General features: G+C 41.8%; 1 protein-coding gene and 1 long non-coding RNA gene across 2 annotated transcripts; one reads left to right on the top strand and one right to left on the bottom strand.

The window, feature by feature from the left end:
- The first annotated feature begins 16,167 nt into the window (after positions 1-16,167).
- HIBCH (3-hydroxyisobutyryl-CoA hydrolase) lies at positions 16,168-104,118 on the top strand. The gene is made up of 14 exons (XM_073306182.1): positions 16,168-16,329; positions 25,172-25,214; positions 26,103-26,243; positions 27,523-27,607; positions 28,811-28,891; positions 31,905-31,957; positions 65,038-65,116; positions 74,368-74,513; positions 76,580-76,666; positions 79,139-79,197; positions 81,128-81,209; positions 95,066-95,185; positions 96,301-96,334; positions 101,785-104,118. The coding sequence occupies exons 1-14, from the start codon at positions 16,289-16,291 to the stop codon at positions 101,898-101,900; spliced, it is 1,167 nt and encodes a 388-aa protein (XP_073162283.1). The 5' UTR covers positions 16,168-16,288; the 3' UTR covers positions 101,901-104,118.
- LOC140895745 (uncharacterized) lies at positions 38,284-92,774 on the bottom strand. Its single transcript, XR_012154334.2, has 4 exons — positions 92,515-92,774; positions 85,322-85,719; positions 48,132-48,224; positions 38,284-40,618 (listed from the first exon to the last, which is right to left on the bottom strand). It is a non-coding gene; the product is annotated as an uncharacterized LOC140895745 (long non-coding RNA).
- Positions 104,119-119,899: the final 15,781 nt, after the last annotated feature.

Here is a 119,899-nt window from a genome sequence, read left to right as displayed (position 1 = left end):
ATATAATCATGTCATCCATATAGAGCTACTCACTTACCTGAGGACACACAAAATAACAAGAGGACAGGACGTTCCCTTCAAAAATACCAAAAATAAGCCTCATTAGTGACTAAGAAAGTTCATTCCCCTCAAGCTCCCCCTCAACCCCTTACAGCTATTTTCACCCACACTTCAGCTCTTTCTTGCTGTGGTTAAAGAATAGAAAGGGTGAGAAGGATTGCTGCTGGTGCTCTTCCTCCAGCGGGTGGCTTAGATGGTCAGCCTGCTGCAGCATTGCTCACTGCTAAGGTTGAGTTGGAGGCTGGGGGTGGGGTGGGGTGTTGGAGTGGAATCCTTTAGCAAGGGAAGACATCAGGGCAAACACCGCCCACCCCACATGCACATGCACTCATCCGCACAAAGCTATTGCACTGCACACACATCTGCCCAACCTATTCTCCTAGGGCCTGATCCTTCACGGTGCTGAACAGTCAACTCCCACTGAAACCAACTTCAGGAGCTACGCAGCACTTTGCAGGATCCAGCCTCTGGCCAGATCTCTTGGGAAAGGTCATTTGCCTGCTGCTTAAGAGGGAAGATGTGCTATGGAAGGTGCTGCTTATCCCAATATATAGATGAGAGAGAGAGATGGTGGAGAAGGCGACAAGGGAGATGCTACTACCCCTACCCCCTAGGTGATGTGGGAGAAAGTTTGATGAGGATGTCATCTAACCTAGGGAATAATGGAGAGATTGGTACAATGGGGGCTATTGCTGCCTGTAACACCAGGGTGGTGGGAGGAAGCATGTGCAGTGATGGATGTTACTGGGCCGAGATCCTTGCTGCTGGGCCTCCATCCCAGCAGAATCATAATAGCAGCTGCAGCCGCTGCAGAATGCAGCCGCCCCCTCATTTCCCGAGGCTTCCTCTGAGGCCCTACAATGGAAACAGCTTCACTAGAAACAGTTTCATAATGCCTTTGCTTCCATCCTTCCCCACTAACAGGATGAAGATTACATTTGGAGAAACACACTTATTTCTCTCTCACGCATTCTTGCTGCGGGACAGAAGTCACTGCTTCCTCATTGCTGCAGGCCATACCCCAAAACAGAATAAAGCAACTATGACTTCAAAATTGAAGTGAATTTAACATTTGTGAAAGGTGTTAGACTAAAAGCTCTGGAGACTGCAGTTCCCTGGCCACAGGATTACTAAAGTACAGGCAAAGGCTTCCCCCTACCATACTAGTCTCCCAATGTCCCTTAACTCTTCCCTGGGTGAGGGTCACTTTTAGGGAATATAATAGTTCAGTTTTCACAGTCCACTTAGGACCTGTTCCTGCTCCCACTGAAGTCAGTGGGCGATTTGCCATTGACTTCAGTGGAGCAGAATTGGGCCTTTAGTCCTTGGCCTCTCTGTTGAGGTTACCAAGTAGGATTGCCAGGAGTTCAGCTTTCAACTGGAACACCCAGTCGAAAACGGATCTTGGTGGCTCCGGTCAGCACTGCTAGTAAAATATAGGTGTATGTTATATATAGGTAATATATAGGGATATATAGGTAATATATAGGTGTATGTTATTAATCATTAGTATGTAGGTGACATACCAGGAATCCAGCTGCTGCTGGAGCCCTCCTGCTAAATCCCGGGAGTTATATTTAGCTGCTGGAACTGTATTCTTCTCTGCAGAAAAACAGTTACACATGAGTCCTCCCAGAATTGCATTTTCTCCCAAACTTTGAGAACCCTGATGAGATTCTCAGAACCCTCATCTCAGTGGGATAAATACAGCTTGCCCTTCCTTCTGGTTGCCATGGCTCTCCCCCTGACCAAATATCCACCCACTGTAAATACCTGACCTGGCTACTAGGGGTACTCTTCCTCCTCAGCAGTCCTTTTTCCCAGTTGCTAAGGCTCTCCCACACCCCTTCCACTGACAGTATCACCTGGCCCATAAATTCAGAGGTGAAAGGGTTACAGTACAATGTATTCCTTCTTGTACAACTCCATCCTCCCCATTGTATTTTTTCCTATTTCTGCTTGTAGGAGTCAGTGGACCCGGCTCTGTAAAGTATTTTCTCTCTGACATTCCTCTCTGCAAAGTGTTTTTGGAGGAAGACTACTGGAACAATTATATGTGTTTAGAGATGGGCTGAAGCCAGTATTGGTATAACACATTTTTTTGAGAAAATGTAAGAACAGCCTCACAAAGACCAGCTTCTTCAGTCACTCTGCCCTCACAGAGGCTTTCCTTGCACACACACACACCTGTCCCCTTGATGGTGTTGCTGTCTCCACCTTCTTCCTATGTAAAAACAAGAAAAACATGCTGCATATTCTCTGCTCCAAGTCCCAGCATCTCAGACACAGAGTCATAGAACTGGAAGGGACCTCGAGAGGTCATCTAGTCCAGTCCCCTGCACTCAAGGCAGGACTAAGTATTATCTAAACCAGTGGTCTCCAAACTTTTTGGCTCAGGCACCCCCAGGGTGAAGACCGGAAGACCTGCCGCAGATGTGCCACCGACGGAAGAAGACCGGAAGACCTGCTGCAGATGCGCCGCCGGAGAGGAACACCAACTGTGGACGTGCAGAGCTGCCACCGAAGAAAAAAAAACGGCGGAGTGCCGTCCGGTGGCACTCCTGCTGCCACACACCCCCTGGGATCATCTCGCGCACCCCTGGGGTGCGCGCACCCCAGTTTGGAGACCACTGATCTAGACCATCCCTGACAAGTGTTTGTTCAACCTGCTCTTAAAAATCCCCAATGATGGAGATTCCACAACCTCCCTAGGCAATTTATTCCAGTGCTTAACCACCCTGACAGCTAGGAAGTTTTTCCTAATGTCCAACCTACACCACACTTGCTGCAATTTAAGCCCATTGCTTCTTGTCCTATCCTCAGAGGTTAAGAAGAACAATTTTTCTCCCTCCTCCTTGAAACAACCTTTTATGTGCTTGAAAATTGTTATCATGTCCCCTCTTCACGTCTTCTCGTCTCCGGACTAAACAAACCCAATTTTTTCAATCTTCCCTCATAAGTCAGGTTTTCTAAACCTTTAATCATTTTTGTTGCTCTTCACTGGACTTTCTCCAATTTGTCCACATCTTTCCTGAAATGCGGCGCCCAGAAATGGACACAATACTCCCGTTGAGGCCTAATCATCGCGGAGTAGAGCGGAAGAATTACTTCTCATGATTGCTTACATTATTCCTGCTAATACATCCCAGAATGATGTTTGCTTTTTTTGCAACTGCGTTACACTGTGAACTCATATTTAGCTTGTGATCCACTCTGACCCCCAGATCCCTTTCCGTAGTACTCCTTCCTAGGAAGTCATTTCTCATTTTGTATGTGTGCCACTGATTGTTCCTTCCTAAGTGGAGTACTTTGCATTTGTCCTTATTGAATTGCATTATATTTACTTCGGACCATTTCTCCAGATCATTTTGAATTTTAATCCTATCCTCCAAAGCACTTGCAACCCCTCCCAGCTTGGTATCATCTGCAAACTTCATAAGTGTACTCTCTATGCCGTTATCTAAATCATTGATGAAGATATTGAAGTGAACTGGACCCAGAACCAATCCCTACGGGGCCCCACTATTTATACCCTTCCAGCATGACTGTGAACCACTGATAACTACTCTCTGGGAACGATTTTCCAACCAGTTATGCACCCACCTTATAGTAGCTCCATCTAGGTTGTATTTCCCTATTTTAGTTATGAGAAGGTCATGTGAGACAGTATCAAAAGCCTTACTAAAGTCAAGATATACCACATCTATCACTTCCCCACATCTACAAGGCTTGTTAACTTGTCAAAGAAAGCTATCAGGTTGGTTTGACATGATTTGTTCTTGACAAATCCATGCTGACTGTTATTTATCACCTTATTATCTTCTTGGTCAGTGGTTCCCAGACTTGTTCCGCCACTTGTGCAGGGAAAGTCCCTGCCAGACCAGGCCAGTTTGTTTACCTGCCGTGTCCGTAGGTTCGGCCAATCGCGGGTCCCACTGGCCGCGGTTCGCTGCTCCAGGCCAATGGGAGCTGCTGGAAGTGGTGGCCAGCACGTCCCTCGGCCTGCGCCGCTTCCAGCAGCTCCCATCAGCCCGGAGCAGTGAACTGCAGCCACTAGGAGCCGCAATCGGCCAAACCTGTGGACATGCAGGTAAACAAACTGGCTTGGCCCAGGAGGGGCTTTCCCTGCACAAGCGGCAGAACAAGTTTGGGAACCACTGTTCTTGGTGTTTGCAAATTGATTGCTTAACTATTTGCTTCATTATCTTTCCAGGTACAGAAGTTAAGCTGACTGGTCTGCAATTCCCCGGGTTGTTCTTATTTCCCCTTTTATATATGGGCACTATATTTGCCCTTTTCCAGTCTTCTGGAATGTCTCCTGTCTTCCATGACTCTTCAAAGATAATTGCTAATGGCTCAGATATCTCCTCAGTCAACTTTTTGAGTATTCTAGGATGCATTTCATCAGGTCCTGGTGATTTGAAGACATCTAACTTGTCTAAAAAGAAAAGGGGGAGAGAAAACCTTTTGTAGTGATAAACACCCATTTTTTCATGGTCTGTGTGTATAAAAACATCCTCACTGTATTTTCCACTTTATGCATCCGATGAAGTGAGCTGTAGCTCATGAAAGCTTATGCTCAAATAAATTGGTTAATCTCTAAGGCGCCACAAGTACTCCTTTTCTTTTTGCGAATACAGACTAACACAGCTGTTACTCTGAAACCTAACTTGTCTAAGTAATTTTTGACTTGTTCTTTCTGTATTTTAGACTCTGATCCTACCTCATTTTCACTGTCATTCACTATGTTCGATGTCCAATTGCCACCAACTTTCTTGGTGAAAACTGAAACAAAGAAGTCATTAAGCACCTTTGCCCTTTCCACATTTTCTGCTATTGTCTTTCCCCCGTCATTGAGTAATGGGCCTACTCTGTCCTTGGTCTTCCTCTTGTTTCCAATGTATTTGTAGAATGTTTTCTTGTTTCCTTTTATGTCCCTAGCTAGTTTGATCTCATTTTGTGTCTTGGCTTTTCTAATTTTGTCCCTACATACTTGTGTTATTTGTTTATAGTCATCCTTGTAATTTGACCAAGTTTCCACTTTTTGTAGGTCTCTTTTTTGAGTTTTAGATCATTGAAGACCTCCTGGTTAAGCCAGGGTGGTCTCTTGCCATACTTCCTATCTTTCCTATGCAGTGGGATAGTTTGCTCTTGTGCCCTTAATAATGTCTCTTTGAAAAACTGCCAACTGTCGTCAATTGTTTTTCCCCTTGGACTTGCTTCCCATGGGATTTTACCTACATGGAATGTAATGGAAACCATGCATAAGAAAATGCTTTGTGGAACCTCACTGTTTGCATAGCCTACCACCCAGTCTGGTTCAAGGTGCAAAATTCCAATGTGGAGCTGTGAGCAGTTCACAGGATTAGGAGATAGGAGACCAGGGGCTCAAAATCCCATAATTTACACTAGTATTAATCTCAACTGTACTGAAGCCAATCGGGTCACACTAGTGTAAAAATCAGTGTAAGTTAGAAAAGAATCAGATCCTGGGCTTCTACTCCTGGATCTAACAGAGACATCCTGCGTGACCTTGTATTGAACACAATCCTCCCCTTTGCTTTAATAATGGGCTTCCGAGAGCTCCCAAAAGTCCCCTCCAGCACATTTCTATAATTTTGAGGCAATCTCTGAGTCTGTATTTCCTCAGTTGTACAATGGGAATAACAACAGATAGCATTTACCTATCTCAAAGAGATATTGTAAGGCTAAATACATGTCTGTAAATTATACAGAGTCTCAGATGGAAGGTGTCATATAAGTGCAAAATATTACCTGGATATCAAACTCCTCATAATTCAGGTATATTTCAATTTGAGGTTTAAGTTTGGTCCATTTACAGAGAAGTCATTTTTAAAGCATGGATGGAGATCTGGGTTCAGATCTCGAACTCCTCCAAACTTTGGGGGCATTCAGTTATGGTGTTTTGATTTGGGCCTATTTCTAATTGTACTGTATTGAGAGGCAGAATATTGATGTCTTATACATCAAAATAGATTAACAGGCTGCATTTTTAATAATAATATAATTTATGGCCAAATCTAGACCCTGATATCTTGCAAATGATTCCATGTGGGCAGTACCCTTGGTGCCTGCAAAATGAAAATGGGGTTCCATGTTGGTGCAGTGGTCTGTCTTTGCATAACAAGTTGCAGGAGTGGGGCCCTAGTTTGTTAACCGTCCGTATTACAGAAATTTACTTCATCCTCTTATGTCAAGTTTTAGTCAATTTTTTACAATTGAATTTAAAACATACAGAGAAATAAATTGCAACAGAAATGCTATTATAGATGGTGCTACTGCAAGTAGGGACTGACATTTTCAGAAACGAAAAGCAAGTCTGCCATCTAGAGTCTTTTAGTTTAGTCTCTAAGGTGCCACAAGTACTCCTTTTCTTTTTGTGAATACAGACTAACATGGCTGTTACTCTGAAACCTTAGTGTTTTTGAGGTGGATTTTTATCCAGGAAAACAAATCTTATTGTAAGTTTTTAAAATGAAGTTGGATCAAGACAACAAGGTTAGCAAGATGCTACACCAAGATATGTTGATATGTCCCCACGTCATGAACTGCAGTTTCACCTACCCCGCAATCTTTCTCACACACTTTTAAACTCTAATACTAATATTCTCACTCAAAGTGTTAACATAACGTTGGTATATATCCTTCACACTTATATGTTAGAGAACAGCACTGAGGAGACCTCAAAGTGATTACTAAATTATTTTTACTATATTATTGTAACCAGTACATGGACACCTAGGACTTCACAGCTCTTTTTACACAGGACTGTATGGCTATTTGGAACTTTGTAGTGGCAGTGGGATAAAACAGTGCATTTTCCTCCACTGGAAGCACAGGCCCATATTATTTGAGTTAAAGTAGAATCTTTGTTAGCTGTTGGCAGGGTAAGGCCTGTGAACCCATTTATACAGTTCTGATTCCATCCTGTAGAGAGCAAAGATATAAATCACCCCCAAAGTTTTCCTTAAACTTTATTTTTTTTTTCTATTTTAAGGTGAGTGGTGGCACACCAGGGATAAATCCAGTCCTGCAGTGATCTCCATATGGGCAATCAATGGGAATCTACTGGACAGCAGAGATCCACCTATATGGACCTCATTGCAGAATCATCACCCAAGTTCCTAATCTCACCAAAGATGTAACCATGTTTGAAAATCATTTTAAAACTCTGCTCAAATAGACTCCCATCCCCAAACGTGTTAAAACATTTGCAGCTGGCTTTTCTAGACAGGGCAGTACTATGTTCAAAACCACTTTAAAAAACCTGTACTCACTATTAGCCTCTACCATGTCTCTCATATGATTTTGGAAACTGGTACAGCCCTATTCACGCTCAAAGCCAGTTCAGAGAGATCCCCGTTTGAATTGTGTTTTGAGTAATGTTCAAACACAGTAATGCTGAATAAAAGCAGTAAAAACACTTTTGCTTTTGACTTCATGCAAAGAACTGCATCGTGCTAACAAGCTGTACATGAGAAGCCGTTTGCAGAGCACAAGTTCTGCATACTCTTGAGCACCATCTTCTTTTAACTATTTACATAACAGTAGTAGCATTCATTATTTGTATGACTGCAGCAGCCTGTCACAGAGCAGGACCACATTATGCTAGGTCCTGTACAAACATAGAATGAAAAAGATAGTCCCCAGCTCAAAAAGCTTACAATCTAAGTAGAAGACAAGACATACTCTATACCTCTTTTAGAGACAACTCCTATGACAGTGAGGATGGGGCTGTGTTTGTGCTCTTAGTAAATGCAGACTTCAGTGCATTCAAACTCCCCCTTGAGCTGTGACAGTGATGACAATGGTATAGTTAGGTAGCTAAAACTTCTTCAATTAAGTCTATTTTCAGTGACCGTGAGCCTGTATACCAACACTTAGCTAACATTCATCATGTGCTCAAATTGAATTGCAACCAATTTGAAGGGCTTCTTCAAGACTTCTCTACTGAGGTGGGAGACATACCAGGCCCGGCCCTTTGTAGTCCTGTTTGCCATTAGGAAAACCAGGGCTGGCTGTCTACTGTTTCCCCATAATATATTCTCCACACAGGAGAGCAGATCTACCTATTATTCCCCAGCTGTTCAGTAGCAGCAGGAATCAGGACCTATTAATGTTGCTCAGTGAGGAACCCTCTAACCTTACCCTTAAAGCCTGTTCTTAACAAGTCATGGGGGAAGGCACTGGATTCTCGCACAGTTGCAAATATTCCTATTCCTCATGGGGAAGTGCTAAAGGTGATTGATAGGGAAACATCACCTGCAGAGTGGGTTGTGTGATAAGGGATATTGATCAGTATAATCTGGCAGAGATAGGAAAAGAAAGGAAGTGGATGTGAAGCAGAGGGTTGATAGAAGGAATTTGGTCCCTTTACATTAGATGCCTATGACAGGTCAGGGTGAGCTTTAGAAAATGTTTCAAAACTTAATGGGGAGCACTGAAGCAGGTAATTGGACATACCAGAAGGAGATCAGGGTATATGTGTGTGTGGGTCAGCAGGGCTGGGTGTAAGAATGTGCACAGGAGCAGCATAGAGTGTGCTGCTGGAGGGAGGGAGGAAACACCACTGGTGTGAAAATGTGTGGGTGAGCAGTGGACAGTGTGAGTGCAGATGAAGTACCAGCACTAGGTATGGGTGGGTAGTTAGGTGAGGTATCTGTGTGGGAGCAGCACTGGCTCTGAGAACTGGGGTGTATGTTGGGAATATCACTCATTCTGAGTGCAGGGGGACTAGGGCTGGGTGTTGTTGGAGTATGTGGGGGGAGGAGAGTAAATTTGGGTGTTGAGGGGTCTGGGGGTGAGTAAGGTTGGGAATTGGAAGCAACAGGGTTGAGCATGGCACTGGCAGAAGCAGGGCTCGGTCGGGGTGAGGTATTGGTGGGAGCAGGACTGGGTGTGGCTGGGTCAGGGTGTTGAAGGGAGCAGGGCTTGGTTGGGGTGGGGTGTTGGGGCAGCGGGACTGAGTCAGAGTGTTGGGAGCAAGACTGGCTGTGGCTGGGTCAGGGTCCTGGGGGCAGAAGGGCTGAATCAGAGTGTTGGTGGGAAGAGAGCTGGGTGTGGCTGGGTCAGGGTGTTGGGGGGCTGGGTGTGGCTGGGTCAGGGTGCTGGTGGGAGCAGGGCTTGGTTGGGCTGGGTCAGGGTGTTGGTGGGGGGGATGACACCAGGACTGGGCGTGGCTGGGTTTGGGGTGTTGGGGGGGATGGCACACTAGGGCTGGGTCGGTGTGTTGTGGGGTGGGGACACTAGGGCTGGGCGTGGCTGGGTTGGGGTGTCGGTGAGGGATGACACCAGGGCTGGGTGTGGCTGGGTCAGGGTTCTGGGGGGGGGACACTAGGGCTGGGTGTGGCTAGCTCAGCGTGTTGGTGGGGGACGGCACAATAGGGCTGGGTCAGTGTGTTGGTGGAGGGGGACGACATTAGGGCTGGGCGTGGCTGGGTCGGGGTGTTGGGGGACACACACACCAGGGCTGGGCGTGGCTGGGTCGGGGTGTTGGGGGACGACACACACCAGGGCTGGGCGTGTCTGGGTCAGGGTGTTGTGGGGGATGGACACGACACACCAGGGCTGGGCGTGGCTGGGTCAGGGTGTTGTGGGGGATGGACACGACACACCAGGGCTGGGTGTGGCTAGGTCGAGGTGTTGGAGTGGGGACACGAGGGCTGGGCGTGGCTGGGTGGGGTGTTGGGGAGGACACCAGAGCTGGGCGAGGCTGGGTCGGGGTGTTGGGGGAATGGCACACTAGGGCTGGGTTGGGGTGTTGGGGGGAACACTAGGGCTGGGCGTGGCTGGGTCAGGGTGTTGGGGGAATGGCACACTAGGGCTGGGTTGGGGTGTTGGGGGGAACACTAGGGCTGGGTGTGGCTGGGTCGGGGTGTTGGGGGGCACACTAGGGCTGGGGGGCTGGGTCGCGGTGTTGGGGTGGACACTACGGTTGGGTCGGGGTGTTGGGGGAGGGACACACCAGGGCTGGGCGTGGCTGGGTCGGGGTGTTGGGGGAATGGCACACTAGGGCTGGGTTGGGGTGTTGGGGGGCACACTAGGGCTGGGGGGCTGGGTCGCGGTGTTGGGGTGGACACTACGGTTGGGTCAGGGTGTTGGGGGAGGGACACACCAGGGCTGGGCGAGGCTGGGTCGGGGTGTTGGGGGGCACACTAGGTCTGGGGGGCTGGGTCGTGGTGTTGGGGTGGACACCACGGTTGGGTCGGGGTGTTGGGGGAGGGACACACCAGGGCTGGGCGTGGCTGGGTCGGGGTGTTGGGAGAATGGCACACTAGGGCTGGGTTGGGGTGTTGGGGGGCACACTAGGGCTGGGTGTGGCTGGGTCAGGGTGCTGGGGGCACACTAGGGCTGGGGGGCTGGGTCGCGGTGTTGGGGTGGACACTACGGCTGGGTCGGGGTGTTGGGGGAGGGACACACCAGGGCTGGGCGTGGCTGGGTCGGGGTGTTGGGGGAATGGCACACTAGGGCTGGGTTGGGGTGTTGGGGGGAACACTAGGGCTGGGGGGCTGGGTCGCGGTGTTGGGGTGGACACTACAGTTGGGTCGGGGTGTTGGGGGAGGGACACACCAGGGCTAGGCGAGGCTGGGTCGGGGTGTTGGGGGAGGGGCACACTACGGCTGGGTCGGGGTGTTGGGGGAGGGACACACCAGGGCTGGGCGTGGCTGGGTCGGGGTGTTGGGGGAATGGCACACTAGGGCTGGGTTGGGCTGTTGGGGGGAACACTACGGCTGGGTCGCGGTGTTGGGGGAATGGCACACTACGGCTGGGTCGGGGTGTTGGGGGAGGGACACACCATGGCTGGGCGAGGCTGGGTCGGGGTGTTGGGGGAATGGCACACTAGGGCTGGGTCGGGGTGTTGGGGGAGGGACACACCAGGGCTGGGCGAGGCTGGGTCGGGGTGTTGGGGGAATGGCACACTAGGGCTGGGTCGGGGTGTTGGGGTGGACACTAGGGCTGGGCGAGGCTGGGTCGGGGTGTTGGGGGAATGGCACACTAGGGCTGCGTTGGGGTATTGGGGGGAACACTAGGGCTGGGGGGCTGGGTCGCGGTGTTGGGGTGGACACGACGGTTGGGTCGGGGTGTTGGGGGAGGGACACACCAGGGCTGGGCGTGGCTGGGTCGGGGTGTTGGGGGGCACACTAGGGCTGGGTGGCTGGGTCGTGGTGTTGGGGTGGACACTACGGTTGGGTCGGGGTGTTGGGGGAGGGACACACCAGGGCTGGGCGTGGCTGGGTCGGGGTGTTGGGGGAATGGCACACTAGGGCTGGGTTGGCGTGTTGGGGGGAACACTAGGGCTGGGGGTTGGGTCGCGGTGTTGGGGGAATGGCACACTACGGCTGGGTCGGGGTGTTGGGGGAGGGACACACCAGGGCTGGGCGAGGGTGGGTCGGGGTGTTGGGGAATGGCACACTACGGCTGGGTCGGGGTGTTGGGTGGCACACTAGGGCTGGGGGGCTGGGTCGCGGTGTTGGTGTGGACACGACGGTTGGGTCGGGGTGTTGGGGGAGGGACACACCAGGGCTGGGCGTGACTGGGTCGGGGTGTTGGGGGAATGGCACACTAGGGCTGGGTTGGGGTGTTGGGGGGAACACTAGGGCTGGGTCGCGGTGTTGGGGTGGACACTACGGTTGGGTCGGGGTGTTGGGGGAGGGACACACCAGGGCTGGGCGTGGCTGGGTCGGAGTGATGGGGGCACACTAGGGCTGGGGGGGCTGGGTCGCGGTGTTGGGGTGGACACTACAGTTGGGTCGGGGTGTTGGGGGAGGGACACACCAGGGCTGGGCGTGGCTGGGTCGGGGTGTTTGGGGGGCACACTAGGGCTGGGGGGCTGGGTCGCAGTGTTGGGGTGGACACTATGGCTGGGTCGGGGTGTTGGGGGAATGGCACACTAGGGCTGGGTTGGGCTGTTGGGGGGAACACTACGGCTGGGTCGCGGTGTTGGGGGAATGGCACACTACGGCTGGGTCGGGGTGTTGGGGGAGGGACACACCAGGGCTGCGCGAGGCTGGGTCGGGGTGTTGGGGGAATGGCACACTACGGCTGGGTTGGGGTGTTGGGGGGAACACTAGGGCTGGGTGTGGCTGGGTCAGGGTGTTGGGGGAATGGCACACTAGGGCTGGGTTGGGGTGTTGGGGGGCACACTAGGGCTGGGGGGCTGGGTCGCGGTGTTGGGGTGGACACGACGGTTGGGTCGGGGTGTTGGGGGAGGGACACACCAGGGCTGGGCGAGGCTGGGTCAGGGTGTTGGGGGAATGGCACACTAGGGCTGGGTTGGGGTGTTGGGGGGAACACTAGGGCTGGGTGTGGCTGGGTCGGCGTGTTGGGGGCACACTAGGGGTGGGGGGCTGGGTCGGGGTGTTGGGGTGGACACGACGGCTGGGTCGGGGTGTTGGGGTGGACACTAGGGCTGGGTCGCGGTGTTGGGGTGGACACTACGGCTGGGTCAGGGTGTTGGGGGAGGGACACACCAGGGCTGGGCGAGGCTGGGTCGGGGTGTTGGGGGAATGGCACACTACGGCTGGGTTGGGGTGTTGGGGGGAACACTAGGGCTGGGTGTGGCTGGGTCGGGGTGTTGGGGGCACACTAGGGGTGGGGGGCTGGGTCGCGGTGTTGGGGTGGACACGACGGTTGGGTCGGGGTGTTGGGGGAGGGACACACCAGGGCTGGGCGTGACTGGGTCGGGGTGTTGGGGGAATGGCACACTAGGGCTGGGTTGGGGTGTTGGGGGAATGGCACACTAGGGCTGGGTTGGGGTGTTGGGGGGAACACTAGGGCTGGGGGGCTGGGTCGCGGTGTTGGGGTGGACACTACGGTTGGGTCGGGGTGTTGGGGGAGGGACACACCAGGGCTAGGCGAGGCTGGGTCGGGGTGTTGGGGGAGGGACACACCAGGGCTGGGCGTGGCTGGGTCGGGGTGTTGGGGGAATGGCACACTAGGGCTGGGTTGGGCTGTTGGGGGGAACACTACGGCTGGGTCGCGGTGTTGGGGGAATGGCACACTACGGCTGGGTCGGGGTGTTGGGGGAGGGACACACCATGGCTGGGCGAGGCTGGGTCGGGGTGTTGGGGGAATGGCACACTAGGGCTGGGTCGGGGTGTTGGGGGAGGGACACACCAGGGCTGGGCGAGGCTGGGTCGGGGTGTTGGGGGAATGGCACACTAGGGCTGGGTCGGGGTGTTGGGGTGGACACTAGGGCTGGGCGAGGCTGGGTCGGGGTGTTGGGGGAATGGCACACTAGGGCTGCGTTGGGGTGTTGGGGGGAACACTAGGGCTGGGGGGCTGGGTCGCGGTGTTGGGGTGGACACGACGGTTGGGTCGGGGTGTTGGGGGAGGGACACACCAGGGCTGGGCGTGGCTGGGTCGGGGTGTTGGGGGGCACACTAGGGCTGGGTGGCTGGGTCGTGGTGTTGGGGTGGACACTACGGTTGGGTCGGGGTGTTGGGGGAGGGACACACCAGGGCTGGGCGTGGCTGGGTCGGGGTGTTGGGGGAATGGCACACTAGGGCTGGGTTGGGGTGTTGGGGGGAACACTAGGGCTGGGGGTTGGGTCGCGGTGTTGGGGGAATGGCACACTACGGCTGGGTCGGGGTGTTGGGGGAGGGACACACCAGGGCTGGGCGAGGGTGGGTCGGGGTGTTGGGGGAATGGCACACTACGGCTGGGTCGGGGTGTTGGGTGGCACACTAGGGCTGGGGGGCTGGGTCGCGGTGTTGGTGTGGACACGACGGTTGGGTCGGGGTGTTGGGGGAGGGACACACCAGGGCTGGGCGTGACTGGGTCGGGGTGTTGGGGGAATGGCACACTAGGGCTGGGTTGGGGTGTTGGGGGGAACACTAGGGCTGGGTCGCGGTGTTGGGGTGGACACTACGGTTGGGTCGGGGTGTTGGGGGAGGGACACACCAGGGCTGGGCGTGGCTGGGTCGGAGTGATGGGGGCACACTAGGGCTGGGGGGCTGGGTCGCGGTGTTGGGGTGGACACTACAGTTGGGTCGGGGTGTTGGGGGAGGGACACACCAGGGCTGGGCGTGGCTGGGTCGGGGTGTTTGGGGGGCACACTAGGGCTGGGGGGCTGGGTCGCAGTGTTGGGGTGGACACTATGGCTGGGTCGGGGTGTTGGGGGAATGGCACACTAGGGCTGGGTTGGGCTGTTGGGGGGAACACTACGGCTGGGTCGTGGTGTTGGGGGAATGGCACACTACGGCTGGGTCGGGGTGTTGGGGGAGGGACACACCAGGGCTGGGCGAGGCTGGGTCGGGGTGTTGGGGGAATGGCACACTACGGCTGGGTTGGGGTGTTGGGGGGAACACTAGGGCTGGGTGTGGCTGGGTCAGGGTGTTGGGGGAATGGCACACTAGGGCTGGGTTGGGGTGTTGGGGGGCACACTAGGGCTGGGGGGCTGGGTCGCGGTGTTGGGGTGGACACGACGGTTGGGTCGGGGTGTTGGGGGAGGGACACACCAGGGCTGGGCGAGGCTGGGTCAGGGTGTTGGGGGAATGGCACACTAGGGCTGGGTTGGGGTGTTGGGGGGAACACTAGGGCTGGGTGTGGCTGGGTCGGCGTGTTGGGGGCACACTAGGGGTGGGGGGCTGGGTCGGGGTGTTGGGGTGGACACGACGGCTGGGTCGGGGTGTTGGGGTGGACACTAGGGCTGGGTCGCGGTGTTGGGGTGGACACTACGGCTGGGTCAGGGTGTTGGGGGAGGGACACACCAGGGCTGGGCGAGGCTGGGTCGGGGTGTTGGGGGAATGGCACACTACGGCTGGGTTGGGGTGTTGGGGGGAACACTAGGGCTGGGTGTGGCTGGGTCGGGGTGTTGGGGGCACACTAGGGGTTGGGGGCTGGGTCGCGGTGTTGGGGTGGACACGACGGTTGGGTCGGGGTGTTGGGGGAGGGACACACCAGGGCTGGGCGTGACTGGGTCGGGGTGTTGGGGGAATGGCACACTAGGGCTGGGTTGGGGTGTTGGGGGGAACACTAGGGCTGGGTCGCGGTGTTGGGGTGGACACTACGGTTGGGTCGGGGTGTTGGGGGAGGGACACACCAGGGCTGGGCGTGGCTGGGTCGGAGTGATGGGGGCACACTAGGGCTGGGGGGGCTGGGTCGCGGTGTTGGGGTGGACACTACAGTTGGGTCGGGGTGTTGGGGGAGGGACACACCAGGGCTGGGCGTGGCTGGGTCGGGGTGTTGGGGGGCACACTAGGGCTGGGGGGCTGGGTCGCAGTGTTGGGGTGGACACTACGGCTGGGTCGGGGTGTTGGGGGAATGGCACACTAGGGCTGGGTTGGGCTGTTGGGGGGAACACTACGGCTGGGTCGCGGTGTTGGGGGAATGGCACACTACGGCTGGGTCGGGGTGTTGGGGGAGGGACACACCAGGGCTGGGCGAGGCTGGGTCGGGGTGTTGGGGGAATGGCACACTACGGCTGGGTTGGGGTGTTGGGGGGAACACTAGGGCTGGGTGTGGCTGGGTCAGGGTGTTGGGGGAATGGCACACTAGGGCTGGGTTGGGATGTTGGGGGGCACACTAGGGGTGGGGGCTGGGTCGCGGTGTTGCGGTGGACACGACGGCTGGGTCGGGGTGTTGGGGGAGGGACACACCAGGGCTGGGCGAGGCTGGGTCAGGGTGTTGGGGGAATGGCACACTAGGGCTGGGTTGGGGTGTTGGGGGGAACACTAGGGCTGGGTGTGGCTGGGTCGGGGTGTTGGGGGCACACTAGGGGTGGGGGGCTGGGTCGCGGTGTTGGGGTGGACACGACGGCTGGGTCGGGGTGTTGGGGTGGACACTAGGGCTGGGTCGCGGTGTTGGGGTGGACACGACGGCTGGGTCGGGGTGTTGGGGGAGGGACACACCAGGGCTGGGCGAGGCTGGGTCGGGGTGTTGGGGGAGGGGCACACTACGGCTGGGCGTGGCTAGGTCGGGGTGGTGGGCGGAGCAGAGCTGGCTGCGGGATCACGTGGATGCCCAGGGCGGATAGCGGGCAGCAGCGGTAGGGGGCGCACTCCCCTCCGCCGATACGTGTCCAGGCCATGCTAATGTCACAAGCCTGTACGTCACTTCCGCTTTCTGTGGCTTCCGCGGAGGGTGGTGATTTCTTGTTTCCGGTCTGTGCCGCGGTGGCGCGGCTGGGTGACGCCCGTTGGCTGCGCCGTCCTGGCCGGCGTGTGGCGTGCGCGGGGAGGTCGCGGTTTCTCACCGCCTACTGGGGATGGGGCCGCACTGGGGTCTGGTGGTGAGGCAGCTCCCCAGGTAAAGCGAGCGGGAAACGGACAGGGAGGGGCGCGGGAGTGGTCAGCCGTTCTGGCCCGGCGGCTGGGTGTGTCACGGTCACGCCGCCCCCCAGCTCCCTTGGGTGCCTGGCCCTGGTCATGTGAGGGTCACCCATGGGCCCTAGATAAGTGGGTGCAGAGCGCCCCTTTCGTCCCGTTGTCACTGACCCGCCCCGGGACCAGAGCGGGAGGTGGCCCCCTACAGCTGCCCAGAGAGCCCTCCCGCCCCTGCCCAGTCCGAGGCACTGCCCCCTGGTGAGTCCCCGCCTCCTCCCTAGGGCAAGGAGAGGACACCTGTGGGTCAGGCTCCTTCAGGGATGAAGCCACCCTGCACAGTCTGACATGGAAAAGTGTTGCCAGTTTATGTCAGTGCCAGGGCACATAATCTTACAGTTGGCCCTTAGCAGTCGCTCTTGTTTTAGGGAAGTGCTATTTAAAAGCATCAGCCACAAAAGATCTTCCCACTACTTAATAATGAGTTCGTAGAAGATGACTTTTCTTTTTATGCTGTGCAAATTTTGGTCAGTTACAATTAGGTGTTGTAGGCCACACCTTTGAGTTCTTGCAGTATTCCTGGAGAATGGCAAACATAGCACCTCTCTTTAAAAAATGGTTAACAAAGGACCCAGGGAATAATAGGCCATGTAACTTCAATACCTGGAAAGAGAATAGGAAAAAACTTATTAAGCAATCAGTTTGTAAGTACATGGAGGGTAATTAGTAATAGCCAACAAAGATTTGTCAAGAACAATCATGTTGAAACAATTTAATTTGCTGCTTTGACAGGTTTCAGAGTAGCAGCCGTGTTAGTCTGTATTCGCAAAAAGAAAAGGAGGACTTGTGGCACCTGCCTCCGATGAAGTGAGCTGTAGCTCACGAAAGCTTCTGCTCAAATAAATTGGTTAGTCTCTAAGGTGCCACAAGTCGTCCTTTTCTTTCTTTGACAGCGTAATTGGCCCAGTGGATATGAGAAGCAGTAGAGGTGATCTCTTGACTTTGTCACACAGGACTGTGTCAAAAACGTTAATCTCATAAGCAAACTAGGGAAATGCGGTCTAGATTAAATTACTATATGAGTGCATAACTAGTTGCAACACTGTAGTCATAATAATGAATAGTTTGCTGTCAAACTGGATGGACATAGCACGTGGATTCCCTGGGTCTAGTTCTATTCAATATTTTCACAATGATTTGGATTACAGAGTAGAGCTGTACTTTTAACATTTGTAAATGTTACCATCTTGAGAGGTGTTGTAAGCACTTTGTAGGACAGGATTAGAATTTAAAATGTTGATAAATTGGAGAATTGGTCTGCAATCAACAAGATCAAATACAATAGAGATAAGTGCAGAGTATTTTGCTTAAGAAGGGGGAAAAAATCCAATACACAAATACAAAATGGAGAATAACTGGCTAGGCAGTGGTACTGCAAAAGAGGACTTGGAGGTTATAATGGATCATAAATTGAAGGAGAGTGTCAGCAATGTTATGCTGTAGCTAAATCGGTAAATGTCATTCTGGGAACTATTAACAGGTTATCGCATGCAACACATAGGAGGTAGTTGTATTGTTCTGCTCTACTTGGCGCTGGTGAGGCTTCAAAGGTGGAGTATTCTGTCCATTTTGGGGCACCACACTTTAAGAAAGATGTGGGTAAGTTCTGGAGAGTCCACTGTAGAGCAACAAACAAATGGCTTGGAAAACATGCGCTCTGAGGAAAAGTTGAAAGAATTGAGCATGTTTAATCTAAGAAAAAAGACTGAAGGGGAAACTTAAGTCTTCAAACATGGAAAAGGTTGCTATAAAGAGGACATTGATCAATTGTTTTCCATGTTCACTGAGCATAAGACAGGTAGTAACTGGCTTAGTTTGCAACAAGGGAGATTTAGGTTGGATATTAGGAAAAACTTACTATAAGTATAGTTAAGCACTGGAACAGGCTACTTTGGGAGGATGGGGAATCCTTGTCTAAAGTAGTAAAACCCCAGTCAGGGATGGTCTAGGTATACTTAATTCCTCCTCAGTTTTGACAGATGGACTAGATGACTTCGTAAGGTCACTTTTAGTCCTACATATCTATGATTAAAATTATGCTGGGGTGGGGGCAGCAACCTGCAGCATTTAATTTTAAAACTCAACCTGCAGTTTGGGACACTTGCCAATTATTTCATGGCAGAAATTAATACCCTTAAAATAGACAACATTAAAATAAAAATTTTGAAGTGGGGATCTGATAAAGTGAAAAAATCTCCATCTATGGGGCTGTTTCTCACCTGGGGCTGTTGTCTGAAGAATTATAGGGGCAAGATCAGAAAAAGCAATTAATGGAGGAGTTAATTAGAGAATTAACCAAGCCCCTGGAGGTCAAAAAGAAATCTATATGGAAATAGGACCCATGTGGCAGGGAAAATATGTATAGTCCCTACCCATTGAGACTGTGATATTTGGTGATTATATATTCATGTCTTCAATGTGCAATTCTAGGGTCATTCTAGTTTTGGTGGGGTACTGTCCCTGAGAGTGAGATTTGTTCACAAGAGGATCAAGCATTTGATTAAAATCCCCAGGAAACGGAGTAGAGAGATAGAGTTCTCTATATATTTTAGAGAAAGACCTATAGAAGATTGCATATAAGCAATGATTAGTTCAGATCCATTTATGGTGTTTTACAGATTAAAAATCTGCCCTGATCTAGTGAAAGTGACTCAGACTGTTACTGCCATTACTTTATGGAAGTGTATGGATTCTCCTCTGGATTTGAATGAGAAACATCAAGGCATTGCACTCATTCTAATCAGTGTCAATGTTATACCAATAAAATAAAAACCAGCAGGATCTTATTAAAGGGGAAAAGGCAAAATGCCACATTTATTGTGAATACAGAAAGAATCATAGTAAGCAGTTAGTTACAGCTATAACATTACAGTTGGGGGGGAGGGATAGCTCAGTGGTTTGAGCATTGGCCTGCTAAACCCAGGGTTGTGAGTTCAATCCTTGAGGGGGCCATTTAGGGATCTGGGGCAACAATTGGGGATTGGTCCTGCTTTGAGCAGGGGGTTGGACTAGATAACCTCCTGAGGTCCCTTCCAACCCTGATATTCTATGATTCTATGATTCCATTAAATTTCATATTTATTCACACATTCATTTATACACACACACAGGTTCTGCAGGGTTGTTGTTATAGTTACCAACCTTAGAGTTGCTCATGCCAAGCCACTGGCCAGGTGGTCTGGACATGAGGAGGGAGCAGGGCCTTGTCAGATGCTCATCTGATGCTCTTGGAAGTTGGTTTACAGAATCAGACTCCAAAGTTCTCACTTTCTAGAGTCCATTTTTATAGGAATTTCTTCCTATGCCAGTCTATGGGAATTGCTTCGTCATGCTGTTGCTGAATCAGTCAGCAGATGGCACATTCCTGATGCCTGAGTGCTGCCAGATGTTATCTTGTTCTTTGGTTCTCCCATTCTTGAGGCTGTTGGGTGGATTCCAGTCTGCCCTCCGGGGGTCCTCTGGTTATTTCCACTTGATGCCTTCTTCAGCCGATGGACACTGGATTCTTAGGCTGGCACCTCCCTGATCATTCAGTTATTATCCACACCAAGCATCCATCCACATACATCCTCTATCTCTATTTTAATCACAATTGTTAACAAAGCGAAATGAATATAACAAAAGGGCGGGGAGTCTCTGGGTACTGTTCCTGTTGTTACAGAGTATTGCTTTGAGTCTCTCTCTGTGTGAGTAGTTGTTGTTACAAAGAATTGCTTTGAGAACAGACTCTGTCTTAGAACATTATCTTAATAAAATTATTATATCTGTACTAACACAATTAGCAGCTTGCGAGTTCCACACATAGAGGGAGAGAAACAGTACCAAAAACCAAGAGACCTCTTAATTAATAATACCCTGGAATTTAAACTATGGGGAATCAAACTCATTTGTGATTTTAATACAGGACTTTTTTAATATCCAACATCAAGTGTCTCTTCTGCAGCAAAAACACCACATATCTACCTTTGCTTTCTTTAATAATGAGTATACTTTCTTTTAATTGGCGTGTTGAGTTCCTTTACATTCTAGGAAATAAAACTGAGCTGGAGGACCATTTGGTGATGTTAATTATTTTTGTCACGTGGCCTTACAAACAAGGATGACAGTGCTTGTGTCATGTGCTCTACTGCACTTCAACCTATGCCCTACACAGAATTCCATGAGGTGGGAGAGTCTACAGATGAAATGCCTCAGACGCTTATTCCACAGATTTTTGGATTACCTTGCCAGATGCTTCAGGGAATAGGGTAGATACATCAGCATTAGTTGCAACCGTCTCCAGAGGCTTGATGCAAGTCAGTCATGTAGGGTGTAATTTTCCTGCATGTTTCTGGTCAAGAGAGAGGTGGGAAGAGTAGCGGTAGTAAGGGGATCTGAGAGGCTTAGGAGAGGGAAGAACACAGCCAGGTTAAAGCAAAAATATAAAACCACATAACATATATAACTTGGCCTATTATCAACTGTGACCGGTTGTCTTAGATATTAGTATAGGGCAGTGGTTCTCAAACTTTCGTACTGGTGACCCCTTTCACGTAGTAAGCCTTTGAGTGCGACCTCCCCCGCCCCTTATAAATTTAACACACTTTTTAATATATTTAACATCATTATAAATGCTGGATGAAAAGTGTGGTTTGGGGTGGAGGCTGACAGCTTGTGATCCGACCCCCCATGTAATAAACTTGCGACCACCTGAGGCGTCCCCGACCCCCAGTTTGAGAACCTCTGGTATAGGGCATCGCAGTCCCACTCTGTCCTGAGTGGTATCTCTCCATTCACCACTTAAAAAGCAAATCACAGTGAAAAAGCAGCCATTGTGAAACACTTAACACTATAAACTAAACTAACCCAAGTAGTCAGTTCTGGAGAGGGTAGGCCAGGGAGATGCCATCCAGGCCCGGAGCTCTACTGATAGCCACTATTTAAACTATATTTTTAACAGGCACTCTATATTTCCTATAATACAAGGTAGTAACCACATTATAAGGCGATAGAAAGGGAGTATGCACTCTGCCAACATGATATTTCTTAACTGGTATGTCAAGGTTATTCCTGTGTATTAATCTCTTAACTATAATCTTTTCAGTTTGCCAAAGTAAACACCAGGGTATTGGTAATATAGTGTGGTGTTCTGAGTGAGATGCTCTGGTGATTATTTTCCCCACGCTGCATGCCCCTGTTCCTTTGGTTTACAACCAAACATTCGGTTTCCCTTCCTCATATTAAATGAGCATAACTGACAGGGGACAAGTCTGACTGATCCTGCTGATTGCAAGTGTCTTTACCAAAGGGCATAGCTATCAGATTAAGCTCATGATTCTTCTATATAAGTCTATGTTCATGTACTCAGGGCCTGATATTGTAGAACGTGTTAGGATGGGGGAAGAAATGGAGAAGTGGAAGAGGAAGGGAGCAGGGGCTGGAGGTGGGGAAAGGGACAGGGTGAGAGGGAGGAAGTAGGTGGTGATAGGGAAGGCAGAAATTACTGGTTGATGTAGCTCCACAATCAGCGTTTGTCGTCTTTTCTGTTGCGTTTGCCTATAAGGGGTGAAGCTATATCCCTCAGGTCCTGTGTGCCTTTGCCTGATGCCTTGCAGGGAGGAGAGCCATCTTTCACCGATGATGTCAAGCTGCTAGGCTTTGAGGATCCCCAGCAGTAGGGTGTGGCAATGCACCAGTGTCTCCCATTGGCAACTATTTTAAAAGATGGAATGGGAGCCCTCAAGTTCCTGCTGAGCAACAGGGATCTGCACTACCCCCTGGTCATCTCTTTGATGTACTTCACTGCTGAGCTTACACACACACTTTGTATAATCACAAACAAATAGTATGTATTGATTTGTCAGGGGTATGTGTACCTCTGGTGATATGTAGAGGTCTTCCAGGGGGTATATCAATGCATCTAGATATTTGCCTAGTTTTTCAACAGGCCACATAAAAAGCACTAGTGAAGTCAGTAAAAACTAAAATTTCATACAGACAGTGATTTGTTTATACTGCTTTATACACTGAAATGTAAATACAATCTTTATATTCCAATTGATTTATTTTAAAATTATATGGTAAAAATGAGAAAGCAAGTAATTTTTCAGTAATAGTGTGCAGTGACACTTTTGTATTTATGTCTGATTTTGTAAGCAGGTAGTTTAAGTGAGGTGAAACTTGGGGTACACAAGACAAATCAGACTCCTGAAAGGGGGACAGTAGTCTGGAAAGGTTGAGAGCCACTGTTTTAAATAATCTGCAGTGAACTTTCTGCTTCTTATGGCTTTGGGAACAGAGGCACTTTTTCAATGTCTTGACATGGAACTGAGTGGGAAACTTCATAAAATATTTGAAACTTCATTACTTGGCAAGTTCCCTAGCTCTTCTAAAGTCCGGTCTCTTCAGCCACATCTTTTGCAAAATCATTTTCTTGGTATCCCTCAAACTGTCGTCCTCCCCTTTGAGCTAGCTGCATTTTTCCCTCTTTTACAGTATGTATTAGAAGTTTGATTACCAGTACGTGAGATTTGGCATTTGAGGCTGGCTTTAAGAATTAGGGAACTGCGTGCTCTAAGTCAAATTTAAAATAATCCATTAGGTTGAGCACTTCTGAAAGTATGCTCAACCTAATGCTCAACTCTTCTGAAAAGAGCCTGGGAACAAATTCTAGGGGGTTTCACTTTCTGCTATTTCAGGTACTCCTTTAATTCTCAAAGTATTGTGGTGACCTTCCATTGGTCTGCCACTTTAGATTTAAGAGAAGATAAGTCTGTTCGGCTTCTCTGCACCTGGGTAGAGACCCCTTGTACCTGATCTTCCAGAGTTGATATTCTTGCTTCTCCTTCATTCACCTATCCTGTCAGCCCTTGCAGAGAGAGTAAAATGAGAGAAGTCAGGAGATATCAAGGCCACAATACAATTGTATCTGCAGCAACTTTCTCCAGCAGGGCCAACACAGACACAGCGCCCTAATTAACCATTTTGTCCAAGGGGCTAGAGTCTCTGTTCTCTTTGTCTTTTAGCTAGTTGTAGAGCCCACAACAGACAAATATATGACTGCTGATTTTCAAGAGATTTGGGGGTACCTTTTCCTTTACTAAGGCTGGGGGTGTTGGTCAGGGGCTCTGTACTACAGATGGAAATAGATATTAGCGGATGGCTCTGGAGCTCAAGGTATCTGTTCCTCCAGGCCATGCAGCACCTCCTGCAGCTCGTTCATGTTAGGTTTTGTACATTCCCACTTGTTGCAAAATGTAATTCAGGCCTAAAAGTAGTTGGCAGCATGCTTTTAAATATATTCTGTTAATGAACTTCAGGTATGGAAAAGCCAACAATAGGATAATATTGGGAATAAAATGAGAAAAGTGATATAAACTAGGACACTGATAATGTGGTTGATTGCACACTGGCAATTCATGTACATGTATAAAAGTTATATAAGACATCTTTTATAGTCAAACTGCCATAGGTCTTGATAAATTGAAAAAAATCTGGTCTCATAGAACTCTGGCAAGCATCATTCAGTCTGCTCCCAAGAATGGGGCAGGATAGCAAAGAGGAAGTAACTATGCAATATTCTCAAAACAAAATAGTTTATAGATCCAACAAAGTAGGACTATATGCCAAAATCTGCTCTCAGATACATTGATGTAAATTGTGCATAACTCATTAGATTTCATTTGAGTTATTCTCAATGCGCACCAGATAAACTAGAGCACATTTTGTCCCCAAATAACTAATTTATATAATTGTCTCTAGAGGTTATAGAATCATAGAATCATAGAATATCAGGGTTGGAAGGGACCCCAGAAGGTCATCTAGTCCAACCCCCTGCTCAAAGCAGGACCAATTCCCAGTTAAATCATCCCAGCCAGGGCTTTGTCAAGCCTGACCTTAAAAACCTGTAAGGAAGGAGATTCTACCACCTCTCTAGGTAACGCATTCCAGTGTTTCACCACCCTCTTAGTGAAAAAGTTTTTCCTAATATCCAATCTAAACCTCCCCCACTGCAACTTGAGACCATTACTCCTCGTTCTGTCATCTGCTATCATTGAGAACAGTCTAGAGCCATCCTCTTTGGAACCCCCTTTCAGGTAGTTGAAAGCAGCTATCAAATCCCCCCTCATTCTTCTCTTCTGCAGGCTAAACAATCCCAGCTCCCTCAGCCTCTCCTCATAAGTCATGTGTTCCAGTCCCCTAATCATTTTTGTTGCCCTTCGCTGGACTCTCTCCAAAATAGGCGAAAACTATGATAGGGGAAACTGAAAAAAATTGCAGAAATGCCAGGGCTAGAAAATATTCCTGAAGCACTGAAACATGCACTGATATTTTTGTAATATGCCTACTAAATATTGGACATTGAGCCAAGCTGCTGATTATAGTCAGGACTTCCTTCTGTATGTGTGCAAACTTCCTTTGAAACTTCTAGGCACTTCAGAACTGGCAGTGGTTTGTACGTGTTGACAAATTCTATTTATTTGTTCTTTTTTTCCTGTTCCTTTAAAACCAACAACTATTTACAATGCTAGAAACACACGTAAAAAAACCCATTTTAGTGATTTACGACAAGTCTGTTGTTTATGACTTTACAGGGTGATTGCTTGTACACTATTCGTACTAACCATAATTTAGAAGTTGAATTGTGCAAAGTTGTATATGTTAAGAAAACCTGCCACTGACTTGACATGTACAGCGAGAAACTTCTATCAAAGCTTAGTGCAACTCACTCAGAGCATTGAATTTTTGAAATGCTTTAGCTACCATTGAACTTGGCTTTCTTGTTTCAGATTGAAGCCATTCAACAGATTACAAATAATACTACAGCACTTGGTAAGTATAGGGTTCTATCTGGTAGTGTTAAAAGCCGATTTTGTAACTTCTCCCCCTTGTGTGATAGAGAATAAGTGTATAGTTCTTTAGTTTATCCAATCATGGCAGTATTATACTGTAAATTCAGCTTTTTAATGTTTAGGTCTAATGTTTCCAGTTACACTTCAGCTGGAGTTTACTACAAATTCCTTTTACAATAATAATATAGATTTATTAGTTTTTGGCACCCCACATATTTTGAGTGATTATTCTGTTTTTCTCAGTAGATTCAAACACAATGTTTTCCAGTATGCTAAATTGTCTTCTGTATATTTTAGTTTGCTGACTTTACATTTTAGTTTTGAGTTTTAAATTGAGTTTGCTTATGAATCATTTGAGTAACTTTTTTGTATAATACTGTCAAACATGATCAGACAAGGCCATTTGCCATGATCCCATGTGTACTGTGTTAGATGGTGAGTAGGAGAATAGTCTTGTACATCTATCATCATAACTGATGCAAGTGTTTTCAACGTGGTAGTCTCAGTGAAACAAGATCACAACCATATGTCCTAAATAAAGACATTGAGGAACATAATGTATTTCAGAATGTACAACACAAAATATTTCCAAATATTCCTGCAAATTAATAAGCGCAAAGCTAGTATAATATATTTAGTATGGCTTTCGGAGCATTATTAAAGAGTAGCTGAAATAAATCAATTTTTAAATAATTTGAGAGTTGTGTTGGAAAATGTTAGTCTAGAATTCTGTCAAAATACTCACAATGACCTGAATCACAGTTACGGTGAGTTTTGAGAATGTTTATGGAATTATACTCTATACCGTATGGTTATTCAACATGAAAATACATTGTTTTACTTAGTCTCCCTATTTTTGCATGTACAGAATATGTCCAAACACACAGATTCTGCAGCTGAAGTGTTATTGGAAAAGAAAGGATGTGCTGGAGTCATAACTATGAATAGACCAAAGGCTCTAAATGCATTAAATCTTTCCATGATTCGACAGATTTATCCACAGTTAAAGGTTAGTGGCTTTATTTTAACTCAGCCTAAATTCATACATCTACTGGCAGTTTTAAATATAAAGCTGCCACTTCTTTGTTCTTTCTAATCAGTCTGTAACTTCTTGTATGGAGTCACTGACCCAATCATTAAGACCCTGCTTCAACCGGTACTTAAACTTGCACCTAACTAAACGTGTGAGTAGATCCATTGAATTCAGTGAGACTACTCACAGTTTTAAAGTAAGGCATGTCCTTAAATACCATCCTGACCTACAGATTAGGTTGAAGAATCCACATTTGCATGGTAGTTTGGTTCCCCAACTAACTTCCTACATTTAAGTGAAATGCTGAACAGTGTTGCATATGTAGTGATATGGGTTCCTTTCTCCAGAGGTTATGTAAGCCGGGCAGGGGGTGGGGAGTACTTGAACTACTCCAAATCCTCAACTGTAGAAATCATACCACTTTAACTATACTGGCATAAAGTGGTTCAACTCCCTTCTTTAGTGCAGATGCAGTTATATTGGTATAAATGTTTATATTGATATAGCTTATTACCATATGGGAAAGGGATTAAAATAGATGAATATAATGCACTTTTAAAAACTGCATCAACACTGGGAGGCTGTTCAACTATAATTATTTCAGTTAAAAACAAAAACATGCTACACTGATGTAGTTATACCGGTACAACACGCTGTGCGTAGACCAGGCTTTAGTCAATTCATTTGGCTGAAATCCATTAGTGCTACAAGTCATGTACTTCCTGCCCAGTCTGTTTGGGCCTTTAACACCCTGGTCTCCTACTGGCTGAACTTTGAGCCCCAGTTAATACCATCTCAATCACAGAATCTTCTGTGGGTAGTACTGGTAGGAGCTCCTCGCAGGCTGACTGCTCTAGGGTGTAGCAACTCCTACCAGGAATGAGGACAATAGTCCTCACAGGGCACATACTTCTAATAGCAGCAAGTGCTTCCCAGCTGCTTCCCGTTTCTCTTCTGATGGTATTGACACTGAAGCTGTCTGTTGGAAGATTCAGGAAGACCTATCTACATCAATTAACCTTCCAAGCATGAACTAAATGTTTCTGACCCAGGAGAAATTTCTACTCAGCTGCATTTGTGGATTTTCAAAGTCCTGCTTTTTGTATGTTTTTAGGGCTCAGTTGAAGTTTAAGGAGGATATGGCTCATTTTCTGGAAGGAGTAAGAAGAATGACCAAAGACAGCATTTGGGAAAAGTGGTTTTAAATGAATTTTTATATATTGGGGAATAATATTTCTTTTGTCCTTCCTCTTAGACATGGGAGAAAGACCCTGAAACTTTTCTAATAATTATAAAGGGAACTGGAGGAAAGGCTTTCTGTGCAGGGGGTGATATCAGAGGTAAGGACTTGAGAATGTGCTGAATTCACCCTGGTCACTGTTTTACAATTGTGACATACAACTTTCAGTGATCAGTTACTTCAATATTCATATCCCCCATTCTAAGTACAGGGCATATGTGAATTAGTGAGATAGAGGTAAATAGATACTGTTGTGCAAGAATCATCAAGGTTTTAATGTGGCCACTGCAAAACATTTATGTATCTTAAATGAGTTCCTTTTCAGTGTAAGTAGATAATACAGAGATAAAGCAAAACTGTATTTGCCCTAGGACAGCTAAATTTTGTTATAATGGTTGAAAAATAACTCTTTATGAGTAGCTGGCTAAAACTTAAAATAGGCGTGACTGAAGTGAATGTGGTAGGAAGAGGGAAGCACTTTGAAGAACTTGCCTTCTCAAAAATATCCCTTGCTACTGAGGGCATCTGTCCTTGCAGTCTGGTGGCCCTGTTAGACAACCCACTGATATTAAAGACCCAAATAGTCATGGCAGCAAAAAACACCTGCTTATATTTATGACTTGCTATAAAGATTGTACCCTATTAGACAGATCTGACCACAGTGATCAATGCATTTGTGTACTCCCTACTAGATTACTTTAGCTAATTTAAGAACAAACTATATACCCTGAAAATGCTCCAGAGGCTGAAAATGCAACAGCCTGTCTGCTCATTGTAAACTAGTGTCCTCTCAGCACTGGGTCCTCATTTTCCAATATTCAATCTTTCATAGGAATGTTTTTAGCTATCTGGGAAATTGGCTTTCCCTCTGTGATCATGACCTCCTGTGATCATTCCAGTGAAACCAAACTGTGAAGCTGCCAACCAGTAGGAAAGGCTCATGAATGCTGCAGGCATAATTTATGAGAGCTGGACGTAGATTATCAGATATATTATGACAAGAAATTAGTGGGGAAAAATATGCATGATAATGAAAATAACTCAAGGAAGATGATACTGATTGTATTTAAGTAATTACAATACATTTTTAAGTCTACTGGTAATTGTCACACTTCCATTTGCTGCACTGGAGTGCTGCAGGAGACAGGGGCCCCTCCTATAGAATTTAAGTCCATTTTGCAGAGTACACAAGACCTTGCTTATTGTCAATATTTAATATTACAAGGTCATTTTTGTTGTGCTGGTTAAATTTGACCAAATTTTTAAAGCAATTTTTAGTTTTAATTTTGTCTTATTTTACTAGCTATCACAGATGCAGGAAAAGTTGGAGATAGGCTAGCACAAGATTTCTTCAGAGAAGAATACATCCTGAACAATGCTGTTGGTATGTGTGTACAAAGCAATTTCCAAATCTAAAATACCTGTAGAATATTTGTGGTTTTGATTTTTCACAGTGGTGGCTCTAAAGCATAAATTCAACATTTAATTTAATAGAACTGGTAACACAGGTAAAGATTAAATCCGAAGGTATTAATTTCTGACTAAATGCCAGTTTTCGTAACCCATCACTAATTTGGCAGTGGGGAATCCCTTATAGTTTTAGGGGTGCGGCTAAGTATGGTATTCATTTCCCATTTTAAACTGTTAAACAGCTTCTCCATTTCATCTTGGGGGTTGTCAGTAACTATATTTCAGTGATGGGGAAAGTGATTCCTAGATTTGCAGATGAAGTATTTTAGATAATTGTGAAGTATTATTTGTTTAGTTTAGAGAAGACACAAAGAAGATGTGACAAGATACATAAAATGGGCACTCCTATATTTACTGTCTAATAATGTAAGAATGTGGCAGCACTCAATGAAATTAGAAGGCAGTACTGCTTTACTCATTGCATAACAATTTGTAGCAGGAGTTCCACTGATTATTACTGTGGCAAGGAGCTTAGTCGGAGTCAGAAAAAGATTGGACCTTTATGTGAATAATCTATTTACAGCCAGAGACACAAGATACTGACTAGAGGGACCATTGTTTTGATGCTGTATGGCAATTCAGGTGTAGCTAAAAGATGTTTTCAGATTAAAAATTCATATTTCTGAAAAGTTAGTGTGTTATCGTACAACACCCTTAGATTATTAAAACAGGCCTGTTCTACACTAAAGAAATAGGTTGACTTGTCATGTCACTCATGGTTGTGAAAAATCCACACCTCTGCGGGGTGTGGTTAAGCTGACCTAACCTTGCCTATAGACAATGCTAGGTCAATGGAAGAATTCTTCATTGACCTACCTACCGCCTCTGGGTATCTATGCCAATGGGAGAACTTTTGTTGGCATAGATAGTGCCTACACCAGTGTTTCCCAAACTTGGGATGCCACTGTTCAGGGAAAGCCCCTGATGGGCCGGGCCGGTTTGTTTACCTGCCGTGTCCGCAGATTTGGCCGATCGCGGCTCCCACTGGCCGCAGTTCGCTGTGCCTGGCCAATGGGGGCTGTGGGAAGTGGAGGCCAGAAAGTCCCTTGGCCCGCACCACTTCCCGCAGCCCCCATTGGCTGGGCACAGCACACCGCTGCCTGTGGGAGCCGATCGGCCGAACCTGTGGATGCTGCAGGTAAACAAACTGGTCTGGCCCACCAGGGGCTTTCCCTGAACAAGCGGCATCCCAAGTTTGGGAAACACTGGTCTACACTGATGTGTTACAGTGGCACCTCTCTAGCATTTCAAGTGTAAGAAGTCCTGAGAATATAACATCCAACTTATGTTGTTCTCGAATCTAACTTCTGTTATCTCACCTTTGATTATAAAAGGTGCACAAGTCAGTTTTATCATTTTACTTTCTTGTTCTCATGCTTTTGCAGAATCCTACAATGTTTGTGCAGTAAGAACACACAGGACTTTATGTAAACCTTTACCATTGCCTTTAAAGCACATACAAGTTTTTCTATTGATCATGGCTTCATTAAAGCATATATAAAGCAAATGTATATTTTTGCCAAATTTGATCTGATAGCATTCCTATGAGTGAGATTTTGTATTATGTATTGAAAGCATCTCTAGTGGGTATCTAAAGTTGTCAGCAAATAATGCATCTTATTTATGCAGTCAAAGTAGACATGTAGTACAAAAATTGGTTTAGCAATCCAGGTAGTAATATTGCATTTTCATCTGGGGTGATGGGGTTAAAGTGCACGTCCTTTGTTATATTTGCTAAATACTATTTCCCACTACTCAGCGTGGGGATCTTGTAGTGAAAGACCCTCTTATATATACACACATACAGAAAGAGAGAGTTAAAATTGATGTGGGAACTATAACTCCACATTTTCTTGCATTTTGTGTGCTAGTTGCTATAACGGCATGAGTTGGGATTTTGCAGTTTCTTAGATTTAATTTAAAATACTGATTAAAAAGCATAGCTTCATTCAAAAAAAAAAAAAAAGCTGTCCTCATAGAATATCAGGGTTGGAAGGGACCCCAGAAGGTCATCTAGTCCAACCCCCTGCTCGAAGCAGGACCAATTCCCAGTTAAATCATCCCAGCCAGGGCTTTGTCAAGCCTAAACTTAAAAACCTCTAAGGAAGGAGATTCTACCACCTCCCTAGGTAACGCATTCCAGTGTTTCACCACCCTCTTAGTGAAAAAGTTTTTCCTAATATCCAACCTAAACCTCCCCCACTGCAACTTGAGACCATTACTCCTCGTTCTGTCATCTGCTATCATTGAGAACAGTCTAGAGCCATCCTCTTTGGAACCCCCTTTCAGGTAGTTGAAAGCAGCTATCAAATCCCCCCTCATTCTTCTCTTCTGCAGACTAAACAATCCCAGCTCCCTCAGCCTCTCCTCATAAGTCATGTGTTCCAGTCCCCTAATCATTTTTGGTGCCCTTCGCTGGACTCTCTCCAATTTATCCACATCCTTCTTGTAGTGTGGGGCCCAAAACTGGACACAGTACTCCAGATGAGGCCTCACCAATGTCGAATAGAGCTGGGACCTTGGTTTTGCTCCTCCTAAGTTAGCCTGGATGTTTAGGTATTGACACACTTACAGTCTTAAAAATAATGTAGGTTTGTTTACTGGTTGCTTTTTAAATGCATTCTTAAGGATGGTAGAAGTGTTTCTAGAACTTGCCCCCTAGAGAATTAACTGACAAATCATACTGAAGTTTATTTATATAATTTATGAACTACTTCAAGTACCTGTATTGTTGGGTGGTGACATAAAATAACTTTATTCATTATGAATTTAACATTTTATCCTTTTATCTCTTTATTGTATAAAGTAATTTGTTAAAACTACAGCCAGTTAAGTGAAATATCTGTGTGTCAGAGGTATTTTCTTCTAGGCTGGGGTTAAGTGTATAAAAATATATTACATATGCCTAATTGTTACATTTCTGTTAGGTACCTGCCAGAAGCCGTACGTGGCACTTATTGATGGGATTACAATGGGAGGTGTAAGTAAAATATCTTTATAAGTGAGACAGTTGAGATGGCTTGTCTATGTTAATGTAATATTTGATTAAAAACATTGCGTGAAGCAAAATTGACAGCAGTATGTACTGTAACGCCTCGCTTAACGTTGTAGTTATGTTCCTGAAAAAATGCTACTTTAAGCTAAGCGATGTTAAGTGAATCTAGTTTCCCTATAAGAATTAATGTAAATGGGAGGGGGTTATGTTCCAGCGAATTTTTTTTGCCAGACAAAAGACCATATATATGTACACACACACAAATACACAGTATAAGTTTTAAACAAACAGTTTAATACTGTACACAGCTATGATGATTGTGAAGCTTGGTTGAGGTGGTGGAGTCAGAGGGTGGGATATTTTCCAGGGAATGCCTTGCTGCTAAATGATGAACTAACACTTGGCCGAGCACTCAAGGGTTAACACGTTGTTAATGTAGCCTCACACTCTACAGGACAGCAGGAATGGAGGGAGGAGACACAATAGATGCATGGCAATGGCTGCAAACATTCCCTGTGGGAACTGAATGTGATGATGAACCCACGCTATCCCACTGAAGTGCACCACTCCCTTCCACTTTCCAAAGTGCTGATGGGGGGGGGGGTGCATGTGTGAGAGAGAGACAGACACACACACACACCGTGTATGTGAGAGAGAGAGACGCGCATTGCCCCTTTAAGTACGCTGACTCCACTCTAAGTACACTGCCTTTTTAAGTAGATCAGCAAGTTGAGACAACAGCTGCTGGCAGCAAGCTCCCTCCATCCTGAGCCCTGTCCTGTCCTCCCCTGCTCTGTGGAGATCGGGTGCAGGGCAGAGGGATACCCAGACATCAGCACCCCTGTCCTCCCCACCACCTCGGCACAGCAAGTAGGAGGCTCCCAGGAGCAGCTCCAAGGCAGAGGGCGGGAGCAGCACACAGCAGTGGAGGGAGGGACCCTTGAACTGCCCAGCAATTGATAGCCTGCTGGGTGGCTGCCACACAGGGAACTTAGGGGGGCTACCAGTCCACCCTGGTTCCAAGCCCCAGCAGCTAGCTCCAATGGGCTACTCTTCCTGCAAGCAGTGGACAAAGCAGGTGGCTGCCAAACAACGTTATAAGGGAGGATTGTGCAACTTTAAATGAGCATGTTCCCTAATTGATCAGCGACATAACAACGAAACAACATTAACCGGGACGATGTTAAGTGAGGAGTTACAGTATAATAGTCATTTAACATAAGTCATTTTCAGATATTATTGGGTGATGCTTGGCCCAAATCATTTAGAAAGTAGTTAATTTTCAAATGTAACGTCTCTCTTTGACATAACCCATTAATATACTGAAGAGGTAATGCAGCTTTTTGTGCAGCTTTTTGTTCCTATCTCTCAAGTGACCATTGCAGAAAATAGAAAAAAACTGATGTGACTCCATATATAATGAACATTAACTCTGGAACTTGCTTTTCATCTGTAAAATACCATCCAAACCTATGGCATGCTCATGACAACTCCAAGAATCTAGTTCTTGATACATTGCAGCCCCAAAATGAATTTAAGAGATGGTTTTACTGTTTTGCTAAAACTAAGCAATAAGTTGTATATTCTAAAAGTTATATGGTTAAGACTAGTTGACATTTATTTTCTGATTGGAATTATATGCACATATTGTTAATGAGCTGCTCTTTCACATGGAACAGGAGGGAAAAATACTTCTAACTAGGCAAAGTGAATGGGCTAAAGGGAAATTGTATGCATCAGTGACTCAGAATAACTTCATGGGCCAAATATTCACTGCAAATTCTTTGAAGGTGTGTTTACCTTATCCTCTTTATAGCATTCACATTTGGTAGGTGTAATCAGAGGGAAGGAGATATCATCATATATAAGAGAGTTCTGCCACAGCAGAGCAGACTGCTATATTTAATGATTCTGTTACTGTTAATGATAAACCTGTGCTTTTCTCTGAGGATTTGGTAGTAGCTTTGAAGGCAGCAGAGGACCTTGCAGTTTATTAAGGAGGCTGAAATTTTGGTATAAGAACCGTGAAAGAGTGGGGACACTAGCATGCAGAATCTGCAGAAATTTCTTCCAGCTCTGGTCAGTTTGTTGTTATTTGACACTAACCATAGTTAACTTACTTTCTTAAAGGTTAGAAGTCTGAAATATAAATATCAGTTATAACTGATTAGCTACCATTGGCTGCACACGTTAGTTCCATTTTGTTTCTTAATGATACCATATTATATGCAATACCATGAACAGAGTACTCTAAGAAAGATATATTGTGGTCATTTCTCTTTAAATTTGGCTTTTTAGATTTCACTGATAATTCAAATCCTAGCAGAGCACATCACATGATAGAAAATAAAGTTTGTATATTTGTGGTATAAAATCTGGAAATGGTTAGACCTGGGTCTTTGAGTGATTTGTTTGGTAGTGGAGTGTGTCTGTATGGGCTGAGTTTTCATTTTTAGGTAAGAATATCTGTGTGATCACTGGAAGATCTTTGTTTTCAACCCAGTGATAAAGCATCTTAAAACTATCCGTGGAGATAGCATTGCCTTAAACAATTTTACTGGTGGTGTTTGAGTGAACAGCAACACTGACAGAAGTAGTACCAACAGTAAAAGTCGTGTCTGACTACAGCAAGCTGTGGAAATAAGCCGTGGGAAGGCAGTAACTGACTGAATTGACTATCAATTTCTTAGTTTTGCATATATATATAAAAATCTGCTAGCAGCCGAAAGAGGATAGCATTTGTTGCTTGGCAGATGATAGGGCTAATAGAGTCCCTGGATGAAAGCAAGTTTTTTTTGTTTGTTCCTTGCTTGACTAGTTTTATCTACCTTCTTCTTTTCATCCCTTCTAATATACACAGCTTACTATACCAGTGCCTACCAGTATGTAGGTAGTTTTTCCAGAGTTAAGTTAAACTAAAAAAAGGGAAACTTTCCATTTACAAACCCTCACATCTAACTAAACACAAATACATGGTATCTCGTTGAGGGAGATAAGCTCATGTTGTGGTTATACAGTTGTCCTGAGCTCTTTTCACCCCTTTCATTTACTGTTTCTGTTACCAGCCTTGCTCTCCCTGCCCTCCAGGCTCCTTTCCTTCCCACCTGTAACAGGGCACACCCTGCCGTCAGGTCACTTCTCAGTTTATTCCCCATCCAGGGGGGAAGAAAAAGTACAGACAAAGTCTAGTAATTTTTATACTGGGCCTTTGGCCCCCGTTTTGGACTCATCTGTCTGATTCTAGGGTTTGAGGCTTGTAGCCTTCTACTGTGCAGATAAGGGAAACTAGCCATATCCTCTCCTTTGGGTTCCAGCCCAGGGGCCCTGTGTTGGGCAACTAACAACCACACCTTCTAATCCCTTGTTGTTTCCCTAGGCTGCTCCTACCTTTTCCCTGTTTGTCAGCATCCCTCACAGGAACATGGACTCCGCTAGTCCCATTCTGGAGTTTTCTCCTTGTGTGGCTTCTTCCCAGACAGCTACTGAGTGCGTTCTCAAGGTCCTTCTTAGTCTTCTTGGGTTATACTGGAGGCAGTCTCTCTTTCCTTAAGACAGGAGTTCCCTGCCAGTCTCTTCCTAGATTTGGGGTTATATTTCAAGCAATCTCTCTGGTCTTCCTCCTTAAGGCAGGAGTCCCCATAACCGCCCTCATCTTGGAGCTGGGATTATGGTTCAGGTAGTCAGTAATGCCTTCCTTAAGACAGGATTTTTCACAGCTCTCCTCATTAGATCTGTGATTGTGATTTAGGCCAACTGTAGGGCCTTAGCTAGCTTTTCCTTCAGCTGGCCCCTTTTTTCCCCAATTAGTCCTCCAACTTGGAGAGCTCAGCAAGCCAGACTTCTCCTGTTAGTGCCTCCTCTGCTATGAGGCAGGAGGCAGCATATATGCTGGGCTTCCTTCCTGAAGTTCATCCCAATTGGCTGGGCAAGAGGGGAGCCTTGCCCTCCCCGCTCTGCAAGGCTCCTAGTCCCAGGTCCTTAAGGAAACAGTAACAGGTTTTCCCCACTCAAGCACTACATTTTCTTGGGGCTACTTCCTATCTACCAGTATTTCATATTTCTTTTGGTCTTTGTATACATCAGACCTCCCAAACTCCTAAGGGGCCATGCCATGGTGTGCTGTCCCCTAACCACTACTACCTCTAAAGGGACAGATTAACCCTCCCACCCTTTAGATACCTTGTGTCCCTTTCTACTTTTTCTTATTCCCCTGTTTTTGTTAACCCATGCACTCTCATCCTATCCCCTATTTTTAGATATTAAATTCAAAATGTGACAATTAACGTGATATTTACCAAACATTAGGCCAAATTCAACAAACTGTTACAGGGAGGTTTAAAGTACTTTTAAAAAAAATTGTGCTAAAACAGAGGTTTACCCCTTTACAGAGCAGTTTAAATTCTTGCATTTTTTCCTGTCCTGCAAAATGATAAATCTTTCAGATTAGCTGGTGTGTCTAACAATGTGGTTGGTGCTTTCTGGTATTAATAATATAAACAACTAAAAGACTCATGGTGTCAAACCCCTCTCCTTATAACAGAGCCTGGAGCAATGCAAAGCAAGTAAAGTGCTCAAGATTTATGTTCAGATCACCATATTGCCTGTTTCATTTGACTATCAGCTGTTCTCCAACACACCAACTATTGTTTAATACTCAGATACTGGTGGAACCCAAAGTCCTGAATCTGGATTAGGGCCTTCTTTGTGCTCAGTTCTGACAAGCTGATGATCGAAGTAGACTAGACAGAATAAAGTGAGTTAAAGATGATTGGTCAGCCATTGCCTTGATCACTTTGCTTGTATGTTGCACCCCTTTCCCAACTTCTTCCTACATCTTTTGTCTTGTCTGTTTGGATTGTAAAATCTTCAGCGAGTTCAGGTGATTACTCATAAAGTATGGTAAGTATTTCTTTCTACTGAAGTATAGTGATATTTAGAATCAATTTTTTCATATAGGTTAAGGTAGAAACACTGAAGGAAATCTAGTTTTGGTGCATTCTAGGTTCATTCCGAAGTGTCCTGCCTATATTTTACAATAGGGAGGAACTTTGCAAAGAATAAGAAATTGAGTGGTTTCCTCAAACATGCCAACTTTCCTTTCAGCTAATCAAACCTTCTGCCTTGCATTATCAATCTACTCATACTCTTGTTTAAAGTGGAGGGGATGGAAAGAAACAGTGTCAATATTTATCAAGCAAATGTTACACTTGAGAATTTCATATTAAAATATTGAAAATACCTGTAAAAATGGTAACATTCAAATAGTATTTTGTGTGGCTAGAAATAATACATAGCAAAGATAAAAACTTGATGGAGTTTAAAAATGTGTATGTCTTCTCTTCCTCCTCTCCTCCAGGAAAAATATAGCCTACCCAATTAATATGGTATAGTCTGATGTCACCCCTTCATTGGCAGTATAAAGTAGCATATTAAAAGAAAAAGAAATAGGACCATATCTTGCAGACACTTAGACAAGTGTTGGGGTACCTCCAGACCTCTTCCACTTGGGTCCCCAAGAACTCAGTTCAACTCCAGTCTCATCACTCAGGTTCCTTTATTTGGCATACAATAAAGCTATGTTGAGTTGATCAAACTGAGGCATAGGAGGTGCGTGTAGGGTGTACAACACATCCAGAGTTACACAGTAAACCTCTTACTTTATATACCTTTACACATTACACTGCATTTACTATACATTGCATCATATGTTTTGGGATTGGCTTGGTCACTTTGTAGGAACCAATCCCTGTACAGCCCACACTGTCCATGTACAATTTACCCTTTACCTCATCTTACATTCCAGGACTATCTTATCCATTGTTATGTTGTTCATTGTAAATGTTTCTCTGGGTGTTCTCCCTTATCTTAGTTAGTACAGACATTCTGTTTCCAGCCTGCTGATTCATTTAGCACCTTAATTCTGTCTCCCAAGACATGAGGCCTCACCCAGGTCCAGTTACTCATCTCAAACCAGGCCTCCATTCCACTGCTTTTGGTTTTGTTTTTTTTAATATATTAGCGTTTGTTTTATTTGTATTTTATTTTGAGGGTTTTTTGTGGTTTCTGTTTTAAATTTACTATCCAGCAGTACATTTCCAAGACCGCAATAGTTGTAATTATTTGAATCATCATTAATATTAGGCTTAAAATATGAACTAGGAGGTGCAAGCTCACTTTGTTTGGTATATCCCACTGGGATGTAATTTTACATTATTTGCTTGCTGTGCCTTTAAAGCATTTTTTTTTTTTTGGTAATTTTGCTTTTACTATATTATAAAAAACTGATTCATTCTCTCTCTCTCTCTCTCTCTCTCTCTCTCTCTCTCTCTCTCTCTCACTAGCTAGCATGGGAAATTTAGGTGTGAAAGAGAACATAGGCCAATTAAAATAATATTCCCTAGGTCCTTACCAGAAGTGGTGCTTTTTAGCCACCACACAATTCTTATTACCAGCACAACCAGTTTTTACTTTACCAATGTTCCAGCATCTCAGCTGTACTGTGCAATTTGGAGTCTGTTCTCCCACAGTGAACCCACATGCTGGCAACTCTGCCTGGAAGACATTACACATGCATATGTAAGGATCTCCCAGGTCAAACAGCAGTACAAGTCTGGGGCTTTCCAGACCTTCCATTGTCTTGTAACAGTATTTCTATGGCGATAAAAAAGAGCAAGCTGTTTGGCTCCATATTACGTACCACTGGTTTTACTGTGTATGATATACTAATCCTGTCTCCCAGAAATGAAGCCTCACCCGTGTCCAATTACTCATGTCAAGCCTGACCTACAGTAAGCAGGCCGATCGATGTAGTGAGGTTACTTTTATGGGGAGATTGCTTGTGCAAAAGTTTGTTCAGTATAGCAGGGGTTCTCAAACTTTTTTTTTCTGAGGCTCCCACAACATGCTATTAAAAACTCCATGGCTCAGCTGAGACACAACAACTGTTTTCTGCATATAAAAGCCAGAGTCAGCATTAGGGGGTAGCAAGCAGGGTAATTTTCTGGGGCCCACACCACAGAGGGCACCATAAAGCGAAGTTGTTCAGGTGTTGGTGTTAGCCCTGGGTTGCAGTTCCGTGTGGTGGGGCTTCGACTTTCTGCTCTGGGCTCTAGTGAGTCTAACGTGGGCCATGCTTGGCGGAGCCCCTGAGACCTGCTTGCGGCCCCTGGTTGAGAACCGCTGCAATACAGTATATTACATCTGCTGTTTGGTAGCTATCAGAGTTTGCCTTTCCTTTCCTTTTCACATTGAGTGGTTAGGGTGCAAGGACACATGTTCAATGAAACTTTTAAAATATGAGTTGAAAACTTGTAGGGATGTTTAAAATATTAAACATTGCCTAGAATCAGCGCCACATACTTTTAAGATGTAGTCATGTGGGTTGAATGGAATTGTTTTTACTGACAGGATCTAGTGTATTCTATATTCCAGCATGTATAATGTGCACAGGAAACCTGTCAGATGCTGCAGGGAAGCAGAGCTCCACGGTTAATACAAGATCTTAAAATAGCCCTACAGACCAAGACCAATCTGGCTATTAACTAATTAGTAGTCCCGTTTATTCATTTTAAATGGTATCTTCTTCATTTCAGTATCATTTAGTTCTTGCCACAAAGATACTTTGAATTTAAGGAAGTTTGTGTAAGTGTTGGCGCTCCTGCTGCCTTTGAAAGCTTACCCGAGCAGTAATGAATACAAATGTTTGCAGATTTTTACAAGTTTAATGAATGCTATGATTTTGCTTAAGATAAGTTATTGCATTTGTAAATGGCCTGTACAATTACTGTAACTTTTTAATGCTTGTACTCTCTCACAATGCTGGACAAAAAACAGAATTTAGATGAAGGCTACGATACAATAATTTATTTAACTAGGTACTGTGGCAAGTTGCTGGCATTTCTTTGATGGGTCTCTCACTCTCTTCTTGGGGAGGGTTCAGGGCACTGTTTCTTGCCCCTGAACTGGGGGATTAACTGCCCAACTAGTGTCCTAGAGGAGGGGAGTGGAGAGGGAGGGACCCGGGCCCGCCCTCTACTCCAGATCCCAGCCCAGGGGCCCTAGAGATAGCGGTAAACCGCTTGAACTAGCAGTTCCTTCCCCTGGTCTACTTCTCTCTTCTGCCCTTCAGCTTGTGCAGTTTCCTGTCCTCCCTCTGCACAAACCAGGTGTCCCTTTACCTAGGGTCTTGGTCTTCTTAGCTCACCGCAGCAATCTTCCAAACTGCTCTCTGCTCCAACACCAATCCACTCTGCTTCAACTCCTTCCCCTGTCTGAATGGAGCAGGGGGGTTTTATCGGGTGACTGGCTTCTGGTGCTTTAATTAATCTGTAGCAAACTTTCTTCTCTCTACAGGGAATAAGGCTTCCTTCTAACACTCTCCTGCTGCCCTCTGGCCATGCTGTATCACAGTACTTAATCCTTACCAAAACATTTATCACAGATTGTTGCTAATTCCAAGAAGCTGATGTTTAAGTGTTTCAAGTCTCTAAAGTACATCATGGAACATTAGATGATTGAATCTTCTTTTCCCTGCTTATCGAATCAGTCCTGCGGATGGTTTTTTGATGTTTTTAAAACCTTCTGTATTTATAGTTGCGGTTGACAACATTTGCCAGACCAATAACAGATCAGGGAAGAGGCAAGCATCTGTCAAGATAAAATATGGTTAGGTAGAAAAAGGAATGAAAACAGACGGTGTTAATAATACATTTCAACTTAAGTGTAGCAGCATGAAACCACAGCTTGAACCTTTTACCCACACGCTACTGATTGCTAACTCTAATTTTATTTGAGTTAAAGTATACAGGATGTTATGGACAGGTTTAAATAAGAAGTTTTTGGAATGTTAGCCTAATATGTCTTTTTGCATATATACTGAGTAAACAGTTGTCATCAGGCTACCTTTCTTAAATTTCATATAGCTAGAATGTCCAAAAAAAGTAGCAATGTGTGTTTATATCTTGACCTTAGTAAGGCTTTTGATACTGTCTCGCATGACCTTCTCATAAACAAACTAGGGAAATACAACCTAGATGGAGCTACTATAAGGTGGGTGCATAACTGGTTGGAAAATCGTTCCCAGAGAGTAGTTATCAGTGGTTCACAGTCATGCTGGAAGGGCATAACGAGTGGGGCCCCGCAGGGATTTGTTCTGGGTCCGGTTTTGTTCAATATCTTCATCAATGATTTAGATAACGGCATAGAGAGTACACTTATGAAGTTTGCAAATGCAACCCCTCCCAGCTTGGTATCAAGTGCTTTGGAGGATAGGATTAAAATTCAAAATGATCTGGACAAACTGGAGAAATGTTCTGAAGCAAATATTCTGTAATTCAATAAGGACAAATGCAAAGTACTCCACTTAGGAAGGAACAATCAGTGGCACACATACAAAATGAGAAATGACTTCCTAGGAAGGAGTACTACGGAAAGGGATCTGGGGGTCAGAGTGGATCACAAGCTAAATATGAGTTCACAGTGTAACGCAGTTGCAAAAAAAGCAAAAATCATTCTGGGATGTATTAGCAGGAGTATTGTAAGCAAGACACGAGAAGTAATTCTTCTGCTCTACTCTGTGCTGATTAGGCCTCAACGGGAGTATTGTGTCCATTTCTGGGCGCCACATTTCAGGAAAGATGTGGACAAATTGGAGAAAGTCCAGAGAAGAGCAACAAAAATGATTAAAGGTTTAGAAAACCTGACTTATGAGGGAAGATTGAAAAAATTGGGTTTGTTTAGTCCGGAGACGAGAAGACGTGAAGAGGGGACATGATAACAATTTTCAAGCACATAAAAGGTTGTTTCAAGGAGGAGGGAGAAAAATTGTTCTTCTTAACCTCTGAGGATAGGACAAGAAGCAATGCGCTTAAATTGCAGCAAGGGCAGTTTAGGTTGGACATTAGGAAAAACTTCCTAACTGTCAAGAGTGATTAAGCACTGGAATAAATTGCCTAGGGAGGTTGTGGAATCTCCATCATTGGGGATTTTTAAGAGCAGGTTGGACAAACATCTGTCAGGGATGGTCTAGAACTAGATAATACTTAGTCCTGCCTTGAGTGCAGGGGACTGGACTAGATGATCTCTTGAGGTCCCTTCCAGTTCTATGATTCTATAATCACATCTTTGCCAGCAAAATGCCATTTTAAATTAAATACTTAGAAGATGTATGATTTGCAGTCTTGGCTAGAAGGGAACTCCCCCTGTGAGTCCTCTAATGGCAGTTATTGAGAAACAAAAATATCATGTAAAACCCTTGAGTCTAGCATCCTCAATAGTGGCTACTGAAATTAATCTCAAATACTCTAAAGCTGTTCCGTAGGTTACTCTAGATTTTTTGCTTATTTACATGCTAACCACTGTCCTTGTGCTTAACATCAGCTTAAAACTGAATTAAGTTAGATATTGATAGCCATGAAGCATTGCTAAACACGGCATGTTATATGGGGTAACGTTCTATGTGTAGAGCATTTGTAATGATGCTCAGTGAATCCTGTCTTAAGGAACCACTGAAGAGACTTAAAAAAAAAATATTGCTTAGCAGTGGCGGTCTCCTAATAAAAAAGGGGCAGAATTGTGCTAAGTGCACGTGTCAATAGTTGCCTTATAGGGCAGAGAAAAAAGTGGCCTTGTAAATAAGGGAAGGTTCTTGTGCCTATTTCACTTCACGATTGTATTCTCAGTCATCGTTTCCTGTATGAAAAAATACAGTTCAGATATAGATTTTTGCCTTGCATAATTAAGTGTGATGATTAATTTTTTAAACTTTGTTAGATGATAAACTTTGTCTGTTCTGTTATAACTTTGTTTAAACAGCAACCAAAAATGAGATAGCTGCTTTACAGAGCAAAACATAGTTCCTGATTGAAGAGTTTACAGGGTAATTTTATGTGAAAATAGCAACATTGTATCAAATGTCCACAATTGAGGCATAGCAGAAAGTTGGGGGAAGAGAGGGAGCTTTGCCAATATTCTACCCTCCCCACAGTTAGAGCTCTGTGGGAAAATTCTGTTATAGCCTTGATTCTGCAACTTCGCCAAGCTCAAATTGCCAGTAATTTTAACAATGGTTCTCACAGTGAGCTACAGCAAGATAGGGACATAGGAGCTCTGGGTTTACAGGGATCTTCACCCGGATTACCTCAGCATAGTCGTGAACAAGCTCCAAAAATTTACTTTCCAGAAAGAACTTAGTTTTCGTTCTTTAAAGAACATCTTTTCTTTCCCAGACGAATACCCAGATAAGCAATATATGGAGTAAGGCTGACATTCTGTCTCACGCAGAACTCAGATTTCTTCATTTGGTTCACTTGCTTTTAAAGCATATTTGTCAGTAATATTAATGGTGTCAGTTTTGGCATGTTGCAGTAGGAGAGTATGGGCTTAATCCTGCAATTGTTTTATGTGCAGAATTTAAACTGAATTCAAAAGCAGTTTTGAGTGCAAATTATTAGTTTGATCAGGCAGAGAGGGGTTGGAAGTGTTGTAAGAAAAGCCATAATTTGAGTTCAAAAATTCTTTTTGGGAGTACAAAAACCTCTTTAGAGCCAAATAACTTTGAAAATCCTGGCTTAAATTCTGGAAAGTGACTCGTAATTTTGGGTGCTTCAGTTTAAGTGTGTCCGACTTGACACACCTTTGAAAGGGGGCTCATTTTCAGAAAGCATGTGCTCAGCATTTGTGAAAATCAGATTTCAAGTTGGGCAAAGTCATTAGCACCTTCTGAAAATTTAGGCCTTCTGATTTTATTAGGAAAGGTGTGCGTCATTTGCAAAAAGTAATTTTTAGTGCAATGGAAACTTCAGTAGGGTTTAGGCGATTTTTCAAACTCTAAATTTTTGCCTTTTTAAACAGTCATGTAAATCTGTTGAGGAAAAGATTAGTATGCAGGTATTTTCTAGTGTCCACATAAACCAAAACAGATAAATATGATTTAGTAAACAAATGTTGCCTCCACTTTTAAAATAATATGAAGCTTTTTAGAAGAATATTTGTGCCATGCAATTTACCACACTTGCAAACTGTATTTTACGGAGAAGTTGCACAGTATGCTGAGCTATAAACTGAATCTATATGGCATAATTAGATTACAGTATAAAGTATCATGTAATTAGAAAGGGTCATACGTTGTCATTGACCTGTGTTTGAAACTTCTATTGATGTCAAGGGAAGTTTTATGTACAGATAAATGGCAGAATACGGCCCAGCATTGTTAGTTGTTCTTTTGCTAGAGCAAAAATACCATAAACTGTTTTTATGTAGTTCATCTTAAATAATGATATTTAGGGCTTGTATCTAGTCAGCAAATAACGGGTCTGTGTGCTCTGTGGCAAACTGGACCTAACCGTTATGGCCATCTCTCTGGATTCTGTAGCTGTTTGGTGCAATAGACTAGAAATTGTGCATGTTCAATTTACAGTTTTTAAAAAGCTTTTAATAAATTCAGTACAGAAATGGATACAATTATCAAAGTAACCCCTGTTTATTTTGATAGTAAATTTATTTTATTTTATGTTGCCACACATTTGGTTTTGTATTTGGGGCACTCAAATCTAGGACACTTGTCCACATCCCATGTAACCTCCACTCTGGGTCTGAACAAGCTGGAGTCTGACCTTTCACTTATGCTACAAGGTCTGTCTGTTTTCTAGGGAGTCATAACCTGTAAGTCATAACCTGAAGGTCAATAGGAGCTAAAAGAGCTTGCAACTTACGAAAAACAAGCCACTTACTTAGCTGTTTGAAGATGGATGTAAGAACTTAACGTTAGGCATCTAAATATGAAAAATTTGGTCTTAGGCTATTGAAGACATTGTAAAGAGAAGAAGTTGGAAATTTTGGTCCATCTAGTAAGGAGAGTTGGAGAGGAATTAAAGTCATTGGTTAATTTTATAAGTTTTGAATTTGGTGTTTATACTGTAAATTCACCTAAACTTTAGAGCTTCGGCTCGGCATATTTTATAAATCAAAAATGATAAATGTTGGGAACATTCTTTTTGCATACTGTGATTTATATTTTTATTAATTTTTGACCACTTATCAATATATAAAAATGTGAGTAAACAGATTTTGGGTTACTTGAAGTCACAGAATGTAGAAATATGAATGTTGCTTGAAGGTACATTGAGGTACTCTTTATCTTTTACAGTACTACACATATAAAAGAGTGCCAAATCTGACTCTTAATTGGTTTTTCTTTAAAATTAGACAAACACCTGATTCAGATCACTTTCCCGTTTCTGACACGTATAAGCAGATGACAGTGGAAATGGCAGGGAAATATATTAATCTATAGGTATATTTTTATTCTTTGTGACGATTCAATTTGGAACTGGGTACACAGTGAATGATAACTATCTATAAATCTTGAATTGCTGTCAACATTTGTAATGGATGTGTTTTTCTGTAAGAACTTTAAATGAGCCAGTAGGTGGGGTTGTAGAGCTTATTAATTTTCTTAAGCTTACCGTGTACTCTTCTAGAATTGTAATTTTTTGTGCCACGTAAAGTTGCTTGTTTTTTATTATCTTCATGCATGTGTAAGGGCTTCAGAATAACCTGCTCAACTGACAGAAGTGTGGCTAATAACAATAAGATGAAAATAGAACAAAAACTGGAGTGAATTTGACAAGAAACCTTATACTGAAAATCAGTAGGACAAGTTCTGGGTGCAAGGCACACACTGGGCCTGTAGAAAATTAGTTTGGCTTATGGTAATATGACAGCTACTCAAATGGTTATTTCATTTGTTGACTTCTGCCCAGCCAAAATCCAGACGTTTTATTTTAAAGGAACGCAAGAGGCAAATGGGCAAGAGTGCTGTGTACAGAACACCAGAGATAATATGCACAAGGTGTAATACTGATATGCAGGGTGGGGTTTTTTTTGTTAACAATAGGGTGAGTTAAAGATGTAGGGATGGCTTAAATTTGGAATTTTCTAGAACAAAAGAAATCCCTTTCCCCTGCTTTAACCCTGATATCGGGGCAGTTGAATGGAGGTGTTGCTTCAAGAGCTTTGCTCTCTCCGCAGCACCTGTACTTCCAATTGGGCCTTGCTGCAACAGGAACTTAATTATGTTGGTCAGTCCAGTTACTGGTCCTGCCTTCATAAGGTCAGAACTTCCAGTCTAATTAGGATTGTATTTCATATGCACTGTAATACCGGTTCTCAACAGTGAGAGTTAAATACTACCAAGGCATAGCAAAGAGTAATTGCACAGAACTTTGAGTAATTATAAGGTATAACCCAAAACTTGTACTTTTAAAATCTCATAATTTTGAGTAATCTTGAATAAATCCATTTGCCACTCTCTCTCCATATTTTTTCCCTTTGAAGCAGACAAAGATCTTGAGATATCATCAGAACACTTCTTGTGAATTTCAGAAACACCCTGTCATAAATATAAAGGGAAGGGTAAACCCCTTTGAAATCCCTCCTGACCAGGGGAAAGCTCCTCTCACCTGTAAAGGGTTAAGAAGCTAAAGGTAACCTCGCTGGCACCTGACCAAAATGACCAATGAGGAGACAAGATACTTTCAAAAGCTGTCAGACCAGGAATGGAGTCTTAGAACTTTTAGTAAGTAATCTAGCTAGGTATGTGTTAGATTATGCTTTCTTTAAATGGCTGAGAAAAGAATTGTGCTGAATAGAATAACTATTTCTGTCTGTGTATCTTTTTTGTAACTTAAGGTTTTGCCTAGAGGGGTTCTCTATGTTTTTGAATCTAATTACCCTGTAAGATATCTACCATCCTGATTTTACAGGGGGGATTTCTTTATTTCTATTTACTTCTATTTTTTATTAAAAGTCTTCTTGTAAAAAACTGAATGCTTTTTCATTGTTCTCAGATCCAAGGGTTTGGGTCTGTGGTCACCTATGCAAATTGGTGAGGCTTTTTATCCAACATTTCCCAGGAAAGGGGGGGTGCAAGTGTTGGGAGGATTGTTCATTGTTCTTAAGATCCAAGGGTCTGGGTCTGTAGTCACCTAGGCAAATTGGTGAGGCTTTTTACCAAACCTTGTCCAGGAAGTGGGGTGCAGGGTTTTGGGAAGTATTTTGGGGGGAAAGACGCGTCCAAACAGCTCTTCCCCAGTAACCAGTATTAGTTTGGTGGTGGTAGCGGCCAGTCCAAGGACAACGGGGGGAATATTTTGTACCTTGGGGAAGTTTTGACCTGAGCTGGTAAAGATAAGCTTAGGAGGTTTTTTCATGCAGGTCCCCACATCTGTACCCTAGAGTTCAGAGTTGGGGAGGAACCTTGACACACCCTATTAATTGAGTTTGGCTTAATTGACTCTGTTTTCATTTATTTTCTCATTAAATGACTTGTATACTATTTTTTGAAGTGTGAATACTCAAGATGGATTATGACCTCAGGTGTAATTGTTGTGGTAGAAAAAGACAGCACTCTTTTTTAATAATGAGTTAACCAGTATTAAAATGTCAGCAACACCTCTGGCTTTCAACAAAAGAGTATAATGGCCTATTTTGGGGCAGGAGTCATTCTTTCCATTTTCATTATAAATCAGATATCTTTCTAAAACACAGATCATATTAGCAGACACTAGCTCAGTCGTAGTCCCTGTGATAAACTTTGCTCAAGAATTATTCTGTTATTGAGTCATTCAAAGTCCTTTTTACATAGTGAAGAGTTTAGACTGATTTTTGGGAAGAATGAGAAAATAAGTATGCTAAGCCCTTTCAGCAATATGTTGAACACTTCTAATCTGTTTTGGGGTTTTCTATGTAAGCAATACAGACTTGTCAAAGTTTTCACATTAAATTTCAAATTAAAATATATTCCAGAATACTCTCCAACTTTTTCATGCCAGGCCCATTCTTACTTTCCCATCATCATATACAGAAGGATTTTCATAGATGATAAAAGTCTGCTAAGCAGTGCTTTGCATATTTTTCCTGACATAGTCTTAACAACCAGCTCTAAATTAAATGCTGTTAAGAGTTCAGTTATTTTTATCCATAGCAGAGCACTTGAGCTGAAGAGATAATATCTGACAGCCAATTTTTTTCATTCATTTCACTAAGTGTCAGAATTTTTTTTTATTTTCTACCCTATAAAATAGAAAACTGTTCAGAGGAAAAAACAACCAGAAAATCATTAATATTTTAGATGAAAACAATGTCCAATGTTTATACCCACTGTCAGGCACCTTGCTGTTCGTTGGTGAGTTTCACTTGCCAACAAAGTGTTCTTGCATTTCACACCAAACAGGAGCTGGCAATCACTGGAAGCCTGTATGGAGAAGAAAAAAAAAAAGAGAGAGAGAAAAAAGGTTAGCATACTTCTCAAGTGGCCAAGGTTCAAGACTGGGATAAACACCCAAAAACCAGACATACAATTTGTGCTACAAGTTTGAAATAAGAATTCCTTTTGCATAAACCATATTTCATGATTCCATATTTCTGACAGAAATCTACAATAGAAGTGAGAAGAAATGTGTGTAATGAAGGCAATCTCTTATAAGGAGACGGTTTAGAGAGATGAAATCAAAGTTTAGAAAAGTGCAAAAATTATTGCCCACTTTGCTTTGTTTGGGGCATATATATAACTTAAGTTGTATAATTTTTCTGTTGCTTATTGAAAAGAACCACACCAAGCTGAGAAATATTTGCCAGTGCCATTCCCAAAATATCAGTCCTATTATACATTTAACTGATCTGCTTAAACTGAGAATTTGAGGCAGTTGATTATTGATGGGTATTATCATTCAAAGTCAGGAAGATAGAAGAGTCTTTGTTAGCATATTGTCCCATTCCATGGATATTAGACTTTAACTGAAAAAAATCCTCTTGCCTCATGTCAAATGTAGTACCATCATATCTAGTAGCTGCTAAATAGGATAGAAACCATAACAGCACATAGATATAAAATGTGTGTATGTATATTTTAAGTCTTCTTTCATCTCAAATCTTTGGTTTAATAAAATCAAAGATTTGAGATGGAAGAAGGCTTTTAATATTAACAAATCAGCAGTGCTCTTGTGACATCTTGGAACTATAAAAAAAGAAAACACCATGGTTTTTTTAAACAGATGATTCTTGCCATTAATTATATTTTACTCCAGCTACCTGTCCATTGTAATTATTATTCTATGGCACTTTACATGAAGCTATGAATGTTGTTGTTTAGCTCTCTGGTGCTAAAAAGTTCTTTTTCTAGTAATTACATCCCTTGTATAAAAATGATGGTTATGCTAGCTAGAAATAAGTACGTTATTTGTACAAGCTGCACAAAGGATGTGTCTGTCATCCTGCTTCCAAGGGCACTTCTACAGTGGGGTAATGCCAACGACAGGGGTGTGATTTCTAAAGCACACCAACGTGTTGCACATTAATTAGTCTGTATAGAACCTGTTGGTGTCTAAAATTCCCTAATATGCTTAAATGTAGTACTGTTTCAGACTTTTAGTGCACACCCACAGGACCCACACAGACCAATTAAAGTGCAACAGATTAGTCTGCTTCAGAAATCAGATCCCTGTAGCATGCATTACCCCACCATGTAGACAGTCCCCTAGAATTCTAACCAGGCAATGGAGGAAGCTCTCAGATTTGGCTTATATTTTAGGCTATAAAACTGCAGCATTTAGTTTTGAAAGCTAGGAGTTGTACTCAGAAAATTGACATTGTGGTTGAAATTGACATTGACATGTTCATTCTGTCATCCATAGTAAAATTGTTCAATTTACAAGTCAATATGACTCTTGTAGTTCCTAGCACGACACAGTCTGCCAGAGTTGTGAAAGTCAAATGGGCTTTTGTCTCTTGCATCTTCACCAGTGTTATCAGAATTTAACTGCCTTTTTTTGTGTTTTGTTTTGTGAATCTGGGAGTCTGAACAGATTCCACTCCCTCTCCCATTGCTTTATTGGGTCTGAAGTATTAATGGTATTTACCTGGTTTTTGTCACTAAAGTAAGTGAATATGACTCAAATATACACTGGACAAATACGGTTAATTAAAGATGCTATTTGTTTGGTCACTCTTCGGTATTCCAGTTCTCTTTTCCATTCTTTAACTGCATCAAGGAAAAAATTGTTAGTCTTTAAGGTCCAGAGTTTTCAGACTTAATCAGGTGGTTGTACATACACAGTCAATTTCGGTCACTTCAGGGTGCAGTTGCAATAATTGTACTTATAAATTAGGTGTGCAATAGAGCACCTACTCTGAAAAATTGGCCTTAAAGTCTTAGCCTGGTACCTGTTAACAAAATAAAACTAACAAATCCATATATCTTATAATTTAGAGGTAATGATATTAACAGTTATACATTAGAGCTATAGTGATGTAACTCTTCCTTTTTCTGCTCTGAAATGTTTTATCAAGCTATGAGGACAGTGTCTCCATTTTGGGCAGTTAGTTGCCAAAATGTTTAAAAACATGAATATAATAATCTCCCTATACAATAGTAAGTCATCTATATGTAATTGATACTTTTCATATTTCTCTATCTGACTAGGGACAAGTTCTCTATGCGAATGGCTGAAAGTATTTATTACTGCACAGGTAATCTGACAATAAGAAAGATCTAGTTCATGGATTAATTCATTCTATATCCATAAAACAAACAAACAACATAATCTAGAAATGTTTTCTCACTTGAAACTGTACCATCAATTACTCACACTATGCGTAACTCCAAACCATCTTTAAGATCTCATAATTTTTCAGTGTAATTGACTCTTATCAAATTAATATTGGAGTAATCAGTTGATCAAAAGTCAGCTTGTCTAGTAGGAACCATAAAACTTATAGTGCATCATCAATAAATCGGTGACAAAGTGAACTCTTTAAATTTTCCCTGTCTTGCCAATCTCTTACTCTTTGAACAGAGTAAATATCAGTACTTTGTTTAAAAATAAAAAAAGGCCCAAAGCTGGAGAAGAATATGTACAAAATACTAATAGAAAAAAGCTTCCAGGTGAGCCTTTAATACTGAATATCTAAGTTTCTGTTAAGAGCTTGAAAGTGAGTTCATAGAATGAACATAAGAACGGCCATACTGTGTCAGATCAAAAGTCCATCTAGCCCAGTATCCTGTCTTCTGACAATGCCAGGTGCCCCAGAGGGAATGAACAGAATAGGTAATCATCAAGTGATCCATATCCTGTCACCCATTCCCAGCTTCTGGCAAACAGAAGCTAGGGACACAATCCCTACCCATCCTGGCTAATAGCCATTGATGGATCTATCCTCCATGAATTTATCTAGTTCCTTTTTGAACCCTGTTATAGTCTTGGCCTTCACAACATCCTCTGGCAAAGAGTTACACAGATTGCAGTAACCAAAAAAGTAGAGTCCTTCCTTTGTGATATAAAAGTTAAAATTTGCAATATGGAGTTACATACTCAAAAGGAATAATTTGGTAACAGATGTAACAAACAGATGCTTGACTCTGCAAATTTAAGTCTTAACATTTTATGTTTAATATACATTAGGTTATGCAATTTTCCCTTTCTTAGAGAGAACATATATTAGGCCAGTCTCACATTCAGTTATAGAAAATAAATTTCAAATGGCCACGTTTGATAAGCATCTTTAAAATTGGTGTTTAGAATTGACAGAATCCTGGCAGTAGCAAAACTACTGGACACTAGTGGAATTCAGAATTGAATGTGATCATCAAGGTCAAAATAAGATGTAGGAAAGGGTCAGAATTTGTGCAGATTACTAGTATACCAAAATTTCCTTCAATATAAAGCTTCTTAAAGGTTTTGTAATGGAAAAAAACAAACCAAAAACCAGACCTCAATTTCTGTATTGCTTTCTTTTTTCTATATAGCCTTACAGTTTTGTGCATATTTTTGTGCTTCTCAATTTGATTTAGAGAGTCACAGTTCACCTTATGTGGTGTTTTACAGGTCCTTTACTTCCAGTAGATGTAGTTATTTTCTCTATATGCTTTTTAAACACTTGATTCTGTGCTAAATATAACCATTATCTACTGCTGACTCATTGTCACAAGAGAACTGAGTGTTCTGTATGTGCAGTGCAAATATAAGAACACATTGTATTATGTGGAAGTTATTTGCCTTTGTTTCTGTAGTCAGTGTAACTCTAACAGTGAGCAAATTACAGAAAATAGTTGCTGTTGAGTGTCAGTGGTTGAGTGTGTGATGTTACACTCCATATGATTTTATGAAAATGCGCTAAGGAGTGTGAATATAATGTAACTGGAATATGCTTCATGACAAAGGTCTCTTGTAAGGTATCATTACAAAGCTTATAATCTACCAAGTTTGTTCATCCTGTTTGTACGAATGTATCATTCTTGTATCTGAAACTAGGAATTTAAAATATAACTCTGAGGTCCTATTGTAGTTATGCAAAGGGTGGGCCATTAATGGTGGTTTAAAATCTTGATGGCTCTCATCAAGTAGGACAATTGACTGTAGATGGCTCTGTTTACTTGCAAGCCTTCTTGTGAGTCAGGTCAGGAAGAATGGAGGGTTGGGGTCTCACAGGACATGTAACCATGTCACTTGGTACTGGAATCCATCTTAAACCTGGGGCTTTTCCATTTAGAAGGAGGGGTGGGGACCCAAAGAGAAAAAAAATTCCCGCCTTGTGCCAAAGCTATATAAAGGGGTGGAACAAAACAAAGGAGGCTCCACTCATAAGAAATCCCCTAGCTACTACCTGAGCTGGAACAAGGACTCTACTGGGGAACGGATTGGGCCCAGACTAGAAAGGAGTCTAATCTGTGAAAGAAGCTTATTGGAACATCTCTGACGGTGAGATTTACCTGCATTTAGTTTCCTACTGTATTTGGCTTAGACTTGCGTGTTTTTGTTTTATTTTGCTTGGTAATTTACTTTGTTCTGCCTGTTATTACTTGGAACCACTTAAATCCTAATTTTATATTAAATAAAATCACTTTTTGCTTATTAATTAACCCAGAGCAAGTATTAATACCTGGGGGAGCAAACAGCTGTGTATATCTTTCTATCAGTGTTATAGAGAGCAGACAATTTATGTGTATAAGCTTTATACAGACTAAAACAGATTTATTTGGGGTTTGGATCCCATTGGGAACTGGGTATCTGGGTGCTAGAGATAGGAGCACTTCTTAAGCCATTTTCAGTTAAGCCTGCAGCTTGCGGGACGTGGTTCAGACCTGAGTCTGTGTTTGCAGCAGGCTAGTGGTCTGGCTCAACAAGACAGGGTACTGAAGTCTCAAGCTGCCAGGGAAAACGAGCTCAGAGATAGTCTTAGTACATCAGGTGGCAGTCCCAAGGGGGTTTCTGTGACCCCAACCTGTCACAGAATATTAGGTGATATTACTCACTAGTGGTTGAGATTCATCATAACTAGCATGGAAATTTTATCAATACAGTTATAGACATGTTGCTTAGCAAAATTTGATCAGCAGTTCTGTTATACTGTGTTAATGGATGTAGCAAAATTCCTGTCAGGTAGTAGTCGTATTACTAGGAGGATGTATTGCTCAGAAGTGATATCATTCATAGGCATGAAATACAATCAGTTAAAAGTGTGAAATATTATGAAGTAACTTGTAGCAAATAGAATTTCATTATGCAAAGGAACTTAAAATAATTTGAGTGATAGCTGCATTTATTGTGATGTTCTCTTCCTACTTATTCAACATTGTGTGGATGTCACTCTGTGAAACTTCTCTTGTTGCTCTTAGCAGGTGCTTAACTGTTTTGACATCAAATGGTAAGTCTAAAGTTTTCCTTGTTTTTCCTCCAACAGGTGTTTATAAAAATCAGAGGGGTTAATTTGAATGACTACTTTTGTTGTTTTTGTAAAAATGAATTTGTTTCTTGATGGGCTCATCCTCTCTGGACTGCAAGGATGTCCAGTGGGAGGGGCACTTCCCTCACTGTTTGAAGTGAAACATTGCCTGTACCCATGCTGCAGGGTTTAGCCCCACCACTAACTCTTTGAGCCACGGTTTGAGTTGGACTGCTGACAGGGAAAGAAGGAAATAGAGGGGAAAAAAAACCAGGAGAGACGAAAGAGGAAGGTCTGCCACCAATACCCCAGGGTCCACAGACTAAATCCACCTTCACCCATAAACTGTTCACCGGCAACACTATGGCGCATAAGCAGCAGACCTGGAGCCTCTGATACCATTTCTTGATTTATATGGCAGAAGCAGAGGATTCTATCCAATAGCTGTTTCTGTGGCATGGCATTAGTGGGTGTGGTTAATCCAACAGTCTTTCCTAGTCTAGATGGCTCTTCTGTTATGAGAAAACAGCCTTGCAGTAAATTCAGATTGTCTATATGCATTCTCTGCAGACTAATGATTTACCTTCCGATATATATGTGCAACTTAACATTTGATTGCTGTTTTATGTTTAAAAAAATCTGAATGAAAGTTGTGTGCATCTATTTTTATTTAAAACAAAGACTAAAGAATTGTAAGTGACTTTAAGTAATCGGATTATAGTATGTAAACAAGTTTAGGTAAAATGACTGAAGAGTAAAGGAAGGAAGCAAGGAGGAAAAGGTTAAGGATGATTGGCTACTTTACCTCTCTCATTTTGGTAATCATCTGTTTATAAGCAATCAGCAGAAGTAGGAGGCTGGAAATATAGTTACAGTGTAGGTAGTATGTAACACTTATTTTTCAATTAGGAATTTTGTGATGGTCCTCAAATACATAAAGTTCCGTATGGGAAAATCATGAGTGAAGCACCCATACCTATCTCAGCATTGTGATAACAGCTGACCACTATCTTTGTTTTTGCAATATATCAATCTGCTTGTCTATTTACAGTGTGTGTATAGACAGACACATTACATACAAAAATTAATATTCTATTAATTAAGGCTACAAAGTCAAGCACTCAGAAATTTAGAAGTATTAGTATAAACATTGCATTTTAGAGCTTTGTTTAGACCCCTTGTGTTTACGCATTATAATATGGCCTTTAATTACATCATCACATGCTATTTTTCCACAGGACCTCCTGCCTCATGGAGTGCACAGAATGGATGTTGCTCACAGAATGAGCAGCTATTCAATATTTCATTTTCTCCTCTTTGGTTCAGTGTATGGCCCCAGGCCTTATTTACTGCACACTACTCAAACCCTGCTCTGAATACAAAATTATTAATTTCTTCCTGGATTTTTCTCTGGAATTCATTGCTATAGTATCCAAGTGCTTCCACAAACCTAAATTTATTTTCACAAAACCCCTCTGACAGTGGGGTGGTATTATTCCCTTTTTACAGACGGGGAGCTGAGACACAGACATTAGTGTCAAAAATATCCACTAATTTTGGTTGTCCAATTTGAAATGCCTCTGGCCTGCGTTTTTTCAGCATTTTATAGCACTTTATTTGTTCAGAGAATGATTTTCACTGATGTCAGTTGCAGCTGTGAATGCTCCGTTCTTCTGCAAATCAGTCTTCAGGTGTTTCAAGTTTTGTTTTGTATATTTAACTATTTCTCTTTCCACTTAGTCAGTAAGGATGATATCTCTTAAATCTTTACCCTTTGATAATCAACACTGTAAATGTATCGCAGTACTGTGATGTTAGAGGACTTGATCCTGAGTTGTACCAGTCAACCTATGTGTACACTGTTCCTTCGGGGACAGCCCAGTAACAGGGGCTAGATACTGCAGGAAGCACTCATAACTCTTGGGGGTTGGTGTATGCCTATCGCTACCCTGCACAGAGAGGGTGAATGCTGCACAGACTGGCAAGTCACTGGTTGCATGGCCAGAAATGGATTGTCTCAGGGAGCTGTGCCAGAGCACGCGCAGATAAGACTGCTTCACACTAAGGGAAGGTTGTGGTGAGGTGCCTCACAATCCAGAGTACCCCTGGAGAATGTCACGTATCTGCTCTGAAAATCTGCCATAAGGCAAAAGTTATTGCCATCCTAAAGCTAGATAAGCTGCTTTCTGACCCCTCCCTCTCTTTCCCTCCACAAACACATGTGCACACATACAAAATAGAAGCTTCTTGCCTAATCTACTGCATTCATGCATTCACAACTGAAGGTATTTATTATTGTGAAATATGCAGAATAGTTTGCAGATACTTATCTCCTATACTGAGTCATAAGTCCATAGGAGATCAACTTGGGTACTGAGTAGCACTAGTAATATAGAATATTGAAAGCAATGTAGAAGCAAGACTAAAAAAAGATTGTTTGCTGATCTTGCACTATATTTACCATCTGGCATGTTGGCGTGACGGCTAAGCTCCTGCTCATGATCCTAAAGACAAATGGTACAGTTCATTCTGTAGTTAATCTCTGACTAGAATATCAGCAGCTCTTGAGTTTTTTTTTTTTTTTAAAGCTATTGAGTGTTCTAGGATTTATGCTAGCATATGCAGTACTTTCAGGGAAGAACTCATGACAACTCACTTTATTAAAAAAATATGACCTGATTACTAACGGTACTTGGTGGATTAAAAAACAACAAAATTACTGACTTCACTAGTGCACAATATGAAAGAATTGTTAGCGCCATTTTCCACTTAGATAAAAGGAAAAAAAAAAAGAGCTTTCTTGAACACTGATAATACAAATACCAGACCTGAAAAAGAGCTCTCTGTAAGGTTGTCTCTCTCTCACCAACAGTAGGTCCAATAAAAGATATTACCTCACTCACCTTGTTTCTCTGATACAAATATCTGTTTATTTTAACGTGATGTAGCACTTCAAATATTAGGATTCCAAAATGTGAGAAACATTATTTCCATTTCAGTCCTGGGGTTATTGCTACATAAAGAGGCCAAAGTAACATTGCAAGTTAGTGTCTGCTTTGTGAGTAGAGGGCCCATCTCATGCTGTAGTTTGCTTTTTTTTTTTTTTTTTAAGTTAAACTTTGGTGTACTGAAAAGTTTGTTTTGGTTTTTGCTTATCATATGAAGCTGCAGTACTCCTGCGCTGTTGTGCACCATTGGAGGCAGTCCAGAGATCTTGCACACTTCCTCTTTTATACATTTGTTCCTCCTTCCTTAACTCCACCATCTTCCTTGCTAAACACCTTTGCCTCTTTCTCTCTAATTGAATCTATGCCTAAACCCCGATGAATGATCTCTACCTTTCATTTGCTTATCAGACTCTCTCTCCCTCTACTTCTCTTTTAGCTCAGGATCTCCTCAGTTTTTAAGGAGGAAAGTGATACTGTCTGAAGGGAATGGAATCCCCTGCTTGCCTGCCACCTTTCTGTGTCCCTGTGACCCTCCCATCCACACCTGTATCTTGATTTATCTTGTTCCCAGCATTATTCCCTTGTTCTTATTCTCACTGTTCCTTGCTTATCTGACCCCTCCCCATTTATTTTTTCCTTTAAAAAAAATACAAGGAACACAAACTCCTCAATTAATTCCTTGTTCACCAAGTAACTGTGGCCCCAATGCAGCAAGATACCTAGTCACATGCCTAACTTTAAGCATGTATGTATTTCTGTTAACTTTAATGGGATGATTCACAAGCTTAAAGTTAAATACGTGTTGCTGTACCTTGCTGCACTGGGGCCGCTAGCTCTGTGCTTGCATTTGTTTCAGAGGGGTTGAGGTGGAAAGATGTGCAGACATGGTGCCTACAGGAGCCAGAATGCTACGTGCGGGGGTGGGGCTCAGAGGATCACAATGCTGGAGCTAACCACCCAAGCGATTTGAGTTTACTTTTTCTCCTGATCCTTGGTATCTGTCTGGGTTTTAATGGCTGTCCAGCTGCCATCTTATAGACTTCTAAACTATTTCTATGGCCACTAGGGAGCAGTATGGAGGAAACTGATTTGCTGGTGTTTACTGGACCTTTCGTAGCATCAGATGCTGCAGAAAACCCTATAAACAAACTGAATGAATCCAGACTTTTTAAATCAGAAATCAGTAGAGCACTACTTATACACCATTTCATTACCATTGTTAAACACAGACAATTATTTTAAGTCCACAGATGTTTCATTTAAAATAAACATTAGCCGAAGAGTAGCCCTGAATAGAGATGAAGAAATTTGCCCTACTATTGATCCCTTATATTGTCAGTATCCTGACCATGCTCGAAGACTGCTGGAAGAAAATATAAATGTCATGTACTATGTCTTCCTTAACATTCGTGGAGTGTTGGGTAAGCATAGAGAAAAAAGAATGGGTGAATTTAGCATTTGACATCAGTGTAGGGTGACCAGATGTCCCAATTTTATAGGGACAGTCCCGATTTTTGGGTCTTTTTCTTATATAGGTTCCTATTACCTCCCTACCCCCTGTCCTGATTTTTCACACTTGCTGTCTGGCTACCCTAGATCAGTGTCACCAGCTAGTGTAGAAACACAAAAAAAAGTTTTTTCAGACCAGATCTAAGTCTTTTCCTGCCATATAGGGTCTACTTTCTGTGGCATTGGAAGTCTCAAATCTTCTGTTTCCCCCAGTGTCTTGGAAGACTCTTTGATAAAAGAAATATCTGAATGCTGATGCCATGAAGCTTTGTAGGCTTGGTGGAGATAAGAGGTAGAAAGTGACATACAACATTGAAGCTGCAGCAAGAAAAAATCTCTTACCCTTACTACTAAAAATAAGAAATTGCAGAATAATTCTAATTGAATAATCAAATGTTAATCTTGTCAGTCTATTACCTAAAAAATAAAAATACTGCCAAGTTTTGTGTTAAGGCAATACATATATTGCCAGCTAGCTTCACTATATCAATGGATTTCTAATTCAGTTTTAAACTGTATTATATATAGTTGTACCTATAAATTAGATTAAAGTTAAATTAATATGCACACACTATATCGGATACATGAATAATATATTACAATTAAATTATACATTATAGTTATAGATTGTGCTCAATCCGATCTAACTGATTACAGGGGGTTTGGTGGGACCAAATTTGTTTAAATATCTAGGACTATATTGGAAGAGAATCTACACATAAAAAGCCAGGCTGGTAGTTCATCAGATAAGAAGATTCAAATACTGGAATTTTGCTAAGTAGGGCGTGGATTTTGGCCATAGATAAAACACAATACAAGTAAGCAGTAAAAAATAAAATGAGACACTTGGACTTGATGGCTTTTGGCAATGAACTGGAGCACAAAGAATCAGAGTGTGTCCAAAAAATGCCAGCATCAGGCATGGCACAAACTTTGTCTTTTGAAGTTAGAAACAGGGTTTGAAGAAAGAAAACATTTAAAACTGAAAAGTGGGTCATCAGCAGCGGCATGGATAAAAAAAATAGATTAAAAAACATTTTTTATTTAAATTGAAATTCTTGGCTTTTAAGTACAGGTTTATTTTTAAAAATAAACATTTAAAATTAAAAGCCTATGTGACATTCTAAGCTACTTATAATCTATTAAAATAATTTTAATTAAATAAAAAAATTTAATATTAAGGCGTAAGTGTTTGCTGCCAAGTTTTAAAAGAAAGTCAAACAACCAAACTGGTGGACATCACTTGCTAAGCAGCTAGAACCAGAGTTTGCTGAAGTGCTAACCAGCTTTTCACAGCAGTAGAATCTTCTGCAGGTTCAGAAAGAATATTTTCTTCATTTCAGTTTAGTTAGCTTGTTCAGTTCAATGACCAGTTCATTCAAAGTTAAGACATTGACTGGGAGTTGAAAAAGCAGGAAGGTTTGTTTTCCTCTTCCAGCTCAAGAATAAAAACTAGGTGTGAGAGGATGAGATTCACTGGTTCTAAAAATCTTGAACAGGGTGAGCAGAAACAATCAGTTCATTTAACTACGGATAATACTTCCTTAGTTTTATATTTAAAACATGTTTTGAGAGACTCTTACGTATCCACTGTATTTAAGGTAGTCTTACTTAATACAAGTTAAAATGCTGTTTTTGTGCATTAAGTTAAGATAATAAAAAGGTATATAATCATGATTTAAATCAACAAGCAGGAAACCTTGATTTAATTTGATTTTAATCATGTTTTGCAGTTGTACTTTTTACTGGTTTTTCAAAAAGGTCCTTCTCATTGGTGGTATCCATTAAAATATGCTGATTTGCAACTATTTATAGCCTTTGCTCTAAATTTGGCACTTTTTGGCTAACTAGGAGGATACATATGTCTGTACCACCAATGAGAATGAACTTTGAAAAAAAAATCAGTAAAAAGTACAAATTTAAATCAATTTAAATCAAGGTTTCTTGCTTGATGTAAATCGTGATTAAAATTGGTGATTTAAATCACTGGTTTAAAATCAGTCCACTCTCAGTATTATCATAAATAGCGTATACTAACTTGATCAGGTATTTCTCAGCAACATATCTACAACAATTAAATCCCAGCAGCTATAAATCATAACTAGTGTAATTAAGTCCGTAGGACACCCCACAATCCTCCTTTATAGTCGCTTTCTTTTTAAATGTAAAATTTGTGTTCCATTAAGCAGTCCAAGTTTATACGAAGGCTCTTGCCAAACTAGCAGAAATTGCTTGTTTCAATAAGTGTTTTGAGCTTTGAATGGACTTAGTTTATTGTCTCTGGTCATTCAGCACGATAGTCTTAGCTCAGTTTACTTTATTATGCCGTATTGATCTTGCAAACCAATCCATCCGGTCTTTTAGTAACTGCATACTCTGAAACCAGATAAAACTGAGTTATGCTCTTTGGGCTGGTCCATAACATTATGAATGATTAATTGTTCTGCATTTTATGCGGACAAATTAGTTTTGATACATCTTAAATTAAGACTCACTATTGTCTGAAAGCCTGGGTAATGCTCTTAGGCCATTGACAAAGTTATTGATCTAATGTAATTGTAAATCTCTGCGTTCTGAAGCTTTTTGGAGTAATTCCACTCATTTGCTTTCACCACTAACACCTCTGAAAATCTGTCAGCTGGAAAAGATTGTTCTGTGTTGCTTTTAATTCATCTGTATTTAATGATTATACTATTTCGTGTCCAGTCTGCGTTCATCACTACATTACCTTTGGGCTTTGAGCCTAGCTTTTCAAGATCGGAATGGCATCATTTAAGTACATTTTTCTGATTGCTGGAGGAAAACCCCCGGAAAGGAACACTCAATGCAGAGAATTTTAATAGTTATATTGTCAGATTTTTTATTTGATCAGTTAAAATCACATCCACTGGTACGAATGTGAGTTGAGATTAGAATTAGGTTTCTCTTTGCTATGCTACATTACTGCAGTCACTCTTTCTATAGCACTGCATCCCTGAAAACTCTTTTTTCCTTCTACTTGATGTGGTATGCATTAACAAACTGAATTTCCCATGAAATCTTGATTCTGATTGCTTAGTAAACAGAGGATAGTATTTTACAGTTTTGTAGTGAGACAGACATTTTATGCTTGTAAACTAAATATGTACAAGGGTATTAATTCAGCTAAGGAATCCACTCCACTTGATACTAAGTGCCATTTTTTATACACAATCAGAACAGAATATGGTGAATATCAACAGTCATTCAGCATCTTTGTCATTTTGATTATCACCATTCTTAGTATTCCTAACTGCTGCACTGCTCAATCCACGCTCAATTTGTAAACATCTTCTTTTGGATGTTACAGGTTCTCAGATTTGCTAATATCATACGGGCCATGCTACAGTGTAACCTTTGATGGAGAGTGTAGCTGTATGATTTTTTTCCTCTATATAACAATAACCATTTACTCAGTTTCTTCCCATAGAGAAGCCTAAGGCTCTACAGCCATCATGAGGTCGGGTGTAGGGAATTGAGACTGGAAATTAATTACATTCACTACACAAAAATTGTACAAGGTGGTATTTCTTAGGAAGTCTTGTATGTAATTTACAAAGTTCAGCTAGTTCTCTGGGCTTCTAGAGTTAGCTTATACAATCACGTAGAGAAAGCATTGGCTTTGGAATTGGGAAATTTTGTTTCTTCATGGTACAAGACTGATATTATATTTTTCTGCACTTAAGTGTTTTTAAACAATTTGAAATAGAAGTCCTTAGTGTACAAGATAGGTGCAGTACTGCTGTGTTGCAGGATATTGCTTAATTTTGGGGGGAGGGAGGGCAAGAATCAGTACCATTAACCATGTGTGCAAAAAGCTACATTTATTCTGTTATACTAATTCATTCTCTGACCTCAGCTGTAAAATACTGATTGCCTAATTAGTCAGTTACATGAGGGTTCCTTTTTTGTTTAAAAAAAAAAAAAATCTATTCTATGTCACCTGACTGCCTTCTCCTTTTTATGCGTGGGAGTGGGGGGGAGAACCACATGCCCCACTTCCATATGATGAGGAAGCTTTCCTGGGCGAATGCTTTCAGCTTCAGCAGAATCTACACTTGCATTCTCAAATAAAAATTTCCAGCCTTACTGCTGATCACAGCCTGACACTCCATTGCCGCAGGATGGTGAAACCAAATTTCACACTTTAAAAATGTAAGACCCCCCCCCCGTCAGCCTAAAATATAATATAAATGCTAAATACCGTGATGGGTGGGCATGTGTGTATGCACACATGTACCCTACTCCCTTCTCAGGCCAGAATCAGAACAGCTCAGGTGTGTAACACAGGCACTATGCTAAGAGGAAGATAGAACCTTCTTCAACTCAAGTGGTCTGTGTGAGGAATGGAGTGCTAATCCTCACTAACCCTCTGAAGTTCTGATGACATTGTGCTACAACCATAGCCAGCAGAAGTGTTAGGTGGCCACTGAAGTGTTAAAATATTTTATGTTCACTCTTTAAATTATGCTTGAGCCAACAATCAAGCCATTGTCCACTAGTTTGTCATTTTGTACCTTAAATATGAGATAATGTGAATTACGGATGTTGCAGAATGTAGCTGTACTCTTTGCAGTCCCTAATCTTTATATCCAATCCTAAATTGTTTGAGTTGTCTTTTTGTCCTTGTACACACTTGTGATGAAATCTGCAAGAAAGTTCCGCATTTCAAAATTTGGTTTTGTTCCAAATCAGAATGAAACAATTTTTTTCCCCTAAAAAGTTCTTGCAAACTAGAAATTCCAAGAAAAAAATTTGTTTTGGAAACACCAACACAGATGTTTGCAAATCGAAATTTGCACCCAGTGGACAGGCAGTAGCAGAATGAAACTGACCTAGGAAATTTTCCAACCACTCAGTTCTAGTAATTTCCTGTTAGAGACCCATATAATTTTTATTTATTTATTTATTTTAAAAAGAAGAGAGTTCAAGAATTTGAGTGAAGGCAGAACTAAGATGGATGAAAATTGTTTTCAGTTTGTAAAAATAAATAACCACCAAAACCAGAATGTACTGGTGCTGTTACAGCTAGTAGTCTTATCCAGAATAAGTTTGGTTCCCCCCAGAGACCATCATCATCAGGGAACTATCTGAGCAAATAAATTAACCTTACATTGTATTTTGAAGGTCATTCTCTTGATCTAACAGGAGGGGCCGGAGTTCTAGATGAAAGGGTATTCCATTGAGAACATTTTGCCTCCAGTCCCAGATGTTTGAATATTGGGACTGTTCAAGCACAGCACTCTGGCGTGCAGCTGTTCTGATGCGGCAGAGGGAGAGAAGCAGCCTTCTAGGTAGCCAGGACTAACTATACAGGACTTTATAGATCCACCTGCAAGGTGAGAGAGTTTCAGAACTCAGGCTGCAGCCTGAACCCAGAAGTCTACACTGTAATTCAACAGCCCTGCAGCCTGAGGCCCACAAGCCCGAGACACCCATGGGTTTTTAAGTGCAGTGTAAACATAGAGAGCGCTCTGAATTGCATTCAGAAGCAGAGATGGAGGTGGTGCAAGACTTTTGGATAGCGTACTGAGTGTTCCCTAAATAAGCATGCAGCTAGTTTTCTGCACTAGTGGGAGATTCAGAAGTTTCTTCAGGGGTAACCTCCTATAGAGTGCATTGCAGTAATTAATTTGGGAGGGAAGTAATCCTACAAAAAACTAGGCTGGTTGTCAGTTTAGCACTTTTAGCCTTTTGCCTATGCTAAAATTAGTCACTCATTGCTCTTCTGATTCTTCTATCATTTTATTTTAATGTTGGATTATTTAAAAGTGATCTGCAGAGGAAAAGAAAAAATGGGTTTGTGCCTTTAAAAACAAAACAAAAAACCCCACCACACTTTAAAATTAGGCTTTTGTCTATACGGGAAAACTTGAAGGATATCTAGAAAGCTTGTCTTATTGACATCGGAAGTACTAAGAAAGGGAAATCTAAATTGTAAGGAGGTGTGATAGTCATTAAGACTGTTTAAAAGTCTGGTTATGGTTTTAAACACCTTTTTAAAAACACTTGGGAGAAAAGTTCTAAGAATTCAACACTCCATTGCTGACGACTTCACAAAAATGCTGAAAATTTGAGTTTGAATTGCCAATTAGTTCTTCATAGGAAAACTAGAAAAAAAGACTCAACATTTCTGATTTCTGAGATTAAAAAAAAAAATCTATATATACACACACACGACACTATACAGAAGCAAATGAGGCACAAACATATTTTTTTCCTTTGCAAGTCATTTAAAAAAATATGGTTTTCCATAAAAGGACTGTATTTTAGTGGTTTAAAAGCAGGAGAATGAGGGCTTCTCTAAATGGACACTTGCATCACAGTAAGCTTAGGTGTGATCTACCCCACTGTGCATTAAGTGTCTGCGCAGAGCCTGCTACTGCACACTGAGTTCCCTAGTGAGCTTTAATCTACTCCTGTTTCAAAGCGGGGTAGATCTACCATGCACTAAAAGTTCCTCAGTGTGATCTGAAGGGTCCACAAAAGCTAGTGTGGGGCAGATTTACATCCCTGATTGTACACTTAGTCTGTGGCATTTAGGCAAGTCCCGAGTGTCTAGATTCCTGGCTTTTATTTCTACCTATTCTGCCACGAAACTGAGCAAGTCATTTAACCTCTGTATGAGTCATCTTAAGCAACTAGTAATACTTTCCCTGAGTCCCAAATTTGTTATGATGATTGCCTAATGTTTGTGCTATCAACTATTTTGGGATACTATGTTGAAAGTCTATGCATAAGTGTAAGTGTTATAGTATTTATACAAATAGAAGTAGTTCAATGACATTGTTTAGTAAGAAATATACTTTAAGTGGAGCTGTATGTGTTGGTTTTAAACATTACAGTTTCTGTATTTAATACTTTTCTTGATAGGGTGTTGGTCTGTCGGTCCATGGACACTTTCGAGTGGCTACTGAGAAGACACTTTTTGCAATGCCAGAGACAGCAATAGGTAAAGATTGAATACAATGTCATCTTTTAATGTGTTTCAAATGATACTAAGTTTGTTCATGTAACTAAGAGAAAGTGTACTTGATTGAAAGTAGAGAAACCCATGAAAGAAAATTTCAAAAGGGACTAGATGTAACATTAAAAGTATTTTCTATTAAATAGACAGACTAATGGTAATAGATTTCAGAGTAACAGCCGTGTTAGTCTGTATTCGCAAAAAGAAAAGGAGTACTTGTGGCACCTTAGAGACTAACCAATTTATTTGAGCATAAGCTTTCGTGAGCTACAGCTCACTTCATCGGATGCATACCGTGGAAACTGCAGCAGACTTTATACATACACAGAGAATATGAAACAATACCTCCTCCCACCCCACTGTCCTGCTGGTAATAGCTTATCTAAAGTGGTCATCAGGTGGGCCATTTCCAGCACAAAGAAGTTACCTACTACAGGACAGGCCTAACAAAGAAAATAACAGAACGCCACTAGCCGTCACCTTCAGCCCCCAACTAAAACCCCTCCAACGCATCATTAAGGATCTACAACCTATCCTAAAGGATGACCCAGCACTCTCACAAATCTTGGGAGACAGGCCAGTCCTTGCCTACAGACAGCCCCGCAACCTGAAGCAAATACTCACCAACAACCACATACCACACAACAGAACCACTAACCCAGGAACTTATCCTTGCAACAAAGCCCGTTGCCAACTGTGTCTACATATCTATTCAGGGGACACCATCACAGGGCCTAATAACATCAGCCACACTATCAGAGGCCCGTTCACCTGCACATCCACCAATGTGATATATGCCATCATGTGCCAGCAATGCCCCTCTGCCATGTACATTGGTCAAACTGGACAGTCTCTACGTAAAAGAATAAATGGACACAAATCAGATGTCAAGAATTATAACACTTCAATCTCTCTGGTCACGTAATCACAGACATGAAGGTCGCTATCTTAAAACAAAAAAACTTCAAATCCAGACTCCAGCGAGAAACTGCTGAATTGGAATTCATTTGCAAATTGGATACTATTAATTTAGGCTTAAATAGAGACTGGGAGTGGCTAAGTCATTATGCAAGGTAGCCTGTGTCCTCTTGTTTTATCCTACCCCCCCCCCCAGATGTTCTGGTTTAACTTGGATTTAAACTTGGAGAGTGGTCAGTTTGGATGAGCTATTACCAGTAGGAGAGTGAGTTTGTGTGTGTATGGGGGTGGGGGGGATGTGAGAAAACCTGGATTTGTGCAGGAAATAGCCCAACTTGATTGTCATGCACATTTTGTAAAGAGTTGTCACTTTGGATGGGCTATCACCAGCAGGAGAGTGAATTTGTGTGGGGGGGTGGAGGGTGAGAAAACCTGGATTTGTGCTGGAAATGGCCCACCTGATGATCACTTTAGATAAGCTATTACCAGCAGGACAGTGGGGTGGGAGGGGGTATTGTTTCATATTCTCTGTGTATATATAAAGTCTGCTGCAGTTTCCACGGTATGCATCCGATGAAGTGAGCTGTAGCTCACGAAAGCTCATGCTCAAATAAATTGGTTAGTCTCTAAGGTGCCACAAGTCCTCCTTTTCTTTTTACTAATGGTAATGATACTCAAACCAGCACCTACTCTCTATATTGATCAAAATAAAAGATTGGGATAAAATATTTTTGATAATTGAAGTGAGGGACTGATAGCATTGGCTATCGCAGCAGGGACTACAGAACACTCCCAATCTAATTGTGCCAGTGCATTTCCATTCTCTGTTGCTGTTCTAAACAAGAATTAACTGGGCTAAATGATCTGAGGCTTTTATGATGATCTGCAAACCAATGCTAGAAACACAGGTTGTCATAAATATAAAGGGAAGGGTAAACCCCTTTGAAATCCCTCCTGACCAGGGGAAAGCTCCTCTCACCTGTAAAGGGTTAAGAAGCTAAAGGTAACCTCGCTGGCACCTGACCAAAATGACCAATGAGGAGACAAGATACTTTCAAAAGCTGGGAGGAGGGAGAGAAACAAAGGGTCTGTGTCTGTCTGTAGTCGTCTCGGCCGGGGATAGACCAGGAATGGAGTCTTAGAACTTTAGTAAGTAATCTAGCTAGGTATGTGTTAGATTATGCTTTCTTTAAATGGCTGAGAAAAGAATTGTGCTGAATAGAATAACTATTTCTGTCTGTGTATCTTTTTTGTAACTTAAGGTTTTGCCTAGAGGGGTTCTCTATGTTTTTGAATCTAATTACCCTGTAAGATATCTACCATCCTGATTTTACAGGGGGGATTTCTTTATTTCTATTTACTTCTATTTTTTATTAAAAGTCTTCTTGTAAAACACTGAATGCTTTTTCATTGTTCTCAGATCCAAGGGTTTGGGTCTGTGGTCACCTATGCAAATTGGTGAGGCTTTTTATCCAACATTTCCCAGGAAAGGGGGGGTGCAAGTGTTGGGAGGATTGTTCATTGTTCTTGAGATCCAAGGGTCTGGGTCTGTAGTCACCTAGGCAAATTGGTGAGGCTTTTTACCAAACCTTGTCCAGGAAGTGGGGTGCAGGGTTTTGGGAAGTATTTTGGGGGGAAAGTCGTGTCCAAACAGCTCTTCCCCAGTAACCAGTATTAGTTTGGTGGTGGTAGCGGCCAGTCCAAGGATAACGGGTGTAATATTTTGTACCTTGGGGAAGTTTTGACCTAAGCTGGTAAAGATAAGCTTAGGAGGTTTTTCATGCAGGTCCCCACATCTGTACCCTAGAGTTCAGAGTGGGGGAGGAACCTTGACACAGGTCTAAGGAGAACTTAACCCACTGCAGTGCCTAAATCTGTCATTGGGATAGATTCAGATCTAGAGCAAGCAGGTGTAATTCCATTAATATTAGTTAAATTGCACTTGCTTATATTAGCTCTGAATTTGTCCCAGTTCATTTTGCTAAGTATTTATTCAGTGAAGATAAGTAAATATTTCAATTGGAACGCTATCATTTTTTTTAAATAAAAAAAAAATTCCTTTAGCCTGTGTGCCTTATTGGCAACTAAAAATCATAACATGGAAAACATGCTACCATTTTTTTAATGGTCAAAACAAAAAAAGTCAGTGGAAGGAATTTGGGAGTGTTTACATGCATACTGTGACACCAAGGAAAAAATCTGAAAAATATAAACTTTATTAAAGACAGTTATTTTAAAGCTAATAGCTTATTCAAACTGAAGGAAATAATTAATCAGGGCCCAATCCTTCAAGATGCTGAAGGCCTTCAATTCCAATTGATTCCAAAAGGTAATTAAGGATACTTAACTTGCAGGATAAAAGAAAGACAAATTAGAGTTCATATTTTCCACTGGCAATTATCAGCCATTTTTGCTTATTGCCAGGACAATTGCAGAATTCATAATGAAATTATTAGACTTTATAAATGGAACTTTAATATGAAGACTTTATAAAGGGTTAACTGATAGTTTAAATTGTTTAACAATTTAAACTAACTAATAGCTCGATCTGGTGGACTAACAGGTTGCTTATAAACAGTGGCTTATTAACCTTCTACTGATGTGGTTAGGTGTATACTTTCTATTTGTGTCTATATCACTTGTTACCCTTTTGTAAACCATTTATAAAAAGCATGGCCAAAAAACAAACAACAACTGTTAGAGGACAAGTTATGTTTAATCTTTTAAAAATAAAAATCACAAAAATAGCTTGGTAATTTGAATTGTCTTAGTATTTACTCAGGTATAAGTTGCCTATTCTTCTGAAAAGTTGGTGCTTTGAAATTAAGTGCCTTGATTACAATAAGGGTTGCACAGATCCCATTTCTTTGTGAACTTTAATTGGGCAGGGGCTTTCTTTAAATGAAAAATGTGCAATTTCCACTGCAGCCCTTTTCTTGCATTTAATTCCCCACCATCTTACCTCCTTGCACAGCCTTTTATAAAACATTCTAGCAGTTTTTCCTTTCATAAATAGGATCTTTTAAAAAAAATAGACATTGTAAGGGTAGCTATTTATTAATGGGGCATCCCATTGTGCCATTAACAGAGAAAATCTGAACTGGTTTGCAGAATTATTGCAATAATCTTGATTGGGGTACTATAGAGGGTGCTTAGTACTGTCCTGTGTGGTTAAGGTACAGAAAAATTTGCCATAACCCACATTTGTGGATACTTTCTAGAACAGTGCTCTCTTATTGAGATTTTTCATGTTTGGTCTCTCCCTGAAGTTTGTTTGTTTTTAGTTTGAGCAAAGTTCTCTTTGCCTCATTGCAATTCTTTAAACCAACCTCTCCAACCAAGGAAATTAAATGCAAGACAAAAATAAAAACCTACTATTAATGAAACATTAAAATTGTGAAATCAAATAAGTAAAAAGATTCACAATTTTGTTTGAGTTCAAGTTCTGGCAGTGATGTTTCTACCACATTGCACTTACGTAGAATGTTTCATCCTTCCTTCTATTTTCAAATGGAAACCTTAATACATTCCTCTATATTAAGAATGTAGACTAGAAAACTCCATTCCCTACTCTGGGGGAATTCTGTGCCAAAATAATTAAAAATTCTGCACACAATATTTTAAAATTCTGCAAAATTCTGTATTTTATTTGTCAAAACAATAGCATCACACCAGTTTCAATTATTTTTAGTCATTTTATTTCCAAATACCTGTCAGCAAGTATGTCTAACAATACAGATGACAAAAAAGATTCGGGAAATGAACAGAACTCTGAGTAATTTATTTAAACTACAATATAGACCCGTATTTCCTGCACCTCTCAGAAGCAGTGCAAAGGTTTGGGGGAGTCAGGGGTAACAGAGGAGCTGAGGGTGCTAGTTCACAACAGTAACTTGTGTAATACTTTGCTTCATCTTTTTACTTCTGAGACTGATTAGTATATCTGCCAGTCTGGAGCTGGAGACAGATGACAAACTCAGATCTTCATCCTGAGTACGAAAGTAGTTTGAGCACAGTATTAAAATCCTAAAGGTCAGGATTTCTAATCCCAATTCTGATCTTTGTCTTAAACAAACCACTTAATATTTCTGCATCTGTTTTACCATTTCTAAAATAAAATCTTTATGTAATCTACCTACCTTGCAGCGGTGTTACAATGTTTGACAAGTATTTGGAAAATGCAGTAATGTAGTTGCTAAGTAGTAGTGTTAGAAGCAGAGCACTTGAATACTCTTCCCATTTTTTGGGCAGTTTTTTATATCTGCATCCGTCGCAGCTCAGGGTACCAGGTTCTGTCAAGCTTCCTTTTGTACCATAATTGTGCTGTGTTCACTCTGAAGTCAAAAAGGGACACAGGTGTTTGGCCATAGATCAATGGTTCTTAACTGGTTTTGGTTGCAGTTGTCCTGTAATGACTGGGTACTACTTCACTGTCAAGTCCTCTTCTGCCATGCCCTGATGCAGCTACTACTGTCTCCTTTATTCTGTTGGTTTTTCTTCTTGTTCTCTTTTCTTTCATCTTGTTGCTTCCACAGCCAGCTGGACAAGAAACTACCTTGAGATCATGAATAGAAAATAAGTCAGCAGCTCAGCTTACACCACTGACTTCTCTCTATAGCCTCTGGCATTGCCTTCAACTGGACAGTACTTGTGGTGCTGTAAATCTCCTTTACTCTCCACAGAGAGCCAATTGGATATAGGGGACCAGCCCAGGATATCACAAGCTTCCTTTGTTTATATCTTCATTGTAGACCCTGTGATGGTGTTAGTCACATCTTGCAATTATTGCAATTTCCTCTTGAGCAATTTCCTCTTGCCTCCTCTCCATCTCAATTGGATTGGGAACCCCTACTGTAGTGTTTATTTTGGGCTTGATTAACAGTCTGTTATGTTTGATACTATATCACTGTTACCAGATTTGTTAGGTACCATTAGTGACTTTTTAGTATCCAGTGGTTACCACATGTGAATCTCATTTCCGAGGCCACTATGAAGGGAGATTTCTGGAGCCAAGGATGGGATGGAAGAAGCACTCAAGAGGGGCTGGAGGGAGGAAGGGAGAGAGAGAGCTGAGCCAGTATGAGGATAGTGAGATGAGTGACATTAAGGAGAAAGCAGCTGAGGAACTTATCTCAGGGTTGGCTAGGCTGTAGATGTTGGCAGTAGAAGGGAGGTAGATGAAACTGAACTCTTATTTAAAATGGCCTGTGCCATGTAGTTTCTGGGAGTGTTAAATATCCCGTTTTCAGATCTGGTTTAAATCTGTTTTTGGTAATGTGGGAGTTGGTCTACATAGGCATTTATAAGATGCCAGTTGGTGAGAGATCTTCACACACAGGCATAAGCAGGGAAGAGGGTATCAAGGGAGATTTGAGGTCAGAACATTCCAAGTTGGGAATTCAAAGGTCTCTCCAACCTGAGGTTACTCAACTAAAGATGAATAAAAAGGTTATATGAGTGAAATAGGATCTTTTAGGTATTTGTGTCAAAACCAATACCTTAAATTCTATACAGAAGACAATAAGCAGCCAGTGCATCTCACCAAGCACCAGCATTGTGTGTTCATAGTGGGATACTCCACTTAAATAAGCTACTCCATACTACGCTTGCTTCAATGTGGATTTAAGGTACCATAGTCCATTCTAGAGGTGACAATAGTATGAATGCTGGTGGCAAGGTCCACATTTGAGAGGAGAGGATGCATTCTTCTGGCCAGATACCGATGGAAGAAAAAAAAAAAAGCAGTCTTGGTCAGTGTTCATATGTGATCTAAAAGCAGCTGGGAATCTAACCAGACATCCCCAACTAGTGACCCTACCTGTTTATTTCATAGAAAATATAAAATATTTGTGATCATAATCCTTACACTCTATGCTTTCTAGCCATACCATCTTTTTTATGGAACAATGTGGAAAACTAGACCTATAGCAGGGTACTGTGTGGAAGCAGTTGTTTAATTGTGGGTATAGATTGAATGGGAAGAGACATGTCCATATATTAAAATTGGTTTTATTTATTTTGTGTACTAGTCATTCTACTTATGTGACGCAGTAAACTTTATAAACAAAGTTTACAGAGTCAGAATATTGTAAATGTCAATGCCATTACAAGGCAGAGACTTCCCCCCCCCTCCCCCACTCCCTACAATGTTATGCAGTGTTATTGTGACAGTTGACACCCTAAAATAGCAACATTTGATCAGTATTGTATATGTTTATAGTTTGCAGGGAAACTGGGAGACTATTCATACAAATAAAATATTTGGTCATCTGAATTTTTTTCACCTGCAAATAATACTGTTCACATTTACTGAATTTTAGTGTCTTGATAACTGGGGAAATTGCAGAATTTCTACGGTGTTAGTAATTGTTTTATTGGATAATACTTACAACCCATTTTGCAATAGAGTTTTAAAAAGAGTTTGATTCTATATATCACTTGCAATTATAAGAGGTTATTTATTGAGCCATAGATAGAAAATAAAAATCTAGTCTTACCTTTCTTCCCCCCCATTCATCATTGTACAAAAAGTTCTTAGTTATTAGAATTCAATTGTGCTTGATAGAAGAGGTACAGTATACAAATCCAGAAAGTGTTACTGCTAAGAGTTTGGTAGTCCCTCAAAGGCCCAAAAATCCAAAGTTAAGGCTTCTTCATGCGATATTTAAGTCACACTATGGTGCTCCAGTACAGCAGAAGAAGGTATGTTATAGTAAATGCTCTTCTGCCTATGCATTCTGTGGGCTGGAGAGCAGCATGCGTAAGTTGACTAAGAAGTCACAATTGATGTGGGTGTGGGTAGGTGTGCACACACCCCCAGTCCACAACATGCCAAGTAGTGTGTCTAAGCAGATTTTAATAGCCAATCTGCACATCTTTGAAAAGAAGGGTATTCCAACCATCCTCTAATAGGAGGTTATCCAAAACCAGGCTAGTGGGCACCCCATTCACATTAAATGAAAATTCCATGACTTGAGCCAATCAAGGGGAATCACTTTTTAGAGATTTTAAGAGCTTCTGCCTATCGTCTGTAACATGGAGTTCTTATTAATATACCCTATTACACTGTGAAGTCATTATGAAAAGGATGATCTTATCAGAGACCTTATTCCCCCCCCCCCCCATGGCAGCTGTAAAATTATGTTCCAAAATGGGAGCAAATCCTCTCCATTATTGCTCTCCTTGCCTAAAGAAGAATGCAGTAGCTTGTGGACTTTAACAGTGGGTTATTGGTAGGAAACTTTGCAGTGCCATTGGGTTTGTGTTGGTGATGTTGGCTAATGAGCAGAAAAATTATTGTGAATATTTCCAGCTGCAATTTTGTCTCAATTGCCATTGGAAATTGATTTTGTAAAAAAGTAAAAGTAAAAAAAATTAAAAATCAAAAGTAAAATTCTTTGTGAATATAATTTTTGAAGTAAAGTAACACATTATAGGATAGAAAAATCAAATATTTGACCATTATATTAGTGTAAATATGTAATGGGAAATGTAAAAAAAATTAAGGGTTGCTTTTGGGGACCACAAAACTTATATATTTGCCTTTGACAAGCCCAAGGATCTGTCCTTTTGGAACTCTTTAATATTAATGTGATTCTTGGACTTTCATTGTTTACTTTTTAAATAAATAAGTTTCTACCCATTGCCTTTGAACTTACAAAACTTTCAAAATGTACTAATCATGAAGGCTGAGATTCCCCCCTCCCACCTCCAAATGCAGGTTAGTTGTGGTCTTCTCTAAAGGTGCCCAGGACTAGTCTTTGGGGTCTCAAAGCTGATGGGTCCTAAAATTTTAGAGAGGTCTCAAAACATTCATGACTTTTCCTTAAAAAGAATATTATTTGCTATGTGGGAGTTTATTATATATTTTAATAGATTCAATGAACTATGAAGTTGGAGAGAAAGATTAGCTTCCACTTTTGATTTGCAACAAATTACTATCTTTTTCTTTGTGCTAATTCGGCAACATGATGCTAAGTGTTTTACAGATATATATAAAGAGAAAGTTCTTCTCATGAAAAGCTTGGGAATGAGCACTGATATCTGGCTTATCTGTTGTGAATACTTGCTAGAGGGAGGACTAGAATTTGAGGGCATTGTGGAAGAAGTGCACTTTAGGGAGAGGCTTGGATAAGAAGGTAGAGGTCTGGCAGACCAAGTCAAAGAGGGCTGGTACAGGCTAACGGGCTATGTAGAAACATGGAGGTGAGAGTGGGAGGAAGGCTGAAAGTGTGCAGTGAGTTGTGTGTTAAATGGCTGTTATGATAGTAAATTCTTTTCGACCTTTCCTTCACATTTCTTGTTTTCTTCAATTACAGGCCTTTTTCCTGATGTAGGTGGAGGCTACTTCTTGCCAAGACTTTCAGGAAAGATTGGCTATTACCTTGCTCTTACAGGATTTAGACTGAAAGGAAGAGATTTGCAAAAAGCAGGAATTGCTACACATTTTGTAGAATCAGAAAAGGTAAATCTGTCAATCACTACCTTTGATAATAGGTCAAAGTGTTAGATTTACTTGAAGTTGAATTTCTTCTTTGTGCAGATATCACAGATTAAACTGATTTTTAATTATGTAATTAAATTTAGCCTCTCAAGAGCATCAACCCCATTGATGCAATATGAGTATTACACTTTCTCAGGGTGTCCAGGACCATGAACCACCATTTTACCCTCCTGCCTCCAGTGAGATGGAGTCTTGCCTGCGGTAACTGTACTCCTCTCTAACTCAGGCAGATCTCATGGTCCAGAAACATACTCAACTCAAGCAGCCTGGCTCACAGGAGGCACTGAGCATTGCCAGCTCCCAATGAAGCCAGTGGTAATTGGGTGCTCAGCATGTATTAGGCACCTGTTCTTATTTACAAAACATTAAATTGATATTTTGCTACTGAAAGTAACAGTTATGTTCAGCACTGGATTGTGGTAGCCAGTTGTGAAAACTTCAGTTTACTAGAATCATCTATTGAAAGAATCTACTAATGCTTGCAAATGGGCAGCCGATCAAAAACTAGTCCAAGCCCACACCTGAGTCCTCATGAGAGCCAAGTATGAGTCTAGGTGATAGCAGTTAAGACAGCCACTGACTCCAGATTCCACTTGAAGATGAGCTGCTAGGTGGTCAAAACACAGGGAAGAAATCAAGTCACAGTCAAAACTGCATCTTTAGCTCTCTTTCCCAGTAACATATGTAGGTCTAGATCCCACAGACACTTTACATGCTGATTATCTTCTCACACATTAACAATTTCAGTGAAGCCAATGGAAATTACTAATGTGCAAGTTAGATTCCTGAGTGTTTACAGGATGGGGGCCTTAAAAAATTGGCTGGGGAGAAATCTAAATCATCAACTCATTTGGTAAAGTCATAGCATGAGATTGTGCCTATCCCTTGCATGGATGGGTTAAGTGGGCAAGAGAAAATAACCAGCTTTCCCTGTACTCTCTTCCTCTCCACCTCTGCACAGTGACACTCTTTGCACTCAGGAAGAAGGACCCCATAAGGCTAGTTCAGCTACTGACAGTATCTTTTCTGAAGCGTATCAGGAGGGTGCAAGGCCTTGACTCCACCTTCTCATTTGCGTTAGAGTTAACTAGGTGCCTAGGCTATGAAACGCTACACTATCTTTGAAGTGTAGCACAGCACCAGGACTCCCAGTACCCTCTCAAGCTCTGTGAGTTATTGTTTGCCTGCTTCATCCACAGGTCTCAGTGTATAAAAGATTATGCCTCAAGGTCACCCCATGAGGTGGAGGTGGACACCTCCTTTACCTTATATGTTGTTCTGTGAGCAACAGCAGTCGTGTGGTCTGAAATATAGTCCTCCAACGGTACATCATAGCAAGTGCACCTCCTTCCAGGGGGTTGTAAAATAGTCCATACAGAGAAGAAAATAGCTTTTAGACTCTCCAGGTAGGAGACCCTCTTCTTCATGAAGAGGAGGGGAAGCAGACTTTCAGGCTTCACAGAAAATCTCAGTTCCCATCCTCCTATGCAGCTAAAAGTCAAGAGTTAGAACTGGGAGTTTCAACAACAAAACCAGCTCATCTTCTTTTCTCAGTGGTCTCAGGATGGTAGTGCTCTGTTCTTTAACACATAGCCTAGAACTCTGGTCTGAGAACTCTAAATCTGATTGTTTCAGAGCACCACCCCCAGCTGGCCTGAGTTCTTCCCTTTTAAGGGCTCATCCCCAGGCCTGAGAAGCTGCACAGATGCAGCAGTTTGGGGCTGATTGTGACCACAGCAGTTCTTTAACTCTTTCATGATAAGTAGGGGTATGGGTGGCTCTCTGCCCCACCACACAGAGTTTCTGCTTAGGAAGAGGCCCTCTGTACTGATCTCCAAAGGTGTCATTCAGTCCAGACTGCTCAGTTTTCAGAAGTGCTGAGCATCTGCTGCTCCCATTGTCTGCTTATCACCTCTTTAAATCAGGTCAAGAGTCTTTAATCCATAACTGTTAAAATTATCTAGCTGGAAATACATTTTATTCCCCTATTATTTTAATTTGCCTTTTTTTTTTTTTTTTTTTGGTAGCTGCCTGCACTAGAGGAAGATTTGATAGCACTAAAATCTCCTTCTAAAGAAAATGTTGCCGATGTACTGAACTCATATCACATGAAGGTAATCTGCTGGCTAGCTACAATCTCAAACTTTATTAAAGGGGCAACTTTAAAGTTAAATAATCTTATTTACATAACACTCATTTGCTGTATGTTTGTATAGCACCCTACAGAATGGATTCCCAGTCTCTACACACTACTGCAAATTGTTAATAATTTATATATTAACATTAAATAAGTGATTAAAATTGAAAGAATTTTAAAAATCTAATTTACTTTTCACTACTTTTTGCATTTCTTTCGATTTGGACAATGAAGTTAGACTAGTCAGTTTTATTTGGTGGTTCTCATCCACTGGCACAGTGGTGCTGAACATGTAAATTTCTAAGTAAGTGCTAGCTATTACTATTCATTGTTTTTCAGTTTTGATGTTCAGCGCCTGGGGACAGCCACTGACAGAATGAGACTAGCACTGAGGGAGGCACTGGGTGCAGGGGAAGTGGCCACGCAATCTGGAATTATGTGGATTCAGTGGCTCTGACATCCCACCACGTGACACCGAAACTGCTATTACAGCCTAAAGACCAAACTAGGAATTGTGAGGGACTCCCATTCATTTTAATGCCATGACATATCCCTCAGTTTGGGGTGGGTTTTGCCTTCCCACCTGTGCCATTCCCACTTTACCTGCATGAAACCATTTTACTCTGGCTTAATGTGAATTTCATCCTTATTTCCTTTAAAGTCATCGGCAGAGTCTAAATTTTGAGCCCAGACTTCAGCAATTAATGATGTCCCTTTAACTTTTGAGGCCCAATTTGGCAAATACTACCAAGCATAGTGTATGTTAACAGGATCAGGCTCTAGATAGGCTCTAGTGAAATGCATTTGGAACGTTAAAGCAATGCTTTAAATTAAAGTAACTAATTATTTCTAGTTTTACATTTTCAGAGAAAGATTACTTATTTTCCAAAGCGCAAATCCATAATTCTCTCTGTGAATTCATAATTCTTTGGCAGTGAATTTAACTTCATATCAAACAGGTAGAAAATGTCAGATTTCCTTGTAACACGTTGCATGCATGTATCAAAAGGTTTTAGATAATTTGCACTCAGTTTGTACAATAGGAATGTAGCCACTCTAGTAAGCTTCACAGTACTTATTCCAAAAGAAAAAAGCCCTGGTGCTAACAGAGGCTTAATTTTGTTCCTTCATCCCATGTATGCCTCCGAGATTGTTTGGTTTTAGAATGAGATTCATATCCACTATTTCCCAGTTAGAATTATTAGGTTCTTGTATAAGCACTGAGTGGAAAAATAATTGGAATAAATTAATGTATCTAACGCCACTGAATATCTTTGATAAAATGGAAACTATAAGCCTAGAGATAGAATATGTTGCTATAAAGTACAGTGCAAGCTGAGAGTTAAAGGATTGGAAGCTGCACTTTGGCAGTCATTGGAATAGAAGGGACAAGGAACCTGTTTGAGCTGCAGCTAGTGTCAGTGAAACATCAGTTTGTATCCTAAGCCCCCTAGTGCTAGCAGGTCTAAAACCTTTGTCATGAGCTCCAGTTCTAACACACCCCATCATGCAGTCCCAGCTGCTGGCAGTCAGTCAATACCAGCAGTTAATGTGAACCAATTAACCAGAATTGTTATGTCTTCTAATTGTGTATGTGGAAACATTTTATAAATATAAACAAAAAGGACTAGAAAGAGGCCCTGGTACTTCGATGAAGATTGGATGGGTTATAAATAATTTTATTGGTGCTGGTAAGGTGTTATCTTCATAGAAGATTGTATATTTATTGATGCAAGCATACCTGATTATCTTACAAGTTCAGAAGATGTCCCAACATTAATACTGTAAACCAAAACAACGAAGCAAGCACAAAAGAGGAGAAAAGTTTTATTCTTATAAGACTTAAAGAGAAAATAAAATTAATTGGGATCAGCCAATAAATTCCATCATACTAAGTTTCTTTAAAAAAAAATCACCCAAAAAACTCAGCAGCTAACAGCTGCTACTGCTTCCCTCCTCCTCCCCGCTTATAAATGGATATATATTAAAAGAAAATCTGTACATACCTTCCAGTTAGATATGGATCTCTAATATTAAAATGGAAATAACCATTGTACAAAAATGTTTACGAAAACTACACATCTCTCATATTACAGCTTTACTTCCCTTTCCTTACTGTTCCCCAGAGAACTCTGAAAGTGTATCTAAATCATCTCTCTCTGTATCTGTTACTGACAAATATTGACAAAACATCTTTGAGCTATCTGATAGCTCGTAACTAACTGCATCATGAGATAAAAACATTAAAGTATTCAATACACAATGACAAGTTTGTATGTACTGTAAAATACTGTTTGATTAAACATGGCAATCAGCATTAACTGAGCTATCTGCGTAAGCTTTTCTGTAGTGCAAATCAATATAGTATTTCAGTACCAGTGATGGGCTTTTAAAGTTTTCAAATAGGCTGAGACAGAACCAAGTGAAAGATGTATTTTCTTTTAAATAGTGCAAAATTGATCAAGAGAAGCAGTTCGTACTTGATGAACATATGGACAAGATTAACAGGTACGCAATCATTCTTTCCTCTTACCTCTTTTGTGTGGAAGATTTGCATTAATATTAATGTTTACTGGATTTAACAGGTTGTGTAATAGAAAAGGCTAGAGCCTGGTCTGAACGTCTGTTTTTGTAGGGTTCTTGACCTTGTAGACTTATTACTTACCCATGGTCTTCTACATATTACAGGTGTTCTTGGCTGATTCAGTGATAAAAGTAACTTCTGATGAACGTTGCTATAGTCATTAAGTCCCTTGTTTGTCAGCTTGTCACTCTTGTACATAACTGCCCTATAACACACTAAAAACAAAGACACTTGAAAATTGGAATTTAGGGTTTTGGGGGGCAAGGGACAGAATATGTATGTAATTCTTCATTGAGATGAAGCTACATCTGTGACCGGTTTTGTGCAGCTGGGTACCAGAAAGAGGTTGATGGATGGAAATCAGGGAACACCACTAACAAAAAACTAAGCCTTGTAGGATAGATTTGAGGAGAAGCTGAAATAATAATATATGGATATCTTGAATAACTGAGATGATATAGTTCTTTACAGATATTTTATGAGTGCAAACAGCAGTCAGAATGAAATTGATACCATAGGATTATAAATACATACATAAAACAAAAGTAGAAGTTTTAGAATTAATATCAGTATTCCCAACTGAGGTTTATTTGAATGTGAAATAGTCTTGAAAGGGAAATGGAGGAAACCTCATCAGTATATTTAAAAGTAGTTTGAACAAAGCAGGAGAGAATATTTTGTTGTTTATTATTTGTACTACCATGGCACCTAGGAGCCCCATTCATGGACCACAGCCCCACTGCACTAGGTATGACACAAACACAGAATAAAAAAGGGAGTCCCTGCCCGAAAGAGCTTACAATCTAAGTATAAGAGAAGAGACAACAGATGGTTACGGAGAGACTGATGGGGGAGCACAAGGAAACAGTGAACCAGCATTGGTCAGCATGATAGCAGTTGTCAAGTTTTTTGTAGGCTTCACAAAAAAGGAGAGTTTTAAGGAGGGTTTTGAAGGAAGATAATTACAGTAGAACCTCAGAGTTATGAACTGACCAGTCAACCACACACCTCATTTGGAACCGGAAGTACACGATCAGTTAGTGGAGACAAAAAAAACCTCAAGTATTGTACAGAACCATACTGTGTTAAACGTAAACTACTAAAAAAATAAAGAGAAAGTTTAAAAAAAGATTTGACAGGATAAAGAAACTGTTTGTGTGCTTGTTTCATTTAAATTAAGATGGTTAAAAGCAGCATTTTTCTCCTGCATAGTAAAGTTTCAAAGCTGTATTAAGTCAATATTCAGTTTTAAACTTTTGAAAAAAACCACCATAACATTTTGTTCGGAGTTATGAACATTTCAGAGTTACGAACCACCTCCATTCCCAAGATGTTTGTAACTCTTAGGTGCTACTGTAGTTAGTTTTGTGGATGTTTACAGGTAGCTTCTCCCAAGTGTGAAGTGGAGCACAGAAGAAAGCACAAAGGTGCTTATTTGAATATTTTACAAGTGGGTGATTAGAGGCGGGAGCTGTCCTTTCAGCACTGAATGAGAGATGATGGATCATAAAGGGCCTTGAAAATGAAGACAAGTAACTTATATTTGTTATGATAAAGTGAGGGAGCCCGTGGAGGGATGCAAAGAGAGGGTGACATGGTCAAAATGATGCCCCAAGAAAATGACCGTTGCTGCTGCATTCTGAATGGATATGAGAAGAGCAAAATTTTATTTGTCAAGGCCAGGGAAAAGGATGTTGCAGTAATTAAGATGAGATAGTGTAGAGAATCAGGCTGATGGTCTAGTTAAGCTGTTCTGTTTTTAATGTCTGTGAGTTCTCATTACTTTCCAGGCAGGAAGGAGGGTGGAATCAGATAACACATTTAGTCATATGAGGCTTTTCTTGTTTTTTTTAGTCTGTTTTCAGCAAGCTGCATGGAGGAAATCATTCAAAATTTGAAGCAGGATGGTTCTCCTTTTGCTCTTAAGCAGCTAGAGGTAATGTTTAGTTATACATTTTTACCTTAATAACTAAGTCTTAAGGATTGATTCTGGTCTCAATGAAACTTGTGTAAGTCTGGAGCAACTGCATTAAGGTCAGTGGAGTTACACTGGTGTAAAGTTGGTGCGATAGCAGGCTCAGGCCCTTCAGATCCAATCCTTAGTCCTTTAGGATTTAGTCAGTAGGACTACACACACTCGTAACTGTAAGATCAGAACCTAAGTCTTCATATTTATTGTAAAACAGTCTTACGCCGCACAAATTTTACTTCATATCTACTCCTGACCACACACACACACATACACACCTCCTCTCCCGTCATAATCAAAGGTTTGGTGGTAATGGAGGTTCTCTTTGTACTTTAGTTGCTCTGAAATGATATGTAAAAATTGTGCCAAACTCAGTGTTTTCCAAATTAATTCAGTGGCACATTTCAGACTCCAGTACTCAGAAAAAAGTAATGTCTCTTCATGTATTTAGTCATATGGAATCTTTGAATTTTCTGTCTTTTTATTAGTCTCAAGTAGATTTACTTTGCTGACCTGTGAAAAATTTTCCCTGGGTCTATTAAAACATTGCTTAATATTGGGTTGAATTCATGCATTTCTCAAGGAAAGCTTTGATACTAATGCAGGATTATAGCTACGGGAAGAAATGCTGCTCTTGTACAAATGTATAACATGTATTCTTCTCACCCTCCCGTGAACTTACAGTATAAGACATAACAGTATCATTAACTTTCCTAGGCAGACTGGAAATAAATGTCTTAAAATTATCAAAGAATGTACCTGAGGTAACACAGATGTAATTATCTGTAATCACTGAGGTCAGACTAGAAGATCACAATGGTCCCTTCTGGCCTTGGAATCTATAAATTATATTTTAGCAGCCTCACAGGTTGTAACCAATAAGCATTTGGCCAATCTAGGGTTTTTGTGGACAGTCAAAATGTTGACCATGGTAATATTTTTGCATTCTCACAGATTATATTGACAATCTTCTTCACAAAGAAATGTGAATTAAGATAAACATATCTCTAAAAAAAGGGAATTTTAGAAGCCACCTGCATAGCAAGCATTATGCTCAGTATTTAAAAGAAAAAGTTTGTTTAATGTTGTGTAGTAAAATAGATCAGTCAGGTATGTTGTAAGGATAAATACAATAAAGATTACGAGGCGCTTAGATACTATAGTGGTGGGGCCATATAAGATAGATACCTAAAATAGATCAACCCACTCAGTTGTATTTATAATCTGCTGAACTGCAATGGGATATTGTAAACCCCTTTTACAATATCATTGTAGAACTATGTTTAACCTCACGCTGATGATAAAATTAACTTTTGTGGAGGCTGACAGACCATCGAAGATTATTATTATTAACTATGGCTTTTTCTAAGTGTATAGTTATGGCACTATAAAAATAATGAAATCTAGTGGAATTGTTTGACAGAGAAGATAGTGTATAAAGGACGTTACAATGTTTTGTGCGTTCAAAATGCATCCGATGAAGTGAGCTGTAGCTCACGAAAGCTCATGCTCAAATAAATTGGTTAATCTCTAAGGTGCCACAAGTACTCCTTTTCTTTTTGCGAATACAGACTAACACGGCTGTTACTCTGAAACCTGTCAAAATACAGTTCACATTATAAAGACTAGAAGTGCTTTCTTATTGGTTTATAGTCACTATCCAGGCCCTGTATATTCCACGATCCCATAACTACCAGATTTGCTGCAGAATTCACCCCCTTGCTGCAGAATCTGACCTATTTAAAGCCAAAATTTAAGTTCTCAGTCCTTATGGTTGTGGAGATTACATTTGTTTCACATCTTTTAGGTTAACTGATGCAGTATCATCTGTGTCTTCAAGAAGAGCCTATGTATGAGTAAGCAAAGGCCCTGTGCCTCTAAAAAGAATTTTTTCCCCATCTGTTTCTTCCATTCGTTTGTGCATTTAATAGCACTTGGTATGTAGTAGATGATACTTTTTCCCCTCTATGGTTGGTTAATGGGTGATTCTTGTTCCTCAGGCTTGATACAGTAGTTACTAGGTGATGGTCTATAGCCTGTGTTATACAGCAGTTCAGAATAGGTGATTATGATGGTCCCTTCTGGCCTTGGAACCTATGAATCCTGCAAATACTTTATAAGATTTAGTGTTTATTACTGTGAATAATCCCTTTATTTCAATTGAATTACAGTAGAAGCCTTGTGCCCACTAGTAAGTGTCCAGAGGATCAGGGCCTTTGTTTCCCTTTTTGCTTTTGTCAGTCTTTCACACAGCCACAGGAACAAGAAACATTTTTAACAACTGGAAAATGGTAAGACCACAAACATTCCCTAGGGGAAACTAGGGGACCCATATTCTACCTGAAACTACTTTTAACCTTTTTTTTTTTTTCTTTAAATTGACTAGAATTCCAATTGTGGTGTCACTAACTGCAAAATTCAAAGATGTAACAGAATTATAGTATAAATACTTGTTGCAAAAGGAAGAGTGATGAGATGATTCACAGATAAAACATTAATTTGATACTTTTGAAAAACATTCCTGATATTTAGAAATTCCTGGCTGTAGATTGAATCCAGGGTAAATTATCTGGACCCACTTTAAAATCAACTAACTAGTGGGCTGCTTAGAGGTTTAAGGAGGCATCCCATGCAATCTGCCATTTATTTTTCACTGCAATGAGTTTACAGATATAGTTACCCATTCTCTTGGATTAAAAAGTTTAAAAAAAAAAAAAGACTGAAGTATGTGGTCTCCACTGTTTTAGAGTAACTCCAGTGTGAAAGCCTCTTGTTAACATGACTGGCTTTGGGGCTTCTGAGGTTACAGGCAGTGAGATTCCAGTGTCACGCCTGGGTCAGAAACAGAGATTTTGAAAGACTGAATAGCTCGGGGAATTGGTAATAAAATATAGAGTCATTCAAATCCAGCCCAGGAAAATTATGACCAAAAGTCGTTAACATCTGATGGCTGTTTGGTGGCCTGTGTGAAATGAGTCAATTTCTAAGTATTATAGACATCTTAAAGTACCATTGCTGCTGCCATTAACTGGTACGTTGACTGGCAGACGCAGCGCAGAGGCCAAGGATTGAACGTGCATATGATCATTTTTTCCTCAAGGAGGGTGATATCTCCAGGTCAGAATGGTGGCACAGTGGTGATGCATTGTGGGGAAAATTACGTTGCCACTACCATGTTGTTGAAGAATAGAAAGCTTGTCTACAGGGTAGAGGGATGAGAGGTTTTAGAGTGAAATTGTCACCAACAGCAATAGCCAGAGTGATAGATGCCTGTAGTTTACCTGATGCATTAATTACTTTTGGCAAACTGAATCCTATTTGTATGTAATATTTTTACCCTGGTTCCCCCTCTTGGCTGCTTGTTAATGAGTTCTGTAGAAACTTTAAAATTTCAATAGTTGTTGCTTTCCTTCCTCCTTTAAAATATTGGAAATGGGACAGGGAGAAACCATACTTTAAAAACAAAAACTAAGACAGCAGTCACATCTCAATATACATTCACAGCAATTCAGCCAGAGTTACCTGGTAACCAGTGAAAGGCAGGTTAGAAAGGTAAGAAGAGCCAAACAAAAGGAAGAAACAATGGACATGTCAGCTGCTGGGACAGTGGTTGGAAAGCTGGTGCAATGATGCCCTCTCCTGAGCTGGCTTCTCAAAATTCCCACTTCATTTCTAGTCTGCAAAAATGACTCAAAGTCCCTTATAAAAACATTTCAGATATTTTAGAAGATGTTCATTTACATTTTGCTTGTTAAAAGCACACATACTTCAAAAATACCAAGCAATATCATAACCCCCGTATTCTGGCCAGATTCCAGTTTGAGTAATTAGTTCTGCATAGCTCTGATTGCCCTTTTAGTATCATTTGGATATGTTACTCTTCTTCATTTCCTGATCTAAACTCTTATGTCTACTGTTGTGAACTGATAACCAGTGTAGTCTCACTTCACCCTATACATGATGGCATTTCATTCTCCCATATGTCGCTTTGGACAGATGATATAAAATAGAGCCGTGTGTTGCAAGCACTTATGCGCACAAGTAACTTTACTTGTATTAAGTGTTTGCAGAACTGCTACCTGTGGAAGGGTGGAATCGCTGCTGGTGTGCTCCCCTCCTGGCTGAATGTGGTGTAGCTGCTCTTTCTGCTGTGGCATGGTGTGTCTCCTGCCGATGTTCAGTCTGGTCCTGTGCGGGTCTCTTTTCTCATGACTTGGCCGTCCAGCCAGGTCACATTTTAGGTCCACCCCTTCCAGAGTAACAAAAGTCCAACAACCTTACATCAGATTTTCAGCCCTTGACTCTGGGTCCCAGGGTCCTTAAATCTTCTTGTCCCCCAGGTCCTTACATCCTCTTATCCACAGGGCTTTCACGAGTTCTCATCCCCTTATTCGAGGGGGAAGTTCACTCCACCTTCTCTGGTGACTGGTAGGGGAACTTAGGTCCTCCCACTTCTCTGGGTATTAGCCCAGGGACCCTATAGTGAAAAGATAAAGTTTGTCTATTCAGACCCACCTTGTGCTACCTTCTCTGCACTTTTTCCTACCTCAGCCTGTCAACAGGCCTTTCCGATGGCTCCTTCTTGGGCCTGCTGTGTACCTGTCTTTTTCTCAGACTCTCAGGGTATGTCTATAGTGTAATTAGACACCCATGGCTGGCCTGTGCCAGCTGACTCGGGCTCACAGGGCTTCGACAGCAGCGTTGTTTAATTGCAGTGTAGACTTCCAGGCTCAAGCCGGAGCCCAGGCTCTAGGACCTGGGGTTGGGGGGGGTCCCAGAGCTCAGACTGCAGCCTGAGCCCAGAAGTCTATACTGCAGTTAAACATCCCTGCTTCAGTCTGAGCTCAAGTCAGCTGGCATGGATCAGCCCTGGTCTAATTGCAGTGCAGATGTACCCTGAGAGTCTCAGAAAAATACAGGTACACAGTGGGCCCAGGAAGGAGCTGTAGAAAAGGCCTGTTGACAGGCTGAGGTAGCCACGGGTGTCTAATTGCAGTTAGACATACCCACAGAGGTTTAATACTTCATAACTTTTACAGGATTCTTCCATGGAGATCTCCAACAAGTCCCAAACCAAAAGTACAAACTTAAACCACTTCCACCTTACCCAGGCTCGAACATGAGTTCTTCTGGAGGCTTCCCAGATACTTTGCTTCTTACTTCTATCAAACCATTCCCACAGTGCAAGAACTCTCAGCCTCATCTTTTCTGAGTCTGTCTCTAGCTGAGCATTCTGTCTTTTTAAGGAAACTTGACTCCTTTCCAGGTGACCCTTCGAACCAACCTTTCTAACATCTGTTCAGGTGCCAACAGGTAGATTAGTGGAGTTCTGAAGCTCTCATTAACCTTAATCTTAGTGCCAATGTGAGATATGCACCCTATCACAGTACCGTAGTTTGTAAAATGCTTTGGGATTCTCTAGATGAAAGGACTATATAAATGTCAGTCATGGTCATCTTCGCTATTAAGAAATTTTGACTATATAGAGTATATGGTTTTGTCAAATACTACACAACAGCATAGGTATTTAATTGAAAATATGTGCCTAAAAGACATTTAATCATTATGACTTATGCTTACTGGATCTAAACTGGTAGCTCAATAAACTTCTCTCTTTTGGGCTAGGAATTGACTCAAGTGGTCTTCAAAAATAGTTGAAAAAGCTGAAACCTTATATTCAGGATATGAACACAGGGCAACATCTAGTGAGACAAGGCAGTGTGTTCCTGGTACAAAGAGCAATATAGTTTATAAGAGCTGTATAATATTTCATAATTTAATAATGTCATTGTTGACTTAAATTCCAAAACTATGTATTTTTAAAAAGCTGCAAAACCAGGTTTGAATTTTTTTTAAGTGAAAAAATCTGTATTAAGTTTACCAGATATTTCTGTGCTTGAATTGTGTAATTAATGTTTTTACTAAACTCAGCTGAAGACAGCAGACAAGACAGGAAAACATAGCTGGATATAGTTACTTGTATGGGAAAAATCAGTCTTTTTTTAAACCATCGCTCATCCAGACTGGATCAGAAATGTTGAAATAGTTCACAGTATGTACAAATGTATAGACCAAAAACCTGCTTGACATTAACTTACAGGGGAGTTTACATATTCTAAATAAGTTTTATTGGCCTGAACTTGGGATGGCTACATTACTTATGAGTGAATTATGAAGGTCATCCCAAATGACTGTTGATGAAACCTTTACATCACCCTACCTCATCATATTAAGTATTCTGTATGTGCTACATGTTATAGGAAAAATATTTTTAAAGTCTTTTAGGCAATTATAAACGTATCTGTTGACACTGCTTTTTGTACAACTCCACTTGTATGTCTACATGCCTTAATTGCCATGGGCCAGATCCTGCACCCAGCAGAAGCTTCCATTGACTTCAGTGGGTATTGGATTAGGCCCCAAGTGACTAGTTGTACAAGGTACAGAAGGAGCCATAAAAATCTCCTAACCCAGAATAGCATTTTTAAATATTAGAAGCAGAAAAGTGAATCTGACACTAGGCCTGGGGGGGCAGATGTTTGGCCCCTTGTCTGGTAGTTTTGCCCACCTGGCAAAGGGTCATTCCAGTTCCCTGGGTGCATTTCTGTTGCCCTGGCTTTGCCATCTTTTTCAGTGGAACCAGGATTTCACCGTTGGTGTCTAGATAGCTTAGATAAACTTTAATTTGTTCAGTGTATACAGGAATAAATACAAATGTTGTGTGTGAGTTGTTTGTATATTGGTAAATTAAAATGGTAAATAAGAAAGAGGACAGATCAGCGCTACAGAGTAATCTGGATCACTTTAAGCTGGAGACAAGCCAATAATATGCATTTTAATACAGCCAAATGTAAATGTACTTCTAGGAGCAAAGAATGTCGGCCATACTTTCAGGATGGGGGACTCTATCCTGGGAAGCAATGACTCTGAAAAAGATTTGGGGGTCATGGTGGATAGTCAGCTGAATGTGACCTCCCAGTGCAACGTTATGGCCAAAAGGCTAATTCGATCTTTGGATGCATAAACAGGAAAATCTCAAGTAGGACTAAAGGTTATTTTACCTTTGTATTGGGCACTGCTGGAATACTCTGTCCAGTGCTGGTGTCCACAATTCAAGAAAGATATTGAAAAATTGGAGAGGGTTCAGAGAAGAGCCAAGAGAATGATTAAAGGATTAGAAAACCTGCCTTACAGAGATAGGCTGAGTTCCTTGAGTCTATTAGCGTAATAAAGAGAAGATTAAAGGGTGACTTGATCAAAGTCTGTAAGTACCTCCCAGGAGAACAAATATTTGATAATGGTGTCTTTAATCTGGCAAACATATAATTAAACTTATTCAAACATCAAAGGCCGTAGAACTCCCCCCACATTTTTAATAGTGAGAGTAATAACCATTGGAACAATAAGGGTTGTGGTGGATTCTCCATCAATGACCATTTTAAAAATCAAGATTGGATGTTTTTCTAAGAGAGATGCTCTCGGAATAATTTTGGGTGAGTTCTAAAGCCTGTATTATATGACAGGTCAGATTACGTGATCACAGTGGTCCCTTCTGGCCTCAGAATCTATTAATGTGTAGCTATTATGGTGTATCGTGGGCAGGGTATGGTTATTCCATAGGCATTACTGAAAGTCAAATGCAGAATATATTATTCTGGAAGTATTAGGCCTTTGATATGCGAGTTGTTTTAGTGTTAATAAAGTGGAACGAATAGCACTGGCTGTGATCCAGGTATACTGCAGGCAGTTGCTCTGCTGGCTATCCAGCTCTTGCCAGTGCAGTCCTGACATACAATACCGCTGCTTTCCTGAATCAGAATATGGTCGAATGGGCACTCTTAATGAGGCCACTATGCAACTGAGCTACAATATCAAGAAGTGATGACAAAACCTGAAAACTGTCAGAGCGGTCATTTGATTGTAGCCAATTGATATTTTTTAAAATGTCCTTCAGGACAAACTTACCTCAGCATCATGAGAGAGTGGTGTTGTGTTGTCATGACGTTCATAAAGTGGTATTGCACTGTAGCAACACCTCACGACCAACATTGCTCCCTCTAAAAGATGTTTTGAAACACTTTAGTGTCCTATAAACTTGTCTTACAGGCTATGGGGACCCCTTGTCAAAATTAGGGTGATTGCTTTTTTTAAAAAAGTCAAGTTAGGAGACAAACACCAACTTGTGAAAGTTCAGATACTTAGATGTGTGAGAGGGATAAAGGAGGCACAACGCTCTGGATTCAGGAATTCCCTCCATTAATGTATGGATCTGTGAAGGCTGGACTCTGTTGGTGCACCCTTTCATGTCCTCTATAGTACCCTCTGCTCATGCTGGCTACGGTACGCCAGTGGTCTGACTCTTCTTGTGACTCAGCCCTCTGGACAAATCATGCTTTAGTCTTACCCTTTACAGGGTGACAAAGTGCATCAAAGGAATTCAGCCTGACTTGGGGTCCAGGGACCCCACACATTTCTCTCAGGTTTTCTGTTGTCCATATTCCCTTCTCATGAGTGGCCTCCCACCACCAACTCCACTGGCAGCTGGTTGGGGTACCCAGGTCCACCCGCTACACAGGGTTCCAGTCCAGGGACCCTATAATTAGAAGCCAAGGGCTGCTTCGTCATACTTCTTTCTACTACCTCCCTGGACTTCTTTCTCTTCTTGTCTCTTTCTAGGCCTTTTCCTCACACCCTCTCTAGGGTCACCCTTTTTTCAGGGCGAGAACTCACAGGGCTCTACTCTGGAATTCCCCAATAAAATCCTAAACTAATAGTACAAACATAACCCACTTCTCCCCTCCTCAGACTTGACCTTTGATCCATCTCCATTCCTCAGCTGAGCACCATCCAAGGCTTTCTTCTTGGAAGTCCAGGTCCTGCCCCCTTATCAGGGTTCACCACCAGAGCTTGCTCCACCCCACTGGCTTCTCTGTATCTCTGCTGTCTCTTGTCAACCTTTGTTACTCAGCAGAGGATTCCAGAGCTAACTCTCCCCCTAAACTTCATCTGTGACCCACCCAGTCTCTCACACCAAACAAGGAACTGAAGTATGCTTTCCCACTCTCCCTGCAGCCTCCTTCTCATCTGTGCTTCCTTTCTATATAGTCATCACCCAGTGCCTGACCCACCCTGCAGGTGCAGCCAGATGAGTTAATTGGCCTTTCAGACCCACATTAACCCTTTCAGAGCCAGGATTGAGATATATCACATCACGAGATCCTATTGGATTACAGTAACAAGCTAATAATAAAAGCAGAAAAGAAAACACACACAGCCCTCCCCAAAACTTGAAGCTTCTTGCACCCAAATTACCAGAGGTCCCGTCAGCATTTCAGAAGAGCAATTCCTGATGGGCCAACAGAAAATTGTAGCCATACAGTTCCCTTTAAATTGTTTTCCTTTACTCTGCTGGATAGTGCAGCATTTTCCTTTTGTTTTTTTTTTCCTTATCATTCTTAGTTCAACCAAAAGAAACCTTATGAGTTCATCTCAGATTAATAGAGTTGACTGGTCTCTCTTTTAGCAAGCCAGTAATGAGTGTCTCCTCTCTATTCTAAGGAGAAGTGCCACATTAGACACCAGTACTTTCCTTTTTAGGCTTAGAAACCCAGCAAAGATTATGTTTTCCTGATACAGCAGTATGGCGTTTACTTGGGGGTAGAAAGAGCTTGGAAAAAGTTGAATAGTTTGAAGAAAGAAAGTGCCACATATTACTCATTCATACAGGGGAGAGTAGCCTTGATTCCTTGAGCTCAATTAAACTTAAAATGAGTTAACACGGGAAACCTCAGATTAATCAAACACTCTGGGTGGGATCCACAAAGGTACTTAGGCCCTATTTATTTATACCCAGATCTAGGTGCCTAAGTATCAGGTTTAGGCACCTTAATCCCAGTGGCTCCACTGTGATCCAAAACTCCTGCCAAGCCCTGTAGGTGCCTAAACTCGGTGCCTACGTTTTTCAGAATAAAAGTTCCCTCCATGCCCATGTTTCTGCCGCTGAGCACATGCACTGTTGCCCCCTTAGGTATCTGGACACCTATCTCCTGCCTAAGCCCAGAGTGAGTCACAAACCAGGAGAAGACAGGCATTCAGCAGCTGAGTTGCCTGTAGAGCCCATCTTGTGGGGGGCTCTGCACGTGCCTACTAGAGCAGGTCCATTCAGAATTGATGTGTGGGAGCGTGCTCTCCCACAACTTTTAGCCAAGTGGTTAGAGCACTCGCCTGGGAAGTAAGAGACCCAGGCTCAATTTCCTCCTCTGCCAGAGGAGGCTAAAAATTATAAGGTGGCAGCAGCAGCTGCTCCACCACCTTCTCTGGTTGTTTTATGTGTAGGGAGGCAGGCGCCTAATTCTCTTGCTCAAACACAGCTTAGGTGCCTGATTCCAGACAGCCGGTTCCCATTTGTGGATCGCTAAGATGACATAGGCACCTCCCTGGAGCCTGGACTGCAGCAGCCCTCTGACATAGGGGCGGGGCTGAGCACACACTCTTCTCGTTGGCATTTCGTTGGCTAGCTTAGGCAGAGCCTCACCTAGTGTGCTGGCTTTGTGGAGTGCATTCTAAGGTGCCCGTCTCTCCCCATTCATTGTCTAGGGAGCCTAAGTGCCTAATTTGGCCGTGTGGATTTCAGTGTTATTCCTGTGACTTCCTAGGCACTGTGACCCTCAGTGTTGCAATACCGAAGTTCCTTTCTGGATCCCAGCTTTGTCACCTGTTTCTCTTAATATAGTAAGGTTTTTCACTCCCAATTCTCCCTGCAGGACATAATTAACTCTTCATCTCTGTAAATAACCCTTTTGTTTCTTCCTCCCTTACAGTTGAGGGGAAAGGGCTACTTCTGTCACTCTTCTCAAACAAACAAACAAACAACCCTCTTCTTCCCAGAAACTGGATGCTATGGTGCATATGAGAAACTTTCTTAGCAACCTATATTGTGTGACTGAAAGGGAGCAATGCTGCTATTCCAGTTGTTATTTTTGGGAGGACTCCATTCCTTACCCTTAGTTCCCTCACCGTACGATGATAAAGTCCTGATGTTTAATGGTGTTGCAAATCCAACTTGCAGTATGCAGGACTCCTACACTGAAATAAAGATGATCCTTAAAAAATGGAATGAGTGGCAACACCCTTCCTTATCTGCCTCTCTTATTTCTCCCTCATAATGCAACTTGTTCCTCTTTGATCTTGTTCCCTAGACATGATCTTCCTCTTATACTATCAGTTCATTTATAGATATATTGGTGACTCCTTTTTTCTGCATTACACTCACCTTTTGTGCTTCTTTTTCTTTCCCTTTCCTTGATTCCCTGCACGATTTATAGCAATGCTCTCTCCACCTCCAGCCTCTTTGGCAGCCTCTGTGTGCATTAGCTTAGTAAACTGCTGTTTTCAAATCTTTCCTGCTTCAGTGCTCCCCTTGATCAGTGGTGCCCCACGGTGCACTGTGCATATTTCACCCAGGGAAGCTCATAGGTGCCCAGAATTTTGAATATAACATCTGGTCTGGTCCCAGCAAAGATTTCCAGATCACACAAGAGTTTGCCACTGAGCAAAGGGGTAAAGGGCCCTATGTGGAAATGGGGCCAGGAAGAGAAAAGGAAATTAAGGGGAAAAAGGGAAATTAAGGCGGCTTTATTAGGAATCGCTGAACAGGTCTGAAGAGCAGCAAATTGCAGTCGGGGTGGGTGAGGGAGGGAGGTAGAGGAGCTAAAGTACAAAAAAGCAGCTATGGGTCTGTGATAATTAATGGAATTATGAAAGTTATCAGTTCAAGCCAGGATGTATTTTTTCCAAACTATTTCCCCGAGCTCTATTTTCAAACCAGCTGATGGATACATGCAAAACTGTGATAAAACTTGAATCACTAGTTACAATTATAGGATCTACTGCTTGCACAGCAGTTGAGTTCATAGACATAAGTAAACAGGCAAACAAGGTTATTACTCTCTAGGGGCTGTCATCTGGAGGGAGAGAGAATGAGAAATCAGAGCAGTGAGGAGCAGAAAATTCCTTGGTGTTAATGACTGGAAATCTGCTATTTCAGTCTGTGGGTTAAGAGTTTAATATCCTCATTGATAATATGAATAGGTAAATCTTACCATCTGCCACTTCCCATTGTAGTAATAAACAATCTTTTGTAAATCAGAGAACACTATTGTGGTATGAATGGTGTGGATCATTTATTCATGCTTACATAAAATCCTTCAGTTTTAAGATTTAAAAAAATACAGTCAACCTGTGGAACTCTTTGCCAGAGGAAGTTGTGAAGGCCAAGATTATAACAGGGTTCAAAAAAGAACTAGATAAATTAATGGAGGATAGGTCCATCAATGGTTATTAGCCAGGATGGTGTCGCTAGCCTCTGTTTGTCAGAAGCTGGGAATGGGCAACAGGGGATGGATCGCTTGATGATGACCTGTTCTGTTCATTCCCTCTGAAGCTCCTGGCATTGGCCGCTGTTGGAAGACAGAATACTGGGCTAGATGGACCATTGGTCTGACCCAGAATGGCCGTTCTTATGTTCTTATTAATCACCTATTTGTCATAATTAAAAAATAGAATTCTTGTTTACATTCCTTTCTCTAAGGAAATTTTTGGAGCTCAGTTCTAATTCCTTAACTATGTTTTTTCATCCATCTGGCACGTGGTCTGTTTTTAATTGAAAGGTTTCAGAGTAGCAGCTGTGTTAGTCTGTATTCGCAAAAAGAAAAGGAGTACTTGTGGCACCTTAGACTAACAAATTTATTTGAGCATAAGCTTTCGTGAAGTTAGCTGTAGCTCACGAAAGCTTATGCTCAAATAAATTGGTTAGTCTCTAAGGTGCCACAAGTACTCCTTTTTTAATTGAAAGTTATTCATGAGTGATAGGCTTCTGGCAATTATTTTTTATTTAAATTAAAAAGACACTATCTTTTTTTTTAGTGGCAGTAGTGCATACCAATTATCTGGTCTTTACAAATAAGTATAAGGAGAAATGCATGTTTTTAAACTCAAATGTTGGGCCAACTCACATATTCCCAAATTATTCTGATCATTGCACTAAACGAAACTTAAATACTGTATCCATAGCTTACCTGCAAGATCTCTTGTAGCTGTAGATGATGCAAATAATGATCAGAATTTTAGAAGTTTTTTTAACTTGTGCCTGTAATTCTTAAATGTGTAATAGTTCATACTGAACTGATATAAAAGGCCAAATTCTGCTCTAATTTACCCTTGTATGAATCAAGAAGTCCACTGACAAATCAAATTAGTCGAGATTTGAGCCCCAGTCCTGCAAACTACTCCTTGGGGGTGGAATATGTGCCTGCATAGAACTCAGATAACAATGAGCGTCTGCCTGGGCACAGGGGTCCTTGTGTGGAGTAGGTTGCTGGTTTAGTGCCTGAGCCCTGTCTTCACAGGATAGACTTCTGTTCTCCATTGAAAGAGGGGCTGTAGTACTGAGAAACAATGCACAAGAGAAAAATAAAAGATTAAGAAACAGCAGGGGCAATTTTGAGGCCACTTGGAAGCCTGCTAGAGATCAATGGGATTTCAGTGCTATTTTTATATGCCATAGATAAGAGCTTAGGGAAGGGGGAATAACAGAGATTTTTGGGCAAATTAACATGATTTCATAACACAGCATGGCAGAGGTGGGTTACGTAGAGGTGGAGAGGATCGGGCAGTTAAGCTTAGGAGGATGGAAGTGCTAGACTATTGCCAAGTGTTGTTTTATATTGTTACACCTGTAATAAAATAACCTTTTGTCTTCATTTTTGAAAACCATTTAACCAAAAATCTAATAGAGAAAAAATGAAGTTTAATGTCTTCCACAGACAATTAATAAAATGTCACCTACGTCCTTAAAAATGACTTTGAGACAGCTTAGAGAAGGCGCTTCCATGAACTTGCAAGATGTATTAACTATGGAATACAGACTGAGCCAGGCATGCATGGTAAGAAAAAAATATGGTACATTTGCCCCTTCCAGACATAATAAGCTGGTTGCCCACTTTTGCAATTCCATACTAATTATATCAACAAATATAGCTGACAAATATATAACTGTCAGTATCTTAGTGGTGTCTTTGTTCAAAATGACAGTTGCCATTTGTATGCCTGCTTGTGCAACTGGAAGGAAAGGTAGCCAGCAAAACAAGGTTATAGGCGGGACAGTGGTTTACGAAGAAACATATGGTGAAGCTACAACCTGGAGAATTAAACAATAAGTCGCGTTCAGTACGTAGCTTGGTGAAGTAGTTCTGGCGCAGCAGCCTAGTTGTCTGACTGAAACCCTGTAAGATTCCTGACCGGAAGCCTGCTTTGTTCATTTAGTCACTTTTTGTCATATAAAATATTAAATGACATAAAAATATTATTTTTGAATGGATAGTTTTGTTTAAGATAGACCTTGGAAATGTGTGGCATGCCTCATTCATACTGAAAATATTGTTACTCCTTTCCTCAAATGAGTACTGTCACTCCATTTCTAATAAAATGTGATCAAGATTTGATAGAACATAATTATTTAACTGAAAAGTGTGATAAGCATGCATAGTACATCAAAAACCAATGAAGACAAGGGCTCTGCCTTGAGGAGTTTACAGTCTAAAGACCAATCCTGTAAGCCCCCATTGTGTGGAACTCCCATACAATGGAAAATCAATGAGATGTGCCTTGGGAGGATGATGTGACCATAATTCAGTCAGCCACAGTGCATAGGACAGCAGTTCAAATGTTAGGAGGTTTGGAGCTAAGGTAGTAAGATGGATCAGTATAGGAAGATTTTGGATGGGAGGAGAGCACTTGGTGGATTGACTCAGAAGGTTGTTCCAAACATAGAGTGTAGCATGAAAGAAGGTGCAAAAGCCAGAATTAAGGAAAGAGAGAAGGGAGCAGTTAGGTGAGAACATCCAGAGCAGTGTAATAAGAGTAAGAGAAAAAGACGAGTGCAGTGGAAGGGAAGTTGGGTAGAGGCTTGGGTAGCATGGACTTGATGCAAAAGCAAGGAGCCCCCAATGAAAAGGGGTGAAATGGAATGTATTGTTTTACATGTTTCTTTGTCTTTCAGAGTGGCCATGACTTCTATGAAGGTGTTCGAGCAGGTAAGCATGCACACCAGAAAGATCACTTAAAGTTAATAGTGGGTAAAACACATTGCTTTATTGCTCATTTGTAGATATAAGTAAACGTGCAGCAGTTTGTTTTTACAGTAATATCCAGTATCATCATCTTAGAGAATATGGTCAGTACATTAATTTATCCTGCTCATTGTATTCCCTCCATGCAGGCATAGATTGCCAACTGGCCTGTTGTCATTCTGTAACACGATAGAAAAAGGCTTTCTTGTTAATGTAAAGTATTTTCAGTGTTTTGTAGACATGTTCCCCTTGCACCATTAACTGCTAGTACAGCACCATGAAAACATGTGCACCAGGTCATCTGAAAGAAACAAGATATATCCAGTGTGGGCAATAATAAGCAATGACGATGTGACGCATGATCTACCATCTCTCATGCATTCAGTTCGGTTCTGGTGTCAGCCAGAGTGCTAGGCAGTCAGACAGCTCTAAAGTGATTCACAAAATCAAAAGGTAAAGTTAGTAACACATACGTTGGTTGTTTCAGGGTGGAAGCACATTCATTAGCACAGGAACTATTTTTGGCAAATGTCTCATATATTATCATTATCTATATCTTACCATGGAAAACATTCCTGGGTACTGTGGCAAAGTTCCTCCTCTACCTTGGTGGGTCTTGTGCTTATTGGCGGATTTGCTCGCCTTGGAGATTCACAGCAGCCCTCAGTTTGGCCGTTTTCGTGAACCCACCGTCCAGGTCTGACCAGGAGTTGGGAGGATTTGTGGGGAACCCGGGCCCGCCCTCTACTCCGGGTTCTAGCCCAGGGTCCTGTGGAATGTAGCTGTCTAGAGTGCCTCCTGGAACAGCTGTGCGACAGCTACAACTCCCTGGGCTACTTCCCCATGGCCTCCTCCCAACACCTTCTTTATCCTCACCACAGGATCTTCCTCCTGGTGTCTGATAATGCTTATACTCCTCAGTTCTCCAGCAGTCCGCATTCTCACTCTCAGCTCCTAGCGCCTCTTGCTCCCAGCTCCTCACACGCGCACCACAAATCGAAGTGAGCTCCTTTTTAAACCCAGGTGCCCTGATTAGCCTGCCTTAATTGATTCTTGCAGCTTCTTGATTGGCTGCAGGTGTTCTAATCAGCCTGTCTTAATTGTTTCCAGAAGGTTCCTGATTGTTCTAGAAACTTCCCTGTCACATTACCCAGGGGAAAGGGACCTGCTTAACCTGGGGCTAATATATCTGTTTTCTATGACTATCCTGTAGCCATCTGGCCCGACCCTGTCACAGTACATAAACTTTTGAATTTTTTAAACCATTTCTCAGTATTAGGTAGGCAGGAAAGGAAGTGGCAGCAAACAGCAGGGCTTTTGTCTATTGGATTGATCTGGGAGTCAGACTAAGGTTCTCTCCCCAGCTCTACCATTGAGTCACTATGTGACCTTGTGCAAGCCTCTCAATTTCCCCATCTGTAAAATGGGACTCGGTGGTTATTTAAGAGCTGATGCACTTAGCACAGCATGAGACACTGATGGAGATGGTTTCCTAAAGAGATTACAGTGTAAGACAGCAGATCTAGTTAAGACTGAGAGACCCAGATGAGATTTTAATTCAGAATTTATTTAATTCATTTAAATATTATTTCCTTTTCTCTAATAATCCTTATCTACCTTTGTAAAGCAAATTTAAGCTCTGTGGATTAAGGGTGTGAAGTATTAAGTATTAATAAAGATACCTCAGGCCATATCTATCAAAGAACAGGTATGGCATCATTGTGCTAGCAAACAAGAGAAGGAAACATGCACAATTTAAAAGATGCAGTTCCTAGAATATGTTCTAAATCTACGGGAAAATATGCACAATCACTGAGATATATCTGTATGGAAAATGGCAGTCCTCACTCAAAGGCCACGAGAGAGAGAGTCAAGCAGCAGATGTGATTCTCATTTGTAATGCACAAGGTCATTAAAATCATCTGGGAAGTGGGCAGAGGACAGAGACAGATTGCTTGCCATACTGTTCAAGATAATCAAACAGACCACTGATTAAGAAACAAGCATCAAGAGGCAACAGCTGGGAAACTTCCATTGGCTGCATAGTATTTCTTTCTTGTGTGTGTTATAGCACGATTATATGATTAGAATAGGCCTACAGGTAATAGAAAATATTCAAATTTCATTGTGCAATATATAATTGGCAATTTTATCAGTTGTTCTTGAATCATTTTTAACCCCAAGCTGCCCCCTACTCGCACTGATTAGTACCTTACTCTGTGAATAATCTCCCTGAAATCACTAAGACCACTTGTCAGATAAGGTGCTTATTTAATGTGAGAAAGGGTGGCAGAAACTGGCCCTTAAAGATGAACGGTAATATTTTATTTTTTTCATATATATGCACACTCACCCAAATCATTGACAGTTTGATCTTTCAAGGTGCTGAGCACCCTCAACTCCCATGAAGATGCTCAGCACCTCACAGGATCAAGCCCTACTTTAATAATATGTGGATTTAAAAATTAGAACAATATTTAAGTGGTTGCCATTAAAAGACAGCATTTGCCAAGTTATCACAGAGGGGTATCATAGATAACAAAGCTTTGCCCTATATGGGAAAAAAAAATTCGAAGGCATCGGGTGGCAAATGTGATTAGTTGCAATAGCACAGGTAGCTAGGCAGAAATGTATGTCTGCAATTTTCAAAGCAATGTTTAGGTCTGGCTTTTACTGGTTTCACATCTCCGCCACTGCAAATGGTTGCAGTGCTGCTACTTTCCATCCTGGAGAACAGACATTCTTCTAACATAAGGCTCCTCCTGAGAAGTGCTGAGCAGATGTGCAAATCCCATTAAAGCCAATGCAAGTTTCAAGTGCTAATCACCTCTTAACAGCAGTCTGTAATCAAATGCATGAGAGTCGGAAGAACTTGGTCTTTGGAGGTCAGATATTTACTAGTATTAAAAGTGGAGTTCATGTTAAATCAATGTTAACTTAATAACAAGCCATGAACTTGCCTTAAATCAACTGCGGAAGTCTCCCAACTTTCTCATCTGTTCATGTTTGACAACAACACTTCCCTCCCCATATCAAGCCAGATGAAAACATTCTGTTTCTTGAGTCATTTTAATGGACACTATTTGAGAACATTTTAACAACCCAGATTCTGTGATTATGGAATGTTTGGCTTCCATTGAAGAAGGCAAACTGTGGCTACTTGGACAAAGATTTAGAAAGGCAAAGCCCTGGGGTCAAAGGTCTTTCAGAAATCTGGCCTATGAAACAACGCAGCATATTGCTAACTGGCAATCAGCTGCATCAACAAGCAAGGGAAGAAAAAAGTATGTTTAGGATGAACAGGGTCAGTTGTGATATGTCAGGCAGTCCTCAGGGTTTTGAAACTATCCTGAAAAGGAAAGTGCTAGTTTTAAGCATAAGAAAAGGAGCTTCCTGCTAGTTTTTGTCTCCTGTTTACTGGATGAAACCTAGCTTGTGCATATAGCCTCCATTATCTCCAAGGGCAGAGGCTGTAGGGAAACAAGTTCTGCGACCCTAACTCCTTAGCCGGCCAAGTCATATTTGGTTTCAGCTGTGCTTGAAGATGTCGATAAGTAACCCTGTTAAAATTCCAGCCACGTTAAGTGTGGTCACTGAACCTATCACATTCCTTTCGGGTCTAATTTAACCTGCCTCCTAAAGGACAAGAGAGTGAACATATTTGCTACAGCGGCAGATCTAGGGTCTCTGGGGGTGGCACTAGCCCTCCCCTCTTCAATAAATATATGACTAGATGCTCAAAGTGTATAATACTTATTAAGCTACATGTCCTGAGACTTCATGGATTGAGGTCCAGGCAGGACCGTTATGATTATGTATTTTGATCTCCAATATAACACAGGCCATAGATGTAAATAAGGAGAATGGTTTAACTGCACAGTTGTGTAAAGGACGGGAAGTTTTCTGTGCAACACACAGAACAGGTTGTTGTGAGTCTGGCTTGAATGTTCTAGAGGCAGGAGGTGGAAACTGAACCAGCACACACTTTGAATTTTAACAGCAGAATGATTGATTTGTCTTTCTCCCCTAGAAACAGCAGCATAGCTCCTTCATTCAAACCCATACAGTAGATTACCCTCTTATGCAAATTAAAATTCCGGTAGCCATAATATTGACCTTTGAGGAACAAGGGTCAAAGGCTTTCTGCCCACTATCTAATGCGTTCATGACTGGTGCTTAAAATAAAGAAAGCCCAAGTCAATATGATCAGAGTAAAACTAAAGAACATCTTTTCTTTTCATCTGAATACATTTTTTAAATTTAAATGTGGAGGGCTTTTATTTTTCACTAATATATTTAGTCAAATCATTGAGCTACATAATCAGACCTTTAAGAGTTCCCTGAAATTGTATACAGAGGCATCAAAGAACCTTCTTGAAATTCCATTCAGATTTTTTTCCACACCATATAATACTGTTTATTGTTCCTTTCTGATGGGGGCAGTCTCTTGCTGGTTATGTAAAAGTCTCTTCTACTGACATATCAATTAGCTCATCTCCAGCTACATGTAAGAGATCCACATGGAATTTAAGTTTATTATTTTGCCTTCTCTTTTTTCCTAACTAAGATCCATTTCTTCTCCTGGTCTGTTGGGAATGGATCTCTGCATCATATTTTCTTGTGTTATATTTTTGCATATAGCCCATTCATTACTGACTTTTAAATACAGCATTGGGGGTATATTCCAGTATTGTGCAGAATATACATATTACAATGGTAATTCTTCAGAGAAATTATATGTCTCTCTCTCTCTCTCTCTCTCTCTCTCTTCAGAGAAATTATATGTCTTCTCTCTCTCTCTTTCTCAATAGCTGTATATAGCTACTGTTGATTTTCCTATGAGGATATCCTGCCATATTGTTTTCCCCATTATTATTATATTAGTTTATATGACATTCCCATAGGAATCTGAATGTCTACCCTCTACAGTCTTCAAAATTGAGATTCTACATGAGGATTTAATCATTCTTTTTTTAACTGAAGCATCCTACATAGAGCCCTATACCTACATCCAACCTCCGGGAGGTGAGCTGTATATGTTAGGATTGAGCAACAGGTCTACAATAAATGACTGGTTAGAGGCTTGCTTGATAATAGTATCGGTCATCACTCATAGTTTGTGAATGCTATATTGGATGGGGTCATTATGGGGATTTCTGGAGCAATAAAATATTCTCAGTGCCATGCAACTCAAGGGTGTGACTGTTCAGTGAACATTCATAAAAGGGTAAAAAGTTAAGCCGTTACTGAAGCCAAATACACTGTACTGCAAATACACTGTACTGCATATTGATTTTACTCCTAATATATACTAAATATAGCAACAGTATAATCTACTGTCTTGATGTGATCTGAAGACCTCTTGATTGAGAAAATTCACTAATAACTTCACCTTTTTCTACTTTACCTGATAGTGCTGATTGACAAAGACCAAGTTCCAAAGTGGAAGCCAGCTACCTTAGAAGAAGTAACAGATGAATTTGTGGAAAATTGCTTTAAGTCACTGGGAAACAGCGATCTCAAATTATAATGATGGTGTACAAGCCTATCAAGGTTGTATTCATCTGTATAATTCTAGGATAGAAAAATTAATAATGATGCAGAGACTTTGATGAAGGAGGTATGGTAACACTCTTGTGTCTAATCTGCTTGAGATGCACAGTCCGTAGCTTTTACTGCGTCTGTAGTACCATAAGGAGAAAACTGAATCAGGGGAATAAACTACTTTAAGAAAAAGCCTTTTAGTAATTGCTATTATGTAATAAAGAACATTTTGATTTTGGAGACATCTGTTAGTTTAGTGGGGCGATGCTGAGGCGGCGGCCTGGTTCAGTGAATAATGTATTGGTCTGGGAGTCAGGAGATCTGGGTATTCCAAGGTCTACCACTGATCCACTACATTGGTTCTGTGCCTCAGTTTCTCCTTTATAAAGTGTAGATAAAAATATTTAACTTCATAAAGCACTCAGAGCTACAGCTGAAAATGCTGTGTATGTGTACACACACACACTCTAAGTGCTTGGTAGTGGGTAGTATTTTCAATAATATCAAAGTAAACAGACAATTCTAATAACTTCTTGGGTTGACAACAAGAAGTTGCTATGCTACTGATTTAGCATCAGGTCAGTATTATGACCTAGTATTTGATAGAACTTCATTGTCTGGAATGGCAAGCCAGTTTTACAGATGAAATTGCCAGCCAACCTACCGTATGGGTAGTATTTTACAGAGCTGACCAGTTTTAACTGTATTTTTAATACAACTGCCATTTACCACACTTTAGGTTATTTTTACAGTTTAATCTCTATGAAGATAACTCTGCATAACAAGGAATTTACCTTAACTTGATAAATCACTAGTGAACTTTCCCTGGTTTTGTGATGACAGTTGAATTCAGTGGTGGAATAATTGCCTCTAAGTGTGGTGAACATTGAGGGCCAAATTCACTGTGTCAGCAGCTGCAGCTCTGTTAACTTTAGTCATGCACAGATGAACTTGACAATGCATGTCTGCAGTTTAGCTGTACTGACCAATAAGCAATAAATCTGTCACTACTTCACAGGTGTAGAAGGGTCACATGCAGCCTAACAAGGAAGATCTATTGCATGGGGGCAAGGGCAGGATTTGTGGAGGCAATGAAGGGGGTGCACACCCCTAAATGGTGCATGCTTAGAGCATGTGAGCAGAGGGAGTGGAGAATACATTGCTACAAGGATCCTCAAGTCCAGTGGTTTTCAACCTTTTTTCATTTACAGACCCCTACAAAATTTCAAATGGAGGTGTGGAGCCCTTTGGAAAACTTAGACATAGTCTGCAGACCCCCAGGGGTCATGGACCACAAGTTGAAAACCACTGACCTAGTCCATTCCCTCAACTAGTGGATGTGGGGAATGTATGGGTAGGCTTAGAAGCCTATTCCAGTCCTTAGCCTGAAGTATCAGCTGTAGAATGGCTCTGCTCCTGTTGCACATACAGGTTCTACTGAGTTCTCCCCTGCTTAGCCCAGTTTCCAGGGCTGGATGCAAAGGAAATGATACAATGTAAACTAAGTGGCAGGAAAACCAAGTCTGCTGGCCAGGCCCAGTGGCTAGTGCACTTCTTGTCTGCAACAGCCACTGGAAAAAAAGCTGAAAGTAAAAATTGGAAAGACTCTAACCAAACCATTATTAAAAATGACTGAGAACTGCTGTCTGGCTGCAACATTCATGCTCCAGAGCTCGTATGTAATTTTCACTTTCTTAACAAAAAGTAAAACGGGAGTTTAAGTTTCCCATATTTAAGAGCTTGATTAGAAAGCCCCTGTCAGTGCTGCTAAAGCTGCAGCTAGTTTGACTATTTCAACTTGATAATAGAAAATGGGTGCAGAGGAGAAGGAAGGGGGAAAAAGGACCAGGAAACTTTTTTTAAACCATCTAATAAAAAAACCCTCCTCAAATGTGCATTAAAGACAGCTGTTCCATCTCAGGCTTCTGCTCATGTTAATAATGCCCTGAAGTTCCACAAATAACAAGAGCCAATGGATGTAATTATATCCTTATTATGTACAGTTAACATTTCCACGATTCTGTAGGTCGTACATGGCCACTGGTCTATGTTCTGTTTGTTCAAAATGGAGACTGCTTTTTCTAGTTAGTTTGACAGGTTAAACTTCAGCGACTCTTTTTCCAGTTATTTCGATGGCAATAGAAGAGGTCGTCACAAATGTAAGTTTTTGACTCCTCTGAAGACTCTAGTCAAGAGGAGGAAAATGAGCTGAAAGGGGAAGAGCTTTTATTCAAACAAATGTGTTCAGTAATTGGCACCGCCAAAATAAAATAGAATGACGAAGCAGAAAGAGACCGCAGAATTGTTTACAAGGTGCTCAAAGGCGTGCAGCAATTAGCCCTACACGGTACGTAATTTAGGCAGCTAGTTGACCTGTAATCTCTTGGTGCAAATAATTAAGGGAGAGAAAGAGAAAAGCACTGGTGTCTTGACTGTTCACTAATAGCTCCTCTACTCAGTGGTCTCGCCTTTAACGTGCAGTGGTAAAATTTCAGTCCAGCTGCCAGTTATTAATGGTAAAATTTTCAAAAGTGCATGAGTACCAAGACACTTTTGAAGCTTTTATTCTTAAACAAAAAAACTTTAAAAATGATTATAAGCTCTGAAGTAACGAGGTAAGTTCTCATTTACTCAGCAAAATTCTGTTTGTTCCATTATTCTTGTGCAAAATGTAATAGTCATCCATTATGTGTTTAATAAACGAGGCCAAGAGTTTGAGTTCCTTGAGGCAGGAATCTTGCCTTCTCTGCTTGCAAAGTACATAGCACACTGCTGGCATTGCAAGATTTTATATGTGTAAATTAATATACTAAGAACGGGATGTAATGTGTATTTTAATCAAATAAAAACCTTACAAGCAATTAATTACAACTTAATTTTATTCAGTTAAGAAAATGTTTTCACAAAAATATTGTAAAAATATATGGTCATATTAGAGTTTAGATCCAGCTCTGTCATGCTGCTGAAATGTCAGTTTTACAAAGTTGTGCTGTAGTTAGGTTTTGAACCAAAAGTAGAGCATCAAGCAAGGCAGATAACATGCATTAGCGAGATACAACTGTCACTGTTTTATGGGCAGTCTCATGGACATTGTATAAAGTATAGTATAACTAATTAAAAAGAATCCATAAATGTTTTTCCAAAACATGCGTGCCTGTCATGTGAGTCCTTCAGTATACAATCTCAAATGAAAAAGCTAGTTGCAACTTTTGTTGTAGAGCCACTGTTGCATCTCTATCATAAAAATTATACTACCATTAAAAACAAACTAATATTGAGTGGGTATTGTGTAGTTTCATTTAAGATATGATTTAGGTAAAGTCCTGTAGCAATATCCTTACCAAAAATACTGCAAAATTCTGGGAGGTTACTTTAGAATACTGTCCTGTGGTCTTAAGGATACAGGCATCATTTGCAAAGGTCAGCGTCCTAGAAAACTTAAATGGATAAAAAGTCAAATGGTTTTCCTGCTATGCAGCTGTGTACACGGCTGTCCTTAGTGCTCCTGAGCCTATTTTCCAACTGCTCTGTGCTTGCCTGAAGTGATAATGTCTTAGGCCTGGTCTGCCCGGGGTGGGGGGGTGGGGTGTCGATCTAAGTTACGCAACTTCTGCTACGTGAATAACATAGCTGAAGTCGACATACTTAGATCTACTCACTGCGTGAGTCAATGGCTGCTGCTTCCCTGTTGACTCTGCCTGCGCGCCTCGCGGCGGCCAAGTACAGGAGTCGATGGGAGAGTGCTCGGGGGGGTCGATCAATCACGTCTAGTGATAAATCGACGCCAGCTGGATCAATTGCTGCACACTGATCCAGCTGGTAGTATAGACAAACCCTTAGAAAGTGGTGTTCCTGTCAGACACTGCTAGAGTAGCACTCTGGGTTATATGAGAGCGCTGTGAATTGTCAGGAAGTAGTGGGGGAGAACAGGTTTGGAAATCACAGTAGGAGATTCAGATATGGAAAGGATTAGCAGTAGGAGACAATTTTAGTAGGGGGCCTATTGTAAGTGGTATGTGTAGGTAGAGTGTAGTTCACAGCATCTGTAAAGTTAAGTATTCCACTAGCTCTGTGTCATACACTGTTTACCTTCAGCTGGGTAATTTTCTCCTTTGGTTCTTGTGCATTTAACATGGTTTCTGATGGACGGGTGTGGGTGCTGTGATTCAGCTACAAGTCGAATGCCTGGGTGTCTTGTGCAGGGAAAGGTGCAATTCAGCAACTAACCAAACTAAACCACCCTCCTGGCAGACAAGCTGCTTATCTGCTATCCCAGCGCTGGTAAGTGCCAGACCCCAAGCCAGTACAGAAAAGGAAGGAGGCAGGAAGAGGTGTTCTTCTTGCCCACGCTTCCCTGCTCCCTTTTAGCAGTGCCTTCAGCAGTGGGAGTGCATTGGCAACTTACTCTGTTGTGCCTACTGGTGCCTCATCTCCCAGCCTTTCAAAACAAAACAAAAAACCCCTTTCTCACTGAAGCCTGTTCATAGTTACCAAGAATCAGGTGGACCCAACTGGGTGGAGACAGAATAGCCCATGAGCTACTCCTTCCATCACCTCTCTCCTTAAGCCATTTGGCCTTTCCAGTTATGGGTGTAGACATAATTTATCTGTTTTCATAGATCAGCTTATTGATTAAGGAGCCCAGTAAAACAGCTGAGCATTCAAGTGCCTGGAACTCTCTCTTTGTGGCTTATAGCATGCAGTCAGGCTGCTAGGCAGAAGCATGAAAGTAGTCTCCTTCCCCCTTGTTGGCACACAGAGCAGTAGGGGGCCACCGGAAGAAGAGAAATAACGAATATATACTAATTTGTAAATGAGGACATCATTAACTAGAGCATTTTAGTAACAGATAGTGCAGCTACTTGAGCAGGAAATGAAAAGAATGTACTTAACTACAGATCTGTATAGGCAGCCTTTCCAAACTTTGTTAAACTGACACTTTATTGCCAACATCTCTGCAAAAAAAGGAACAGCACTGCAAATGGGATTCAGTTTAATATCTAAAGTAGCTCATTCCTTGGCATTTCATAACCAATGCTTAACATGCGGCTAATGGTGTTAAGAGGTTTCTTTTGACATAGGAATAAGCTTTTACTACAACACAAGCTTCATCTAGTCCTCCTGAATTGGATTTGAAGTGTAATATGAAACACAGCCTCCTACTCCTTAAACTGTAGTGCTGTTAATTTCAGATTACAGCTAAGTGTATTTTAAAAATAAATCACGAGGAAATGTCATTGGAATAGCAGATGCACAGAAGCAATGTCTATGCCATTCAGTTAATAGTGATTTAAAAAAAAAATCACTGTCTTCAGCAATGGGACAAGTTATTTTCCTGCTGTACCATACCACACATGATCTGATGCTAGGTGAGGGAGAGATTTGTTTTCCTACCTTTTCTCTTTCTTACATTGGAAGAGATTCACTTTTTAGACCGATTAACAAAACAGTAAATTAAGACAGGATTCATTTTTTTCTGGCTGATTATTCCATTTCTTTTTTAAATTCACTTCATGTTTGGAATCACCTTTTTTATTGAGGGCACCTGTAGAGCATGGCTGAATGTACTGTACTCACTATAACTTCAGGGAGATTCAGTTAGATTTAGGTTGGACGTGGTGTATTACAGACTGTCTATTAACACAATGACCCATTTTAAAATACAGAGATGGAGAAGACGATAGTATTCAATAGAGTGGATCCAAATTGTTTTTCCTTTTCTTCAAGGGCTTGGGAAAATATTCTAAATAGCAGCACAGTGTGATCTATGGAATTAACTTCAGTGTGAATAAGAGACCTTTATTTCAAGTCAGTCTTGGGCTGCGTTATTGGAAATACTCTTCCTTTATGAAATTTACTCCTGGTAAATTGTCATTTACCTGTATACACTAACCCAAAATAACTTGACTCCTTTTTCAGTTTGCTTCATAAATGTCCATATTTTCTCTGTCTCTCTCCTACATGGACAGATCATGGCTCAATCTTAGCAGCAGCAAGAGAACTGCAGCAAGAGATGACCATTCTAATTCCCAAAAATATTACTCAAACTATCATTTTTTGTATTATTTAATAAAATTTTCAAAAATGCCTTTAACTTGCCTGGAAAAGCTGTTTTCTATTTAAAAAGTTGCAAACCCATTATTTGCCTGTTAAATTACAAGTGGAATGAATGGAAATATGCACCTACTTTACTGACTGCCTTATCTAGGCATTTTTATTATTGACAATGGATTTTGATGGAGGAGGAAACAAATGCAAAGAAACCAAACTCCTAAGAGGCATGCAGCTGGATATAGTGTTTGAGTGCAAAACTATGCTCATTGGCTTTAGGTAACATATTGCAATCGCCCATCCTCAAAATCCATTCTTGCATCTCTTGCTTAACCTACAAGACCCCAGCTGTGTCTTGGACGGGCCAGACTACAAATCCTGTTGAAGAAGGGCACTTTCTTAATGAAGAATGTTCCCTTAATGCTTTAGCCCCTTTGGCTCTAATATAGTTTGGACCCATGGCATTTAATCATCATTTAGTCAGACTCACTATTCAATTAACAGAAAAAAGAGATGGCCCCTCATAGTAGCATGAGAAAGGCCTGCTACTCCAAATGGCATCCTGTCAGTGGTATTTCAGTACAATGCAGCATAATATTTAGATGAGATGTTCTCAGCCATTCACAGTTATACTGATTAATAAAATGAATCTTCACAGGCATATTTATTTTCCCTCACCTTTCTGGCTAAACTAAGTATCTTTGGTCTGAGTATAGTAATCATGTAACTGATTGCTACAGCAATGAATGTTGTTAACAACTTTAATTTATGCTTTTAGGGATTAGTCAATACCCTTCACCTAGTTTGCAGAGGCCAAGGCATCAGTTAAATGGTTCATCAGGATAATTAGATTATTGGTGCCTTTCATGCGTTTCCTAGTGATGCGTTTAAGAAGGGCAGATTTAATGGCAGCATAATCCAAATGGTTGGTTTGCTACTTTTCACTGTTACAAAGCACATTGCCTTGGCTTAACAGTCAATTAGCAGTTCACACATTTAGTCAGGTCACCCTAAAAGATCAAAGGTAAATTTATGACTGAACCCCTTCCAGTTATCTATGCTATAGCTCTATAATCCTGATTCCCATTTAACAGAAGTTAGAGCATTTTATCATACGTGCAATTTCTCACGTAAGATCACAGGCAGATGCAAGGCTTACACGTTTATAAAGTAATCCATTGTCACAATAGCTTTTATGCAGCACATTAAAAAAAAAAAGGCAATTTGTACCTTATCCTTAAGAATCTTTGGTGCTGATGTTGCTGCAACCATTGGGGGGTGGTTACAGTTGCAGCAGTTTTGCACATCCATTTTCCTGACATTCATTACGACCAGACTCAGCACATTACAAAGCAGATAGAACACACACAACCTATGGCAGATCACAACTGATGCTGGATTAATGGATTCTGCTGTGGTCCAGTTGCTCGTGAATAAAAGGACATTTTATGCTCCCTGACCTTCCAGACACAGTACTGTTGTTGGAGTTATGCTTAAATCACAACTGCTTTTGCTTGAACTTATTTATTTGCAATAGCACCAAACGTGAATTGTTTAACAGACAAATGGAGGCTTATTGAGAAGATAATCCTTGGAATTCAGGGCACATCACTTTCGATGAAAGGAATGTCACTATATTTGCTTTCAGTCACTGCCCATTGTTTCACAGCCTGATCAAGAATTTCACGAGAGAGACGGTGAGCATAATCCAGCACTATGGTACTTGATGAGCCTCTCTCATCCAGCTTCACTGTAATCAGTGAAGATTTCTCCCCAATGCATCCCTTACCACCTTCCCTGCTCCTCTCATCCAGGATAGTGTTTGAGCCTGGAAAAGCGTTCTTGGACTTGATGCATCCCATGGTACGTCTAAAAACGTAGCTGCAAAGGTTAGTTTAGCAGCATGTTCTGAACAATTGAAATCGTTTTCTTGATTGACGCAGAGCTTTTATTTCTTCCTGCAAGTAGTTCCAGCAACTTCGAAAGAATAAACTGTCCCTTTTGTGCCTCCTCACATCTATAGAGATCTGTCAAAATAATGTTTTGTATAATTTCAGTTTAAGAAATTACATCATTCTTAATATTGAACAACAGAGCTACAATTGGAAGCTTAATTCACCATAGCAGGTTATAAGAGAAACATTTTGCACATACTAGCACAGAGATTTATATTTGTTTTCATTTGTAAGGTCCATCGATTACAGTTAATACAACTGGGGTTTTTTTTGGACTTTTATCAAGCAGGCCTTGAAAAGTTCAATTGCCAGTTGTGAGAAGTGAATTGTAGGCTGCCTGGTGCCTGCAGAGCTTTGTTTTGTGTTTTTATATTGATTTCCCAGCCCTGATGCCTTACAGAGGTAGCCTGGCAAACACAAATGGATGTGGTGCTCTTTTCCTGATTCTGTAAATAAATACAAGTTACCTGCAGTGGCCCTGCTGCTGCTCAGGAAAGCTAACAAGACCCTAGTTTTCACTGCTGCTCTTCAGAGCCCATTGGACAGGAGGGACACTGACAATATCAGTGTCACTTTGCTGTTGCTCAAGAAAACTATGTAGAGAGGCGATCACTGGGAGGTATTCCTGGGGAAGGAAGGCCATTGTAAAATTTAAAAGCTTTGGGAAATAGAGAAGCAGCACCCAGCAGGCTGGCATAGGACGAGCGGAGACTTCTGTCCTCAACAGGCAGGACAACGCTGGAGATACAGAAAGGGAAGTGAGGAAGGAAGTGGTTGCTCTTCTTTCCGACTATCCAGAAGAGGGCTGTAAATCTATCAAACACCTCCCACACCAGCATTACCTAGTGTGGGACAGAGAATGTTCAAGGGCTACAAGCTGGATAGATGCAAACGCATGGTGGGGGCTGCTCAGCTTTCAAAAGAGGAAGTGCTGTACTAGGCAAAAGTTAATACAGCCGCAAGCAAGGTTCATGGAGAGCACTCTGGCAGAAATCCCAGCACCTCTCTCGAAAGCAGGCTGGGGTGGGGGGGAAGGAAGGGGAGATGCGCTTCTCACTACAGCATTGCCCCTCTATCTGACTCGTTAGTGGGTGTCTGCCCCTGGCTTTGAAAGCACCAATACCAAGACTCAGGAGAACTTCAGTGAATTCTCGTGTATGCCGATAAGTTTACTAAGATGTGAAACAATTTCTCAGGCCATTTCCTCTGCTTTGCCTGTGCATAATCTCACACATGTGCCTGATTTCAGTTGGCATGAACTTACTGATTGTCAGGACAGATATAATTGCCAACAAGAATAAAGAGTGCCCAACATAGAAACCAGCTGTCCCTGCAGCTTATCCCAGTGACTAGGGCCAGCCAAAGTTCAACATTTTTCTGTAATTAGTCTTAAAAGAAAACCACATGTAATCATGGCAGTGGCTTATAAAAAGCCCTGTTCATTTGTCTTATCCAGCACAGAGGAAATAGAGCAGTGTTTCCCAAACTTGGGACGCCGCTTGTTCAGGGAAAGCCCTTGGTGGACCGGGCCGGTTTGTTCACCTGCCACGTCCGCAGGTTCGGCCAATCGCGGCTCCCATTGGCCGCGGTTCACTGTGCCCGGCCAATGAGGGCTGTGGGAAGCACCAGCCAGTACGTCCCTCAGCCCACGCCACTTCCTGCAGCCCCATTGGCCGGGCACAGCGAACCGCAGCCAGTGGGAGCCGCAGTCGGCCGAACCCGTGGACGTGGCAGGTAAACAAACCAGCCGGGCCCGCCAGGGGCTTTCCCTGAACAAGCGGCATCCCAAGTTTGGAAAATACTGGAATAGAGGATCCAGTCCTGCCACTTGATCCTTGTAGGAAGATCCTTACAGCCAGAGTCCCATTTCTAAGTCATTAGGGCTCTCTCTGGGCATAAGAGTTCACTCACATGGATCAGATTACAGGACTGGAGCTCTGGTGAGATACTTTTATGATGGAAATAGGAAAAGGAGAGAAGAGTTGTCTACTCTAGTAAGAATTACACATAAAAGTTTCTTCAAGGTTTACCAGACAGGCCAGCCATTCCTTGCAGACATTGTTTTTATAGCCTATTCCATACAGGCATTTTAACAATAATTCAAGCAATTGAATTTCTGGAAAGACACATGTTGTTGGCAGCATATTTTAGAATTAGAGACTAGTCACTAAGCCTATAAACTTAAATCGTACCATCATAAAGTTTGTAATTTTACTAAACTCAGAAAAGAGCTATGAATCTCCAAAACACACTGATTACCAGAGCTTATTCATTATTAGGAAACCAAAAAGGACAAGTTGATCCCTTGGTTTCACAAGAAGAAACCATACAACCCTAAATAGGTCTATACAATTGCCACTTATACCCGTTTCCCTCATCTACACGCACTGAACAAACAGAAAATGCTTACACAGCCTACCTACACAGCCTACCTAGTAGCTATAAGCAAAGCAGCTTTCATACACAAGATTTACTGGGGCTACTGTTTTCAGAAAGTCATTCAAACACTTGGATAATATTAATTTTGCCTCGGAAAGAATATCTTGTACCCATCAAATTCTAATATCTACCATACAATAAAAAATACCCAATATTATGATTTCATCTGCAACTGTTTTTCTGAAGCTGAACCATGATAGAGAAAAAGAGAATTAGGTAATATTTAACTATCCAGTGTCATTGGTCACATAACATGTGAACAAGGGTGATCCAGTGGATATAGTTAAGGCTAAGTTTTTGTCACGGATATTTTTAGTAAAAGTCAACAGGTCACAAGCAATAATGAAAAATTCACGGAAGCCCGTGACCTGTCCTTGACTAAAAATAACCATGACAAAATGGGTAGCCTGGGTGGCTGGGGAGGGAAGGCGGCTGGGAGCTCCAGGGTGCCCCCTGCTGTGCCTGGGAGCTACCAAGGCCCACGTTGCATGGGAGGAGCGGGGACTGACCCAAACAGTGGGTCCCCCCCTGCCACCCTCAGCGGCTGTGAGCAGCGGGGATTCCCTCTGCCACTCCTGGTGGCCGGGGGCAGCAGGGGAGCTCTGGGGCAGGGACCCTGCAGCTTGCAGCTGACACTGGCTGAAGTCAGAGCGGTCTTTGGAAGTCACAGATTCCGTGACTTCTGTGACTAAATTGCAGCCTTAGCTACAGTATATTGGGACTTTCCAAAAGCCTTTGACAAGCTCCCTCACCACAGGTTTCAGAGTAGCAGCCGTGTTAGTCTGTATCCACAAAAAGAAAAGGAGTACTAGTGGCACCTTAGAGACTAACCAATCTATTTGAGCATGAGCTTTCGTGAGCTTATGCTCAAATAAATTGGTTAGTCTCTAAGATGCTACTAGTACTCCTTTTCCCTCACCACAGGCTCTTATCCCATGAATGCTTACTTTGCTTAAGAGGGAAGGTCCTCTCATGGATACGTAACTGGTTGGAATAAATGGCCAGTTTTCACAGTGGAGAGAAGTAAATAGTGGGGTTCCCCAAGGATCTGAACTGGAACCAGGTCTGTTCAATGTAGTCATAAATGATCTGGAAAAATGGGTAACAGGGAAGTGGCAAAGTTTGCAGATGATACAAAAATTACTCAAGATAGGCAAGTCCAAAGCTGACTGCAAAGAGTTACAAAGGGATCTCAGAAAACTGAGTGACTAGGCAACAGAATGGCAGATGAAATTCAATGCTGATAAACGCAAAGTAATGCCCATTGGAAAACATAATCCCAACCACACACATAAAATGATGGGGTCTAAATTAGCTGTTACCATTAAAAAAAAAAAGAAAAGATCTTCAAGTAATTGTGGATAGTTCTCTGAACACATCCATTCAATGTTCAGAAGCAGTCAAAAAAGTTAATGTTAGGAACCATTAAGAAAGTGATTGATAATAAGACAAGTTCTCATAATGCCACTATAAATCCATGGTATGCCCACACCTTGAATGCTGCATACAGTTCTGATCACCCCATCTCAAAAAAATATATGGTCAAACTGGAAAAAGTACAGAGAAGGGCAACAACAAGGATTAGGGGTATGGAACAGCTTCCATATAAGGAGAGATTAAAAAGACTGGGTACTGTTCATCTTAGAAAAGAGAAAATGAAGGGGGGGGGGTTGATAGAGGTCTATAGAATCATGAATGGCATGGAGAAAGTGAATAAGGAAGTGTTCTTTATGCCTTCACGTGACGCACGAACCCGGGTCACCCAATGAAATTAACAGGAGCAGGTTTAAAACAAACATAAAGAAGTACTGCTTTACACAAAACAGTCAACTTGTTGAACTTGTGGCTAGGGGATGCTGTGAAAGCCAAAACTATAAAGGGGTTGAAAAAAGAACTAGATAAGTTCATGGAAGATAGGTCCATCAATGGCTATTAGCCAAGACAGTCAGGGCTGCAACCACAGGCTCTGGGTGTCCCTAAACCTCTGTCAGAAGCTGGGAGTGGACGACAGGAGATGGATCACTCAATTGTCCTGTTCTATTCATTCCCACTGAAGCAGCTGGCATTGGCCACTGTCGGAAGACAAGATACTGGGCTAGATGGACCACTGGCCATTCTGGGTCAGACCATTCTTACGTTCTTATAAATTTGGGGTCAGGAACTTGATAGTTTGCAAGCTATATCCAAGCCAGCTTGATATACAAAGTCATCACGATGAGCAGTGTCCCCACGTGCAACACCCCATCCCCTGCCATGTCACTCCCAGTTGTGATTTAATGTATTACAAGACCATGCATGACAATCTTTAGACTTGGCCAAGAGGGTGAATGTTAGCGATGTAAAGGAAACAAGTGGCTGGTTGGTGGGAATACCACTGGAATATTTTGCACACTGTCAAAATGCAGTAAACTGCAGATGATGAAATAAATGTTTTAGGACAGAAAAGTCAATCTGTTTATCTAGAATTCTGTCCTAGTGTAATTTGTCAGAAGCAAGAAAAGTTAAAATATCAACTCACTACAAGCCACCCGTCTTTCTATTTCTTAAACACAAACCTCCATCAACACTAAAAGCATAAAACCAAAGCTGGTTATCGCCCTCTCCTACTTAGAAACACTAAGCTCCTCAGTATAATCAGGTCTCTCGACACTTAAATACACATGCTATTATGCCCCAATATCTAAAGCCAGATATGTGTGTGCTTACTGTAATGTTATGGCATATTTTATAGAAAACAATTAGAATTAGGCATACTAGCAATGAGTTTCCATTAAGATTCATCCTCAGCTTTTTCCTTTCTTCCATGTGTAGGTCTTTCCTTCCCTCCATCTCTACCTTCCTTCCTCATATTTCTCACTCCCCCAATGGCCCCACGATCACTGTTCTCTGCCACCAGCCTCTGATCACCAACAAGCTGAGCCACTTCCAGGCCACACTCTTCAGAGGGCAGAAAGAAGAGATAGCAGGTGCCTCTGTTTTCTAGCTCCCTTTCTAGCTTCATTCTCTCTCTGTTCCCTTGAGTTGGTTGGTCCAGTGTGTTAGCCAGGAGTTGCTCTATCGCCAAACATCTCCGAGTACCTATCGGGGCATGCTGGTGCTTCCTGAATGGTCAGATCAGTTTTTGCAATGCTCTTTGCTCTCCCTAAGTCGGGAGTACAACTGGCTGGAAAATGTTAATAATTTTTTGTCAGAAAAAGCTGTTTCAATTAAACTGAAGTTGTGTGAAGTCATACTGATTTTGATGAAGGTTCCAATAGGGAAAATATTTTGAAAAAAAACCCTTCATTCTGGAAAATTGTGCGTTGGATTTTTTAAATGTTTTTTATAAAAATATAAAAAACGAAGAAAAGTTTTTCCAGTTAATGATATGTCAGTAGTAGCAGTGCATAATGTAGCAGTCACTACACTGTGGACATGCCATGAAATATAAAAATACATTTTGTAAGTTTTCCAGGAATTCCAAAAATATTCACTTTTGTTCCAATGTAGAGTGAAAACAATACCTCTCAGTTTCCTAGGAAACAGAAATGCTGAGTTTGAATCAAGAGTCACAAGCACTGTGCTCCACTCTGCACCAAAAAGGGTCAGCCATGAATTTATAAGCACAGCTGTGGTCCTCTAGAGAGTGCAAAGAAATTTTCCCAATTGGTTTAATTTACACAGAATAGAGATCTGCAATCCTGCTACAAGGTTAGGTTCTTGCAGCTCCTGAACCATGAGTTTCCAACCTTTGCCCTAACAATTAATTAAACTAACAAAATTCAGAGAAGGGGAGGAACTAGTTTCTAATCTGCAGGATTAGAACTCGGTCCTCAACACCCCCATCAAGGCCAACATCCAAAAACATGTCTTGCATCAAAGAAAGAGACTGGAATGCAGCTGAGGTTTAATCACTGGGGATTCAAGATCTTCATTCTGTGTTTGTACAGCACCTAGCACCGCACAGTCCTGGTCCATGACTAGGGCTCCTAGGCACTACTGTCATACAAACAAACAAACCCAGGCCTAGTCCTGAGGAAGCTAAGGAACAGCGAGTACAATTTTTAAAAACACCTAAGTAATTGAGGAGCCTAAGTCCCGTTTTCAGAAGTGATTCAGGTGCTTTTAAAAAAAATGTATCCAATACCTTTGTGTAAAGTATATTTATAAAAAAGCCTAGGCCATAATGTAGTTGAACTCAGCACAATGGGCCACATGGTTAGTAAGAAATCTTAGGGCTTGTGCTCACCGGAAAGTTTTATTAGTTGTAACAGTATTTAATTATACTGAGATATGGGTATAAATCCAGGGTGGACATTCTTATTCCAATTGACAAGTGGTTTTTTTTTCCAATTTAACTTAACTCCCTTTCCAAGCAATATCAACTACACTGAAAGAGACTACTCATACCAGAATTAGGGGAGTCCACACAGGAGGGATGATAAGTGGCTTAATTAGATTGGTTTAGATTCACTCCTTAGTTTATACCAGTATAATTTTGCTGTTTAGACAAGCCCTTAACCTTGGCCCCAGAATTTCAAGAGACTGTTTCCTAGTGAAGTGGTGAAGCATTGCTTAAATTAAGGCCAAAGCACTTTCACATGCCCTCCAGGTACTGTTGAAAGGATTGGGCTTTCTTCCCTGACTGGGAGATTACCATTGGCGATATTGAAATGCCAGTAGTGATTCTGGCAGACGCAGCCTACCCCTTACTCCCCTGGCTCATGAAGACATGCACCAGCCTCCTCAACTGCACCAAGGCTCAGCAGGTGCAGTATGACAATCAAATGTGTTTTTGGTAGATTGAAAGGGTGATGGTGTTGTTTACTCATAAGATTTACTCCAGGGGGCACAGAATTCGTATGGCCCGCTTATTTCTGTGTCCCTCTGTGCAGAAAAATACAAAAGAAATCTGCAGGAGGATACATGCCTCTTCCCTGGCAGTGCGTCTATTCCAGTGTTCCTGGAGAGCCTGAGGCCTGGTCTACACTAAAAAGTTAGGTTGAAGGAAGCCGCCTTAAGTCGACCTGTTAATTTAATGTATGTGTCTGCACTACCGGGTCCTTTACGCCGATCTAAGTCGCCTCTAATGTCGAGTTCTGTAATCCACCTCTGCGAGAGGCATAGCACTTAATTTGATTTTCATGGGTCAACCGTGAGGTAGTGCAGAAGCAGCGCTGTGTAATTCAATTTAATTGGCCTGCAGGTGGTGTCCCACACTGCTCATCTGTGACCGCTCTGGAGATGATTCTCAACTCTTCTGCACTTCAGCCAGGTACACAGGAAACAGCCCCTCCTCTGCTAAAGCCCCAGGAATTTTTGATTTCCCATTTCCTGTTTGATCAACACTGGGAGCATGCCAGCTTGACCACAGCTGATCATGGAGACTACACGCCCCAAATGCGCTCCAGCCTGGTCTGCACGGGAGGTGGTGGATCGCATCGCTGTGTGGGGAGTAGAGTCTGTGCAGGCAGAGCTCTGATCCAGCAGAAGAAAGGCTGACATCTATGCAAAGATCGCTCATGGAATGGGGGAGAAGGGCTACACGAGGGACACACAGCAGTGCCATGTGAAAATAAAAGAACTTAGCCAAGCATACCAGAAGGCAAGGGAGGCGAACAGTCATTCTGGTGCTGAACCCCACACATGCCGGTTATACAACGAGCTGCATACGATTCTCGGGAGGTGACTACCACAAGCAATGTGGACATCTCACAGGTGTGTGAGTCTAGGGAAAACAAGGACAATGATATAGTGGATGAGATAGAGGAGGAAGAGAATGGGAGACAAGCAAGCGGTGGATCCATTCTCCCCTAGAGCCAGGAAATATTGAGAACATGGAGGATTTCACTGTCCGAGAAGTTAGACATGGACATTGGGAGCAGGAAAGCTTCCAATGAGCAAGAGCGTGTGGTGCAGGATGAGATGCTTCTGATTATGAGGGACCAAACAGACACGTTGAGGCATCTGGTTGAACTGCAGGAACAGAAGCAGAAGTAGAGTCCCTCTGCAGACCCTGGTGGACAGCCAGCATTGCCTGGTGCAGAATCACCCTCCCCTAAGCGTTCCATGAGGCGTGGGTGAAAAGTCCATTATCCTTTTCCTTTAACTCAGGGGGTGGGTACAAGGAACCTTTGATGGTCTGGAATGCGGTGTTACATTACACAGCTGAAAATGTTTCTTCCGTTCCAACTTTACAACCCCTTTTCCTCAAGGTTACCTTTTTTTATATTTTTCCTGTTCTCCTTCTTTATTTATGTTTGTTAAAGTAAATGGATTTGAGAAATAAATGTTCTTTATTGAGTAGAAGCAGTGGGCTTGGGTGGAGGGTTGGCTTTACAGGGACAGTGATACAAGCCAGGTGAAGGTTTGGGAAAGCACAATACTGACAAGCAGCTCACATTACTGTAACTCATTATTGAAACAGCTTTTCAAAGCCTCGCGGATACGCGGCGCCCCTTGTTGTGCTCTTCTTATTGCTCAGGTGTCTGGCTGCTCAAAAATGGCTGCCATGCGATCTGTCTCAACTGCCCACCCCTGTGGAAAAATTTCCCCCTTTATTTCACAGATATTAGGGAGCACACAGCAGACAGCTATAACCAGGGGAGTCTAATGCCAAGATGGGGATATGCGTGCCATCTATCGCCCTACTGCAATTAGGGAACCCCATCACAGCAAAACCATCCACTATGTTTTGCACATTTCCCAGACTCTGCCCTTCGTAGCAGAAGTCGATTAATAGCCCTGTACACTTAGAGCACAGCAGCTCCCACAGTTGATTTACCTACTGCAAATTGATTCCCCGCTGACCAGTAACTGTCTGGTGTTGCAAGCTTCCAAATAGTGATTGCCACTCACTTCTCCACTGTCAGAGCAGATCTCACTTTTGTGTTGCTGAACTGCAGGGCAGGGGAAAGCTCTGAACAAAGTTCCTGGAAGGTGGCCTTCCTCATTCGAAAGTTCTGCAGCCACTGCTCATCATCCCATACCTGCAAAACGATGCGGTCCCACCAGTCAGTGCTTGTTTCACTGGACCAGAAATGGAACTCAACAGACTGCAGCTGCTCTGTGACTGCCAGCAGCAACCGTGGATTGTTTTTTCAATGGCTTGCAGCAGGACGGCTTCCAAGACATCCCTATGTTCCGCACGGCGGACCCTACTTTGGCTCTGGAAATACTGCAGGAGAAGGTGCGAGGTGGTTGAGATGCTCACAGCAAGAGTGCACAACTGAGCAGGCTCCATGCTTCTGGGGTTATGGTGTACGTACGGAGATTTTAAGGCGCGAAAAACCACTCGATTGCTTGCCGTTGATATCAGCGAGGGAGCACAGTGCATCATGGGATGCCGACGCAATGCTGCCATTCTCCCCTGCGACAATGTTTTGGTCCCATGAGGCATTGTACAAACTTCCCAAAACACACTGTGGCAAGTTGCACTTTGGGATAGCTACCCACGATGCACTACTTTGTGCATTGATGCAGGCACTGCTAGTGAGGATGTATTCCATTGAGACAATGAGTCTGGTGTGGCCACGCACAGCAGACTTAATTAATTTGGAGG

This window comes from Lepidochelys kempii, chromosome 11 (genome assembly GCF_965140285.1).
Source record: "Lepidochelys kempii isolate rLepKem1 chromosome 11, rLepKem1.hap1, whole genome shotgun sequence".
Taxonomy (NCBI): Eukaryota; Metazoa; Chordata; order Testudines; family Cheloniidae; genus Lepidochelys; species Lepidochelys kempii.
The sequence above is the reverse complement of the archived record's forward strand: the minus strand, read 5'-3'. Positions and strand labels throughout refer to the sequence as shown.

Bases quoted from the DNA above. Each gene is read 5' to 3' on its own strand.
- HIBCH (XM_073306182.1), top strand. From the start codon at position 16,289: ATGGGGCCGCACTGGGGTCTGGTGGTGAGGCAGCTCCCCAG. The intron at 25,215-26,102 runs GTAAGTATAGGG...TTGCATGTACAG, and splicing joins AAATAATACTACAGCACTTG to AATATGTCCAAACACACAGA. The intron at 28,892-31,904 runs GTATGTGTGTAC...CATTTCTGTTAG, and splicing joins CATCCTGAACAATGCTGTTG to GTACCTGCCAGAAGCCGTAC.